At 34.4% G+C, this 144,179-nt stretch overlaps 4 protein-coding genes across 7 annotated transcripts; 1 reads left to right on the top strand and 3 right to left on the bottom strand.

Moving 5' to 3' along the window:
- Nucleotides 1-38,613: 38,613 nt before the first annotated feature.
- On the bottom strand, nucleotides 38,614-42,248 carry LOC18601468 (3-dehydroquinate synthase). 4 transcript variants are annotated; one of them, XM_088805242.1, is made up of 10 exons: nucleotides 42,091-42,248; nucleotides 41,650-41,903; nucleotides 41,089-41,255; nucleotides 40,440-40,538; nucleotides 40,238-40,306; nucleotides 40,030-40,170; nucleotides 39,838-39,927; nucleotides 39,334-39,501; nucleotides 39,002-39,101; nucleotides 38,614-38,927 (listed from the first exon to the last, which is right to left on the bottom strand). In XM_088805242.1, exons 1-10 carry the CDS (start codon nucleotides 42,153-42,155, stop codon nucleotides 38,881-38,883), a joined length of 1,200 nt encoding a protein of 399 aa, XP_088661368.1. In that variant the 5' UTR covers nucleotides 42,156-42,248; the 3' UTR covers nucleotides 38,614-38,880. The 4 variants fall into 4 exon arrangements, with proteins under 4 accessions (XP_088661368.1, XP_017985338.1, XP_088661369.1 ...); XM_018129849.2 differs by having other exon boundaries at nucleotides 38,614-38,913; XM_088805243.1 differs by having other exon boundaries at nucleotides 39,002-39,080.
- Nucleotides 42,249-42,629: 381 nt separating this feature from the next.
- LOC18601467 (uncharacterized) lies at nucleotides 42,630-45,316 on the bottom strand. The gene is made up of 5 exons (XM_007032411.3): nucleotides 44,986-45,316; nucleotides 44,802-44,851; nucleotides 43,704-43,827; nucleotides 43,503-43,610; nucleotides 42,630-43,368 (listed from the first exon to the last, which is right to left on the bottom strand). The coding sequence occupies exons 1-5, from the start codon at nucleotides 45,176-45,178 to the stop codon at nucleotides 42,749-42,751; spliced, it is 1,095 nt and encodes a 364-aa protein (XP_007032473.1). The 5' UTR covers nucleotides 45,179-45,316; the 3' UTR covers nucleotides 42,630-42,748.
- Nucleotides 45,317-46,198: 882 nt separating this feature from the next.
- LOC18601466 (uncharacterized) lies at nucleotides 46,199-116,364 on the top strand. Its single transcript, XM_088805747.1, has 10 exons — nucleotides 46,199-46,219; nucleotides 49,142-49,302; nucleotides 49,541-49,655; nucleotides 49,770-49,895; nucleotides 50,298-50,408; nucleotides 50,487-50,594; nucleotides 50,835-50,927; nucleotides 51,034-51,255; nucleotides 51,355-51,626; nucleotides 115,905-116,364. The coding sequence occupies exons 1-10, from the start codon at nucleotides 46,199-46,201 to the stop codon at nucleotides 116,362-116,364; spliced, it is 1,689 nt and encodes a 562-aa protein (XP_088661873.1).
- A 9,342-nt stretch (nucleotides 116,365-125,706) lies between these two features.
- LOC18507261 (uncharacterized) lies at nucleotides 125,707-128,897 on the bottom strand. Its single transcript, XM_018119248.2, has 5 exons — nucleotides 128,671-128,897; nucleotides 128,296-128,345; nucleotides 126,774-126,897; nucleotides 126,544-126,651; nucleotides 125,707-126,439 (listed from the first exon to the last, which is right to left on the bottom strand). The coding sequence occupies exons 1-5, from the start codon at nucleotides 128,837-128,839 to the stop codon at nucleotides 125,820-125,822; spliced, it is 1,071 nt and encodes a 356-aa protein (XP_017974737.1). The 5' UTR covers nucleotides 128,840-128,897; the 3' UTR covers nucleotides 125,707-125,819.
- Between the last annotated feature and the right edge of the window lie 15,282 nt (nucleotides 128,898-144,179).

Here is a 144,179-nt window from a genome sequence, read left to right as displayed (position 1 = left end):
TTCCAAATAATGAATGCAAAGATGATAGTGACAGTGGTTTTGAGGTTAATTTTGAAAAAGGTATAAGTGTCAGTGAACTTGACGTTACAAAAAACGTGGAGGATTATGATTTAACTCCGAACTTGTTAAGACTAGTTAAACAGGAGGGGAGACAAATTGTCCCACATCAAGAGACACTTGAAACGATTAATTTGGAAAATGAAGAAAATAAGAAAAAAGTTAGAATTGGTACGATGTTGGTGCCGATTGAAAAAGAAAAACTAATAAAGCTACTTCATGAATATGTAGATATGTTTGCATAGTCCTATCAAGATATGCCAAGACTCAATACAGACATTGTAGCCCATAAACTACCTTTGAAACCTGAATGCAAACCAATTAAGCAAAAGTTGATAAGAATGAAACCTGAAATGCTATTGAAAATTAAGGAAGAGGTGAAAAAGCAGTTCGATACAGGATTCTTGGAAGTAGCTAAATACCCTGAATGGGTTGCAAATATTGTCCCAGTGCCTAAGCAAGATTGGAAAGGAAGAATGTGTGTGGACTATCGAGATTTGAATAGAGCAAACCCAAAAGATAATTTTCCTCTGCCCCACATCGACACCTTCGTTGACAATACTGTTTGCCATTCCATGTTTTCCTTTATGGATGGTTTTTCAGGGTATAACCAAATTAAGATGGCACTAGAAGGCAGAGAAAAAACTACCTTCATAACTATGTGGGGGACCTTTTGTTATAAGGTAATGCCATTTGATTTGAAGAATGCTGGGGTAACTTATCAACGAGCCATGATGACTCTTTTCCATGACATGATGCACAGATAGGTTGAGGTGTATGTGAATGATATGATTGTAAAAGCTCGTAAAACAGAGGACCATGCGACCAATCTTGAAAGGTTATTTAAAAGGTTACGAAAGTTTCAGCTCAGATTAAACTCAGCAAAGTGTACTTTTTGAGTCACTTCAGGAAAGTTACTCGATTTCGTCGTCAGTGAAAGAGGAATAGAAGTTGACCCGGATAAGGTTCAAGCAATCCATGATTTGCCTCCTCCCAAAACGCAGAAAGAAGTTAGAGGATTCTTGGGAAAGTTGAATTATATAGCCCGGTTCATATCACAACTCACACTCAAATGTGACCCGATCTTCAAGCTTTTTCATAAACACAATCTTGGGACATGGAACGAGGAGTGCCAAGTTGCTTTTGACAAGTTTAAAGAATATCTGTTGAGTCTGCTAGTGTTGGTACCACCTGTGGCCGAGAGACCCCTTTTTTTATACTTGACAGTAAATGAAGGATCCATGAGATGTGTGTTAGGACAGCGTGATGAAACTGGTAAGAAAGAAAGAGTAGTTTACTACTTGAGTAAAAGTTCACTGAGTAAGAGTCCAAGTATTCCTCATTGGAAAAGATGTGTTGTGCTTTAGCATGGACGGCGCATCGACTCAGGTAGTACATGCTATATCATAACACTTGGCTCATTACGAAGTTGGATCCTATTAAATACATCTTCGAGAAACCATCCTTATCAGGTAGAGTGGCAAGATGGCAAGTGTTGTTGTTTGAATATGATATTGTATATGTGTCCCAAAAAGCTATCAAAGGAAGTGCAATCATAAATTTTCTAGCAGAAAGGGTGGAGGAGGATTATGAACCAATGAAGTTTGAGTTCCCAGATGAGGACCTGATGTCGGTTTGTCAAACAAATGAGGAGGAATCAGGGGAGAAAGAGAATTAAAAGATGTTCTTCGATGGAGCTTCGAACACCTTAGGGCATGGCATAGGAGCCATGTTAGTGTCACCAGAATGAGATCATTATCCCGTCATAGCCAAACCCAACTTCTATTGCACCAATAATGTGGCTGAATATGAAGCTTGTGTCATGGGTCTTTAGGTAGCAATCGAGAGGAAAATTCACGTTTTGGAAGTGTATGGGGATTCTGCTTTGGTCATTTATCAGTTGCAAGGAGAATGGGAGACACGTGACTCGAAGTTAATCCGGTATCATAAGTATGTTTCAAAGCTAATTGAAAATTTTGATAAGATTTGCTTCACCCATTTGCCCCGAGAGGAGAATTAAATGGCTGATTTATTAGCCAAGCTGGCAGCAATGTTCAACGTTGGTACCGATGTCAAGATTCAACCCATCATGATTAATCTTCGAGAGTGCCCCACACACTGCTCCAGTGTAGAGGAAGAAGTAGACGGGAAATCATGGTACCATGATATTGTGCATTATCTCAAGTTTTAGTAGTTTCCAGAACAAAGCTCAAAAAATGATAAGAGAACCATTAAAAGGTTGGCAATGAATTTCTTCTTGGATGGGGACATCTTATTCAAGAGAAATAGGGATCTAGTGCTTTTGAGATGTATGGATTCAGCCGAAGCTTGGAGAATAGTTGAAGAAGTTCACTAGGGAATTTGTGGGGCATATGCGAGTGGGTATATGTTGGCAAGACAGGTCATGAGAGCAGGGTATTATTGGCTCAGGTTGGAAACAGATTGTATAGATTTCACTCAAAAGTGTCACAAGTGTCAGATATACGTAGACAAAATCCACACTCCTGCAAATTCACTAAATGTATTGACATCACCATGGCCATTCTCAATGTGGGGCATGGATATGATTGGGTTAATAACCTCGAAGGCATCAAATGGGCATCAGTTTATTCTGGTGGTGATTGACTACTTCACTAAGTGGGTAGCAGCATCTTATGCCAATGTGACCCAGAAAGTGGTATGTAAGTTCATCCAAAAAGAAATAATATGCCGCTATGGTCTCCCGGAAAGGATCATCACAGATAATACTAGTAACCTCAATGGTTCAATAATGAAAGAGGTTTGTGCCAAGTTTAAGATCAAACATCACAATTCAGCGCCTTATCGCCCAAAGATGAATGGAGCGGTAGAAGCAGCCAACAAGAACATCAAAAGAATAATTGAAAAGATGACAGATGCATACAAAGATTGGCATGAGAAGTTACCATTTGCTTTGCATGCTTATCACACAACAGTCCGAACTTTCACGAGAGCTACGCCATTCTCTTTGGTATACGGGATGGAAGAAATTTTGTCAATTGAAGTAGAAATCCCTTCCCTAAAGGTCCTTAAAGAAGTACAGTTGGAAGAAGTCGAATGGGTTAACACTCGTTATGAGTAATTGAATCTCATAGAAGAAAAAAGGTTGACTGCACTTTGCCATGGGCAATTATATCAAAAGAGAATAATGAGGGCATATGGCAAAAAGGTACATCCTCATCAGTTCTAAAAAAGAGAGAGAGTATTGAAAAGAATTCTTCCGAACCAGTAGGATCCTCGCGGGAAATGGACGCCGAATTGGGAAGGGCCATTTGTGGTGAAGAAAGCTTTTTCAAGAGGAGCACTAATTTTGGCAGAGATGGACGGAAGGGAGTTTTCCAACCCAGTGAATGCCGATGCTGTCAAGAAATATTTTGCGTAAAAAAAAAAGAGAAAAATTTTCAAGTTGAAAACTTGAAAAGGCAACTTGAGTATGGGAGATGTGTTTAGGGTGAAAACCCGAAAAAGCGGTCTAAACACGAAGGAGGTCCAAATACTACAAGGGCTTAACACAGAAAGGGTGAAAAATCATGATCCGAGATGTTCAAACAAAAGACAAGGGAGCTGACGCTTGTGCTTGCTTTGAGATAAAATGTCGAGGCCACTATCAATATCGATCAGAAAAATCATTAAGAAAGAACTGTATCCCTTTTGTATTAATTGGTTTTTCCCTGTTCCTTGTCATTATGCCTGATTGTAGAAACTTCCCTTTTTTTCTAATAAAAAATTGCCTTTCTGCTCCCAACATTGTCATCATTTCCATTATGCCAAGAGAGGAGATATGAGTACATTGCATTGCATTTGTCATAAAATTGGAATGATATTTAATAAAGAGCATGATAAAGTAAAGAAATGTTTGCAGTATTTTGAAAAAGGATCATAATTGACGAGGAATGAAATGGGGTCTGGTAATATAAAAAAGAAAGAGAAAAAACTAAGAAAAGAGAGAAAGAAATGGAAATAGCAACAGAATGGAGAACAGTAAAAATGTGAAGAATGATTGGACCATGCATATGATAGAGAAAGAAAACAGTTGTGAGCAATGAATTGAGGAAGACGAGAGATCGAAAACGTGATCGGTTCATCCCCCATTGATCAAAAAGAAGGCTCTAAAACACCCAAAAAAAAACTGATGAAGATGATTAGGATATTTAAATTGCCATGTTCAAAGTTTTAAAACAACTGAAAAAGAGGGAAATTCATCTTTAAAGTCGTAGAACCTCAGATGAGGAATTGATTTATTTTTCACCATTTCAAAAAAGAAGAAAAGGTTTTGTTACCTCAGTTTTGAGGAGTTCATTTTTAAAAGTTTCGTTGCCTCAACTTTAAGGAGTTAATTTTAAAAGTTTCGTTGCCTCAGCTTTGAGGAGTTCATTTTTAAAAGTTTCGTTGCCTCAGCTTTGAGGAGTTCATTTTTTAAAGTTACGTTGCCTCAATTTTGAGGAGCCATATTTTTAAAGTTTTGTTGCCTCAGTTTTGAGGAGTTTCATTTTTAAAGTTTCGTTGCCTCAGTTTTGATGAGTTCATTTTTAAAAGTTTCGTTGCCTCAACTTTGAGGAGGTCATTTTTACAAGTCCCGTTGCCTCAACTTTTAGGAGTTTATTATTAAAGAAGTTTCGTTGCCTCAGCTTTGAGGAGTTCATATTTTAAAATTTCGTTGCCTCAATTTTGAGGAGTTTACTCTTAAAGTTTCATTGCCTCAATTTTGAGGAGTTTATTCTTAAAGTATCATTACCTCAATCTCGAGAAGTTCATAAAAAAAAAAAAAACCATGGTAAGAGAATTAAAGAATTTAGTCAAATACAGTGTCTACATCTTTACACTATTTCAGATTTTTGAAATGCGCAAAGAGAGGCAGCTGTAGACACTAAAAATTATAATAAAATTTATTAGTAAAAAAATCATAAAAAATTCATAAACAAAAATCACACCAAAAAAATAATAAAAATAAAATAAAATAAAAACATAAAATAAAAAAAAGGGAGAGGGGTACGACTAGCAAGGTGCGGACGCACCCTGCCAGGCACCTCCCTCACCCTGCCAAATGCGAAAAATTTATGCCTGGTAGGATAGTGGAGGCACTACTCTCGGCCAAAAAGTCGAGTGTATAAAGCCCCACTATAGCAAAAGGGATCGAGGGGAGCAAAAAAAATCAAAAAACCAGCATTCAAAAACCCTAGAAAAATCCCTAGGCAGCCAAGAAACCATAATCGGTAGACCAAAAATCCTAAGCTTCCTAACAGCCACAACAATCCACAAAAATCAAAGAAATATACCAAAAAATATATACTAAAAAAATAAAAAATACACACAATGAGAGAAGGAGAATTTTTTGTTTTCTTAGGTGAATTTTTGGTTCATTTTTTAGAGAGGTTTTATAGCTGTCGGGGGAAAGAAGAGAGCTACTAGAGGGGGGAGATGCCAGCGATGTCGAGCGATTGCAGGGAGGATAGAGAATCGACGTGAATAGGTGAAGGGAGGAAGCCCAATCGAAGTCGGTTAGAGGAGAGAGGACGTCAATGAATGAAGAAGCTCGATCGACATCAATTAGAGGAGAGATAGAGGGCCGGTCAAGGTAGTCGGTGGTGCCGTCGATTAAGGAGGTCCGGTTTGGGGTAGCTGTTAGAGGGAGAGGAAGCTAGTGAGATTTTAGAGAGAATGCAAAGAGATTTGTTTCTAGAAAGAGAAAATGGTGAAGGAAATGAATAAGAGATGAGAAAAAGAATGCATTTATACTTAGGGCTTTGTGGCAAAACGGCGTAGTTTTGGGAGAATTAAAAAAAAACCCCTTCCCAAGCGTTTGAAATGACGACGTTTTGATCTTTGAGGGAGACTGCTAAAGTGGGCCGACCCAAACCCAAGAGGAGTCATTGGGTTCCTTGGACGTTGGGCTTCAATAGTCCAAATTTGGTATGGACTCTTTTGGACCTTACTGTTTGGATTGCTATTGTGTTATTGGTTTATTGTTCATTGGGCCATTTAATTTTTATTAATTTAGTTTTGGGTTATTTTCCCATTATATTTATTGGGTCATTTATTTTTAGTATTAATTCTAATTTAGGTCTCTAAATTTTAAAAAAGGCTTGCTTTGAGTTTAATTCAAAGTCACTAATCAAAATAATGACTTATTATTTAGATAATACCAATGATGGGATGGTCGGCCAAGACGCGAGAAGTCGCAATCTTGGGTCGATTTTCCTTAGGTTCGAAATCCGAATTAAGACCCCACCAGTACGATGGGAGGGTCTCGATTTCAAGACCCCGAAATTCTTACAAATAAAAAATTTTGACTACACAAAAATTATTCAAAAAAACAAAAAAAGTAAAAAAATAATGATTGATAAAAATTCAAAAAAATAAAAAAAAATAATAATAATTAAAATATATAATAAATAATTAATTTGTGAAAATGCAATATGCATGACATTAAATAAATAGACAAATAAATAAATAAATAAAAGTCCAGAACAACAACTAATTTAAAATTAAGGATTAAATGTCTCATGGTACAAGATATAGATTAATAAATATTGTGTAAAAGAGATAAGATAAAAAAAATATCAAGAAAAATATAGGAAAAATATAAAATATAAAAAAAATAACAATAATAATACGAAATAAAATAAAAGGTATAATAATAAAAAAATAAAATAATAAAGAATATAAAATAATAATTAGAAAATAATAATGAGAAAAATAGTGAATTGTACAAGCATAGCATACATATATTGCATCATGCATATTATTGCATATAAGTATTTTTTGTTTACGAGTTAAGCTCCGATGATGGGATCTTCCGAGGATCTTGCGAAGGCGGCTATTCCTCGAAAGGTTCTCTAGGTGAAAAGATGTCCTCGGGTCCCACCAGTATGATGGGAAGGCTCGAGAAATATCTTTAATAAAAGTCTTTCGCTCGTATTAGGTTCATATTCATGAAAACATTATTTTAAAAGAAAACGTACGATGACCCCGATGACGGGATTTATTCGTTGAATTTGCGAAGGCGAATTTCTCGAATAATTTTCTAGGTGAGAAAATACCCCAGATCCCACCAGTATGATGGGCGGATCCGGGAGAATATCCTAGATAAAAGGTTATTTGTCCGATATTTTCATCTCACGACATGCATTTCATCTTGCCTCACATTTGCATTCCATTTTAGGTTAAATAAGAGGTAAAATAAGAGAATAATAACTAACAAAATATAGTGAACTTAAAAAATGAAAGCGTAATAAGATAATCTAAAAATGGTACAGTTCATGGAACAAGCATCCCGGGGGTGCTAATCCTTCCCCGAGCGTAACCGTACTCTCGAACTTAGATCTAGAAAAACGTAGACCAGTTTAAGGTTCTTTTCGATGGGCTTAAAATTAATTTAAGGCTTCATCGATTAGAATCGAGTCAATAGGTGGCCAATCGCACCTAGAAAAAAGATTGGTGGTGACTCCTAGTTTTAGAGTTTTCACTCGCGTCTAGTGGTCGTGTTCTCGGACCCGCACGTTACAACATATACCAACTTTGATTCTTATCTTTATTTGTTGGTTGTTATGGGTAGAACAGAATGATGATAAACATAGGCAACTAGGCATGTATCCCAACGTGTCATACAGAGAATTATGAAGCCGTTGACATAACTCCATAAAGGTAAGCAAATGGAGAAATGGTAATGGAAATGTGATTTGCAAATAGTAAAATTATGGAACATAGAATTCCCAACCCATTATTCTAAGCCCCCACAGATTAAATGGATAAAACCACGATTCAATGAAATAAAACTGAATGTGGATTGGAGCTCTAAAAATGGCTAGGATGCCGTAGGTGTTGGAGTAGTATGTGACCACACAGGTAAACTCCTTTTTGGCTTTTTGGAACACTTTGGTCCCCATAACTCTCTTAAAGCTGAATTACTTGCACTTGAAAAAGGACTTAGTTTATGTAGTGCACATAATTTGCTAAATATTTGGATTGAGATGGATGCCAAAGTAATAGTCAATATGATAAAGGACAGTACTACAGGTTCCCATGACATCTACTATGTCTTAGTATCTATCAGCAAATATTTGCATCATGTTTCCTATAAGATTTCTCATATTCATTGTGAAGGTAACCAAGTTGCAAACTTTCTATCGAATAAAGGTTATTTACACAAATGACTTATTGTCATGACCCGGAACTCCCATCGAGCCCGTGACAACCGTCGCGACGTCTCGATTGACATTCATTACCCGGAATGTCAACCGAAACCCCGCAAGGCTTTAATATCAGCTTCTCATTTCCCCTGTGGGTAACTGTTTCCAAATACCACATTTTAAAAGATTTTAAACTGTTTCCAACTTAAACAAATAAAATAATAATTTTCGTCTAACAGTGGTATTTTTGTCATTTATCCCAAAAATCTCAAAATCATCTAAAAATATAGTATGTAAGTGGAAAACACATATTTCTTAATCAAAAATAATTTTGGATGTCTAAAACATTCATTTAAAATGGAATTATGACTGTTATAATAAAATAAAAATATTCAATAAAATATTCAATTTTCACATAAAACGATATTTTAAGAACACTGCATAAATAATTTTTATAGCGTAAAAGCAAAATAAATTCTTACATACCGTAATACAGATAACCAAAGTATAGAATTTAATTTACAGTGACACGTGGGCCCACAAATGACCAAAAGTATCAAAAGAAATGAACCTACAATCTTTGGATGTGGCAAGTTCAACTGTAATCCTCGCTGATATCAGTTATCTACAATCTATTCTGAATCTGAAATGGGTGGAAATTAGGGTGGTGAGATTATAAAATCCCAGTGAGTAAACAAACATCACTCAAAATATCTAAAGTCGAGTAAAAGGAGACTATTAAAACATTTCATCAAACTGTAATTTATCATCTTTCAACTTATTTCAACCAAATGAAATCAATTTATTTAAAGCAAATAATCAGTATGGCTTATGAATTTCTTAAAAAGCTTGGCTCATGCCAAAAATTATTATCATACTCAGTTATCTGGGATACCTTGGTCGAGGGCTATCCCAACTGAGTCCGCCAAGGCTATTAGAAAGTCATGTTTTTATTTTGAAAACATAGCTGTTCCTTGGCGTTGGCCGAGTTCCCCTTCACGTGGTGGTTTGGCGTGAAGTGAACTTTAAAGTTATACCTCGGGAGTTACCCTACTCGCCTCTCCAACCGAGGTAAAAATATAACAGGATTCCATGCCCCTCTGATAGGCTAGTCCACAGAACGCAGCCCACTGCAGCAGGTCAAACCCACCATACAATAAAATTTTAGACAGCATGACAGGGCTAATATATTACTACCCAGCCTGCAAGGGTAAAATAAAGCAATTCATACAATTCATAAAAAACACAGCCCAGCCAGTCATGCCAATATAATAACATAAGCCATTAATTCAATTTTAAATTTACAACATATCAGTGGTCTTCAATTACTCTATTTTCAAAATCGTTATTTCGTTTCAAGACAATTTATAAAATATTTTCATTTAAACTCATTTTGTTTACAAAACATAAAAATTTACCATTTGAACTCATTTTCATAAAATTCACCAAAACCGAATAAAAACATACTTTAGATAATTAAAATGATGGTAAGGTTACTCACCGTGTCTAGAGTGGGGATTTTTGAAATACTCAGACTACTAGTCCTCGGGTGCAATTCCTTTGCCTTTATCGGAGGACTCACCACCTTGACACAGTACAAAATCGAGAAATTCACCACATTGGTACTAAATTGAAATTAAACTAAGTTAGACTACTAATGCTTGATATGGAATGCAAAAATGTCTAAATTTTTGCCTAAATGCGGTGTTAGCCTATTTCGGTCTTTTACCCGATAAATCGATATACGCATCCGTTTAAACTTCAAATTAATTTTTTTCAGTTTCTATACCTCAATTGCACCCAAATTGACTTAATGTCCCTCAGTGTGGTGCAAATTATCAGTTTCGATAGCAAATTACGAAAATACCCCTAGTGGGTAAAAATTTGTATTTTTACTCCGAAAATTCCCATTATTTTTCTAGACTCATAATTCATCATTATTCATCATAATTCCTCAAATAAACATCAAGATCAGCAGCCAATATTCCCCTAGAAAATTTGGCATAATGGGTTTCAATGGGAGAAAATTATATCTTTAGCTTATTTTTTCTATATTTCAATATAACTTAACTAAAATCACTTAATTCAATTATAATCAACCAAAAATCAAGCTCAAAACTCATCCATGGAGGTTTGGCCAACATGGGTGTCCATACCCACTTTCTAATTTTGCATGGAAATGAGAAAAAAATGCATGGGTAGTGAAAATCACAAGGAAAATCAATGAAATTTACCTTTTCAATGCTTGATTTCTTGATTTCTCTTGATTTTTTCCAAATTTTCAGGTAGGGTTCTTATTTGTTTTTTTCCCTCTTCTCTCCCCTGGTTTGGACAGCTGAAGAAAATGAGAATTCTTGAATTTTAACCTTTTTAAAGGCTAAAATAATATAATATTATTTTATTCATTTTTTAATGTTTTATTAATTCCTTAAATTCTAGCCATCCATTTGTTTCCAAATTTTCACCATACACTTGTCCCACATATCCATAGCTTAGATAAAATTCTCAGACTTATCCAAAGTCTTGGTGGAGTAATTTTTTAAATTTACACTTTTACCCCCGAAAAAGTCAAAAATTACATTTTTGCCCCAAAAACTGAAAAATTGCCCATAGACATATTTTTCATCCCTTATACTCATACCATTCTCCAATTTGTCAAATTTGATCTAAATTCTCTCAAAATCTCAAATTTTGTCTGCGAGTGGCAAAATTACGATTTCGCCCCTACACTCTAAAAATCACCGAAATTAAACTCTTTCACTGCCAAACCCTCAAATTATACTCCAATACTCAAATCATACTCCAATAAGTCAAATGGGGCCAAAAAAAATTCTTTTCTAAAAATTCCCATTGTGTCCTTGGGTGGCAAATGACCATTTTGCCCCTGAACAGTAAAAATTCCGGTTTTACTCCAAATTGATCCTCGAACTCCAAATCCTCATATTAAACCATTCTGAGACTTTAATATTCTTAATTTTATTTTAAATTCTCTATTTGATCTAGTTCGAGGCTTAAATTAACTTAATTGTACCATTTGGTACATTGTCGTCTTTTAACGATTTTTCTTCCGGGGCTTTTCAAGTATGCAAGCATATTGTCAATCATATGAATGACATGGAAAGTATTTTATAAGGTCAGGCTTGACACTTATAGTGTTCAACCAAACTGAAGGTGAATTAGAAGGCATGCTTAAGTTACATAGAATTAATCTCCCATATTTTAGAAGCAAATATATGAAAGGAAGTAGTACTCCTTATTTATTTTATTTTTTAACATATTGTAAAAGAGTAGTATTATTTTCCTCATCCTTGAACAAAAAATCTATAACGAAAATAATACCTTTATTAAGATGCTTTATTTTTATTTTACTTTAAAATTAGTTCTTGTAAAAATGGTTGTACTACTTTTCTTATGCATCCATCATTATGCAAGGAAAGTAGTACCTCTTTTAGGAATTCTTTCCCATATTTCACAGGTAATTTTGGACGTAAGGTTTATGTGCTTAATTTTCATTTTAAGCAACAAAACGCTAATAGGGTGACTAGGCTCTGTAAGAATTTCCAACATAAAAAAAATAAATTAGAACAAGAACGGCAAGATTGAACACTTACTCTTTAGTTTAGCCAAATCTCATAAGTCATTATTTTTCTAGTAGCTATTTTCGTGTGGCAATATTTTATAACTCTTTCTGATGTATAACAATTACTTTAAAACTCAAAACACGCAAGAAAATATTCAAATTCTCAACTAAATTCTACAATATCGGTACCAAGTAATCAAACTACCCTAAGACATCATTAATTATAAACTATTTATAATTAAACCCCAAAACCTTAATAAAACATAAAATACCCAATACAATCCTAAAACCCTAATACTTGGAAAAGAATTAAAATACTATTTTACATTATATATAATAGTACGGATATTAGAAATTTTTTGATTGATGAGAACAAATATTTTTAGATTGTCATTTGTCATTTTAAATAATTTTTAATTATTATATAAATGTTATTTGCAATTGTAAGTATTAATATCAAACAAGAATTGAAATTAAAATTAATGGGATAAAGTTCAATTTTCTTAATTACTTCTTTAAATATTTTTATTAATAATACTAATAAAAATTTATCCAATTCATACTAAGAATTCTAATTGTATTGAATTACTTTCTTTAATGTTGATTTTCTTAATTATAATAGTATTGTATAATTATATAGATTTATATTACAAAATTTGAATTATTTGTACTTCAAAGTTTATATTTTAAAATATTTATATTTATATATAATTATTCTTGAAAAAATTTTAAAACAAATATTCATGAACAAAGCATGTGTGTCACGACCCAGAACTCCCCATCGGGCCCGTGACAACCGCCGCGAGGCCTCGACAGACATTCTTCACCTCGAATGCCGATTGAAACCTCGCAAGGCTTAGCATCAACTTCCGCATCTCCCCGGTGAGCAACAGTTATTAAATCTCACATTTCAAAAAAATCATAAGTCATTTTTAAATAAGAACAATAAAATATTATTTTCTGGCTCACAGGGGTATTTTCGTAATTTTTCGTCAAAAATCTCAAAACTTGCTAAAAATGTAGTAGGTAAGTAGAAAATATATATTTAATGATTTAAAAACAATTAAGTATCTAAAACGTTCATTTGAAAGCAAATTGTTGACAACTAGTACTATTCAAAAATAATAAATAAAATATTCTATTTTCTCATAAAATAAATTTTTATAGACATATTCGTAAATAATTTTTTCGCACATGAAAGTAAAGTAAAAATTGTATGAATAGAAATACAGATAACCAAAATATAAGTTTTGATCTGCAATGACACGTGGGCTCCAATTGACCAAGAGGATGTAAGACTGTGAACTCTTACTTTCTATAATGCAGTTCCGAGCTTAGTTCTCGTCTTACTCGACTATCTACAAACTGTCCTGAGCCTAAAAAATATTTAGGAAGAAGGGGTGAGATTTTATAATCCCAGTGAGTAAACAGATACCATCTAAAGTATCTAAAGCCGAGTAAATGGAGACAATTAAAACAAGTCATCATACTGTAATTTGATTACCTTTCAGTTCATTTCAACCAAATAAAATCAATCCATATAAATCGAGTAATCAACTTGGCTTATGAATTTCTTAAAATTTTGGCTCGTGCCAAAACTCATACTCGGTGATACCTTGCGCAGGGCATCCAACCGAGTCCGCCAAGGCTGTTAAAATTTCGTATACACTTAAAATATATTTTTAGTTTGAGAAAATACAGCCGTTCCTTGGCGTTGGCTGAGTTCCCCTTCACGTGGTGGTTTGGCGTGAAGTGAACCCTAAGCTATACCCCAGGAGATACCCTACGCGCCTCTCCGTTCGAGGTAATAATATAATGGAGTTTACCGTGCCCCTCTAATAGGTTGGTCCACGGAACCCCCTCTGCAGTAAATAATTAATATATAATCCACCAATCAATAAAATTCATTCTAGCATGACATGGCAATTTATCGCAACCTAGCCTCTCAAGGCTTAATACACAGTATAAATAATTCTAACACCAAAATCAATTTAGCCATTCATGCTCATTTATTGTCATAAGCTATTCAATTCAAAACCATAAATTTGCAACACAAACTAGCAGTCTCCAATTACTCTATTTTCAAAACCAATATTCGATTTTCTAGAAAATTTATAAAATCATTTTATAAAATTACAATTTCTCTTAAAACATAGCAATTTACCATTTAAACCCATTTTCCATAAAATCACACAGTTGTATAAAACTACTCTAGATAATTAAGACGATAATAAGTTTACTCACAGTATTAGGAGTGGAAATACTCCTATCTTCCGCCTTTGGGTGCAGTCCCTTACCCGAAACAATTGACTCACCACCTATCCATAATCCATGACACAAAATTCAGTAAATTGTGTCAATTTATCATAAATTATTTCAGGCTCTTATCCATGCGTATGCACTAGATAGGATTTGAAATGTCTAGACAATCGCTTAATTGTGGTGTCCGACCTAACTCGCCTACACACGGTGTAAATTCCTAAAATCCCCAATTCGACTCCAATTCCATCCATTTCAATTTGAATTATCCAATTATATCCACAATACCTCAATGACTGTGAATTTGGTCCAATTTATCAGTCCGGACTATAAATTACGCTTTTACCCCTAGTGGGTAAAAATTTCAATTTATTGCACCGAAAATTCCCATTTAATTTCCAACCTCATAATTCATCATTTTTCCACCCAATTCTCTTAAAATAAAGTCAACCTCATCCTCACATACCATTGGCTAGATTCAGCCTAGGGAAATTCATGGAGAAGATAAATATTTTTCTTGTTGTTTTACTCATAAACATGCTAAACTATCACTAAACACTAACATAGCTCAAAATCAAATTTATCTAACAACTTTCTCTCTCTCTAAACCCATATGACCAGAATTCAAATCATCCTCAAATCACATGATTCAACCATGGAAAATGATGGGAAATGCATGGGAAAGGTAAAGCACAAGACAAATTTAAGAAATGTTACCTTTTTTCACTTGATTTTTGAATTTCCACCTATTTTCCCTTTAAATTTCTTGGCTAGGGTTTTATTTTCTCCTTTCTCTCTCTTGTTTCTTTCTTGGCCGAATGTTGAAGAAGAAGAATGGGTTATGGGCTGATTTTTTTTATGCCTTTTTTATTGTTTAATGAAATAATATTATTTTATTCATATTTTAAATATTTTATTAATTCATTTTTTTTTCTAGCCATCCATTTGTCCTACTTTTTCCACCATGCATTCCCTTTGACTTATCCAAGTCTTAAGTGAAATTTTCAGATTTTTCCAAAGTTTTGGTGGAGCAAATTTTTCAAAATTACACTTTTGCCCCTGAACTTTTCAAAAATTACATTTTTACCCCAAAAATTGAAAATTTGCCATAATGCATAATTTGCACTCCTCATACTCATTTCACACTCCAAATAATTAAATTTGATCAAAATCCTTTCAAAAATTAAATTTTCGATTCCATATGGTAAAATTACCATTTTACCTTTTTACTCCAAATTATACTGAAATTAAAATTTTTCACTCCTAAACTTCAAATCTTACTCCAATAAGTCAAATTATACTCCAATAAGTCAAATGGGGCCAAAAAAATCTTTTCTAAAATTCCCATTTTGTCCTCAGGTGGCAAATGATCATTTTGCCCCTGGATAGCGAAAATTCCGGTTTGACTCCAAATTGATCGTCAAACTCCGAATTACCATATTAAACCATTCTGTGAGTTTAAAATTCTTAATTTCATAATAAATTCTCTATTTGATCTAGTTCGAGGTTTAAATCAACTTTGTTGTACCTCTAGGTACAATACCGACTTTTGTAAATTTTTTTCGGGACTCTCCTAGCATGCAAACACGTTATCCATCACGTGTATGTCATGATAAATATTTTTATAGAGTCGGGCTTGTCATCTTCTCCCCCACTTGAATCAACCATATGATATTTCTTCTTGACTGATTTCGACATCCGGCTAAATATTAATATTTTAAAAATTTTATCTTGTCTCATTGGTACCTAAAATACCTTATTATGCCTCACTTGACTTCTGAATCGCCTTTTATCTCACAAATTCTCCTCTGATAAAATTATTATTATTTTATTGTTATTTTCTCACTTATGAAATTTTTTATCCTAAACTACTCCTTTTGTTTTTTATCACTTTTAAACATTTTAATTGACCTCAATTTGCATTCGATCAACTTTATTTATCACTATATCAAAGTATGGGGTATTTCAATCTCCCCCACTTAAATAGAATTCGTCCTCGAATTCCCGTCGATGTTGCGTTATCAATCTCCTTCTATGATCCTACTCCTTGTTCCTTCTATAGGGACATTCAATTTATTCACCTCGTTCACCTTCAATTCAATTAAATACTTTATTTATGGCAATTATCATCCTTTGGAACTGGATCAGTAATACTTTTCATAACCATGATCTCTTATATCGAGACACTAAGCATGCCTTTATCACCATTATTAAATTTGAACCATAACTTCACCTCAATTATACTGATTTCGATCACATATCATACTTACTTATGTATACCTAATCATCATTTTATTAATTCACTCCGTACCAAATTTCTCAACCTTGATTCATCCATCTTATACTGGTCCATACCCTTCCTTTAATAGAGTTCCATTAAGAACTTAAACAATTCAAGGTTTACCTTCAAAGTCACTCATAACTTTAATCGTTCATTACATGTCCGTTAACACTTTAACTCACTGACCTCTCTGGACACTATTTCAAAATCTCCCAATTACTAAGAACCTTTCTTCTCTTTAGTTAGTAAAATTATCAATTTCATATATACATATATACATGCATTTTCAAATGTCAACATCTCTCTTTATATATAGGAATCCATGTGTTCACATGCCTTGGACTACATTCCCCCTTTATTCATCCGTATCCTAATCCTAGTTTCAATATAATAATTCTTATAGTGCATGTCAACCTTCTTGTTATACTTGTGTATAACTTCATATCATTCATATCATTTCCAACCATATGTTTGAGTTTCCTTATACTATATATCATTCATCACAATGTCATCTCCATTGAAATATAATCTATTATGCGTGTATGCTTTATAATCCTATTGATGCCTCAAAGATTTATCTCAACTTGATCATTGCATCTCATGCAATACCATAATTCCTAAGAGTCATCCTTTTGTCCTTAATCATCTTTCATGCCTCTATATTACCTTGTATCTTTCTTGCATTACGATATTGATTTGTCACTTAAGACTCGAACCCATTTGAATCATGTATGCCTTAAGCATTTTCGAATTCCAATTTCCATAATATATTAGGAAAGTTTCATTATCTGACTTCATTTTCAAGGTCAACTTCTATCATCCTTTGTTCCACTCCTTCATATGAACATAACATCATTCTTCCTTAACTAATTTATAAATTGTACTTGAAATTGTAAAACTTAAAACTAGATTCCCCTCAAGTATTTTTCAATACTAATACTAATATCACTCTCAGCTTACAGCTTCCTTTTTATAATCACATAACTTAGTGCTTGCTTTAACGAGATCCAGAGCAAAACTTCTCTTGAGTATTTCCTTGGGAATATCTATCTTAAACTTATGTCTCACAGCATGTGATCCCTTAACTTGTGATTTAGCCATTAGGCTTCTCAGCAAGTTTTAAAAATTTTACGTTTCATACTTGCTGTGTATGATTATAATCTCTTCTCAAAGATGTTTATGTATTCCTAAAACACTTAATCTTAAAGATATATAAATACGTACTCATCCATTCAATCCTTAACTCATCTTCATAGGTTTCTAGGGTGTCACACAATTAGCCTCATGTTGTTCCTAACTCTTGTCATTTTACTGTATCAAAACAGATATTACAAATTCTCGTAATGATATTCTATATAAACTGATTTTCTATACCAGTCTCGTAATTCTTCCTTCACACTTTCATTACTTGGTATCTCATCTTAATATAGTCATCTCAAGAATCTTTCAATTTTTTTTTCTTTTAATTATATGCCTATATACAAGGCAATAAAGAAGTTTTTCAATTCATTTGGGTAAACATTCTCCAGAATATTTAAGACTCCCAGATAACAAAACACAATGACCAACAACCAAAATTCAATTTGTAAGCTCATTATCGTGTCACTCCCATCTTACTCATGCATCATAGGCGTGAGGTATTCGGAGCAGTATAATGTTGAACAGTCAATGCTGAAGTACTGTAGCTATTAGAAATTTTCCCATCAAAGCTATTTGTCTGCATTCAAAGTCACCACATCAATCATTCTCAACCAGTGATTTCCCTTTTAGATATATATCATGAGTTCCATAAGTATAGATACCTTCTATTTTCTTGTCATACACACTAAGCCATATTAATACTTTCATCTCATGTCATCTTTTAACTTTTATCAACATTCATAAAATTTCACCTCAAAACATCCTTTCCATACAGTGTAATAAATTCATGATACATATACCACTCCACACATAAGTTGCTTACTATCTACAACTTTCCTCAAATTTATTGTCATCCCTATCCAATTATCTTCTTTGTCTTATACTCCAATAATCTTATTGACTTTCGGTATAATTAACTACGAAAATAGCCCAGCTTCCTCCTTACTTTATTCTCACAATCCTTACTGAATTAAAATTTTATATTCCTCATATTCCATAATTTAACTTCATTGGGTTATATTTGTGCCCAACTATTACCTCATAATGTCATAACATCACTAAATAATCCCCTTCATGCTTAAATTACAATCATTAACGTAATCACATTATCCATTCTGAATATCATTTATAACCTTATTGCTTCCTTCTATAACCTTCCTTAATAATTATATTACCAATTTATCCCTATCATACTAAAGATTCCCATATACCTTCAGTTACTTAAACAGTCATTTTATAATACATTATAGTCCTATACTTTAAAAGCCAAACTATTTTTACTTCTTTGTACAGATAATTATTATATCTTTTACACAACATCTACTTAGAGTTAAGGTAGTGTAAAATCCTACGAAAATATTACATGTCCTTGGGATCATCATCTTAATCTGATCTTATCGAAAAATTCTACTCCGAGTCCTCCTAAAGATCCTCTTCCGGGTTTTCCTCCTTTGTTCTTCAATCCAAACTTGTTGTATTTTTCTATATTCTTCATCACTCACCGGTGCAGCATTTCTTCCACAACCGGGAGGAAAATGTCGTACACCTGACACTTTTCTAAGGGGTTTACTTGCCACTGTTACTTTCTCATTATCCTTTTCTGGTTGTCCCCTTACATTTCTCCCACAGCCTGGTGGAAAGTGTCGGACTACTGTCACACTCTTCCTAGAATGAATATATCCCCTTGCAATTTCTTCCCTCGTCCATTCTCTAGGGTGCTCTCCAGGTTGTTCCGAAAGGAAATCTTGTTCAATTTTTGATGTATTGGAGCTATTCTCACTTTCAAAATTCTCGCTACTCTCGAAGCTCCCCTTATTATGAACCCATTCTGATAAGTTCTTAAGAATTCTATTATCAAGAATTCGGGATGGACCACCTTCCGAATCACCTGTATCAAGGTGCCATTTGCTTCTAGCTGTAGAATCTAAAGATCTCTCGCTATCACTATGAGAGGTATCGAGACTACCACCACTTCTAGACATGGTGTGTATGTCACCAGTGCACCTCAAAACCTATATGCAATCAAATAATAATTGTTTAATTATTTATGCATCTCAAAAGTAGGTAGATTTCTATATGAAGATGCATACATATTATTCAATCTAACCTAACTTAACTTATCTTAACTTATCTTAACTTAACTGGACTTGGGGCCACGCAGTGTCAGTGTAGATTCCTTAAAACAACTTTAAAACCAAAAACTTTTAAATCCAAAGCTTTAAAATTAAAATATCTGATCTTTAAACCATGCTCTGATACCAATCTAAATTGTCACGACCCAGAACTCCCCATCGGGCCCGTGACAACCGTCGCGAGGCCTCGACAGACATTCTTCACCTCGAATGCCGATTGAAACCTCGCAAGGCTTAGCATCAACTTCTGCATCTCCCCGGTGAGCAACAGTTATTAAATCTCACATTTCAAAAAAATCATAAGTCATTTTTAAATAAGAACAATAAAATATTATTTTCTGGCTCACAGGGGTATTTTCGTAATTTTTCGTCAAAAATCTCAAAACTTGCTAAAAATGTAGTAGGTAAGTAGAAAATATATATTTAATGATTTAAAAACAATTAAGTATCTAAAACGTTCATTTGAAAGCAAATTGTTGACAACTAGTACTATTCAAAAATAATAAATAAAATATTCTATTTTCTCATAAAATAAATTTTTATAGAAATATTCGTAAATAATTTTTTCGCACATGAAAGTAAACTAAAAATTGTATGAATAGAAATACAGATAACCAAAATATAAGTTTTGATCTGCAATGACACGTGGGCTCCAATTGACCAAGAGGATGTAAGACTGTGAACTCTTACTTTCTATAATGAAGTTCCGAGCTTAGTTCTCGTCTTACTCGACTATCTACAAACTGTCCTGAGCCTAAAAAATATTTAGGAAGAAGGGGTGAGATTTTATAATCCCAGTGAGTAAACAGATACCATCTAAAGTATCTAAAGCCGAGTAAATGGAGACAATTAAAACAAGTCATCATACTGTAATTTGATTACCTTTCAGTTCATTTCAACCAAATAAAATCAATCCATATAAATCGAGTAATCAACTTGGCTTATGAATTTCTTAAAATTTTGGCTCGTGCCAAAACTCATACTCGGTGATACCTTGCGCAGGGCATCCAACCGAGTCCGCCAAGGCTGTTAAAATTTCGTATACACTTAAAATATATTTTTAGTTTGAGAAAATACAGCCGTTCCTTGGCGTTGGCTGAGTTCCCCTTCACGTGGTGGTTTGGCGTGAAGTGAACCCTAAGCTATACCCCAGGAGATACCCTACGCGCCTCTCCGTTCGAGGTAATAATATAATGGAGTTTACCGTGCCCCTCTAATAGGTTGGTCCACGGAACCCCCTCTGCAGTAAATAATTAATATATAATCCACCAATCAATAAAATTCATTCTAGCATGACATGACAATTTATCGCAACCTAGCCTCTCAAGGCTTAATACACAGTATAAATAATTCTAACACCAAAATCAATTTAGCCATTCATGCTCATTTATTGTCATAAGCTATTCAATTCAAAACCATAAATTTGCAACACAAACTAGCAGTCTCCAATTACTCTATTTTCAAAACCAATATTCGATTTTCTAGAAAATTTATAAAATCATTTTATAAAATTACAATTTCTCTTAAAACATAGCAATTTACCATTTAAACCCATTTTCCATAAAATCACACAGTTGTATAAAACTACTCTAGATAATTAAGACGATAATAAGTTTACTCACAGTATTAGGAGTGGAAATACTCCTATCTTCCGCCTTTGGGTGCAGTCCCTTACCCGAAACAATTGACTCACCACCTATCCATAATCCATGACACAAAATTCAGTAAATTGTGTCAATTTATCATAAATTATTTCAGGCTCTTATCCATGCGTATGCACTAGATAGGATTTGAAATGTCTAGACAATCGCTTAATTGTGGTGTCCGACCTAACTCGCCTACACACGGTGTAAATTCCTAAAATCCCCAATTCGACTCCAATTCCATCCATTTCAATTTGAATTATCCAATTATATCCACAATACCTCAATGACTGTGAATTTGGTCCAATTTATCAGTCCGGACTATAAATTACGCTTTTACCCCTAGTGGGTAAAAATTTCAATTTATTGCACCGAAAATTCCCATTTAATTTCCAACCTCATAATTCATCATTTTTCCACCCAATTCTCTTAAAATAAAGTCAACCTCATCCTCACATACCATTGGCTAGATTCAGCCTAGGGAAATTCATGGAGAAGATAAATATTTTTCTTGTTGTTTTACTCATAAACATGCTAAACTATCACTAAACACTAACATAGCTCAAAATCAAATTTATCTAACAACTTTCTCTCTCTCTAAACCCATATGACCAGAATTCAAATCATCCTCAAATCACATGATTCAACCATGGAAAATTATGGGAAATGCATGGGAAAGGTAAAGCACAAGACAAATTTAAGAAATGTTACCTTTTTTCACTTGATTTTTGAATTTCCACCTATTTTCCCTTTAAATTTCTTGGCTAGGGTTTTATTTTCTCCTTTCTCTCTCTTGTTTCTTTCTTGGCCGAATGTTGAAGAAGAAGAATGGGTTATGGGCTGATTTTTTTTATGCCTTTTTTATTGTTTAATGAAATAATATTATTTTATTCATATTTTAAATATTTTATTAATTCATTTTTTTTTTCTAGCCATCCATTTGTCCTACTTTTTCCACCATGCATTCCCTTTGACTTATCCAAGTCTTAAGTGAAATTTTCAGATTTTTCCAAAGTTTTGGTGGAGCAAATTTTTCAAAATTACACTTTTGCCCCTGAACTTTTCAAAAATTACATTTTTACCCCAAAAATTGAAAATTTGCCATAATGCATAATTTGCACTCCTCATACTCATTTCACACTCCAAATAATTAAATTTGATCAAAATCCTTTCAAAAATTAAATTTTCGATTCCATATGGTAAAATTACCATTTTACCTTTTTACTCCAAATTATACTGAAATTAAAATTTTTCACTCCTAAACTTCAAATCTTACTCCAATAAGTCAAATTATACTCCAATAAGTCAAATGGGGCCAAAAAAATCTTTTCTAAAATTCCCATTTTGTCCTCAGGTGGCAAATGATCATTTTGCCCCTGGATAGCGAAAATTCCGGTTTGACTCCAAATTGATCGTCAAACTCCGAATTACCATATTAAACCATTCTGTGAGTTTAAAATTCTTAATTTCATCATAAATTCTCTATTTGATCTAGTTCGAGGTTTAAATCAACTTTGTTGTACCTCTAGGTACAATACCGACTTTTGTAAATTTTTTTCGGGACTCTCCTAGCATGCAAACATGTTATCCATCACGTGTATGTCATGATAAATATTTTTATAGAGTCGAGCTTGTCATCTTCTCCCCCACTTGAATCAACCATATGATATTTCTTCTTGACTGATTTCGACATCCGGCTAAATATTAATATTTTAAAAATTTTATCTTGTCTCATTGGTACCTAAAATACCTTATTATGCCTCACTTGACTTCTGAATCGCCTTTTATCTCACAAATTCTCCTCTGATAAAATTATTATTATTTTATTGTTATTTTCTCACTTATGAAATTTTTTATCCTAAACTACTCCTTTTGTTTTTTATCACTTTTAAACATTTTAATTGACCTCAATTTGCATTCGATCAACTTTATTTATCACTATATCAAAGTATGGGGTATTTCAATGTGACAACAAATACTATTACTAAAAAATAATTTATATAATCTAAAATAGCTTAAATATATTTAAATATTACAACCAAACCTATAAAATATAAAAATGTAGTCTTAAATAACTTATATTCCCGTCATCCATCAGTTTCCTTCGCTCATTTCAAGGAATGCATCATGCTAAGCTGTTATTTGGGCATTAAATATGTCAAAAAAAGAAAAAAAATCCTTTTCAAACATAGCACACACATATATAAGGTAAAATTCAAAAATCTCCTCAAAACACTTTAAAATGACACTTTGGTTTTTAAAATGATGTTTTTTGTAAAACCCAACCCTATAAATACATGTCATGACATACATGCACTGAGTAGCATATTATTATGCTAGGAAAGCACATAAGAAAAGACGAAACCCGATATCGTACCTAACGGTACACTTGAGTTGATTTAACCTCGAACTAGTTCAAATAGGAATTGTAGGATGAAATTTAATATTTTATAGTCCAGGAATGAAAAAAATGATTGTTCGGAGTTCGAGGGTTCATTTGGGGTAAAATTGGAAATTTTAATGTTCAAGGGTAAAATCGTCATTTTGCCACCTAAGATAATAATTTGATCATGGAGTGAAATTTTTGACCAAGATTAACTATTTGGAGTATAATTTAATGATAGGAAGTGAAAAAGTTTAATTCTGGTGATTTTTGGAGTGTAGGGGCAAAATCGTAATTTTGCCACCCACGGACAAAATTTGAGATTTTGAGAGAATTTAGATCAAATTTGACAAATTGGAGAATGGTATGAGTATAAGGGATGAAAAATATGTCTATGGGCAATTTTTCAATTTTTGGGGCAAAAATGTAATTTTTGACTTTTACGGGGGCAAAAGTGTAAATTTCAAAAAATTACTCCACCGAGACTTTGGATAAGTCTGAGAACTTTATCTAAGCTATGGATATGTGGGACAAGTGTATGGTGAAAATTTGAAAACAAATGGATGAAATTTTAAAAATGGGCCAATGGGAAAGTGACACATGGCATTTTTAATGAAATAATATTATTTTAATGAAAAGTCAGCCATTTAAACCCAAATTTTGAGTGCTGGCCGGCCATAAGGAAGAAAAGGAGAGGAAATAGAGAGGAAAGGAAGAAAAAAAGAAAAACCAAAGAGAAACAAGAAAATTCAAAGAGAAATTCGCGGTTTTCGACCGTTTACGCGTCTAACGGTAAGATTTTTCGATTTTGGCTTGATTTCTACCTTTCCTATGCCTTTATTTCCATTTAGCATGCTTGAGGAGAGAGATCAAAAAGTGATATCAAGGGCTGGACGAAATTCTAGGGGAGAGAAATTGAAATTTTTAGGTTTTGATTTTTAGTTAAATTGATAGTTTTAGTTAGTTAAATGTGTTTAGAAATTAAATTGGGCAAGAAATCATTAAATTTTCACGATACCCACTCTTGGCTGGATGCTCAATGCTGTACAATGATGATGAATTGATTTTATTCTAAGGAAAATGAAGAGAAATGATGAAAAACGATTAAACGTGATAGAAAAACAAAGTAGAAAATTTACCGAGTTAATGTCCCATTTTTGGCCGAATTTTCCAAGGAAGGGAGTGAGCTGATTTTGTTGTTTTTAGAAGGTTATTGGCTGATATTTAATGGTTAGAAATGTTGGAGAGAGAATGGGATGATTTAGAGCTAAAATGGAGCGCGTTAGCAATTTATCGGGCAAAGTGCCAAAAATAGGTTAATACCGCGTTTAAGCCGTTTTAGGCTATTGCATTTCATACCATGCATTAGTATATGATTTAAGTTAATTATATAGTGATTTAGCATCAATGTGATGAATTGTGTAAATTTTTGTAATGTGTCTAGGAGGAGAGCCTTCCAGAAAAGGCAAAGAAGTCATACCCGACGAGTAGTGATCGGGGCGCTTAGAAAGCTTTTAGTTTGTACAAACTGTGAGTAAACTTATTATTATTGTAAATTATCTAGAGTTTATTTTTAAATGCCCTTTATGTATTTTATGAAATGAAAATGAGATTAAAACGGGATTTTTGATGTTTTAGGAATAAATGTGATAAATAAAAATATATTGTATTGATTATGAAATTGAGTAATTGGAGGCTGCAAATTGACTTGAAAAATATATATTTTCCTAGGAATGGCTTATGAGAAATGAGTATATGTGGCTATATTTTGTGAGTGCATTTGAGAAATTTATGTAAGTTGATTTTACTATGCAGGCTGGACAAATAAATAAAAGTCACGTTATACTGTCGAAATTTTATTAAAATTGGTGGGTTAGTCACTGCAGTGACGGGTTTTCGTGGGCTGCCTATTAGAGGGGCACGGTAAACCCAGTTATATAGTTACTCCGGTTGTAGAGGCGAGGAGGGTAACTCTCGGGGTAGTATTAGAGCTCACTTCATGTCGAACCCCCACGTGAATGTGTAACTCGGCCAACGCCAAGGGACGGCTTGTTTTAAAAATAAAAATGTGTTTCACGTGTGAATATTTTAACACCCTTGACGGACTCGGTTAGATGCCTCGGCCAAGGTATCCCCGGTGATTAGTTTTGGCTTGAGCCTTGTTTTAATAAAAGACATAAGCCTTAACAACTGTTTTGGTAAATTACAAATATTTTATGGTTTAAGAAACAAATTGAAAACATTATGAAATGGGTTGAAATTTGTTGTTTAAACTTGCCTCCATTTTACTCGCCTTTAGATATTTATGATAATGTCTGTTTACTCATTGGGATTGCAAAATCTCACTCAACTCCTTTCCACCCATTTCAGGTTCAGTATAGACTGTAGATAGCTGATCTCATCGAGGACTACCATTGGATCTGCATTTTTCAAACCGTAGGTTCACAGTCCTCTTTACTTTTGTTTATTCGGGGGCCCTCTTGTTATTGTAAATTAAATTAAATATTTTGGCTTACTGTATTTCAGTATGTATAAATTTATTTAGCTTTTACGCTATAAAAAATTATTCACGTATAACTCTATAAATATTGTTTTATAAGAAAATAGAATATTTCCCTTAATATTTCTTTTATTTTCTTATTATATTCAAATAACCGTAATTTCGTTTTAAATGAAGATTTTTTACTTTTAAACTCATTTTGAATATGAATTATGTATTTTGTACTTGTATATTACGTTTTAGCCAGTTTTGAAATTTTTGAGAAAAAAATGACCAAAATACCCCTGTGTGGCGAAAATTTTATTTTGATTGTTTTTGATCTAAAATAGTAAATATTCTCTAAAAACTTGATATTTAACAATGATTGCTCACAGGAAAGGAAAGAAACTGATATGTAAGCCTTGCGGGGTTTCGGTTGGCATTCCGGATAATGAGTGTCAATCGGGACATCGCGGCGATTGTCATGGGTCTGAGGGAGGTTCCGGGTCGTGACATTTTTAGTTCCTTGATGGTTAACACGTTAGTTGACAATTAAAAAAATTTGTACTTAATACTAAACAAATATTTTGTGACACAAAGGCCCTTTTAAAAAATCTATTCATATTCTCTTCTAAAACTTAATAAAATTCACTTTGATATTTAATAAAATCCTATATTTGAAAAAAACTTAAAACTTAATAAAATTTTAAAACAAGATTTGTGAATGTGGTAGTTTGTATTACTTTGATACTTAATAAAATTTAATATTTGACAAAAAAGAAAAAAACTTAAAACATTTTATATATAGTAATCAAGTTAAAATCTTTTTATGTTAATCTAAAACCTAATCTCAAAGAACAAATTTCGGATAAAAATTTTTCAACAAAATTAGTAATCACGAGAAAGAAATTAATCTCATAACCCAACACAATCGAACTTGAAATATCCATCATTAAAGAAAAGATTTTTCTTTTTAATACATTATTTTCAATGAAAAAAAATTCTCAAATTGTTGAGAAATAAAGAATTTGATGAAAATAAATCTTACTTCAACAAAGAAGTTTATGGTTTTCAAGGCAGATACAACTTTAAATTTTCAAACCTTCAAATCAAAATGTTTTAGATTTTTTTTATTAAAGTTTTGAAAGGAACCATGGATAGCTTTTTTTAAAAAAAAAGAATATATTTAAATTAAAAAAATATAAAGGGTATTTATATCTTAACATATTTAGGTAGTATATTATGTTTAATTTTTTTTTTAACTATTGACTAAGGATGTTAATAGTCAAGGAATCAAAAACATTATTTTGAAATAAAAGGGACCAAAGTGTCCTTTTTGAAGTGTTTTGAAAGGGCTTTTTAAATTTTACATGTGTGTGTGTGTGTGTATATCTTATATCAAATCCCTCACTAATCTATAATTTATAACATAGATTTTGTTTTCCATGTTCTAGTTTTAATGGCATTATCAATACTTTATCATTTTCTATAGAGTTTTGAAGATGATAGTTTGGTAAGCCATGGGTTAGGCATGATAAAACAATTCTCCTTCCTATAGCTACGAAAGATATTGTTAGGTAGTCCAATAGAAACCCCTTTTGTAGAAAAATTAAGTTTATAACTATAAGATGCTTCCTTTTCTAAGGACCACCTCCTCTTCTAGCTCAATATCCAACCAAACCCAATCAATCAATGAAGAAAATATTCAATATGAAAATATTATTAAAGAAATAGATAATTGAGAAATTCCAAGAGTTCCCCAAAATCAAATCTATAAGTCATCAACATTCCATAATTTACATCTAGATTCCTTCTGTGGATATTTGATCAAAACCAAGGAAAAAGGAGTACCCATCCAAAATCAATATGAAAATATCCAACTATTGGATCTAGAGACAACAGAAAAACTCAAACACCAAAAATAAAATTATTTTCATTTTGGATTAGTACAAGTAGGAGCTAAACCGCTCACAAAAGAAGGATTGGATACTTCCATCCTTATAGTCCTCAAAGACATAAGGCATCTCCATTTCAATGACTCCTTGTTAGGAACAGTATAAACAAGTTTATGTAGAGGACCAATACACTTTAACTGTTTCCCCAATTTCATGGTGTTATTAAAAGATAGGAATATCTTAAACTCTTTGACACTCCATATCCAAACACATAATTACAAAATGATGCCAGGGTTTGAACCATTGACCTTAGTTTACAAATTATATTATAAGGCCATGTACTCATAAATCAATACAAAGGCTTGAATCCACAGCCCAATAGGAGAAACTCTCCTAATCCAGACAAAAATGTCTAAGTCTCATACTACCATACCTAAGACCATTCACTGGCATGAAGTCCAACTTCCCAACAGATGGAGACTTGAAGGAGTTACAACTCATATTCCCATCCAAAATACAAAAATAAACCATGTAGCTTAATATAGAGATGGGTCTGTGGAGCTAGTGTTTAATAGACCACCAAGAATGCCTCCAAGACAATCTTTTGATTTAAGACAGACCATTCTTCTATTAGAAGTCTAAATAGCCTCGAAGACAATTCATCCACAACAACCCATAGAATGAACTTTAGGACAACTAAAGCCTTCGTTTCTTCATTACCATCTACCATTAGGACAAATTTACAAGGGATAGACAATTCCTCAAATATACCCCAACCAACATATAACAGGTAAGAACTTAGCCCAGCTAACTCACTTAACATGTCTCCAACATATTCGTCTAGGACCAATAATCCAAACATAACCATAGTTGGTGAAGAAAATTCTAAAATTTTAGTATTAGAAAAAGAGTTTAAAATCAATAAAGAATGGTGTAGAAAGCATTTCCACTCTAAGAAATATAAGCAAAAAGGAAAAAATTATTTAGAAACCTATAAAAAGGAAAAGGATCAAATTCTACAAGAATATTACATTTTCATGGAGAACCATAAGATTCTAATAAAATTCTTTACATGGTTTGAAGAATTTTACTTAGGATTGCGAAAAGTACAGTCAAATGGCAAACAACTAAAGGAGAAATTGAATCTCAACATCCTCCTTTGACAGAAGTTCAATATTCTCACAAAAAATAGCAATTTCTTTAAGGATGAGGTCTTTATACTTAGGATAACAAGTTACCTCAAAAGACATAAAAATGATAGTTAAACAAAACAACTATACCACTCAAAATCTTTATACCATCACAAAACAACTATAAAATATAGAAACACTAATTGAAAACCAACCGAAATTCACTCAAACACAGACAATAAATACAAAAGTGATTAAGGCCAGAGAACCAATTTTCAAATCTTTTGAAATTCCAAAAAAAATTCACCAATCGCATCAAAATAAATTTTTGAGAGAAATTCAAAATAAAATTGGTGCCCTAGAAAGCCAAACTTCAAGAATAATAGCCCCTAATACTCCTTTACAACAAAGCCATTCAATAAACATAATAAACCAACAAATAGATTCAAAAGACACTAGTGACCAACAAATTAACAAAATGGTTTGGAAAGAACCAAAAAAGCTTTACTATCCTAAAATTACAACACCTAATTTGAACATAGAAGAAAAACCCACTTTCTAAAATAAGAATAATGCCAACACAATTTATGAATGGAATATTGATGGAATGTCTAAATACAATATCCTCAATACCCTTTAACAAATGACAATGGCATCAAATGTATACAAATGCGAAAATCAAGTGGGCCAAATTATGGATCATTCAATAGCAAACCTTTTAGTTGTCGTTTCACTGGACAACTTAAAGGATGGTGGGACAATTATCTTACCACAAAACAGCAAGAAGAAATATTAAAAGTTATAAAAAAAATGATGAAGGAAATAACATCCTAGATGAACAAGGAAGAGAAATCCAAAATGCTATTGCAACCCTCATCTTCTTAATCTCAAAACACTTTTTAGGTGACCCCCTTCACACCTTAAAGATAGAAATTCAGAATTATAGTCAAATTTAAAATGCAAAAAATTAATGGATTTTAAATGGTACAAAGACATATTTATGACCAGAGTAATGCAAAGAACTGATAATCAACAACCTCTCTAGAAAGAAAAATTTCTAGTTGGACTTCCTACATTATTAAGAGAAAAAGTTAGAAACCAAATAAGAGACACTTATAAAGAAATAATTCCTTATGAAAATCTTACATATGGCGAACTCATAAGCTTCAACCAAAAAGAGGGATTAAAAATTTACCAAGATTTAAAACTTCAAAAACAATTAAAAAAAAGAAAGATATCTCTGTAGAAAAGAATTAAGATCATTCTTGTTAACAATTTGACATCAAACATGAACGTTCTACTTCAAAAACTTGTTATCCTGCAAAACCAAAACAAAAGAAACAGAAGAAAAGTACCCCAAATTACTACAACAAACCAAAATACGGGAGGTATATAAAGAGAAACAAAAACGAAAAGAAAAAAGTAAAATAGACAAAACAATAAAATGTTTCAAATACGGAAACACTAGTCACATTTCAAAATTCTACAAAATCAGAAAAAAAAATTATTGAACTTCACCTAGATCAAGAAATTGAACAAAAAATTAATGCAATTCTACTAGAATCAATAACATTAACCTATGTGATGTTTGAAAACATATAATCTTCAAGTGAGTTCCAAATGAAATACAAATTACATCTCAATCTTCAATAGATAATGAAAAACAAGTTAATGTCCTACCAAAGACCAAGAACTTATGATTGAAATCATTGATAAAATTCAAGACTTGACACTAAAAAGAGAATATCTTGAGAAATAAAAAACTCCAATGAAAGAAAAAACAAAAAAAACCCACAATTACAAGTCAAGAACACATGTATAATGTAAAAGATATTATATTTGATAGATATAAATCCTCTAAACCTAGACAGATAACAAATGTAGAATTACAATCAGAATTAATGAAATAAAAATGGAAATTTTCAAACTCAAGAGTGAACAAAGAGAAATAAAAAACCAAATCAAATTCTTACAAAATTCAAGAGTTCCAATAGGAAATTCTTCTTCAAATTCAAAGGCAAAACCAGAAAAATCACAACAATATATGATTATTCTTACAAAAGTATCAATACAAAGACACTTAATTAAATTACATCTTTTAATCAATGAAGAATTTCAACTAGAGACAATAGCACTTTTTGATACTTGTGCAAATCAAAATTGCATCAAAGACGGAATAATTTAAACAAAATATTATGACAAAACATCAGAAGGCCTTAAAACTACCAATGGTGGTAAACTTAAGATTACGTATAAAATTCCTAATGCAGAAATTTGCAACAATGGAATCAAATTTGAAACTCTTTTTCTAATGGTAAAAAATAAAACACAAGATGTCATATTAGGCGCACCATTCATATCCTTGCTTAAACGATATAAGGTTACAAATCAAGCAATTACCACTAAAATATTAAAAACCAAAATAATTCTCCCCTTCATAGAAAAACCAAAAATAAGAAATCTCAATTTACTAAAATCTTTATCAATTCATACTGGTCAACTCAATTTTCTAATAAATTACAAACAGAAATAAATTACTTACTTAAAAAAGGAAATCTCTTTTAAAAGGATAAATGAACAATTAGGTGAAAAATCTGTTCAACAAAAAATCGAACAAATCAAAAAAGAAATATAAAAAATAATTTGTTCTGATATTCTCAATGCCTTTTAGGATAGGAAAAAACATGAAGTAGACTTGCCTTATGAAAAGGATTTTGATGAAAAACAAATTCCTACCAAAGCAAGACCAATCCAAATGAACAAAGAAATGGAAGAGTTCTATAGAAAAGAAATACAAGATTTTCTAGAAAAACTAATAAGGAAAAACAGATCACCCTGGAGTTGTTCTGCTTTCTATGTTATAAAAAATGCAAAACTAGAAAGAAGAACACCCAAATTAGTAATAAAATACAAATCATTAAATAAATCATTAAAATGGATTAGATATCCAATCCCAAACAAAAAAGACTTGTTACAGAAATTATGCAGTGCAAATATTTTCTCAAAGTTTGATATGAAAACAAGGTTTTGGCAAATCCAAATTAAGGAAAATGAAAGGTATAAAATGGCATTTACTGTCCCTTTTGGCTAATATGAATGGAATGTCATGCCTTTCGGTCTAAAAAATGCACCATCGAAATTATAAAGGACAATGAATAAAATATTTAGTCTGTACTCTCAATTTACTATTGTTTACATAGATGATGTCCTAGTGTTTTCAAAAAATTTAGAAAAACACTTTAAACATCTCAAAACTTTTATCAGCATAATTAAGAAAAATGGATTAATAGTCTTCAAATCCAAAATTTGTTTGTCCCAAACCAAAGCAAGATTTTTAGGTCATTATGTAACCCAAGGAACCATTACACCGATAGAAAGATCCATAAACTTTGCAAAAAACTTTCCTAATCAAGTTTTAGATAAAACCCAACTCCAAAGATTCTTAAGAAGTCTCAATTATGTTATTGATTTTTATTTTGGCCTTAGCAAAATCTATAAACCCTTGCATGATGTAACACCCTGTAAACCAGTATAATAGTTAACATAATAGTCCCGGTAAGACAAAGGAATAATTGGTGATAGTTTATGGGCTAAAGAGTGATAAAGGAGTAAAGGAATGCTCCAAAGTAAAATATTTCGCACACGTGAAAATAATAATATCTTCGTCGAGGATGAATTAACACGTTAAAAGGTGATTTGGCAGTGAAGTGGGATATAATAATACGTTTCGAGACCAAATAAGACAAGTAGAAAAATTTTGAAATAAAATAATATTTTATTTAATAAAATAATATATTAAAATATTACTAATAATAATAACAATAAATGAATAAATAAATAAAATGAAATGAATAAAGAAAAGATGAATAATGAAAGGGTAGGACAGGTGGAAAATTAAGCATGGCTTTTTTGACTTTACTTTGACCACATAGGAGAGAAAGAAAGGAAAAAAAATAAAATAAATGGAACGAAGGTGGAGTGGGCAGCTGCCCATGTGGCAAATAAATAAGTTAAGAAAATATATTTTTTTAAGTGATGAATTGAGTTAGTAGGGGCCAACCACATGGAGTGAAGGAAAAAAAAAAGAGAAGAAATGATGATGATGATGGGGTCGGCAAAGGATGAGCAAAAGAAGGAAAGGAAAGAGAAATAAAAGAGATGAAAATGAGAGAGATAAAGGAAGGAAAAATCTGGAGAGTGGCCAGCCAAAGAAGAAGAAGAAAAGGAAGAAGAAGAAAAGAAAAAAGAAGAAGGAAAGAAAGGTGACCGATGGTGAAAGAGGGAAAGGAGGAAGCCATTTATGGAGCAAAAATAAAAGGGAGGAAGAAGCTGATTTTGAAAAGGGAAAACAAGGGTGTTGATTGCTGGAATTTGGAGGAAGGAAAAGAGACAGAGCTGGGTTGTGATGGCTGGCGAAAAAAGAGAGAGCTTAGTTTTGGTGACAAAATGGCTGAATAAAAAGAGTGAAAAATTGGAGTTCTTTGAGCTGATTTAGAGCTAACCAACGGTGGAAGTAGAGAGGGGACTTTAAGTCGTCGATGATGTGAGGGAGAGAGAGAGCTTGTGCTATCCATGGGTGCTGGTTCATGAAAAGGCCGGCTTGAACGAGGTGGAAGAGAAAGGGAAAGAGAAGAAAGGTGGAGACTTGGGCCACCCATCCCACATTGGTAAAAAGTGCCTTTCTCTTTTTTTTTTTTTTTTGGGCTCGTCATGAAATTGGATTAATTGGGGGGCTAGCCCATCTTGTTTAGTTAAATTTAGATTATGGGTGATATGAATTAAATTAAGTTGCTTTAATACAATATTTAAAAATTCTTTTATGATATCTCATAGGATTAAAGCAAAGAAGAAAATATGAGATGAATGAATAGTATTTTAAATATAGTTAAGAAATTTTGAAATGGTTCATTGTGAGGAATTATTGTTTTTTGAGGAATTTATTTACATAAATTAGTTGGAAGTGTTAAGTTGCATGTTATATTAATTGAAAGAAATAAGGGGGAATAATGTGGATGAAAATTGGAAAATGATTGAGTAGATTTGAAATGATTGTGGTTGCCGTAAATATGGTTAATATTATAAAAATATTAAGATGGTTTTGGGCGGAAGTTACTTCGAAAGGTTAAAGTGGGCACTAAATATATTGAGTTTGAATTGTTGCTAGGAAAGCTTGTCTTGATGGACTGCCGAACAAAGTGAGATGTGACCGGTAAGTAGGAATAATTATAGACACGTAAGAATCAATAGCGATGTAATATCTCGCTATTGTGAGGTGAGTAAGGGGTGTCAATTTTAAAAATTTTCGTAAATATATACCTATACGTATGATTTATTTTAAACACGAAAATTGTGGATAGCATGTGCTGGTAGCAATCTTAGGAAATTGTGGTTGTAAATTATGTTTAAAAATCGTTTTGAATATATATATGTATAAATTATATGTAAAGAGTTTTAAAAATCGAGAAACAAGCCCTTCGCATCGTTTTGCCTTAAAATCTATGCCTTATATTTGTGCAGTGTGCATTCATAGTTATATTCCTTATCCACCATGCAAATTATTGTTTTGAAATTCATGCATAAATTCATTTTGAGAAAATGATAGATTTTATCATACCTTATGTTGAATGCTTTGGAAATAATTTTGAAACGAGATTTCAAGGACATAAAGTGATTTCTAAAATGGTTTTATAAATCGAGAGATTCGAGAGTAGGCCAACTGTCACTTCGGTTAAGTGTGACCCTCGTGCACGAGTGTGCTCTAGCTAAAGAACTTTTAGGTATCCAACGGGCGGTTAGTCATGGTGGAGACCACGGCCTGTGATATACGTATGCGTGGCTAGGCCACTAGATGATTACGTGGTTGCAATCGTTTGATTCTCCGATGTCGGTCAACATCGTTGAGACTGCCATGACATGTGGGATCCGGTGGAGCGAGACTCCCAAAGGTTATTACATGGTAGTGGGACCATGGATTTTATTTGATTTCCTACTCGACAAGAAAAAAATCTCTTTTGGTTTTCAGACTCTTATTTCTTGCATGGTGAAAACAAATTTATACAGTTTCCTACAGCTCTCCCCTAGATTTATTGTTATATGAATTTTACCCTCGCATGCAAGGTGATTTACGAACTGTGTATAACCCTAGTTACTATTTGGTTTCGTGGGAGCTTGCCCAACTTTATTGATTTGATTTGAGTATTACATGAGATAATTTCGACTGCAAAGATCTTGTATGAACGTGAGGTTTAAAACGATATTGTACTGATTTAATTTGAAAATGGTTATTAACCTTCTCGTTGCATAAAAGTTTACTTACTTGATTTGATATACATTATGGTTGATTATGACTTATAAGAGATTCTCAATATTTTCTTTTTTATATATAAGGCACAAATCTCTGTTTGAATTAAATATTTTTATCTACTCTTGCAATTTTTATTATTCAAAATGTCTACCTTATTGCTTGTTTCCCATCTACGTCTTACTCACGGAGCCGATGATCATTGAGTGTGTGAGACTCACACCCCTCTTATTTCCCCTTTTTGCAGACAAGGATCAGCCTAGCGTGTAATTATCGGTGTGTACGATCCATCGTAGATAGGTAAAGGCATCTCTTAGCCTTCCATTCCGAGTCGTTTCGCTATTAGAGGTCGAGTTTTAGCAATTTGGCATCACTATGTAAACAGATTTTAGTTTTGATATAAATGAAAATTTTGGGGTATTAAACTCGATGTATTTAATCATGATTTTATGACTTAAAGATCCAAATCGAATTACTATGCTTATTGTTAAATTCATAAAATAAATATATATGTTTTGAGCATTAATATTGTTTAGTAAATGTGTATAAAAGATATCAAGAAATTTCATGAAGGCTTGTTCGAGACTTGACGGGATCTCCCGAAGGTCTCGGATGCTAGTAGCGATCGGGAAGAGGTCGTTACACATGATAGGCTCAAAAAGAATCCTACTCCTTAGACTCCTGTACATACTGATCTTGTCAAAAAAATTAAATTGCATATTAAAGAACTCCCTTGTTTACATCTAGCAGACCCAAGTACCCTAAAAATAGTAGAAACAGATGCCTCACATATAGGATATGAGGGAATTCTTAAACAAGTCAAAAATCAGAAGGAACAAGCAGTTCAATTCACCTAGAAACATTAGACGCCTACTTAGCAAAGTCACAGTACTATCAGAAAGGAAATTTCATCAATTGTTTTATGTATTTCAAAATTTCAAAGTGATTTACTCAATAAAAATTTCCTTCTATGAATTGATTGCAAATCTATAAAAAAGGTTTTACAAAAAGATGTCCATAATATTGCTTCAAACAAATTTTTGACAGATGGCAAGTAATTTTAAGTATATTTGACTTTAACATTGAATATATTAAAGGAGAATCAAATTCCTTGTCCAATTTTCTTACTAGAGAATTTTTACAGGGAAAACCATGCTACCTAAGTTGAGAGATCAGAAGAAAAAAAAAGAAAGATAAAGGAGAGTTCTCTTCTCAAAATTTTTCCTAAAGACCAATCAAATCATGGTATGAAATTTGTACTAAAGAAAATGAACAAAAGGGAGAAAGCTCCTCAAAAATACCCAAAATTTACCAAGATGCCCAAGATCCAAATGAACTTGACTCACAAATCAGAAAATAGATTGAGTCTCTTTCTCAATCCTCAGAAGTAGCTTTGGCACTAGCTTCCCAAATCAAAGAAGACACTCCTCTTAAACAAATTGCTATTGCTGCAACAGAATCTTCAAAAAGCAAGGAGGTTGTTTTGCACAAACTCAAACCTCTCCAAACTATTTTCCCAACATCACAAACAGTGTCCTCTTCTTATAAGAGTTTTACTCAGTACTTTTGCAAAAAGTCCTTCTAAAAAGTTTTACTAATTGAAGAAGGATTTGATAAAAAATCCCTTAATGTTGCAATTCAAAAAACTTTTCAAGGATGGCATTACAAATCGTGAGATCTACAAAAACCCCAACAGTATTATGAAAATACTTTGATCAAACATGGTCTGTATTATTTAAACACTAATGTGGAAAAAGATGATCTCGAATTCATTACTCACTCAACAGCCCAAATTTTGAAAGTACTAAGATCCATGGACTGGGAAGAAAACCCAAACTTACTCCAAAAATTTCCTACCAAATTTACAATAAGAACAGACCACCATATGTTCTTCAATTATTGGGACTACCAACAAGCTTGGTTCAATACTTTCCTTTTCAATAATAAACATACCAGACACTCTTGGCTAGTATTCTTTAAATATAGAAACTAATATAAATTCCCATTATGGTTTACCCACTGATGGAATTGGTTTGGGCCATTTGGAGAGATGTTTTCCTCCAAAATTAATGAATAATACCAAAAATTTTAGCTTGAATCAGATCAGGACAAATTACATATCTCTATTCATTTCTTCTCAAAATTAACCATTTCTTGGATAACCTCATGGGACAATACATATGATGTTGATCCCTAAAATGGTGCCCCCACAGTAATCTGAACCTTCAAGACTAAGTGGTGGGACAAGTTTAATGATAAAAAAGATGATGCACAATATCTTGAAAACTGGTTCTACAAGAACCCAACATTATGCAAAACAGTTGCGTCAGATCAAGAAGTTGCAAGGTTTTTACATACAAAATCAAATGCAAGTGCACTATTTACCTAGGCAAAGAATAAACAAAAATACAAGAAAATCATGACAGAAATGCTTCAATTCATCAACTCTGATGAAGAAGATAAACAAGAGCATGAGACTTCTGAGCCATCCAACAAAATTGTTGACTTAGACCAAGACGAAGACTACATGCCACCAAGAAGGAGCAAAAAGTAAAAAAAAAAAAATATCTGAAAAAGAGAAGACAAAAGAATTTTTCAAGACATCTCTACAAAGCAAAAGCATCTCTGAAAAGCAAAAGTATCCCTGAGATTTGCAAGGCATCTCTGCAAAGCAAAAGCATCTTTTAAAGCAAAGAAGACAAAAGCATCCCTAGATCTTGCAAGGCATCTTCAAAATTTTCAAAAGCACTCCTGAAGTTGCGAGGCATCCTCAACAAAAGAAAAAAAAAAGAAAATTTCAACATTTCAATCAATTCCTGTAAAATTTTTGAAAGAGTAATTATTAGCAAAAAAGAAGACCTATCTATAAAAGGCTCCCATTGTAATCAAAAGGCAGAAAGCTAGAATCACATTTAGAAAAACTTCTCTTTGTAAAAGCTTTTCTGAAATAAAAATTCTAAACTCTTTTCTTTAAGTTTTCTTTAAATTCTCTTCTCATTGAATTTTATTTTTAAAATTGGTATCAATATTCCTATTGCACTTTGCAATCAAAATTTATTAAATCCGGAGATCTTGCGGGCGATATGGTATCAAGGCCAACCGAAATTCACTAATAAATTGGTCTTTGGCATGAAGAAATATTGCTTCAAAACAAATATATATATATATATATATAACACAAAGAGCTTGTAAAAATTTATAATAAATTGGTTAGTTATTCCTGAGTTATACAGATACAAGCATTTGCCCTGCAGTCAAATGCCAAAACAGTGTTGTCCACTGCAAGCACATGAAAGGCCTTCAAATGGATGGAAACAATCCTGGAAATGAACAAGTTTCAATACACATTGTTGGTCGTTCAATTTTCAAGAATGAATTCTTGGATCTCTATTCCAGTATGTCGGGCCGCACCTTGTAGTCTTAGCAAAACTTCATCCCCCACTTTTAGCGAGGTTACAGGAATCGCAGTCTTCTGCATTGTGTTACCTGTGAATGATAGGCTGGCAAAGTTTAAATTGATAAAGAAAAGTACTACCAAAACTTCCTACAAAAACTAAATGACTACCAAACATACCTTTGTGTGTACAAACCAAAGCAACTGTTTCTGCATTCTGCAGAAGGATGCTGTATACAGTTTGATCATTTGCATCTCTCTGCGGCAAAAGCGTCCAGTACTATTTAGAACAATGAATACGGAGTTCAACATAAACATTCTAACCTTAAAGAACCTGAGAGTATAAAAGAGTTCAGCATTATGTAACATACATTTAACCAAGTGAGAAGTTTGGATTTTATCTAAATGGAAGTGTGTATCTATTTGTGCTCAATATTAAATGACATATGAATTTTGAAACAAGTTTAGTAGAGCGCAGGATTGTGTTTGACATTGGTAAGCAGTATACAAACCTTTGCTTCCACAAGGATAAGTGGTCTGGTCTCAATCTTAACACGACCAACAATTGCTGTCTTCAGTTTTCCCTTTTGGTCAACCACAATCACTTCTTTGCCTGCTTTTAACTCAGAAAGGTAGCTAGTTTTACCTCCAGGGACAGCAACATAGGTATGGACAGGGCCCTGCATATTCCATGTGATCTTTGTTAAAAGAATTTGCATTACAGAAGGAACACTTTACAATAATTAAGGCACAAAAAGACCTCTGTATATGTCGGAAGACAATGAAGACAAATATTGCATTAGACAGAAAGTACATAACATATCCAAGAATACTGCTAAGTAGGAAATGGAGCAGTAAGCATAAGAAAAGACTGTAGTACACTGCTCTCAATAATCAATTGATCCCTTTCTGCTGTGTCATTTTCAGAATTTCTAGTTTAAGCTAAAATAATATCTTTCACAGTTATACTCAAGTGTGAAGGTAAAAAGTGTGAAGGCACAAAAGCCAAAACTTACTGCATTGACACGGAAAGGTCTACTGGCAATGTAATTTGACTCCAAACATTCTGAGTGAACAAGAAAAAGTCCCCTAGCAAATGATCCAACCTGTTGAATGGTACTTGCACTTATAAGAGCGGCAACATCATGTATCATCTCAGCAACTAAACCCAAGTGATAGTTTAGTATAAAGAGAGACTACTAGCATACCAGGAGTCCCTCACCAGGTCTCATTAGGCTACAAAGATCCACACAAACTCGATCACCCATTCCAACTGCATGAACTTGAGTTACAGTGGCTTTAGACAAGCTCAGTCTGTTGTGCACTTCATTCCTTCTGTCAAAATACTCCTGATAATTTAAAGCATGTTAAGGAACAACTTTGATCATTCAAGAATACTGACCTAACACAGATTACCTTCAAGTCAAGAACAGCTTTGACATCCTCAGCTTTTAAAACAACCCCACCCAGCCCATGCTCCAAGGCCTACAAAATAAAGATGGTTACAGGATGGAAAATGCAATTGAAAAGCCAAATTGACTACATATGAGAAAATCAAATGTATGACAAAGACATGCTTGCATTTTCTGTGCTTGATTAAAGATAACTTGTGAGTTACCTCAAGAAATAGTTGCGCTTCAGCAGGTGATTTTGAGACAGCAAAAGCAGTTGTTTGACTGCCTTGTAACTCTGCCACAATATTTTCTGCAGGTATCACCTAGAAAGATGAACAAGATTATGGCTAAAAAGTAATGCAATATATTTAACGAGATAATTTGGTTATATCTTCAGAGTTCTCAATCTGACAAAAGAAATATAACAAAATTTTAGCTAAACACAGGGAGCAAGAAATATCCTAATCGATTCAAACGGGAAGATTTTCGTGGGGTTCAAACAAATTATTTTAACAAAAGCTTAGACAGTGAAAAACTACATTCCTAACTACTTATTTTAGCACTCAATCACATTCATCTTAAGTATAACTTAGCCATCACAACTGTATCAGAAAAATCTTAGGTGAGGAGCAACGAATTTTTTGCAACTTTTTATTCACTTGGTGCTTGTATGGTTTGGTAAGCCATTGCAAGTCCGTTGAGAACTTTTCCTATGATAGCTCCATTCTATAGATGCTATGGTCAAGTTATTCTATCAAGCATGATACAAACAACTCTGTCAGAATTATATCTATAACTTATGGACTAGTTCAATGTAATGCTCTGAACTAAATCTGTAAGACATGAATCTACAAAACGTTCACAACCTCATACCTGCCAGTCCAGTAAATCAATAACAACATTTCCTGTATGCTCATCCTCTGACTGGACCTTCTTTAAATCTGCTGGAGTTGAAACCTCAAAAATTGTAGCAACTCTTTTGCCCGCACTATCAAAAATCCCTCCCTCTTTAATGATAAGAGGATCAATGAATGCAATTGCTGTAAATTTCAACAACCAACCCCCCAAAATTAGATACAAGCATACAAGCATCTATGAAACAAAGCATTTTCTCTTCAGCAAAAGCCCACACAAGTTATTTCATTGTTTGCATGGTAAGCATAGACACAAAATAAATCATCCTCTTGTTTAAACTAACACTATTAAAAACCCATTTACCAAAAAAACAAAAGGCGTTACCAAGATACATAGATGGATTATGATTATAATAGTATGTTTTGAATTTTGCACATAATATAAAGAAAGTTTTTTGAAGTCACAATTGCTCTGACTGAGAATAAATTAATATAAGTAACAACAATGAACATTAATCAATTTCAATTTTTAATGCAAAAATTCAGAAGGGAGAAGGATGAAGACTTTGAATCGCATTACATGACCATTCATTGACAAGTCCTTGATTCTGTGAAGAGAAAATGAAAGTATTCCATCCTCTTTCCACAGCAGCAGTCATGACTTGACTGTTTTCAGTCCATATCCAGACCCTCTTTGATTGCTCATACAATGCGGTGGATACTGGTGAATCAGAAGCAGCAACAGAACACATTCTAACACTTGAATTAATACTCAAATGGGTTGTCTTAGTTTTGCTATATCTGCTCAAAAAGTGCACCTTTCCATGATTTAATCTGCAAAAATTGCCAACTTTATCTGCATTATTAATCAGTTCAAAGATGGAGAATCAATTGAGTAAATCACAGAATTAGCGTAAAATGATTTGGACAAAGCTCAATGAAGCTAAAGAAATGATATTTGGAAGACTTCTATGAAAGAGCATAACTGCTTTTGAAAATATAATCAACGAAATGAAAGAACCTGAAGCAGGGGAGCTGACTTGGGATTCTGACAAGAGGGACAGAAGCAGAGGACACTGAAGCCATGGCCTTTTAACCCTTGTTCGGTTTGAGGTGATTAACTGACTTTTGATTTGGGGTTGAACTTGGACCTGTTTATTGGGAACGAGTCCAGACTGAATCTAAATGTAGACGGGTTGGCTTTCATCAGCAAGATTTTGGGTTGGGTAACTTGGAGTGGGGTTTTTATGTTTTCGACTCTCTGGCTGAAGGTCAAGTGGGCTTCTTAATTTGATGGTAACTAAGAATTTATTGGAAGTAATCTCCCAGCCCATCATTCTCTAGTTTAAACAGATAAGTCTAGTCTCTGAATTATATGTTACTTACTAGACACATTGCCCGTTGGATTTTCAAAAATTAATCCACTTCTTTCACATATAGTTTATTTTCATCAGTTATTTTAATAGCTATGGAGGTTTTGCTATTTGTAATTTGAAGTTACATCATCATTCTTTTGATGAATATTACTATTATTTGTTTTCCCCGATCAAAGCCAGAACGTCACTGTTAATAAACAAACTCTGAATTACGCTATTGTTCAAGTTTCATTAGGCCACAACAATAACATTAGGAATGTTAGTAACAGAAAAATATCAGTTTCCTTGGGAAATAGTTTATGTCTACGATGCAATTGAAAACTTGAAAAGCATGTTATGCTCGTAAAGCTTTTTCGGAGTAACAATTTGTGAAGGGAAGTTGGGGTGATTAACAGAGTCAGGGAACCCTTGAGTCTCCAAACATAGTGCTGCATGAGCTTTATAGACGAATCCTCCTTTTCCCTTCACATTCCTTATCATGTTTCCTGTATAGAACTGCACACCAGGTTGATTAGCAAACAGCTTCATTACTCTTCCGGACTTCTTATCCTTCACCACAGCTACTTTCTTCATCTTTCCTGGAGTACCATCAAGGGCATAGTTAATGTCATAACCCTTAGGGAGTTCCTTGATTCTGCTTCCAATGGTTTGAAGTTTGAGGAAATCGTACGGAGTTCCTTTTACAGGCTCAAGTTTGCCTGTGGGAATAAGCTGGCTATCAACAGGTGTGTAGAGGGAGGCGAAAATCTGGATTTCTTCAGACAGGATATCACCACTGTCATGGTTGCCAAGGTTCCAATATGTATGCTGGGCTAGATTCACAGGAGTATACTTTTTTACAACTTTGGCTTTCATTGTCACACTCAACTTGTTCTTAGCAAGAAGGGTGTAGGCCACAGTGACTTTAAGTGCACCAGGAAATCCTGTGAAAGATGCAAGAAATCTAATATTAGGCCCATCAATCCTCTGCAAGAAAGTTATCACTTTCTTACTTTCATAAATGAATTTCAAAGTGCGAGGTTAAGGAACATATGAATTGGAAAAGTCATACACTAACCTTCTTCACCATCATAGCTGTCATAGGCAAAGAGAATGTAAGGAGCTGGACCATCTTTCTTATATTTCTTCACTTTCCAGACAACATCACCAAATCCTTTGGGGCCACCTAATTTTCATTGAATTGCAAAGCACACAACAAATAAGACCAGAAAGTAAGGAATTCAGGAACTCTTAAGGTAACAATGAAGAATTACTTTACCATGAAGCATGTTTTTTCCTTCATTAGCCACCAGTTTATATTGGGTTCCATTCAAAGAAAATTTTGCACCTCCGATACGATTAGCAACCCGTCCAACAAGGGCACCAAAGTATGTGGTATCATTCTGCAAAGGTTTTTATTAAGTTTGAGTAAATAGAGAGGAGGTAAATTAATGGAAACAATAGCTGAAACAACTCAGTATAAAACTACATAATCACGTATTGATCGAATGAAGTAGTTTTAATGAGTGTCGAATGAAAACTCAAGATAGTAAACAAAATTTGTTAACAAATCAACCACCACCAGGAAAAAGGAAAGAGTGAAAGAAAGAAATCTATTTTTTCTCATCTTCAAGACTATCATTGTGCTATAGGGTACTAAACAATTGTTTTATGATCATCCTTATCAATTGATTTTTAATGTTAGAGCAGGTGAGCCCCTTTCTTGATTTATAAAAGAAACTGTTGATAATTTTAACTTTCTGAATATGTTAGTCTTACAACAAGCTTTACGAAGACAGCAGAGAAAGGCCAGTAGGCTACAATGTAAAACATGAATAAGAAACGCTGAATAACAAGAATAACATGGGATGTAGCATTTTGCAGATTTTTCTCCCTGCAGAATTTGTATAAGATGGATGTTTGAAATGGAATCAAGTTATGCAGATAGAATGGATAGAAAAAGTGACAGAATGTTATTATCAATTGCATAATTAAGCCAATGGATTAAGAAATTGTATTAGTATGAAAGATAAAAAACTGGCCCAATGTCACTGTCATTGATATTATTTTACGAATCAAAACTGATAAATCCAATACTCAGGCCTTAATTTGGTCAGATTCTTTCGAAATATATAAAGAAGTTGCATATTTTACAGCAAATCCAGCAGTAACATTTTGTCTATTATTACTGTTAGCGGTTGAAGCCAGGACCATTGGGCTCTAGTGTGTTGGAGACAGAAAGAGACAACAACATAAATCTCTTCAAGAAAGAAAAAGGAAGAGATAAAAGGGAAAACACTGCTGTTTTCTATTCAGCAAACAAAAAGCTAAACGAAGATGCCAAAAAAGCCTGCAAGGAAGAAATTGAAAGACTTACCATATACTCTTTGACTGATTCATATCCGAGAGCAATATCACCCAGTTTCCCTTAAAATTAGCAGGAAAAATACAAAAAAAAAATGCATAACATGAGAAGAGTATCTTCCATTGGGAAAAGTGAATAGAAGAGAAAAATCCACCCAGATAAGAAAATGGAATCCCAAAGAGACCAAGAAACTAACCATTTTTGTCAGGGAGAACAACTGAGATAATAGTAGCACCCCAGTTGGTGAATTTAACAGACATATCTCCATTCTTCAGCTCATATACTCCTACTGCCTCCTTTGGTGGAGAGCCATTGACAAAACCAAAAACAAGTAGAAGCAGCAAAGAAAACAAGAAAGAAATCTTTTCCATGTTTTGGATCAGGACCATGGAGAGGACGGTCGAGTTCCTAAGGAGTTTATAGAAATAAGAAGAGAGTAATAGATGTGAATTAACACAAAAATAGATGTCATTTACCTAAATGAAGCCAAGTCTAGTCTAGGCTGTTTTAAGTGGTGCCTTGGTCGTTTCTGGCTGAACTGCTTTGCCTTCCTTCACATGGTAATCTTTATCTCCAAATTTGGGGTCCCCACTTGGACTATATTCCACACGAAAGCTAAATTACGCTTTCTTTTTCTGATTGCGTGAGTGTGGACTTCCCCCTCTCATGTCAAAAAGTCAGTGAAGTTAGACACTAGGAGACGAAAAATGGTAATCGAAGACTAATACCCTTCACAAATCAATTAGCCAAAAGCGGTTGGCTTATTGGCTCTCCATGGTTTTAGGTTTTTTTTTTTTTTTTTTTTGAAAAATATGGTTTTAGGTTCTTAATTGTGATTTATATATGAAGTAAACATCAGATGGTGAGTTCCCTACCAACGAATGCATAGCTTTGATTTAGTTCTCAATATTTGATTAAGATGTCTTGACTACAACTCCACAAGTTCAAACCTTGATGGTTATTATGTGTCCTCTTTACGCTTAGGAATTAAATTTTAATTATTATCAAATTCCCACAAAAAAAAAAACACACAAAATACTTTAGTGTGAATGGATTAAATATTTAAAAAATAGTATCATTTTTATTCGAATTTTGACATATAAGTATGTATTATAACAAGTCAAGTAGTAGATTTTTAACATCATTGATGGCATAAATAGGTAAATAAACTTGTTTTAGATTTCTTTTCTCGGTTTCGGATAGGTTAACTAAAGTGAGTATTTACTATTATTTATCATTCCAGTTCCAATGTGTGTCCAAAATAAGCATAAATCGTTTCTCATCTTTTATTTAAAAGTATTAGTATGTCAGATTCCACTTATCTGCATTATGAAATAGTTCAATCAAAACCCAATTAATAACAAGAAAAAGAATCTGGTAAATTGAGCAAGTCATAGAATTGCGATAGGATGACTTGGACTAAGCTCAATGTAAACGATATGATATCACCCTTGGCTTCTACTAGTTCAAATTTTAACGAGATTTGAGGTTATATCATATAATGTAGGATTGGAGTCATCAATCGGTTTTTATGTTAGAATCGAGAACCAGTTAAAGAGGCTTCAGAACTACAAGTCTTGTTATTACCAAAAAAATTGATTTGGAGATTTGAGATTGGACTAAAGAAGGAATCAAAGCTTCCAATCTTGTTTGGGACATTACAAGAAAACAGTTTTTTTTCGACGAAAAAAATTTCGTTAGAAATTTCCAACGGATTTCCAACAGAATTTTAACAAAAATTCTAACTAATTTTTTTGACGGATTTTCGACAGATTTTCAATGAAAAAATTCTGTTGAAAATTCGTTGAAAAATTTTTTTGCGACCAAAAAAATTGTAGCCACCACCTTTTTCAACGAAATTTCCAACGGATTTTCGTTGGAAATCCGTTCGAAAGTTTAAAGACTGAAAAAATTTTGAAGCCCGATAAAGTTTTCAACGGAATTTTTCGTTGGTAATAGTATTATTTTAATTATTTTCTTAAAAAATTGTATACTTTTAATAATTTTATATCTTTTATAAAAATAGATATTAATAAAAGAAAAAATATACATATTGAAGTTTATAATATTTAAAAGTTTAAGTATGTTTTCCTGCGATTAATTTTTTGTATTTTTTAAAACTTTATTGAATCATACATTATAAATTAATAATTCCAAATTCATTAATTTTACAACATTAAAAAATTTATAAAAGAACAAAATAAATTTGTTAATTTTATAAAAATACATGATAAGATATAATAATCAATTAAACAAAAAATAATAATACTTTATGTACGTTTTAGTTGTAGTTAGTTAATATATATAAATTAAGAAAATAGATTTATAATAAACTTATTAATATAATATATTTAAAATATATTAATTTATTATATCTATATATACAAATTAGAATCATAACTATAGAATATATATATATATATATATATATATATATATATAAACCTGCATTATTCAAAAAATATATATAACCTATTGTATTAATATGAAACTATAAGTTATATTCTTTAATTGATGTAACTTTATAAGTTAATATATATATATGTATGTATATGAGATATTAAAATATCCTACATATATATATTAATATGTTTTATATTTAAGCTTATAGTAAATTTTATTTATATGATTATGGTTATTAATTTTATTAGTTATAATCATACTTTTTATAAAATTATATTGATAAGTAATTATACAAATTTTGTAATATATATAAAATTATAACAAATAATTTGTGTCATTAATATATACAATAAATTTAGTATATAACATTATGTTTTATATTGGGTAAAATAAAAAAAATTAATTTATTAATAAAATTTAAAATATTTAAATTTGTGTTACCACCAAGACTTGAACCTATGTCCAAATGAAGAATGAGTATTATAATATTAAAATTTTAAATATCTTTTCCTTTGCTTATTATTTTTTTAAATATTTTGAAAACTTTACTGAATCATAAATTATAAATTAATTGCTCCAAATTCATTAATGCTATAAAATTAAAATGTTTATAAAAATAACATAATAAAATTTTAATTTTATAAAAATAGATGATAAAATCCAAAAATATATTAAACAAAAACTAATAATAGTTTAGAAACATACTAATATTAGTTAATATAAATTATAAAAGACTGATATATCGGAAACTTATAATTAGTATAATATATTTAAAATATATTAGTTTATTATACGTATACAAATTATATATATATATATATATATCTAACTACATATAAACCTGTGTTAGTATGAAATTAACTGCTATTTATTTTAAATTATATAACTTTATAAGTTTATATATATATATATATATATGAGATATTAAATATCCTACACATATATTAATATGTTATAATTATTACACCTATAGTTTATATGTTAGCTTATAATAAATTTTATTTATATGATTACATTTAATAACTTTATTAGTAATTATTACTTTAATTTTTATAACATATTATTTGCAATTACTTATTAATTATACAAACTTTGTAATATATATAATATTATAACATATAATTTGTGTTATTAATATGTATACAATAAAGTAATATAACATTATGCTTTACATTGATTATATTCATGTAAAATAATTCTAAATTGAAGTAAGTGCGTCATTCTTTACGATTAGTTTCATATTATAATTTTAATAATTGAATTGATGAGTACTATATAATATATAACCATATAAGGTATACAAAAATAATAATACTTGATGTATACTAATATTAGTTAATATAAATTAAGAAGAATTGATAGTAAATTTAAATTAAATAATATGCTATGTAATGTAAATATATAACTTATATATATTGATATTGAAGTAATTTACATTTAACAAATAATATACTTATTTAATAACTAATAAACAATATATATTATATAAATAACAAAATAGTATTATATATTTGATAATATTAATTAATATATAATAAGTATATTAATACTAATAGTTCATTAAATAATATATATATATATATATCAACTGATTGTGATAAGACTCCAACTCAAACATTGAAAATGAAAATTCAAAAAATCTACCAACTTTACCAATAATTCTTATAAATAATTAACTATCTAATAAAAAATTCATGTCAAATACTATATAACTAGGCCTACATGCCCAACTTTTTTTCCAAATCTTTTCCCAAATTTTCAATCTTTCCCGCCCTAGTCTCATCCCCTGTCCCTTGCCGCCCTTTGCCCTGCCTTGCCTTTACTTCCTCCCTCTTCCTGGCCCCTCTCTGCTTATCTTTCCCTCCCTTACATCTGCTCTCAATCAAATCAAAAGAAATCTAATTTTATGGTTTAAGGAAAAAAGACTTCTATTTAGGTCGTTGTAAAAGGCAGGAGGTGAGGGAGGACACGAGGAAGAAGGGTCGGATGGCAGCACTGGAAACAGCATCAACGACAACAATAACAGCAACAATAGCGGCAGTCATAAACATGGGCATAGCCGAAGCATCAGCTATGGTGGGGACGAGAAGGGGAATTTTGAATATTTAAGGTGGGTGTATCATATAGGAGTCAACCAGCGTATTGCAGGGCAATAGTGAGGGGTGTCCTTTTGCAGGATAGTGAGGGGTGTCATTTTGCAGCAGGAGGTTGAGATGGAAGACGTGGATGAAGAGCCTTTTTTGGACATTGATATTTGTTTGATGATCTCCTCAGCGGAGGGCATTCGATTTTGTTTTATTTTCTTTGGTCTCATTTGTTTTATTTTGTTGTTGTTATTGATTTTGCAGTGACTGGAATGGAAGCAAGCGTGGGCATGTTTACAAATTCCTTAGGTCCCAGGGATTTGTATCATCTTATGATATTGCTCATGAATATACAGACAGCAATACAGATGCTCACAAGGTTAGTATGTATAATTTCATATTTTAACATTGTTGTATCATATACCACCATATTGTTGGAGTCTGCAATGCTTACTGATTAAATACGGTGACTCTACACTCTTCTATCCTACAGTGGGTTAGCCATCGAAATCATAGGGGAAACATCTGTGGTGTCGATTTCATATGGCTTCATAATCCTAATAAGTCACGAAAACCATTGAAGATAAGTTGGGCTGAAGCAGCTTTTGGCATAATAAAGGTTAGTTAAGCATTATTCATACTAAGCTGTTAATTTATTGTTCCAAATTTTCCATCATTCTAGCTCATATTGTAGCTTCTTTTGGTTTTAGAAAGTTAGTATCCAAATTTATACTTTCCCTCTCTACAGAACGTGCAATTAGACATTTACATATGCTTGTCTCAATCTGATAAACTCTTGTCAAATTTGTGATCAATGCTTCACTTGTTAATGGACTTGTCAAGTGACTGGTTCTGGAATCTCAATTCAGTACTCATCTCTCTGATTCTTATCTCACGCTTGTGTATCTTATGATTAGGTGCATGATGAGGAACATGTGGTTTACCTTTTCTTTTGCAAATGCTGATAACCACCTATCATAATTACACATCTAAAATTTACTTTCCTTTTTCTTGGTTTCAGTATCAATTTCAAAAGGCTTCATTGGCTGAAAATGATGCCTTTTCCTTTTTGAGCGCTGACAACAATGGCAACTATATAACTTATTCAGCTTTTTGTAAAGCACTTAGACAGGTACATCTCATTTGCTTCTTTGATATCGTTATATAATGAAAGTGGTTAAATTCTCACCATTATTTGAACCTTAAACAGGTAAATTTAACTGGTTTTTCTCACAGACTAAGTTTCCAGGAAACAAAAGATCTCTGGGTCCAAGCAGACATTGATGGAAATGGCGTTCTAGACTATGAAGAATTTAAGGTGTGTTACATTCCTAATTTATGCCTTTTTTTGATGATTTATACAAATTCTACAGGAAAGCAGAGGTGACTAGCTTTCTATTTTCATTGTTTTATTCGAACAAAAAGAGGGAGAGATGAAGCCTTCTTTTTGCTAGTCAATATTTTTAGTTCTAGTTAATTTGATGCTCAATTGCAAAGATTTATTCATCAATTTTTTTGGAGGGTTGATTTTCTGAACCTGCTTGTGTAATTTTTGCAGTGTACTGGTTGTGTTCCTCCAAATTATATGGCACTGCAATGGGACATTAACGAGAGGATGATGAGAGGTATCCTTATTGACTGGCTGATAGAGGTATGCAAACTGTTGCATTAATTGACTTGCATCTTGGTTAGGAAGTGAATTAGGTAGAATCTTGGGAATTGAAAATCCATCGTTAATGAGCATTATGGATTGATAGGTTCACTACAAGTTTGAACTGATGGAGGAGACCTTATATCTGACAGTAAATCTAATCGATAGATTTTTAGCAGTTCAACAAGTAGTGAGAAAGGAACTTCAGCTGGTTGGAGTAACAGCCATGCTTCTTGCTTGCAAATATGAAGAAGTTTCTGTTCCTGTTGTAGAGGATCTGATTCTGATTTCTGACAAGGCCTACAGCAGGAAAGAAGTACTTGATATGGTTTGTAATTCAACATTTAGTTTTCATGATTTCACCCCTATTTTTTTAATATTACTCAATCAGAAATAGGAATGACATGTATTGCCTTTTGATTTGCAGGAAAAATTGATGATCAATACCTTACAATTCAATCTATCTTTTCCTACACCGTATGTGTTTATGAGGAGAATTCTCAAAGCCGCTCAATCTAACAAGAAGCTTTTTGACAACAAAACATTGCCATCTTGTATTTATTATCCAGCAATATTGTTAAATGAATATGAGATGATGTTAATTGTGATCTTGAACCAGCTTGAGCTTCTGTCATTTTTCATGATCGAGCTTTGCCTAGTTGAATATGAAATTCATTTTCTACGAAATTATTTCCAATGGCAATTTCCGTTAGGAAAAAAATTCCAACGGAAAATTATTTTCAACGGAAATCTAATGACAACTTACAAAAATCAGATTTTTTCCAACGGAATTTTTCATTGGAAATTTTCAATGGATTTCCAACGAAAAGTATTACTGATAAAGTTTTTATTGATGAAATTTTCAATGGATTTTTTCATTGAAAATTTGTTGGAAAAGGCTTTTCCAATAGAATTCAAGCTTTTTCCAACGAAAATTTTTGTTGGAAAAAGGTTGTTTTTTGGTAGTGGGATAATCCAACATCTAATTCCACTATTGATCAACTCGATTAGGGTTTCAAAATCAAAGAGCACACCTCACCTTTACTTAATATCTCATGCAATTATTAATAGAATATAATATCCTATGTTGTCATGCATTTATATAAGAAGATACAAGTGGGCTAGTAACCTTGGGTTGTGTATCAATTATTAACAAGATGCTGTAAACGACACAATTTTACCCTTAACTTTTATGAGTCCAAACATCAACTAGGCTCGACATTAAGTCACTTGAGGGAAAGTTTGGAAGTCAGTACTCGATTTTTATGTTGGAACCAAGAATAGTTATAGAAGCATCAAGGCCACAAGTTTTGTTATTATCAAAGAACTTTGTTCGGAGATTTAAGTACAACATTAAGAAACAATCAAAACTTCCAACCTCATTTATGATGAACCTAGCCTTAACTATTTCACTTTGGAACAACTTAATTAGGGATCAAAATCAGAGCTCATCTTTCCTTTGCTTATTGTCTCATACAATCATGAATAGATAATGTCTCATACAACGTGGTTTTTGTAGGATTAGGCGTAACTTCTACCAAGATAGTTCCTTTTTTAGGTTAAAGCACAACTTTTACACAAGATGAAGCCTTTTAAAGGATCAGGCAAAACCCTTTTACCTTTTGCTTGGAGGTATAACTAATACAACGGTGGATTTTAGTGAATCACAAACTCAAAATCTTTTAAAAGGTTAATAAAGAACTTTAGGATAAAAACGATGAAAGCTTTCACAAGGATATGGATGATCAAAGAAGGGTTAAGCTCAAGATGGATCAACTGAAGAATAAAGATGTGATCTTTTGGCTTTTTGCTTGCTCCAAGGTGGTAACTTTTTGCTCGCTCCAAGGTGGTAACTTTTTGCTCACAGCTATTTCTCTTATTGTTCCACTTTTTTCTTCTTCAAAGATGATTCAAACTGTTTCAAATTCCTCCTCTCTTCTTGCTTTAACCTCCTCAGGATGGATATTTATAGCCTCTGTAATTTTCTACCCGTTGGAATGAAATAATAATTTCTTGTACATTCCAACTAGCTTACAGAATTCTATCACATTTGTAGAATCGATTCTTTGCTGTTGAGTTGTCAGTTCTTTGCAAAGTTTGTAGCTTTTTGTCTCTGGAGAATCCATTCTTCTATTTTGAGGTGTCAGTTCTTCTACAACTAAGTTCAAAGCTAACACTTTTGCAATATTAAAGAATCGATTTATGAGACCTTGATCTTTATAGACTCGTAGCTAGAAGTAGACGTGATATCATGGAGTAAGGGTAATTTCGTCATTTCCTTAGTGAGCCCCTAGAAGTATGCTTTCAAACAATATTAAGGCCTAAGTAGGCCTAAGGCATAAATGAATGATGAAAATAAGGATAAAATGACCAAGAAAATAGAAATAATGATGATTTCCAAGGTAAGGGCAAAATGGTCATTTTTTTCATCTCAAGTAAAAATTTTAAGTTTTCGTGAATCCGAGTATTTCTAGACTATTATGGACTTTGTTCTAGTGTCAAAAGAATAAAAATTTTGCACAAAGGATTGGAGGAGAACAAGCCAACTTGTTAAAGGCATTTTCGTAATTTAAGTAGAGTTTGGATAAGTTTTAGCTAGAAATATAATTCTTCCAGCAGTTTCTTCATTTCTCTAGCAGCTTCTTCTTCTTCTCATCCCAACTCACGTTTCTTTCATCCTCCATGAAAGCTTCTCTCAAAGCTTCCATCACCCTCTCAATTTAACCTCAAATTTCATGCTTTTACATACCTTGTTATAGGGTTTTTCATACTCTTTTACTCTTTCACAAAAAAAAAAATCCTCAAAAGTCTTACTCCTATACTTTCTCTCACTAGCTACGTGTTTAGAGAGAGAAAGAGAGAGCTTCTACAATAACTTGAAAACTCTTAGAAAGGGATTCAATTATAAAGCTACCAAGGTGAGTAGTAGAGTAGAGTTGATTCTTAAGTGTTGAGAATGGCTAGTGATTAGACTTGTGAGTGTTTTGTAGTTGAGGTTGTTTATTCATTTTAAAGTTATTTGGATAGAGAAAATAGATAGCCACTTAATGGTAATTGGAAGCTAGTTAGGAGATAGCTTTTAGAATTTATAGTTATGTGAATTGAGTTAATTGTGATGCTAATGTGATGATAGGTTCCAATGAAGCCCCACCGGCCCATTTGGACCATTAGAGGAAGTTGGAGTTGGGTAAAGCTTTAACAAATACTAGTGAGTGAACTTGCATTTCAAAATGTTTTGGGAAGTGCCTACAAGTTTAAATAAATCATTTGAAAGTTTCATTTGTTTTTGCTTTAAAAATATACTTGGGGAACAAGCCTTTGATGAAATGTTTCTATCTTGTGAAATGTGCAATATGAATAATTCATGCGTTCTCACATTATATTGATATGTATATTATGCTTTGGATGCTCCTTTTGTGTGATAATGAGGACCTAGCTATGTGCGGTGTAGTAGTGCACATGACCTGATGATGACCCAGCTATGTGAAGTGTGAGAGTGCATATGAGCCGATGATGATGATATTGCATTGTGCGTGTAGGGAGTGCACATGAGTTGAGTGTGGCGAGATGGTATGCATGATGATGTATGTATATATATATGTTATAGAAAGTTTATGAAAATAATTGTGATTGTGTTGTATGTTGGCATTGTTAATTGCTTCCAAATTGCTTTTCATTTCAGCAAGAAAATGGCTTTTTGATATAACAATACCCCTTTTAACGAAATTGCTCTATTTCTCACTGCAGCGAGAAACCCTGGGGTTGGGTAGGGGTTACACTGGCCTGGTTCTTGCTGCAGTGAGAAATTTCCTGAAGCTACTCTCTGCAGCGAGAAACTTTCGAGTGGTTCCAAAATTCTGGTGCAATACTTTTACTTTGACAAAGATTTTGACCACCTTCCGATTAGAAATGGGCAAAGTAATAAACATCAAAGTTGTAGCCCAGCCTCTCAGCTTTCTAATGACTAAAAAATAATGTCAATTGGACTTCTGTAATGAGAGATATGCTTGAAAAATCGAAGCCTATGCAAACTAAGAATGCCTTTTCGCTGCAGCGAGAAAACCTTCTGTTTGTTTGTCTTACTTGGTTATTGCTGAAATTTTCATTCTATTCAACTTTATGGTTCATCATGGGTTTTGTAACATTAAGAGATTAAACATTCAAAGTTTGAAATGAGGGGTTTTAACCAAAAATTTAGACTAAATTGCATGGTTTATCGTAAGTGCATCATGTTTTCTAAAACATTCCTTGTCATTGCTTGTGCCCTTCTTATGTTCATGCACTGAGTTTATACTCACTCTTTTAAATTGCATGTTTTCAGATTCGTAGATAGTTGGGATCGAGACTAAGGCGTCCTCTTTCATTCACTCTTGGTAGGTATCATGGCATTCGATTGCCGTACCCTCACCAAAGTCACTCCGTTGGTCGTCAGAAGTATTTTATATGAGTACATGTACATTAAATGTAAATGGTTAGGAATCAGTTTGCTAACGATGCATATATAGTTTGGAATGCTGGTGCCATTATGAGATGGCTATGAATAACCTTATTTTGAGATCATAAAAAATGTATATTTTTTGTATCTATGTTGTATTATGAAAATACGTCTAGTTACAAATTACAAATGGTGGTCTAGTAATGGTGATGAAAAATTGATGGGATAGTGACCATGATTATGTAAAGAGGCTTACTTGGGCTTAGTGGGCGACGTTGTCAAAACCTATTCTATAAAATAATTACCACGTCATTTACATGCTCAATATAATGTTTGCATATTTAGGAAGTTCGAGGAATCGTTAAAAGACGATATTGCCCATAATGGTACCATTAAGTCGATTAAGCCTCGAATTAGTTCAAATAGAAATTTTAAGGTGAAATTAAGAGTTTCACAGTCCATAAATGATTTAAAATGGTGATTTGGGGTTCGAGGATCAATTTGAAGTCAAACCGAAATTTTCACTATCTAATGGCAAAATGATCATTTGCCACTTGGGGATAAAATGAGAATTTTAAAAAAAGATTTTTTGGCCCCATTTAACTTATTGGAGTATGATTTGAGTACTGGAGTATGATTTGAGGTTTAGAAGTGAAAAATTTTAATTTCGGTATAATTTGGAGTAAAGGGGTAAAATAGTAATTTTACTATATCGGGGGCAAAATGGTAATTTTGCACCACCAACACTTGTCAAATTTGTGGAATTTAATTATGGTGGGAATGGATAAAGATGGAATAAAGGTGTAGTGGAAAATTAAAATGAAAAGTCAAAATTTTAAAAAAAAATGAGCTAATGACATGATGCCACGTGTCATGCCTTTATTAATTTATTATTTTTCCTTTTTAAAAGGCACAAAAAACCAGCCCATCTTCCACCCCATGGTCGGCCAAACCAGCAAGAAGAGAGAGAAAACAAAAACCAAACCCTAGAGAGAGAAAATCAAAGAAAAAGTGTGAATTTTCAAGGAAATTAAGTGAAAAAGGTAAGATTTTTTCTATTAAGCTTGAGTTTTCTTATTCCCAAGCATTTTTCCTTATTTTTCATGATTAAATTGCATGTTTTCATGGTGATTTCATGGCTGGTCATATGGGTCTAGAGAGAGAAAATTGTTGGATTGATTTGATTTTGATATATGTTAGTGTTTAGTGTTAGTTTAGCATGTTAGTAAACAAAATATGTAGAAAAACATTCATTTTTCCCATTACCTAGCCTTAGCCGAATTCTCTAAGTGAATAATGAGGAAGAATGGGATGTTATTCTAGGTGATTTGATTAAGAAATAATAGTTTTTGGTGTAGGAATTAATGAATTATGGAGAGAAAATTAAGTAGGAAAAATCACGATGTTAGTGCACTATAATGGCCGAATTTTTCCATGAAGAAATGGGAAGGTTTTGATGCCGAAATTGGTGTTATTTGAATAATGTTTGGTGAATTGAGGTATTAGAAAAGAAATGGAGTAATTTGGGATTAAATTAGACGTGTTAGTAATTTAATTGGGTAATAGGTTGAATTAGGTCAGCACCGCATTTAAGCGGTAGTCGGATAAGTTGCATGTCATATTATGCATATACACCGAGCCTGAATTGATTTATAATGGTCAAGCATTAATGTGGTGAATTATGTATTGTACATTGTGGATAGGTGGTGAGCAAATTACACTGGTAAAAGTACAGAGATTGTGCTTGAAGACTGGGATTAGGAGTACATCGACTCCTAGAACTATGAGTGAACTTATTATCGTCTTAATTATCTAGAGTAGTTTTATACAATTGTATGATTTTATGAAAAATGGGTTTAAATGGTAAATTGCTATGTTTTAGGAGAAATTGTGATTTTATAAAATGATTTTATAGATTTTCTGGAAAATTGAATACTAGTTTTGAAAATAGAGTGATTGGAGACTGCCTGCTTGTGTTATAAATTGTGTTTTAAATTATATGGCTTATAGCAATATGTGAGCATGAATGGCAAAGTCTGTGTTTGTATCAAAATTATATATACTATGTATTCAGCCTTGAGAGGCTAGATTGCGATAAATTACCATGTCATGCAGAAAAGGATTTTATAAATCAGGTGGTAGATAAAATAATTTTTAATCCTTGTAGTGGAGGTTCTGTGGACTAGCCTAAGAGAGGGGGCACAGAATCAGATATACCTTACCTTGATCGGAGAGCCGTGTGGAGGGTATCTTTGGAGGTAAATGTAAAACCCGACCCTATAAATACATGTCATGATATACATGCATTGAGTAGCATGTTATTACGCTAGAAAAGCACCTAAGAATAGACGAAACCTGATATTGTACCTAACGGTACACTTAAATTGATTTAACCTCGAACTAGTTCAAATAGGAATTGTAGGATGAAATTTAATATTTTATAGTCCAAGAATGACTAAAAAATGATTGTTCGGAGTTCGAGGGTTCATTTGGGGTAAAATTAGAAATTTTGATATTCAAGGGTAAAATCGTCATTTTACCACCTAAGATAATAATTTGATCATGGAGTGAAATTTTTGACCAAGATTAACTATTTGGAGTATAATTTAACGATAGGAAGTGAAAAAGTTTAATTCTGGTGATTTTTGGAGTGTAGGGGCAAAATCGTAATTTTACCACCCACGGACAAAATTTGAGATTTTGAGAGAATTTAGATCAAATTTGACAAATTGGAGAATGGTATGAGTATAAGGGATGAAAAATATGCCTATGGGCAATTTTTCAATTTTTGGGGCAAAAATGTAATTTTTGACTTTTACGGGGGCAAAAGTGTAAATTTCAAAAATTACTCCACCGAGACTTTGGATGAGTCTGAGAATTTTATCTAAGCTATGAATATATGAGACAAGTGTATGGTGAAAATTTGGAAACAAATGGATGAAATTTTAAAAATGGGCCAATGGGAAAGTGACATGTGGCATTTTTTAATGAAATAATATTATTTTAATGAAAAGTCAGCCCATTTAAACCCAAATTTTGAGTGCTGGCCGGCCATAAGGAAGAACAAGAGAGGAAATAGAGAGGAAAGGAAGAAAAAAAGAAAAACCAAAGAGAAACAAGAAAATTCAAAGGGAAATTCGCGGTTTTCGACCGTTTACGCGTCTAACGGTAAGATTTTTCGATTTTAGCTTGATTTCTACCTTTCCTATGCCTTTATTTCCATTTAGCATGCTTGAGGAGAGAGATCAAAAAGTGATATCAAGGGCTGGACGAAATTCTAGGAGAGAGAAATTGAAATTTTTAGGTTTTGATTTTTAGTTAAATTGATAGTTTTAGTTAGTTAAATGTGTTTAGAAATTAAATTGGGCAAGAAATCAGTAAATTTTCACAATACCCACTCTTGGCTGGATGCTCAATGCTGTACAATGATGATGAATTGATTTTATTCTAAGAAAAATGAAGAGAAAATGATGAAAAACGATTAAACGTGATAGAAAAACAAAGTAGAAAATTAACCGACTTAATGTCCCATTTTTGGCCGAATTTTCCAAGGAAGGGAGTGAGCTGATTTTGTTGTTTTTAGAAGGTTATTGGCTGATATTTAATGGTTAGAAATGTTGGAGAGAGAATGGGATGATTTAGAGCTAAAATGGAGCGCGTTAGCAATTTATCAGGCAAAGTGCCAAAAATAGGTTAATACCGCGTTTAAGCCGTTTTAGGCTATTGCATTTCATACCATGCATTAGTATAGGATTTAAGTTAATTATATAGTGATTTAGCATCAATGTGATGAATTGTGTAAATTTTTGTAATGTGTCTAGGAGGAGAGCCTTCCGGAAAAGGCAAAGAAGTCGTACCCGACAAGTAGTGATCGGGGCGCTTAGAAAGCTTTTAGTTTGTACAAACGGTGAGTAAACTTATTATTATTGTAAATTATCTAGAGTTTATTTTAAATGCCCTTTATGTATTTTATGAAATGAGAACGAGATTAAAACGGGATTTTTGATGTTTTAGGAATAAATGTGACAAATAAAAATATATTGTATTGATTATGAAATTGAGTAATTGGAGGCTACAAATTGACTTGAAAAATATATATTTTCCTAGGAATGGCTTATGAGAAATGAGTATATGTGGCTATATTTTGTGAATGCATTGGGAAATTTATGTAAGTTGTTTTACTATGCAGGCTGGATAAATAAATAAAAGCCACGTTATACTGTCGAAATTTTATTAAAATTGGTGGGTTAGTCACTGCAGTGACGGGTTTCCGTGGACTGCCTATTAGAGGGGCACGGTAAACCCAGTTATATAGTTACTCCGGTTGTAGAGGCGAGGAGGGTAACTCCTGGGGTAGTATTAGAGCTCACTTCACGTCGAACCCCCACGTGAATGTGTAACTCGGCCAACGCCAAGGAACGGCTGGTTTTTAAAAATAAAAATGTGTTTCACGTGTGAATATTTTAACACCCTTGACGGACTCGGTTAGATGCCTCGGCCAAGGTATCCCCGAGGATTAGTTTTGGCTTGAGCCTTATTTTAATAAAAGACATAAGCCTTAACAATTGTTTTGGTAAATTACAAATATTTTATGGTTTAAGAAATAAATTGAAAACATTATGAAATGGGTTGAAATTTATTGTTTAAACTTGCCTCCATTTTACTCGCCTTTAGATATTTATGATAATGTCTGTTTACTCATTGGGATTGCAAAATCTCACCCAACTCCTTTCCACCCATTTCAGGTTCAGTATAGACTGTAGATAGCTGATCTCATCGAGGACTACCATTGGATCTGCATTTTTCAAACCGTAGGTTCACAGTCCTCTTTACTTTTGTTTATTCGGGGGCCTTCTGGTTATTGTAAATTAAATTAAATATTTTGGCTTACTGTATTTCAATATGTATAAATTTATTTAGCTTTTACGCTATAAAAATTATTCACGTATAACTCTATAAATATTGTTTTATAAGAAAATAGAATATTTCCCTTAATATTTCTTTTATTTTCTTATTATATTCAAATAACCGTAATTTTGTTTTAAATGAAGATTTTTGACTTTTAAACTCATTTTGAATATGAATTATGTATTTTGTACTTGTATATTACGTTTTAGCCAGTTTTGAAATTTTTGAGAAAAAAATGACCAAAATACCCTTGTGTGGTAAAAATTTTATTTTGATTGTTTTTGATCTAAAATAGTAAATATTATCTAAAAACTCGATATTTAACAATGATTGCTCACAGGAAAGGAAAGAAACTGATATGTAAGCCTTGCGGGGTTCCGGTTGGCATTCCGGATAATGAGTGTCAATCGGGACGTCGCGGCGATTGTCATGGGCTTGAGGGAGGTTCCGGGTCGTGACAATTCTATTGGTATCAGAGCTTTTGGTTTTAAAGATAAGAGTTTTTTGTTTTAAAGTGGTTTTAAAAAATTACAATATCAGTGTGGCCCCGGATTAAGTTAGATTAGGTTGAATAGAATGCATGCATTTTCATATAAAGCTTAAGGTTCACTAAGCTTACTCGTTTTCTCTTATAGATTATTATGCCGCCTCGACGCGGACGCCCACCTCTCACTAGATCGGTTGGGAGGGGAAAAGGTCGTTCCCAACGTCGTCAGCTAGATGCAGTAGCGGAAGAATCGGCTGCGTCTACCATTCGGGTAGCACCTACTGTTGAGCAGGCCGATAGTCCTTCACATTCTCCACCTCCTCCGCCACCTACGGGTATTCCCACCATGCCTACTGAGGCAGCACAGGCATTGGCAGCTTTTTTTACCGCAATGGCTGGTGGAGCTCCGACTGGTCAAGTTCCACCTATAGTACCACCAGTTACTCCTTTAGTTCCACCACCGGTACAAGATGTATCCATTTCCAAGAAGCTAAAGGAGGCTAGACAGCTCGGTTGTGTGTCTTTCACGGGTGAGTTGGATGCCACTGTGGCAAAGGACAGGATTAATCAGGTTTCAGAGACTCTCTCTGATATGAGATTAGACGACGACATGAAGCTGATGGTGGCTACGAGATTATTAGAGAAGAGGGCTCGTACTTGGTGGAATTCGGTGAAGTCCCGTTCCGCTACTCCTCAGACATGGTCTGATTTTCTCAAGGAATTCGATGGTCAGTATTTCACTTATTTCCATCAGAAAGAAAAGAAGAGAGAATTTCTGAGTTTGAAACAGGAAAATCTAACTGTAGAGGAGTACGAGACTCGTTTTAACGAGTTGATGTTATATGTGCCGGATCTGGTGAAATCTGAGCAGGATCAGGCCAGCTATTTCGAGGAAGGGCTCCGTAATGAGATTAGAGAACGAATGACAGTGACTGGTAGGGAGCCACATAAGGAGGTGGTACAGATGGCTTTACGGGCTGAGAAGCTCGCGATTGAGAATAGGAGGATTCGGACTGAGTTTGCAAAAAGGAGGAATCTTGGTATGTCTTCTAGTCAGCCAGTAAAAAGAGGCAAGGACTCAGCGATTTCAGGGAGTACTACTTCTGTTTTCGTGACATTTCCTTGACCTCCATTTCCACCATCACAACAGAGACCTTCGAGGTTTAGCAGATCTGCTATGACTGGTTCTGGGAAGAGTTTCGGAGGTTCTGACAGATGCAGAAATTGTGGGAATTATCATAGTGGGCTATGTAGAGAGCCAACAAGATGTTTCCAATGTGGACAGACGGGTCATATTAGGAGTAATTGCCCACGGTTAGGACGAGCCACGGTAGTTGCATCATCTTCACCAGCTCGCACTGATATACAGAGGATAGATTCTTCTGGGTTGCCACCGAGACAAGGAGTGGCCATACGGTCCGGTGTGGAGAGTAATACCCCAGCACATCCACCTTCGAGACCACAGACTCGTACCTCGACAAGAGTTTTCGCTGTGACGGAAGATGAGGCACAGGTCCGACCTGAAGCAGTGACAGGTACTATGTCTTTATTTGATAAATATGCTTATGTTTTGATAGATTCTGGCTCAGATAGGTCTTATGTGAGCACCACATTTGCATCAATTATTGATAGAAACTTGTCACCATTAGAGGAAGAAATTGTAATTCACACCCCTTTAGGAGAAAAGCTAGTTAGAAACAGTTGTTATAGAGACTGTGGGGTAAGGGTAGGCGAGGAAGAATTTCGGGGTGACTTAATTCCTCTAGAGATCCTAGATTTTGATCTAATATTGGGTATGGACTGGTTAACTGCACATCGAGCGAACGTGGATTGTTTCCGAAAGGAAGTTGTTCTTCGAAATTCGGAAGGAGCAGAGATTGTGTTTGTAGGGAAACGCTGAGTATTACCGTCCTGTGTAATCTCGACCATCAAAGCTTCGAAATTAGTGCAGAAAGGGTATTCGACTTATTTGGCATACGTGATTGATACTTCAAAGGGGGAACCTAAGTTAGAGGATGTCCCGATAGTAAGTGAGTTTCCTGATGTATTTCCTGATGATTTACCGGGACTGCCTCCTGATCGAGAGCTTGAGTTCCCTATTGATTTACTTCCGGGTACCGCACCTCTTTCTATCCCTCCATATAGAATGGCTCCGGCAGAGTTGAAGGAACTGAAAGTCCAGTTGCAAGATTTAGTGGATAAAGGTTTCATTCGCCCTAGCATTTCTCCTTGGAGAGCACCAGTTCTATTTGTCAAGAAGAATGATGGCACTCTTCGATTGTGTATTGATTACCGTCAGCTGAACCGAGTGACCATCAAGAATAAATATCCTTTACCCCAGATAGATGATCTGTTTGATCAATTACGAGGTGCTATGGTATTCTCTAAGATTGATTTGAGATCTGGGTACTATCAGTTGAGGATTAAGGAGCAGGATGTACCCAAGACTGCTTTCAGGACGCGTTATGGGCATTATGAGTTTCTGGTGATGCCGTTTGGTTTGACTAATGCCCCGGCAGTTTTTATGGATCTTATGAACAGGGTGTTCCATCCACACTTGGATAAGTTTGTGATAGTATTCATAGATGACATCCTGGTTTATTCGAAGAATGATGATGAACATGCGGTCCATTTGCGCATTGTGTTGCAAACTTTACGCGAGAGACAACTCTATGCCAAGTTCTCTAAATGTGAATTCTGGTTGAAGGAAGTGGTTTTCTTGGGACATGTGGTGTCTGGAGCTGGAATTTATGTCGATCCCAAGAAGATTGAGGCAATCTTACAATGGGAGCAACCTAAGACAGTGACGGAGATTCGTAGTTTCCTTGGCTTAGCTGGTTATTACCGGAGATTTGTTCAGGGATTTTCTTTGATAGCCGCTCTTCTGACTCGTCTAACTCGTAAGGGAGTTAAGTTTGTGTGGGATGATGTTTGTGAGAATCGATTTCAGGAGCTAAAAAAACCGGTTAACCTCCGCTCCCGTTTTAACACTTCCTGTTAATGGTAAGGGATTTGTAGTATATAGTGATGCCTCAAAGTTGGGGTTAGGGTGCGTATTGATGCAGGATGAAAAAGTTGTGGCTTATGCTTCTAGACAGCTAAAGAGGCATGAAGCAAATTACCCTACCCATGATTTAGAGTTAGCAGCAGTGGTGTTTGCTTTAAAAATCTGGAGGCATTACTTGTATGGTGAGCATTGTCGGATATTTACGGATCATAAAAGTTTAAAATATTTGCTCACCCAAAAGGAGCTTAATTTGAGGCAAAGGCGATGGTTGGAGTTGATAAAAGATTATGACTTGGTGATAGACTATCATCCGGGAAAGGCGAACGTTGTAGCTGATGCCTTAAGTCGTAAGTCTTCATCGTCTTTAGCAGCACTTCAGAGTTGTTATTTTCCAGCATTAATAGAGATGAAATCTCTTGGGGTCCAGTTGAGAAATGGTGAGGATGGATCCTTATTGGCAAACTTCATTGTGCGACCTTCGTTACTTAATCAGATCAAGGACATTCAGAGGTCTGATGATGAGTTAAGAAAAGAAATTCAAAAACTGACCGATGGGGGAGTCAATGAGTTCAGATTTGGAGAGGATAACGTCTTCATGTTTAGAGATCGAGTTTGTGTTCCTGAGGGAAACCAGTTGAGACAAGCGATCATGGAAGAAGCCCATTCATCTGCCTATGCATTACATCCCGGAAGCACCAAGATGTATAGAACTATCAGCGAGAATTATTGGTGGCCGGGTATGAAGCGAGACGTAGCAGAATTCGTAGCAAAGTGTCTCGTATGTCAGCAAGTTAAGGCGGAGCATCAAAGGCCAGCAGGTACACTTCAGTCTTTACTTGTTCCCGAGTGGAAATGGGAGCATGTAACTATGGATTTTGTTTTGGGATTGCCGCGGACACAGAGGGGAAAGGATGCGATCTGGGTGATTATAGATCGGTTGACTAAGTCCGCTCACTTTTTAGCTGTCCATAGTACATACTCTATTGAGAAGCTGGCTCAGCTCTATATAAATGAGATTGTGAGGCTACATGGAGTTCCCGTTTCTATAGTGTCAGACCGAGATCCTCGATTCACTTCTCGATTCTGGCCAAAATTTCAAGAAGCTCTCGGAACCAAATTGAAATTTAGCACTGCTTTTCACCCACAGACGGATGGTCAGTCAGAGAGGACTATCCAGACCTTAGAGGATATGTTACGGGCTTGTGTCATTGACTTTATTGGGAGTTGGGACAAACATTTGCCATTGGTGGAATTTGCTTACAACAATAGCTTTCAGTCTAGCATTGGTATGGCACCATACGAAGCTTTATATGGAAGGAAATGTCGTACTCCACTTTGTTGGGATGAAGTAGGTGAAAGGAAGTTAGTGAGTGTGGAATTGATCGAGCTAACTAATGACAAGATCAAGGTTATACGAGAGAGGCTAAAGGTAGCCCAGGATAGGCAGAAGAGCTATGCAGATAAACGGAGAAAAGACTTGGAGTTTGAGATCGATGATAAAGTTTTTCTTAAGGTTTCTCCTTGGAAAGGTAATAATTTGAATACTTTGAAGTATTAAATCTTATTGATTATACTATCATGATAAATTATGGTGTTTTATTGGATAATGAAAGGTGTGATTCGATTTGCGAAGAGGGGAAAGCTCAACCCGAGATATATTGGACCATTCCGAATCATTAAAAGGATTGGACCAGTGGTTTATCGGTTAGAATTACCTCCGGAGTTAGATCGGATCCACAACGTTTTTCATGTCTCCATGCTTAAGAAATATGTACCAGATCCCTCTCACGTCCTCGAAGCACCTCCGATCGAGTTGCATGACGATTTGAAGTTCGAGGTACAACCTGTGAGTATCTTGGATCGAAAGGATCGAGTACTGAGAAACAAGAGTATTTCAATGGTCAAAGTGTTGTGGAAAAGTGCTCGAATGGAGGAAATGACATGGGAAGTAGAGCATCAGATGAGGAACCAATACCCGCATCTATTTGTAGAATCTGGTAAGTGAAATTTTGAGGTCAAAATTTTATTTTAAGGGGGGTAGAATTGTAAAACCCGACCCTATAAATACATGTCATGACATACATGCATTGAGTAACATGTTATTACGCTAGAAAAACACATAAGAATAGACGAAACCTGATATTGTACTTAACGGTACACTTAAATTGATTTAACCTCAAACTGGTTCAAATAGGAATTGTAGGATGAAATTTAATATTTTATAGTCCAGGAATGACTAAAAAATGATTGTTCGGAGTTCGAGGGTTCATTTGGGGTAAAATTAGAAATTTTGATATTCAAGGGCAAAATCGTCATTTTGCCACCTAAGATAATAATTTGATCATGGAGTGAAATTTTTGACCAAGATTAACTATTTGGAGTATAATTTAATGATAAGAAGTGAAAAAGTTTAATTCTGGTGATTTTTGGAGTGTAGGGGCAAAATCGTAATTTTGCCACCCACGGACAAAATTTGAGATTTTGAGAGAATTTAGATCAAATTTGACAAATTGGAGAATGGTATGAGTATAAGGGATGAAAAATATGTCTATGGGCAATTTTTCAATTTTTGGGGCAAAAATGTAATTTTTGACTTTTACGGGGGCAAAAGTGTAAATTTCAAAAATTACTCCACCGAGACTTTGGATGAGTCTGAGAATTTTATCTAAGCTATGAATATATGAGACAAGTGTATGGTGAAAATTTGGAAACAAATGGATGAAATTTTAAAAATGGGCCAATGGGAAAGTGACATGTGGCATTTTTTAATGAAATAATATTATTTTAATGAAAAGTCAGCCCATTTAAACCCAAATTTTGAGTGCTGGCCGGCCATAAGGAAGAACAAGAGAGGAAATAGAGAGGAAAGGAAGAAAAAAAGAAAAACCAAAGAGAAACAAGAAAATTCAAAGGGAAATTCGCGGTTTTCGACCGTTTACGCGTCTAACGGTAAGATTTTTCGATTTTAGCTTGATTTCTACCTTTCCTATGCCTTTATTTCCATTTAGCATGCTTGAGGAGAGAGATCAAAAAGTGATATCAAGGGCTGGACGAAATTCTAGGAGAGAGAAATTGAAATTTTTAGGTTTTGATTTTTAGTTAAATTGATAGTTTTAGTTAGTTAAATGTGTTTAGAAATTAAATTGGGCAAGAAATCAGTAAATTTTCACAATACCCACTCTTGGCTGGATGCTCAATGCTGTACAATGATGATGAATTGATTTTATTCTAAGAAAAATGAAGAGAAAATGATGAAAAACGATTAAACGTGATAGAAAAACAAAGTAGAAAATTAACCGACTTAATGTCCCATTTTTGGCCGAATTTTCCAAGGAAGGGAGTGAGCTGATTTTGTTGTTTTTAGAAGGTTATTGGCTGATATTTAATGGTTAGAAATGTTGGAGAGAGAATGGGATGATTTAGAGCTAAAATGGAGCGCGTTAGCAATTTATCAGGCAAAGTGCCAAAAATAGGTTAATACCGCGTTTAAGCCGTTTTAGGCTATTGCATTTCATACCATGCATTAGTATAGGATTTAAGTTAATTATATAGTGATTTAGCATCAATGTGATGAATTGTGTAAATTTTTGTAATGTGTCTAGGAGGAGAGCCTTCCGGAAAAGGCAAAGAAGTCGTACCCGACAAGTAGTGATCGGGGCGCTTAGAAAGCTTTTAGTTTGTACAAACGGTGAGTAAACTTATTATTATTGTAAATTATCTAGAGTTTATTTTAAATGCCCTTTATGTATTTTATGAAATGAGAACGAGATTAAAACGGGATTTTTGATGTTTTAGGAATAAATGTGACAAATAAAAATATATTGTATTGATTATGAAATTGAGTAATTGGAGGCTACAAATTGACTTGAAAAATATATATTTTCCTAGGAATGGCTTATGAGAAATGAGTATATGTGGCTATATTTTGTGAATGCATTGGGAAATTTATGTAAGTTGTTTTACTATGCAGGCTGGATAAATAAATAAAAGCCACGTTATACTGTCGAAATTTTATTAAAATTGGTGGGTTAGTCACTGCAGTGACGGGTTTCCGTGGACTGCCTATTAGAGGGGCACGGTAAACCCAGTTATATAGTTACTCCGGTTGTAGAGGCGAGGAGGGTAACTCCTGGGGTAGTATTAGAGCTCACTTCACGTCGAACCCCCACGTGAATGTGTAACTCGGCCAACGCCAAGGAACGGCTGGTTTTTAAAAATAAAAATGTGTTTCACGTGTGAATATTTTAACACCCTTGACGGACTCGGTTAGATGCCTCGGCCAAGGTATCCCCGAGGATTAGTTTTGGCTTGAGCCTTATTTTAATAAAAGACATAAGCCTTAACAATTGTTTTGGTAAATTACAAATATTTTATGGTTTAAGAAATAAATTGAAAACATTATGAAATGGGTTGAAATTTATTGTTTAAACTTGCCTCCATTTTACTCGCCTTTAGATATTTATGATAATGTCTGTTTACTCATTGGGATTGCAAAATCTCACCCAACTCCTTTCCACCCATTTCAGGTTCAGTATAGACTGTAGATAGCTGATCTCATCGAGGACTACCATTGGATCTGTATTTTTCAAACCGTAGGTTCACAGTCCTCTTTACTTTTGTTTATTCGGGGGCCTTCTGGTTATTGTAAATTAAATTAAATATTTTGGCTTACTGTATTTCAATATGTATAAATTTATTTAGCTTTTACGCTATAAAAATTATTCACGTATAACTCTATAAATATTGTTTTATAAGAAAATAGAATATTTCCCTTAATATTTCTTTTATTTTCTTATTATATTCAAATAACCGTAATTTTGTTTTAAATGAAGATTTTTGACTTTTAAACTCATTTTGAATATGAATTATGTATTTTGTACTTGTATATTACGTTTTAGCCAGTTTTGAAATTTTTGAGAAAAAAATGACCAAAATACCCTTGTGTGGCAAAAATTTTATTTTGATTGTTTTTGATCTAAAATAGTAAATATTCTCTAAAAACTCGATATTTAACAATGATTGCTCACAGGAAAGGAAAGAAACTGATATGTAAGCCTTGCGGGGTTCCGGTTGGCATTCCGGATAATGAGTGTCAATCGGGACGTCGCGGCGATTGTCATGGGCTTGAGGGAGGTTCCGGGTCGTGACAATTCTATTGGTATCAGAGCTTTTGGTTTTAAAGATAAGAGTTTTTTGTTTTAAAGTGGTTTTAAAAAATTACAATATCAGTGTGGCCCCGGATTAAGTTAGATTAGGTTGAATAGAATGCATGCATTTTCATATAAAGCTTAAGGTTCACTAAGCTTACTCGTTTTCTCTTATAGATTATTATGCCGCCTCGACGCGGACGCCCACCTCTCACTAGATCGGTTGGGAGGGGAAAAGGTCGTTCCCAACGTCGTCAGCTAGATGCAGTAGCGGAAGAATCGGCTGCGTCTACCATTCGGGTAGCACCTACTGTTGAGCAGGCCGATAGTCCTTCACATTCTCCACCTCCTCCGCCACCTACGGGTATTCCCACCATGCCTACTGAGGCAGCACAGGCATTGGCAGCTTTTTTTACCGCAATGGCTGGTGGAGCTCCGACTGGTCAAGTTCCACCTATAGTACCACCAGTTACTCCTTTAGTTCCACCACCGGTACAAGATGTATCCATTTCCAAGAAGCTAAAGGAGGCTAGACAGCTCGGTTGTGTGTCTTTCACGGGTGAGTTGGATGCCACTGTGGCAAAGGACAGGATTAATCAGGTTTCAGAGACTCTCTCTGATATGAGATTAGACGACGACATGAAGCTGATGGTGGCTACGAGATTATTAGAGAAGAGGGCTCGTACTTGGTGGAATTCGGTGAAGTCCCGTTCCGCTACTCCTCAGACATGGTCTGATTTTCTCAGGGAATTCGATGGTCAGTATTTCACTTATTTCCATCAGAAAGAAAAGAAGAGAGAATTTCTGAGTTTGAAACAGGAAAATCTAACTGTAGAGGAGTACGAGACTCGTTTTAACGAGTTGATGTTATATGTGCCGGATCTGGTGAAATCTGAGCAGGATCAGGCCAGCTATTTCGAGGAAGGGCTCCGTAATGAGATTAGAGAACGAATGACAGTGACTAGTAGGGAGCCACATAAGGAGGTGGTACAGATCGCTTTACGGGCTGAGAAGCTCGCGATTGAGAATAGGAGGATTCGGACTGAGTTTGCAAAAAGGAGGAATCTTGGTATGTCTTCTAGTCAGCCAGTAAAAAGAGGCAAGGACTCAGCGATTTCAGGGAGTACTACTTCTGTTTTCGTGACATTTCCTTGACCTCCATTTCCACCATCACAACAGAGACCTTCGAGGTTTAGCAGATCTGCTATGACTGGTTCTGGGAAGAGTTTCGGAGGTTCTGACAGATGCAGAAATTGTGGGAATTATCATAGTGGGCTATGTAGAGAGCCAACAAGATGTTTCCAATGTGGACAGACGGGTCATATTAGGAGTAATTGCCCACGGTTAGGACGAGCCACGGTAGTTGCATCATCTTCACCAGCTCGCACTGATATACAGAGGATAGATTCTTCTGGGTTGCCACCGAGACAAGGAGTGGCCATACGGTCCGGTGTGGAGAGTAATACCCCAGCACATCCACCTTCGAGACCACAGACTCGTACCTCGACAAGAGTTTTCGCTGTGACGGAAGATGAGGCACAGGTCCGACCTGAAGCAGTGACAGGTACTATGTCTTTATTTGATAAATATGCTTATGTTTTGATAGATTCTGGCTCAGATAGGTCTTATGTGAGCACCACATTTGCATCAATTATTGATAGAAACTTGTCACCATTAGAGGAAGAAATTGTAATTCACACCCCTTTAGGAGAAAAGCTAGTTAGAAACAGTTGTTATAGAGACTGTGGGGTAAGGGTAGGCGAGGAAGAATTTCGGGGTGACTTAATTCCTCTAGAGATCCTAGATTTTGATCTAATATTGGGTATGGACTGGTTAACTGCACATCGAGCGAACGTGGATTGTTTCCGAAAGGAAGTTGTTCTTCGAAATTCGGAAGGAGCAGAGATTGTGTTTGTAGGGAAACGCTGAGTATTACCGTCCTGTGTAATCTCGACCATCAAAGCTTCGAAATTAGTGCAGAAAGGGTATTCGACTTATTTGGCATACGTGATTGATACTTCAAAGGGGGAACCTAAGTTAGAGGATGTCCCGATAGTAAGTGAGTTTCCTGATGTATTTCCTGATGATTTACCGGGACTGCCTCCTGATCGAGAGCTTGAGTTCCCTATTGATTTACTTCCGGGTACCGCACCTCTTTCTATCCCTCCATATAGAATGGCTCCGGCAGAGTTGAAGGAACTGAAAGTCCAGTTGCAAGATTTAGTGGATAAAGGTTTCATTCGCCCTAGCATTTCTCCTTGGAGAGCACCAGTTCTATTTGTCAAGAAGAATGATGGCACTCTTCGATTGTGTATTGATTACCGTCAGCTGAACCGAGTGACCATCAAGAATAAATATCCTTTACCCCAGATAGATGATCTGTTTGATCAATTACGAGGTGCTATGGTATTCTCTAAGATTGATTTGAGATCTGGGTACTATCAGTTGAGGATTAAGGAGCAGGATGTACCCAAGACTGCTTTCAGGACGCGTTATGGGCATTATGAGTTTCTGGTGATGCCGTTTGGTTTGACTAATGCCCCGGCAGTTTTTATGGATCTTATGAACAGGGTGTTCCATCCACACTTGGATAAGTTTGTGATAGTATTCATAGATGACATCCTGGTTTATTCGAAGAATGATGATGAACATGCGGTCCATTTGCGCATTGTGTTGCAAACTTTACGCGAGAGACAACTCTATGCCAAGTTCTCTAAATGTGAATTCTGGTTGAAGGAAGTGGTTTTCTTGGGACATGTGGTGTCTGGAGCTGGAATTTATGTCGATCCCAAGAAGATTGAGGCAATCTTACAATGGGAGCAACCTAAGACAGTGACGGAGATTCGTAGTTTCCTTGGCTTAGCTGGTTATTACCGGAGATTTGTTCAGGGATTTTCTTTGATAGCCGCTCTTCTGACTCGTCTAACTCGTAAGGGAGTTAAGTTTGTGTGGGATGATGTTTGTGAGAATCGATTTCAGGAGCTAAAAAAACCGGTTAACCTCCGCTCCCGTTTTAACACTTCCTGTTAATGGTAAGGGATTTGTAGTATATAGTGATGCCTCAAAGTTGGGGTTAGGGTGCGTATTGATGCAGGATGAAAAAGTTGTGGCTTATGCTTCTAGACAGCTAAAGAGGCATGAAGCAAATTACCCTACCCATGATTTAGAGTTAGCAGCAGTGGTGTTTGCTTTAAAAATCTGGAGGCATTACTTGTATGGTGAGCATTGTCGGATATTTACGGATCATAAAAGTTTAAAATATTTGCTCACCCAAAAGGAGCTTAATTTGAGGCAAAGGCGATGGTTGGAGTTGATAAAAGATTATGACTTGGTGATAGACTATCATCCGGGAAAGGCGAACGTTGTAGCTGATGCCTTAAGTCGTAAGTCTTCATCGTCTTTAGCAGCACTTCAGAGTTGTTATTTTCCAGCATTAATAGAGATGAAATCTCTTGGGGTCCAGTTGAGAAATGGTGAGGATGGATCCTTATTGGCAAACTTCATTGTGCGACCTTCGTTACTTAATCAGATCAAGGACATTCAGAGGTCTGATGATGAGTTAAGAAAAGAAATTCAAAAACTGACCGATGGGGGAGTCAATGAGTTCAGATTTGGAGAGGATAACGTCTTCATGTTTAGAGATCGAGTTTGTGTTCCTGAGGGAAACCAGTTGAGACAAGCGATCATGGAAGAAGCCCATTCATCTGCCTATGCATTACATCCCGGAAGCACCAAGATGTATAGAACTATCAGCGAGAATTATTGGTGGCCGGGTATGAAGCGAGACGTAGCAGAATTCGTAGCAAAGTGTCTCGTATGTCAGCAAGTTAAGGCGGAGCATCAAAGGCCAGCAGGTACACTTCAGTCTTTACTTGTTCCCGAGTGGAAATGGGAGCATGTAACTATGGATTTTGTTTTGGGATTGCCGCGGACACAGAGGGGAAAGGATGCGATCTGGGTGATTATAGATCGGTTGACTAAGTCCGCTCACTTTTTAGCTGTCCATAGTACATACTCTATTGAGAAGCTGGCTCAGCTCTATATAAATGAGATTGTGAGGCTACATGGAGTTCCCGTTTCTATAGTGTCAGACCGAGATCCTCGATTCACTTCTCGATTCTGGCCAAAATTTCAAGAAGCTCTCGGAACCAAATTGAAATTTAGCACTGCTTTTCACCCACAGACGGATGGTCAGTCAGAGAGGACTATCCAGACCTTAGAGGATATGTTACGGGCTTGTGTCATTGACTTTATTGGGAGTTGGGACAAACATTTGCCATTGGTGGAATTTGCTTACAACAATAGCTTTCAGTCGAGCATTGGTATGGCACCATACGAAGCTTTATATGGAAGGAAATGTCGTACTCCACTTTGTTGGGATGAAGTAGGTGAAAGGAAGTTAGTGAGTGTGGAATTGATCGAGCTAACTAATGACAAGATCAAGGTTATACGAGAGAGGCTAAAGGTAGCCCAGGATAGGCAGAAGAGCTATGCAGATAAACGGAGAAAAGACTTGGAGTTTGAGATCGATGATAAAGTTTTTCTTAAGGTTTCTCCTTGGAAAGGTAATAATTTGAATACTTTGAAGTATTAAATCTTATTGATTATACTATCATGATAAATTATGGTGTTTTATTGGATAATGAAAGGTGTGATTCGATTTGCGAAGAGGGGAAAGCTCAACCCGAGATATATTGGACCATTCCGAATCATTAAAAGGATTGGACCAGTGGTTTATCGGTTAGAATTACCTCCGGAGTTAGATCGGATCCACAACGTTTTTCATGTCTCCATGCTTAAGAAATATGTACCAGATCCCTCTCACGTCCTCGAAGCACCTCCGATCGAGTTGCATGACGATTTGAAGTTCGAGGTACAACCTGTGAGTATCTTGGATCGAAAGGATCGAGTACTGAGAAACAAGAGTATTTCAATGGTCAAAGTGTTGTGGAAAAGTGCTCGAATGGAGGAAATGACATGGGAAGTAGAGCATCAGATGAGGAACCAATACCCGCATCTATTTGTAGAATCTGGTAAGTGAAATTTTGAGGTCAAAATTTTATTTTAAGGGGGGTAGAATTGTAAAACCCGACCCTATAAATACATGTCATGACATACATGCATTGAGTAGCATGTTATTACGCTAGAAAAACACATAAGAATAGACGAAACCTGATATTGTACTTAACGGTACACTTAAATTGATTTAACCTCAAACTGGTTCAAATAGGAATTGTAGGATGAAATTTAATATTTTATAGTCCAGGAATGACTAAAAAATGATTGTTCGGAGTTCGAGGGTTCATTTGGGGTAAAATTAGAAATTTTGATATTCAAGGGCAAAATCGTCATTTTGCCACCTAAGATAATAATTTGATCATGGAGTGAAATTTTTGACCAAGATTAACTATTTGGAGTATAATTTAATGATAAGAAGTGAAAAAGTTTAATTCTGGTGATTTTTGGAGTGTAGGGGCAAAATCGTAATTTTGCCACCCACGGACAAAATTTGAGATTTTGAGAGAATTTAGATCAAATTTGACAAATTGGAGAATGGTATGAGTATAAGGGATGAAAAATATGTCTATGGGCAATTTTTCAATTTTTGGGGCAAAAATGTAATTTTTGACTTTTACGGGGGCAAAAGTGTAAATTTCAAAAATTACTCCACCGAGACTTTGGATGAGTCTGAGAATTTTATCTAAGCTATGAATATATGAGACAAGTGTATGGTGAAAATTTGGAAACAAATGGATGAAATTTTAAAAATGGGCCAATGGGAAAGTGACATGTGGCATTTTTTAATGAAATAATATTATTTTAATGAAAAGTCAGCCCATTTAAACCCAAATTTTGAGTGCTGGCCGGCCATAAGGAAGAACAAGAGAGGAAATAGAGAGGAAAGGAAGAAAAAAAGAAAAACCAAAGAGAAACAAGAAAATTCAAAGGGAAATTCGCGGTTTTCGACCGTTTACGCGTCTAACGGTAAGATTTTTCGATTTTAGCTTGATTTCTACCTTTCCTATGCCTTTATTTCCATTTAGCATGCTTGAGGAGAGAGATCAAAAAGTGATATCAAGGGCTGGACGAAATTCTAGGAGAGAGAAATTGAAATTTTTAGGTTTTGATTTTTAGTTAAATTGATAGTTTTAGTTAGTTAAATGTGTTTAGAAATTAAATTGGGCAAGAAATCAGTAAATTTTCACAATACCCACTCTTGGCTGGATGCTCAATGCTGTACAATGATGATGAATTGATTTTATTCTAAGAAAAATGAAGAGAAAATGATGAAAAACGATTAAACGTGATAGAAAAACAAAGTAGAAAATTAACCGACTTAATGTCCCATTTTTGGCCGAATTTTCCAAGGAAGGGAGTGAGCTGATTTTGTTGTTTTTAGAAGGTTATTGGCTGATATTTAATGGTTAGAAATGTTGGAGAGAGAATGGGATGATTTAGAGCTAAAATGGAGCGCGTTAGCAATTTATCAGGCAAAGTGCCAAAAATAGGTTAATACCGCGTTTAAGCCGTTTTAGGCTATTGCATTTCATACCATGCATTAGTATAGGATTTAAGTTAATTATATAGTGATTTAGCATCAATGTGATGAATTGTGTAAATTTTTGTAATGTGTCTAGGAGGAGAGCCTTCCGGAAAAGGCAAAGAAGTCGTACCCGACAAGTAGTGATCGGGGCGCTTAGAAAGCTTTTAGTTTGTACAAACGGTGAGTAAACTTATTATTATTGTAAATTATCTAGAGTTTATTTTAAATGCCCTTTATGTATTTTATGAAATGAGAACGAGATTAAAACGGGATTTTTGATGTTTTAGGAATAAATGTGACAAATAAAAATATATTGTATTGATTATGAAATTGAGTAATTGGAGGCTACAAATTGACTTGAAAAATATATATTTTCCTAGGAATGGCTTATGAGAAATGAGTATATGTGGCTATATTTTGTGAATGCATTGGGAAATTTATGTAAGTTGTTTTACTATGCAGGCTGGATAAATAAATAAAAGCCACGTTATACTGTCGAAATTTTATTAAAATTGGTGGGTTAGTCACTGCAGTGACGGGTTTCCGTGGACTGCCTATTAGAGGGGCACGGTAAACCCAGTTATATAGTTACTCCGGTTGTAGAGGCGAGGAGGGTAACTCCTGGGGTAGTATTAGAGCTCACTTCACGTCGAACCCCCACGTGAATGTGTAACTCGGCCAACGCCAAGGAACGGCTGGTTTTTAAAAATAAAAATGTGTTTCACGTGTGAATATTTTAACACCCTTGACGGACTCGGTTAGATGCCTCGGCCAAGGTATCCCCGAGGATTAGTTTTGGCTTGAGCCTTATTTTAATAAAAGACATAAGCCTTAACAATTGTTTTGGTAAATTACAAATATTTTATGGTTTAAGAAATAAATTGAAAACATTATGAAATGGGTTGAAATTTATTGTTTAAACTTGCCTCCATTTTACTCGCCTTTAGATATTTATGATAATGTCTGTTTACTCATTGGGATTGCAAAATCTCACCCAACTCCTTTCCACCCATTTCAGGTTCAGTATAGACTGTAGATAGCTGATCTCATCGAGGACTACCATTGGATCTGTATTTTTCAAACCGTAGGTTCACAGTCCTCTTTACTTTTGTTTATTCGGGGGCCTTCTGGTTATTGTAAATTAAATTAAATATTTTGGCTTACTGTATTTCAATATGTATAAATTTATTTAGCTTTTACGCTATAAAAATTATTCACGTATAACTCTATAAATATTGTTTTATAAGAAAATAGAATATTTCCCTTAATATTTCTTTTATTTTCTTATTATATTCAAATAACCGTAATTTTGTTTTAAATGAAGATTTTTGACTTTTAAACTCATTTTGAATATGAATTATGTATTTTGTACTTGTATATTACGTTTTAGCCAGTTTTGAAATTTTTGAGAAAAAAATGACCAAAATACCCTTGTGTGGCAAAAATTTTATTTTGATTGTTTTTGATCTAAAATAGTAAATATTCTCTAAAAACTCGATATTTAACAATGATTGCTCACAGGAAAGGAAAGAAACTGATATGTAAGCCTTGCGGGGTTCCGGTTGGCATTCCGGATAATGAGTGTCAATCGGGACGTCGCGGCGATTGTCATGGGCTTGAGGGAGGTTCCGGGTCGTGACAATTCTATTGGTATCAGAGCTTTTGGTTTTAAAGATAAGAGTTTTTTGTTTTAAAGTGGTTTTAAAAAATTACAATATCAGTGTGGCCCCGGATTAAGTTAGATTAGGTTGAATAGAATGCATGCATTTTCATATAAAGCTTAAGGTTCACTAAGCTTACTCGTTTTCTCTTATAGATTATTATGCCGCCTCGACGCGGACGCCCACCTCTCACTAGATCGGTTGGGAGGGGAAAAGGTCGTTCCCAACGTCGTCAGCTAGATGCAGTAGCGGAAGAATCGGCTGCGTCTACCATTCGGGTAGCACCTACTGTTGAGCAGGCCGATAGTCCTTCACATTCTCCACCTCCTCCGCCACCTACGGGTATTCCCACCATGCCTACTGAGGCAGCACAGGCATTGGCAGCTTTTTTTACCGCAATGGCTGGTGGAGCTCCGACTGGTCAAGTTCCACCTATAGTACCACCAGTTACTCCTTTAGTTCCACCACCGGTACAAGATGTATCCATTTCCAAGAAGCTAAAGGAGGCTAGACAGCTCGGTTGTGTGTCTTTCACGGGTGAGTTGGATGCCACTGTGGCAAAGGACAGGATTAATCAGGTTTCAGAGACTCTCTCTGATATGAGATTAGACGACGACATGAAGCTGATGGTGGCTACGAGATTATTAGAGAAGAGGGCTCGTACTTGGTGGAATTCGGTGAAGTCCCGTTCCGCTACTCCTCAGACATGGTCTGATTTTCTCAGGGAATTCGATGGTCAGTATTTCACTTATTTCCATCAGAAAGAAAAGAAGAGAGAATTTCTGAGTTTGAAACAGGAAAATCTAACTGTAGAGGAGTACGAGACTCGTTTTAACGAGTTGATGTTATATGTGCCGGATCTGGTGAAATCTGAGCAGGATCAGGCCAGCTATTTCGAGGAAGGGCTCCGTAATGAGATTAGAGAACGAATGACAGTGACTGGTAGGGAGCCACATAAGGAGGTGGTACAGATGGCTTTACGGGCTGAGAAGCTCGCGATTGAGAATAGGAGGATTCGGACTGAGTTTGCAAAAAGGAGGAATCTTGGTATGTCTTCTAGTCAGCCAGTAAAAAGAGGCAAGGACTCAGCGATTTCAGGGAGTACTACTTCTGTTTTCGTGACATTTCCTTGACCTCCATTTCCACCATCACAACAGAGACCTTCGAGGTTTAGCAGATCTGCTATGACTGGTTCTGGGAAGAGTTTCGGAGGTTCTGACAGATGCAGAAATTGTGGGAATTATCATAGTGGGCTATGTAGAGAGCCAACAAGATGTTTCCAATGTGGACAGACGGGTCATATTAGGAGTAATTGCCCACGGTTAGGACGAGCCACGGTAGTTGCATCATCTTCACCAGCTCGCACTGATATACAGAGGATAGATTCTTCTGGGTTGCCACCGAGACAAGGAGTGGCCATACGGTCCGGTGTGGAGAGTAATACCCCAGCACATCCACCTTCGAGACCACAGACTCGTACCTCGACAAGAGTTTTCGCTGTGACGGAAGATGAGGCACAGGTCCGACCTGAAGCAGTGACAGGTACTATGTCTTTATTTGATAAATATGCTTATGTTTTGATAGATTCTGGCTCAGATAGGTCTTATGTGAGCACCACATTTGCATCAATTATTGATAGAAACTTGTCACCATTAGAGGAAGAAATTGTAATTCACACCCCTTTAGGAGAAAAGCTAGTTAGAAACAGTTGTTATAGAGACTGTGGGGTAAGGGTAGGCGAGGAAGAATTTCGGGGTGACTTAATTCCTCTAGAGATCCTAGATTTTGATCTAATATTGGGTATGGACTGGTTAACTGCACATCGAGCGAACGTGGATTGTTTCCGAAAGGAAGTTGTTCTTCGAAATTCGGAAGGAGCAGAGATTGTGTTTGTAGGGAAACGCTGAGTATTACCGTCCTGTGTAATCTCGACCATCAAAGCTTCGAAATTAGTGCAGAAAGGGTATTCGACTTATTTGGCATACGTGATTGATACTTCAAAGGGGGAACCTAAGTTAGAGGATGTCCCGATAGTAAGTGAGTTTCCTGATGTATTTCCTGATGATTTACCGGGACTGCCTCCTGATCGAGAGCTTGAGTTCCCTATTGATTTACTTCCGGGTACCGCACCTCTTTCTATCCCTCCATATAGAATGGCTCCGGCAGAGTTGAAGGAACTGAAAGTCCAGTTGCAAGATTTAGTGGATAAAGGTTTCATTCGCCCTAGCATTTCTCCTTGGAGAGCACCAGTTCTATTTGTCAAGAAGAATGATGGCACTCTTCGATTGTGTATTGATTACCGTCAGCTGAACCGAGTGACCATCAAGAATAAATATCCTTTACCCCAGATAGATGATCTGTTTGATCAATTACGAGGTGCTATGGTATTCTCTAAGATTGATTTGAGATCTGGGTACTATCAGTTGAGGATTAAGGAGCAGGATGTACCCAAGACTGCTTTCAGGACGCGTTATGGGCATTATGAGTTTCTGGTGATGCCGTTTGGTTTGACTAATGCCCCGGCAGTTTTTATGGATCTTATGAACAGGGTGTTCCATCCACACTTGGATAAGTTTGTGATAGTATTCATAGATGACATCCTGGTTTATTCGAAGAATGATGATGAACATGCGGTCCATTTGCGCATTGTGTTGCAAACTTTACGCGAGAGACAACTCTATGCCAAGTTCTCTAAATGTGAATTCTGGTTGAAGGAAGTGGTTTTCTTGGGACATGTGGTGTCTGGAGCTGGAATTTATGTCGATCCCAAGAAGATTGAGGCAATCTTACAATGGGAGCAACCTAAGACAGTGACGGAGATTCGTAGTTTCCTTGGCTTAGCTGGTTATTACCGGAGATTTGTTCAGGGATTTTCTTTGATAGCCGCTCTTCTGACTCGTCTAACTCGTAAGGGAGTTAAGTTTGTGTGGGATGATGTTTGTGAGAATCGATTTCAGGAGCTAAAAAAACCGGTTAACCTCCGCTCCCGTTTTAACACTTCCTGTTAATGGTAAGGGATTTGTAGTATATAGTGATGCCTCAAAGTTGGGGTTAGGGTGCGTATTGATGCAGGATGAAAAAGTTGTGGCTTATGCTTCTAGACAGCTAAAGAGGCATGAAGCAAATTACCCTACCCATGATTTAGAGTTAGCAGCAGTGGTGTTTGCTTTAAAAATCTGGAGGCATTACTTGTATGGTGAGCATTGTCGGATATTTACGGATCATAAAAGTTTAAAATATTTGCTCACCCAAAAGGAGCTTAATTTGAGGCAAAGGCGATGGTTGGAGTTGATAAAAGATTATGACTTGGTGATAGACTATCATCCGGGAAAGGCGAACGTTGTAGCTGATGCCTTAAGTCGTAAGTCTTCATCGTCTTTAGCAGCACTTCAGAGTTGTTATTTTCCAGCATTAATAGAGATGAAATCTCTTGGGGTCCAGTTGAGAAATGGTGAGGATGGATCCTTATTGGCAAACTTCATTGTGCGACCTTCGTTACTTAATCAGATCAAGGACATTCAGAGGTCTGATGATGAGTTAAGAAAAGAAATTCAAAAACTGACCGATGGGGGAGTCAATGAGTTCAGATTTGGAGAGGATAACGTCTTCATGTTTAGAGATCGAGTTTGTGTTCCTGAGGGAAACCAGTTGAGACAAGCGATCATGGAAGAAGCCCATTCATCTGCCTATGCATTACATCCCGGAAGCACCAAGATGTATAGAACTATCAGCGAGAATTATTGGTGGCCGGGTATGAAGCGAGACGTAGCAGAATTCGTAGCAAAGTGTCTCGTATGTCAGCAAGTTAAGGCGGAGCATCAAAGGCCAGCAGGTACACTTCAGTCTTTACTTGTTCCCGAGTGGAAATGGGAGCATGTAACTATGGATTTTGTTTTGGGATTGCCGCGGACACAGAGGGGAAAGGATGCGATCTGGGTGATTATAGATCGGTTGACTAAGTCCGCTCACTTTTTAGCTGTCCATAGTACATACTCTATTGAGAAGCTGGCTCAGCTCTATATAAATGAGATTGTGAGGCTACATGGAGTTCCCGTTTCTATAGTGTCAGACCGAGATCCTCGATTCACTTCTCGATTCTGGCCAAAATTTCAAGAAGCTCTCGGAACCAAATTGAAATTTAGCACTGCTTTTCACCCACAGACGGATGGTCAGTCAGAGAGGACTATCCAGACCTTAGAGGATATGTTACGGGCTTGTGTCATTGACTTTATTGGGAGTTGGGACAAACATTTGCCATTGGTGGAATTTGCTTACAACAATAGCTTTCAGTCGAGCATTGGTATGGCACCATACGAAGCTTTATATGGAAGGAAATGTCGTACTCCACTTTGTTGGGATGAAGTAGGTGAAAGGAAGTTAGTGAGTGTGGAATTGATCGAGCTAACTAATGACAAGATCAAGGTTATACGAGAGAGGCTAAAGGTAGCCCAGGATAGGCAGAAGAGCTATGCAGATAAACGGAGAAAAGACTTGGAGTTTGAGATCGATGATAAAGTTTTTCTTAAGGTTTCTCCTTGGAAAGGTAATAATTTGAATACTTTGAAGTATTAAATCTTATTGATTATACTATCATGATAAATTATGGTGTTTTATTGGATAATGAAAGGTGTGATTCGATTTGCGAAGAGGGGAAAGCTCAACCCGAGATATATTGGACCATTCCGAATCATTAAAAGGATTGGACCAGTGGTTTATCGGTTAGAATTACCTCCGGAGTTAGATCGGATCCACAACGTTTTTCATGTCTCCATGCTTAAGAAATATGTACCAGATCCCTCTCACGTCCTCGAAGCACCTCCGATCGAGTTGCATGACGATTTGAAGTTCGAGGTACAACCTGTGAGTATCTTGGATCGAAAGGATCGAGTACTGAGAAACAAGAGTATTTCAATGGTCAAAGTGTTGTGGAAAAGTGCTCGAATGGAGGAAATGACATGGGAAGTAGAGCATCAGATGAGGAACCAATACCCGCATCTATTTGTAGAATCTGGTAAGTGAAATTTTGAGGTCAAAATTTTATTTTAAGGGGGGTAGAATTGTAAAACCCGACCCTATAAATACATGTCATGACATACATGCATTGAGTAGCATGTTATTACGCTAGAAAAACACATAAGAATAGACGAAACCTGATATTGTACTTAACGGTACACTTAAATTGATTTAACCTCAAACTGGTTCAAATAGGAATTGTAGGATGAAATTTAATATTTTATAGTCCAGGAATGACTAAAAAATGATTGTTCGGAGTTCGAGGGTTCATTTGGGGTAAAATTAGAAATTTTGATATTCAAGGGCAAAATCGTCATTTTGCCACCTAAGATAATAATTTGATCATGGAGTGAAATTTTTGACCAAGATTAACTATTTGGAGTATAATTTAATGATAAGAAGTGAAAAAGTTTAATTCTGGTGATTTTTGGAGTGTAGGGGCAAAATCGTAATTTTGCCACCCACGGACAAAATTTGAGATTTTGAGAGAATTTAGATCAAATTTGACAAATTGGAGAATGGTATGAGTATAAGGGATGAAAAATATGTCTATGGGCAATTTTTCAATTTTTGGGGCAAAAATGTAATTTTTGACTTTTACGGGGGCAAAAGTGTAAATTTCAAAAATTACTCCACCGAGACTTTGGATGAGTCTGAGAATTTTATCTAAGCTATGAATATATGAGACAAGTGTATGGTGAAAATTTGGAAACAAATGGATGAAATTTTAAAAATGGGCCAATGGGAAAGTGACATGTGGCATTTTTTAATGAAATAATATTATTTTAATGAAAAGTCAGCCCATTTAAACCCAAATTTTGAGTGCTGGCCGGCCATAAGGAAGAACAAGAGAGGAAATAGAGAGGAAAGGAAGAAAAAAAGAAAAACCAAAGAGAAACAAGAAAATTCAAAGGGAAATTCGCGGTTTTCGACCGTTTACGCGTCTAACGGTAAGATTTTTCGATTTTAGCTTGATTTCTACCTTTCCTATGCCTTTATTTCCATTTAGCATGCTTGAGGAGAGAGATCAAAAAGTGATATCAAGGGCTGGACGAAATTCTAGGAGAGAGAAATTGAAATTTTTAGGTTTTGATTTTTAGTTAAATTGATAGTTTTAGTTAGTTAAATGTGTTTAGAAATTAAATTGGGCAAGAAATCAGTAAATTTTCACAATACCCACTCTTGGCTGGATGCTCAATGCTGTACAATGATGATGAATTGATTTTATTCTAAGAAAAATGAAGAGAAAATGATGAAAAACGATTAAACGTGATAGAAAAACAAAGTAGAAAATTAACCGACTTAATGTCCCATTTTTGGCCGAATTTTCCAAGGAAGGGAGTGAGCTGATTTTGTTGTTTTTAGAAGGTTATTGGCTGATATTTAATGGTTAGAAATGTTGGAGAGAGAATGGGATGATTTAGAGCTAAAATGGAGCGCGTTAGCAATTTATCAGGCAAAGTGCCAAAAATAGGTTAATACCGCGTTTAAGCCGTTTTAGGCTATTGCATTTCATACCATGCATTAGTATAGGATTTAAGTTAATTATATAGTGATTTAGCATCAATGTGATGAATTGTGTAAATTTTTGTAATGTGTCTAGGAGGAGAGCCTTCCGGAAAAGGCAAAGAAGTCGTACCCGACAAGTAGTGATCGGGGCGCTTAGAAAGCTTTTAGTTTGTACAAACGGTGAGTAAACTTATTATTATTGTAAATTATCTAGAGTTTATTTTAAATGCCCTTTATGTATTTTATGAAATGAGAACGAGATTAAAACGGGATTTTTGATGTTTTAGGAATAAATGTGACAAATAAAAATATATTGTATTGATTATGAAATTGAGTAATTGGAGGCTACAAATTGACTTGAAAAATATATATTTTCCTAGGAATGGCTTATGAGAAATGAGTATATGTGGCTATATTTTGTGAATGCATTGGAAAATTTATGTAAGTTGTTTTACTATGCAGGCTGGATAAATAAATAAAAGCCACGTTATACTGTCGAAATTTTATTTGAATTGGTGGGTTAGTCACTGCAGTGACGGGTTTTCGTGGACTGCCTATTAGAGGGGCACGGTAAACCCAGTTATATAGTTACTCCGGTTGTAGAGGCGAGGAGGGTAACTCCTGGGGTAGTATTAGAGCTCACTTCACGTCGAACCCCCACGTGAATGTGTAAATCGGCCAACGCCAAGGAACGGCTGATTTTTAAAAATAAAAATGTGTTTCACGTGTGAATATTTTAACACCCTTGGCGGACTCGGTTAGATGCCTCGGCCAAGGTATCCCTGAGGATTAGTTTTGGCTTGAGCCTTGTTTTAATAAAAGACATAAGCCTTAACAATTGTTTTGGTAAATTACAAATATTTTATAGTTTAAGAAATAAATTGAAAACATTATGAAATGGGTTGAAATTTATTATTTAAACTTGCCTCCATTTTACTCGCCTTTAGATATTTATGATAATGTCTGTTTACTCATTGGGATTGTAAAATCTCACCCAACTCCTTTCCACCCATTTCAGGTTCAGTATAGACTGTAGATAGCTGATCTCATCGAGGACTACCATTGGATCTGCATTTTCCAAACCGTAGGTTCACAATCCTCTTTACTTTTGTTTATTCGGGGGCCTTCTTGTTATTGTAAATTAAATTAAATATTTTGGCTTACTGTATTTCAATATGTATAAATTTATTTAGCTTTTACGCTATAAAAATTATTCACGTATAACTCTATAAATATTGTTTTATAAGAAAATAGAATATTTCCCTTAATATTTCTTTTATTTTCTTATTATATTCAAATAACCGTAATTTTGTTTTAAATGAAGATTTTTGACTTTTAAACTCATTTTGAATATGAGTTATGTATTTTGTACTTGTATATTACGTTTTAGCCAGTTTTGAAATTTTTAAGAAAAAAATGACCAAAATACCCCTGTGTGGCGAAAATTTTATTTTGATTGTTTTTGATCTAAAATAGTAAATATTCTCTAAAAACTCGATATTTAACAATGATTGCTCACAGGAAAGGAAAGAAACTAATATGTAAGCCTTGCGGGGTTCCGGTTGGCATTCCGGATAATGAGTGTCAATCGGGACGTCGCGACGATTGTCATGGGCCTGAGGGAGGTTCCGGGTCGTGACAGTAAAGATTTGAGTGCACTTCATGTGGACCACCGCGTGAGAGTGAGACTTAGCCAACGCCAAGGCATGGCTAGAATTTCGGATATAAAGACATTTAACCACCTTGGTGGTCTCGATCAGATGCCTAGGCCAAGGCATCCTCGGGAATGATTTTGGCAAGAGCCAAGTTTTGTGAAATACATGAGCCAAGTTTTCTGAAATACATAAGCCAAGTTGATTATTTGAGTAAATTGATTATTGATGTTATGAGAAACATACTGGAATGAAATATCTTACTTGTCTCCATTTACTCGATTTTAGATGGTTTAAATGGTATCTGTTTACTCACTAGGATTTTATAATCTCACCACCCTCAATTCCCCACATTTCAGGCTCGGGATAGTAGGTAGATAGCCGATTGCATCAAGGACTTCAGTTAGCCTTGCATTGACAAAATTGTAGGTTCACAAACTTGCACCTTATTAATTAGTTGGGGGCCCACGTGTCACTGTAAAAGTAATTTTATACTTCAGTTATTTGCTTTAAAGTACGTATGAATATATTTAGCTTTTACACTACAGAAATAAATTACGAATTTCTCTATAAATATTATTTTTTTATTTAGAAAATAGAATATTTTATTGAATATTATTATTTTATTCAAACAATTATAACTTCATTTCAAATAATTATTTTAGACATCTAAATTTACTTTTAATTATGAAACATGTGTTTTTCACCCACACACCATGTTTTTGGCGAGTTTCGGTATTTTTGAAGAAAAATGATCAAAATACCCCTGTGAACCAGAAAATAATATTATATTTGGAAACAACTTATGATTTTCTTGAAATGCGAGATTTAATAACTGTCGCTCATCGGGGAGATACGGAAGCGGATACGAGAGCCTTGCAAGGTTTCGATTGGCATTCGGGGTGAAAAATGTCTATCGAGGCTTTGCGACGGTTGTCACGGGCTCGAGGGGAGTACCGGGTCGTGACAGACGTCCATTGGGCCCATGCACCGGTCATGGTTCGAAATTTGGGTCGTGACACGATTCTTTTGTCTCAAGGTGTTGGTTCTTCACTGTGGTATGGCTTTAAAATTTGAATTTAAGCTTGATTTTTGTCACTCAACTTTTGTCCAGTTGTGCCATCTCTTTCTTGGTCACTAAGTTTTTGAGTTGTACTTTTGGTGCTTTAAGGACCGACATTTTCTCCACATTGAATAGATTCTTTCTTCTATGCTTTTCTCCTTTTGCATTCTGTCTCTCAAGAATCAATTCTTTGCCTTTAAGGTGTTGGTTCTTCACAAATCCTGTAGCTTCTATCTTTCAAGAGCCGACTTCTTTTTTTTTTCAGAATCAATTCTTCACTATTGATCTTTGTTTGAGAATTGACTTCTACTCTAGAATTGATTTGTCTTGTAATCAAATAAATAAATTTTGCCTTCTTTTCATTTAAGAATAAAATCATTTCTTTTGGCACTTTGAATTTTGAAAACAAGAGATCTTTGAGCAAATTAAGAGTTATTTCTTTAAGTTCAAGGGCATGATCATTCCTATTTAAAACATGTTCAAACAACCAAAGCATTTCGATATATTTTTCTTTTGCATTTAGCTTTAATACTTCTTTGAGGATTTTCTTCGTATTTAAAAATATCTTTCATTCATTTTCAAAGCTCATCGAGTTAAATCAATTTTGTCATGTCAAAACAAGAATAAAGTTAATAATCTCTTCCTTTTTGATATGACAAAATTAAGAATTAAATTTGCTCATTGAAAAAAACTCCCTCTGAAAATATGATCAAAATTTCAATATATTTTTCTCAAGTAAAACTCCCTTGATTTTGTGCTTTTTCAAAAAGATTTACATTTAAGTTTGAAAACACTTTTGAAATCAATTTTTAAAAATCCAGTCATCATTAATGAAATGTTAAGCGCAAATTTACTCGTAATATTTCTCCTTTTTTTGTTATATAAAAAAAGAATAGAATATAGAATATAGGAACAAGGGAAGAAAAACTCATAGAAAAATAAAGCATTAATAGCACCAGTTAAATATAATTATCAATCAACATTTAAGGATAAAGACAATCACACACTACAAAAAAAAAATAATTTTTTCTGACAGATAAAATTGATTTTTTTCGATGAAAAAAATTGTGTTAGAAATTTCCAACGAAATTCTGATGGAATTTTCTTTTGACTTTTTTCGACGGATTTTCAATGGAAAAATTCTATTGAAAATCCGTCGAAAATTTTTTTGACGCAAAAAAAATTTATTCTCGTCAAACTTTTTGACGGATTTTCATTGGAAATTTCCAACGAAAAATAATCCGTTGGAAATTTATTGGAAAGTTAAAGGCACTAAAAAATTTAAAACCCGCTAAATTTTCCAATGAAATTTTCCATTGGAAAAAGACATTACCAACGGATATTTTCCAACAAAATATTCAGTTGGAGAAGTCCGTCAGTATTACTATTTTTAAAATTTTTTATTTAAAATATATTAAGAATTTTCTAAAATTTAATTAATCCTTTATAGGAAATATATTAATAAAATTAAATATATACATACTAAGTTTTATAATATTAAAAATTTAAATATATTTTCCTTTGCTTATTATTTTTTAAATATTTTGAACACTTTATTGGATCATAAATTATAAATTAATTGTTCCAAATTCATTAATGTTATAAAATTAAAAAGTTTATAAAAACAACATAATAAATTTTTTAATTTTATAAAAATAGATGAAAAAATCTAATAATATATTAAACAAAAACTAATAATACCGTAGGTACATACTAATATTAGTAAATGTAAATTATAAGAAGACTAATATATATATGTATATATATAGTTAACTTATAATTAGTATAATATATTTAAAATATATTAGTTTATTATATGTATGCAATATATATATATATATATATATATATATATATATACATGTATTAATATGAAATTTACTGTTATTCATTTTAAATGATATAACTTTCCAAGTTAATATATATATGAGATATTAAATATTCTACACATATATATTTATATGTTATAATTGTTACACTTATGTTTCATATGTTAGCTTATAGTAAATTTTATTTATCTGATTATATTTAATAACTTTATTAGTTATTACCTTAGTTTTTATAACATATTAATTATTTACAATTAGTTATTAGTTATACAAACTTTGTAATATATATAACAGTATAATATATAATTTTTGTCATTAATATATATACAATAAAATAATATAACATTATGTTTTACATTGATTATATTCATATAAGGTAATTCTAATATTTCTTTGAATATGTCATCTTTTACGATTAGTTTCATATTATAATTTTAATAATTAAAATCATGAGTATTATTTATAAATATATAACCATATAAGATATAAAAAAATATTAATACTTGATGCGTATACTAAGATTAGTTAATATAAATTAAAAAGAATCGATAGTAAACTTAATTAAATAATATGTTGGCTTCATAAGTTTTTGATAATAACAAAACATTCCCATTCATTAGCATCTAACTATACTTCTTGAACATGCAAGATGAAAATGTATGTTAATAATAAATTAATAACTGGAAAGCAAACATTAAAACTCATCAAAATAAGGAGTTACAAATGAGTTACAAACAAAAGTCTCTTAGTTAGATAACTAAAGGAGTTAGTAAGCTAAAGTCCAAAAGTGAAATTGGATGCTTTAAAGACAGTAAGCTCTTAATCAGTTAAAATCTTACTTAATCGATTAACGAAGTAAAGCAGATTACGAGACAGAGAAGACTTAATCGACTAAGAAGTATGGTTAGCCAGCTAAAAGCTCACTATCAAAAATTTGATTGCGAGATAGAGAAGACTTAATCAACTAAAAAGAATGGTTAGCCAGCTAAAAGCTCACTGTTTGAGAATTTGAATTTGAATGTTTGAAGACAAACTAATGACTAAAATAGACTCTAAACTGTTTTCAATGGTCTGAAGCTGTCAACATCCATCGGAGTTGATTTTTCAAATATAAAAGACATCTCCAATGGCTAAGAAGAGTAAGACATGTTTTCAAGAAAAAAAATAGCCCAAAAATAGCAAAAATTCTCTCAATCCTTCTTGCATTTCACTCAAATATTTGTAATAGAGTTTATCACTTCATCTTATACCATTCAGATCAGGTTAGTGATCATAGGAACTTCTTCATATCTGTACTCCTTGATTACTTAAAGTTGACGAGGCACTCTATCAAGCCCTACTCTATTATATACTTGTCATGTCATTCATGTGCTTGATAGAATGTTTGCATAAGTGAATGTATCAGAAAATCATTAAAAGTCGGTATTGTACCTAGTGGTACAATTAAGTTGATTAAAGCCTCGAACTAGGCCAAATAATGATTTTACGATGTATTTGAGAGTTATTGAATCTTAGAATGTCTTAATATGATAATTCGAAATTCGAGGATTGATTTGGAGTTAATTCGAGAATTTTCATAAAGTAGGGGCAAAATGGTCATTTTGCCACATAGGGGAAAAAATTGGAATATTGAAAGATATTTTGACTAAATTTGATTAATTAGAGCATTTTTTGAATTTGAGAAGTGAAAAATTTCAATTTCGACATTTTTTTGAACATTGGGGCAAAATGGTCATTTTAAGTGTCCATGAGGACGAAATTGAAAATTTTTGAATTTTACACCACCATGACACTTGTCAAACCCATGAATTTCACCCATTATTTTTTAAGTGAGAGATTATATGTGGTGGGAATGAAATGCTTAATTATTAAGTTTTTAAACATGGATCAATTAAAAGGTAACAAGTGTCAAGCTTTAATATTATTTTAATTGCCTATATAAACTCACTTAAAACCCTCACATTCACACTCTTATGGCTGGCCAAGCAAGGGAACAAAGAGAAAATGATAAGAACAAACCCTAGGAAGGAAAAATCCAAGAGAAATTATTGGATTTCAAGGAATCAAGCAAGTAAAGGTAAGATTTTTTTTATTTTAGCTTGTGATCTACCTTTCCCATGCATTCTTTTTCATTCTCCATGGCTAAAATTCAAGTTTTCAAGAGGGAACCTTTGCTGCCCAAACCTAGAGAGAGAAGAGTTTTGGTGATGAATTTTGCTAGATTTCATAATATCCTAGTGTTTTTAGTCATTTTGTGATGTTTGGAAAGAAAAACAAGCAAGAAAATCACATGTTCTTCAACCACCCTCATTTGGCCGAATTTTCTATAGGGCATGTTGATGATGGATTTGGTTGTAATTCATGTTATTTAGCTAGGAATTGATGAACTATGATGTTGGATATCAAAACCGGTTATTAAAAAATATAGTTCCTTTAGAAAATGGCTTGATAGAAACTGAGAAAATCATAGTAAATGGACTTGGATTTGATTCCTAATGATATATATGGATTTATAAGACAGTGTAGACATTGATTAGTATGTTAGTTCGGAATCGGAATGAATTTCGAAAAATGGTGAAGTTAGTCAAAAATCAAAGTTCATTGTAATGCTTTGGTGTATTATATTATTGGAAGTGCAATGAATATATTTGGTTGAATCGGATGTTTTGGTTAAATCAATGGTGTATAGTTCGAATTAGGTCGAATACAAATTCCTTCCGATCACAATTGAACCTACGTAGAACATCATCTTTAAGTGACTATCCGAACATTTCTCATTCAACTTCATGCATTCATATAGAGTCTGAAATAGTTTTGTAACAATTTGACACCAATGTATTGAATTACGTATCGTGCATTATGGATATGTCATGACCCGGTACTCCTTTCGAGCCCGTGATATCCACCGCGATGTCTCGATAGACATTCATTACCTAAAATGCCAACCGAAACCTCGCAAGGCTCTTGCATCAGTTTTACATCTCCCATGTGAGTAATAGTTACTAAATATCATGTTTTAAGGGAATATAAACTATTTTTAAGTCAAAACAAACAAACAAATAATTTTTGCCACATAGGGGTATTTTGGTCATTTTTACCTAAAAATTTTCAAACCTGGTGAAAATACAACATACGATCGAAAAATATACATTTCTTATCTAAAAATAACTTTAATAATCTAAATCATCCACTTAAAATAAAATTTTTGGCTAATCAAACTAAATAAAAATATTAAATAAAATATTTCATTTTCTTATAAAACAATATTTATATAATTCTGCGTAAATAATTTTTGTAGCGTAAAAGCAAAATAAATTCATACATACAGTGGCACATGCAGCCAGGTATACAAAATATTCTACAATGACATGTGGACCCTGATATAATTGAAAATATGCAAGACTGTAGACCTTCGATTTCTAAGGATGCAGATCCAAAAGCAATCCTCGACAAAATTGACTGTTTACATACTGTCCTGAGCTTGAAATGGGTGAAAAGAAGGAGTGAGTTTTTATAAACCCAGTGAGTAAGCAAAATTCATCTTTAACATCTAAAGCCGAGTAAATGGAGATAGTTAAATCATCCCATCATAATATAATTCATAACATTCAAAACTTATTTCAATTCATATAAAACAATTACATTTCATCAAAAATAATCAGTAAGGCTTATGACTCTCTTAAAACTTGGCTTTTGTCAAAACTCGTACTCGGTGACACCTTCGTCCGGGCATCCAACCGAGTCTGCCAAGGCTGTTAAAATAATATATACACATAAAACATGTTTTTACATTTAAAAACATAGCCGTTCTTTGATGTTGGCTAAGTTTCACCCTCACGTGGTGGTTCGGTATGAAGTGAACTCTAAATATACCCTAGGAGATACTCGCCGTGCCTCTCATACTAAGGTAAAATATAACGAGGTTTACCGTGCCCTTCTAATAGGCTGGTCCATAGAAACCTGCCCACTGCAGTAAGTTAATCAATTATCCCACCAAATCAATAAAAATTTCAGCAATATGACATGGCTAATATGATATTACCCAGCCTGTGTCACGGCAAAACAAAACAGTTTATATATTCCACACAAAACACAAATCTAGCCATTCATGCCATCACATTGTCATAAGCCACCAATTCAAACCATATATCAAAACACGAGTATATAGTCTCCACTTACTCAATTTCCAAAACCAGTATTCAATTTGAAAACATGTTATAAAACTCATTTCATTTAACCAACACTTCAATTTTAAAACATAATAATTTACCATTTAAACTCATTATTCTTTAAAACATAAAAACGAGTAGAAACAACTTTAGATAGTTAAGATGAAAGTATGTTACTCACAATAGCGGGAGTTTGAAGTACTCCTATTCTTGATCCTCGAGTACGATATCTTTACCCTTATCAGAGGGCTCACCACCTATACATAATACACGACATGTAATTCAATATATATGTGCCAAACTGTTATAAAACTATTTCAGGCTCTATATGAATGCATGAAATTGAATGAGAATTGTCCGAATAATCACTTAAAGACGATGTTCTACATGGGTTCAATTATGATTGGACTGAATTTGTATTCGACCTAACTCGAACTATACACTGTTGAATTAATCAAAACATTCGATTCAACTTCAAATATATTCATTTCACTTCCAAAATTCCAAACACACCCAAGTACCTCAATGAGCTTAATTGTGACTTAATTCACCGTAACCGAAATTCATTCCGATTTTGATATTCGATACCATAAATCATCAATTACGAGCTAAATAACATGAAATATAACAAAATCCATCATAAACATGTCACCTATAAAATTCGACCAAAGAGGGTTGTTGAAGGGCATGTGATTTTTTGCTTGTTTTTCATTCCAAACATCATCAAACAACTAAAAACAGTAAGATATCATGAAATATAGCAAAATCCATCACCAAAACCTCTCTCCCTAAGTTCGGCCAGCATGTATGCCCTCATCGAAACTTGTGTTTCATCCATAGAAAATGAAAAAGAAAGCATAGGCAAGGTAAATCTTAAACTAAAATTGAAAAATCTTACTTTTGATTGTTTTGTTCCTTGAAATTCAATAAATTTCTCTTGGATTTTCTTCTCTAGGGTTTGTTCTTATTCTTTTCTCTTTGTTCTTTGCTTTGGCCGGCCATGAAGAATGAAATGGGAGAGTTTAAGCTGAACTTATAAAGGCAATTATAAAAATATTAAAACTTGACATGTGTCACCATGTGATTGGTCCATGGTTAATAACTTAACAATTAAGCATTTGCTCACCACCACATGTAATTTCTTAATTATCCAAAGTATAAAATGATAATAGGTGAAATCCATGGGCTTGACAAGTGTTATGGTGGTGTAAAATTTCAAAAATTCTAATTACGTCCTCATGGGCACGTAAAATGACTGTTTTGCCCTTATGCTCGAAATTGAAAATTTTCACTTTTAAAATTCAAATCATGCTCCAATTAGTCAAACTTGTTCAAAAATTTCGTCCATCATTCCAATTTTGCCCTTAGGTGGCAAAATGGCCATTTTGCCCCTACATTATGAAAATTCCTAATTTGACTCCAAGTTAATCATCGAACTCTGAATCATTATACTAAAACATTCTAAGGTTTAATAACTCTCAAATACATTCTAAAATCTCTATTCAAACTAGTTCGAGGTTTTAATTGACTTAATTGTACCACTTGGTACGATACCGACTTTTAACGATTCTTCGAGGCATCCAAGTATGCAGACATGCTATCAAATACATGAATGACATGGAAAGTATATTATAGAGCTGGGCTTGACAGAATAGGTGTTGAACCCCCCGATAAGGGCAAAGATATCGTGTCAGAGGATCGAGAATAAGAGTACTCCTACCACTCCAAATTCCCATTATAGTGAGTAATCAGATGTTCATCTTAATTATCTAAAGTGGTTTATACTTGTTTTAAGATTTTAAAGAATAAGGCACTTAATTTGAAAATTATTATGTTTTACATTTTAAATGTTGGTTAAATGAATGAGATTTATAAATTATTCTAAAAATAAATGTTGATTTTCGAAATAGATATACATTCATATTATATATATATATACATGATTTGAATTGATGGCTTATAAAATTGTGGTAGCATGAATGGCTGAAATTGTGGTTTTGTGAATTATATAAATTGTTTTGTCTTACATTGACAGGTTGGATAGTACTATATTAGCCATGTTATGCTATCAAAATTTTATTGATTTGGTGGGTTATGTATTTAGCTTACTGCAGTGGGTGGGTTTTCGTGGATCAGCCTATTAGAGGGGCATGGTAAACCCCGTTATATTTACCTTAGTACGAGAGGCGTGGAGGGTATCTCCTAAGGTAAAGTTTAGCGTTCACTTCATGTCGAACCACCACGTGAAAGTGAAACTCAGCCAACGCCAAGGAACGACTATGTTTTTAAACGTGAAAACATGTTTTATGTGTAATTGGTTCGATGAAATGTAATTGTTTTATATGAATTGAAATGAGTTTTAAATGTTATGAATCATATTATGATGGGATGATTTAATTGTCTCTATTTACTCGGTTTTAGATGTTGTAGATGAACTTTGCTTACTCACTAGGTTTATAAAAACTCACCCCTTCTTTTTACCCATTTCAGGCTCAAGACAGTCTGTAGACAGCTGATTTTGTCGAGGGTTGCTTTTGAATTTGTATCCTTAGAAATCGAAAGTCTACAGTCTTGTATATTTTCGTTTATTTTGGGGTCCTACATGTCATTGTAGAATATTTTGTATACCTGGCTGTGTGTGCCACCGTATGTATGAATTTATTTTGATTTTACGCTACAAAAATTATTTACACAAAGTTCTATAAATATTATTTTATAAAAAAATGAAATATTTTATTTAATATTTTTATTTAATTTGAATAGCTATAATTTCACTTTAAATTGATGAATTAGACAACGAAACTTATTTTTAGACATGAAATGGATGCTTATTACTCGTATATCATATTTTTACCAGGGTTCAAAAATTTTAGGTAAAATGACCAAAATACCCTGTGTAGTAGAAATTACTCTTTGATTGTTTTTGATTTGAAATTAGTTTATATTTCTTTAAAACATGGTATTTAATAACTGTTGCTCACAGAGGAGAAGTAAAACTGATGCGAAAGCCTTGCGAGGTTTTGATTGGCATTTCAGGTAATGAATGTCAATCGAGACATCGCAGCTGTTGTCACGGCCTCGATGGGAATTCTGGGTCGTGACACACTCTAAGGGGATTAATCAAGCTTGGTTTAGCTTGATTGTTATTGTATGTTCTAACTTAGCCTTAGAAAAGTTAGTTTTGGGTTTTGGTTGATCCAAGAAAAAATCGTTGTTAAAGGTTGTGGTTGAGTGATAACTCTACGATATAAAGTTATTTGGGCTTCATTTTAATAGTAATTTAGCTTAGTTCTTGTAGAAATACATAAAAATTAGTATATTTTATTTAATTATTTTAATTTAGTTATTTTAGATGAGTCAATCTAATCATGGTTAATTTTATGCTTAATTTGGTGTTAATGTGGATAAGATAGGTTATTAGTGATTTATTTGTGCTTTTGTAGATATTTGATGAGAGAAGAATCTTTATGGAAGAAGGAGAACAATTTCAAGGTGCAGACTTCATCTGCATATGTTTTGGTATTTCAGCCATAAAATTCTCTACAGAGCTCCAAATGAAGTGATTCGTGACCATTGGAAAGATAAGAGAAAAAGCTACAACTTTCATGTTTAACATTTCACCTAGTTTGGTCTAGAAGATGGTAAAAAATCTTGTCGATTTTGACGCAATGCAGTAGTCCTAAAGCAAGTACGATTTCTATTAATTAATTGGGCAAAGTTGTAACTCACATAGTCTGATGAGGAAATCTCAGCTGAAATTGACTTCTTTCTTCATCTAACTTGGTCTAACTTCAAAGCCTATAAAAATAACCTTTTAGAGGACTTAAAAAGGAAGAACGGAGAAAACACCAGATTGACATATGAGAGTCAAGCCACAGAGTCATTGAAGGAATTTGAAGGATTCAAGGAGATTTGGAGATCAAGAATACAATCTTTGGTTTTTTCTATCTTTTTGTTATTCTTTTATTCTCTTGGTTTTAATGTTTAAATTTTATTCAATGATAATGTATGACTTGATGGGGAACTAAGTTTTTAATCTAAGATAAAGATTGAACTCAAAATGTAGTCTGAATTATTTATCTCTCTTTTACTTATGTTTGATGGATTTAAGTTGTTTATTTTATTATATTCTTAATGCTTATAGTTGACTGGCTACCAATTAGATTAAATTGGAAACCTAGGTTAAACCTTGACGAAGGAGATTTATATAGACCTTGAATAAAATAGTGTATGATCGAATACACTTAATTGATTAGGTGGTTTGATTTGCATATAGGATAGACATACATCTATAAGCCATACGTAGCCAAAATTAGAGCACAAACTTAATGAATCTTTCTTCAATATAATTTGCATAGACATATAGTAAATTAATTGGGAGAGGTATTTTTATAAGAAACTCGACAGAAGCTTGTAGATAATTTTGCACTCTAGGTTAGCAACTTAATCCATTAAACTGAGTTAAAAGAGAGAGACAATATTCAAATGAAATATTGAGGGATATCATAATCTTAAGTCTGGTAGTCATTCACATTTAATAAAGTAAATTTGCATAGATTAGTTTTACTTTTCGTTAATAGTTTATTAATTTAAATTTTTCTTTTTAATTTTAATTGTTTAGATAAAATTAAGGTGTGTTAATGTCACGACTCGGAACCTCCCTCGGGCCCATGACAACCGCTGCGATGTCCCGATTGTCACTCATTACCCGAAACGTCAATCGGAACCTGTAAGGCTTATGTATCAGTTTCATGCCTTTGTTGTGAGCAATCGTTGTTAAACATTCCGTTTTAAACATTTACTATTCAAAATATTGATTAAAATATAGTATTTTTATATAAAACAATATTTATAAAAACACGTGTAAGTAATCTTTTGTAACGTGGAAGTAAAATAAATTCATACATACAATAATTTACAAAGTTATAATGTACAATAATAATTACAATGACAAGTGGCCCATAAATACATCAAGTATTGGTGATAGTAACCTACTGTCTGTGAGATAAAGGGGTCAATTGGAATCCTTGACAAAATCGGGTATTTACAAGCTACCACAGGCCTGAAATATTTGGAAAGGAGGTGGGTGAGATTTTGCAATTCCAATGAGTAAACAGACATTATTATAAATATCTAAAGGCGAGTAAAATGGAGGCAAGTTTAAACAACAAATCACAAACCATTTCATAAGGTTTTCAATTTATTTCTTAAACCATAAAATATTTGTAATTTACCAAAACAGTTGTTAAGGCTTATGACTTTTATTAGAAACAAGACTCAAGCCAAAAACTAGTCCTCGGGGATACCTTGGCCGAGGCATCTAACCGAGTCCGCCAAGGTTGTTAAGATATTTACATGTTAAACACATGTTAGTTTTGAAAACAAGCCGTTCCTTGGCGTTGGTCGAGTTACACATTCACGTGGGGGTTCGACGTGAAGTGAGCTCTAACACTACCCCGGGAGTTACCCTCCTCACCTCTACAATCGGCGTAACTATGCAACCGGGTTTACCGTACCCTTCTAATAGACAGTCCATGAAAACCCGTCACTGCAGTGACTAAACCCACCAATTTTAATAAAATTTTGACAGTATAACATGGTTTTTATTTATTTACTCAGCCTGCATAGTAAAAGATAGCTTACATAAATTCTCAATGCAATTATAAAATATGGCCACATATACTCATATATCATAAGCCATTCATAGGAAACTATATTTTTGAAGACAATTGGTAGCCTTCAATTACTCAATTTCATGATCAAAAGTTTCTTATTTCAGATAATCAACACAATATATTTATTTGTCACATTTATTTCTAAAACATCAAAAGTCTCATTTTAATCTCATTTTCGTTTCATAAAATACATAAAGAGCATTTAAAAATAAACTTTAGATAATTTATAATAATAATAGGTTTACTCACAGTTTGTACAAATTAAATGCTTTCTAGGTGCCCCAATCACTGTTCGTCAAGTACGACTTCCTTGCCTTTACCGGAAGGCTCTCCTCCTAGACACATTGCAAAAATTACACAATTCACCACATTGATGCTAAATCACTATATAATTGACTTAAATCCTATACTAATGCATGGTATGAAATGCAATAGCCTAAAACGGCTTAAACGCGGTATTAACCTATTTTTGGCATTTTACCCGATAAATTGCTAACGCGCTCCATTTTAGCTCTAAATTGTCCCATTTTCTCTCCAACATTTCTAACCATTAAATATCAGCCAATAACCTTTTAAAATAACTAAAATCAGCTCACTTTCCTCCTTGGAAAATTTGGTCAAAAATGGGACATTAACTCGGTTAATTTTCCACTTTGTTTTTCTATCACATTTAACCATTTTTCATCATTTTCTCTTCATTTCTCTTAGGATAAAAATCAGTTCATCATCATTGTACATCATTGAATATTTGGCCAAGGGTGGGTATTGTGAGAATCTCATGCTTTCTTGCCCTATTTGATTTCTATACACATTTAACTAACTAAAACTACCAATTTAACTAAGAATCAAAACATAAAAATTTCAAAATCCTTCCCCTTGAAATTCGGCCAGCCCTTGGTATCACTTTTTGATCTCTCTCCTCAAGCATGCTAAATGGAAACAAAGGCATAGGAAAGGTAGAAATCAAGCTAAAGTCGAAAAATCTTACCGTTAGACTCATAAACGGACGAAAAACGCGAATTCTCCTTTGAATTTTCTAGTTTTCCTTTGGTTTTTCTCTTTTCTTCCTTTCCTCTCTATTTTCTCTCTTATTTTCTCCTTATGGCTGACCGTCACCTGATGTGGGGTTTAAATGAGCTGATTTTCCTTTAAAATAATATTAAATTATTAAAAAGTGCCATGTGTCACTTTTCCATTGGCCCGTTTTTAAAATTTCATCCTTTATACTTCAATTTTTTTCACCACTTAAAATAGCATAGTTATTCATACCAAAAATAAATAAATTCTATGATTTTGAAATGTTTTGGGTGGTGAAAATTACGGTTTTATCCCGAGGCGACAAAATTATCGTTTTGCCCTTATGTTTTGAAAATTGTCGGAATTGAAATTTTCACTTCCTATCATTAAATTATACTCCAAATAGTTAATCTTAATCAAAAATTTCACTCCATGATCAAATTATTATCTTAGGTGGCAAAATGACGATTTTACCCCTGAACATCAAAATTTTCAATTTTTTCCCAAATGAACCTTCTAACTCCGAACAATCATTTTTAGTCATTCCTGGACTGTAAAATATTAAATTTCATCCTACAATTCCTATTTGAACTAGTTTAAGGTTAAATCAACTGAAGTGTACCGTTAGGTATAATACCGGATTTCGTCTATTCTTAGAAACTTTCCTAGCGTAATAACATGCTACTCAGTGCATGTATGTCATGACATGTGTTTATAGGGTTGAGTTTTACAGTTAATTTTAGTAGTTAACAATAAGGATTAATTCAATTCTCTATGGGATCGACACTTTACTCATATTTATATTATCTTTGCAATAAGTACACTTGCGTGAGTCAGAAAATTGAGCAACATTGAGCTTGTGAAAAGTCATTATAAAAGCTTGGTGGAAAGTTGAGAATTTCACTGATTTTAGTGAATTGGTTTGAAAATCCTTGATTGGGAGATCAAGGTAGTGGATGTAGGTCAAGGGGACTGAACCACTATAAATCATTGTGTTTTGCCTACTTTCTTTTATTTTCTTCTTACTCTTAGCACGCAAATCATTCCTCTAGCAAGCTTTAAACTTCCGTTTTCAAATTCTTTTAATAAGCTCTTTACTTGGAAAGAATTTTAGTGTCATTCCAAAAGTGCTATTCACCCCCCTTTAGCACACTATTTGGGACCAACAAGTGGTATCAGAGTTTTACCCTTATTCTTAAGGCTTAACATCCTTAGAGAAGATCCAAATGGCTCTCAAAAAATTTGTTGTTGCTAAGGGACAGTCCATAAACATACCACCTCTATTTAATTGATCAAATTACGCCTATTGGAGCACTAGAATGTCTATTTATATAAGAGCAATAGATTATGAAATGTGGAATGTCATCACTGGTAGACCTTACATCCTTTCGACCATAAATGTTGTGACCAATGAAAATATTCCTAAGCGAAAGGCTGAATGAACTAAAGCTGAAACCAAAGGTTTAAACAAACTTTAAGGCAATTAATACTCTACACTGTGCCTTGACTCCCATAGAATTCAACCAAGTGTCAAGCTGTACCATTGCCAAACAAGTTCGGGACAAACTTAGAATCATTCATGAAGGGACTTCACAAGTCAAAGAGTCCAAAATTGCTCTCCTAACCCATAACTATGAAATGTTCAAGATAAAACCTGGTGAAGATATCGCCAACATGCTTGATAGGTTTACTAACATCACCAATAAACTTAGTCAATTAAGTAAGTCAATCCCTGAACATGAACTTATCAAAAGACTTCTAAAAAGCCTCCCTAAAAATTGTAAGCCAAAAGTGACTCCTATTCGAGAGGCTAATGACTTAAATGTCATCACTTTTGATGAAATCTGTGGCTCTTTTCTCACTTATGAGCTGGAGCTTAAAGAAAAAGAAGAAGAAGAAGGAGAAGAAGAAGACAAGAGAGAAGTCAAAGAAAGGAAGAAAACCATTGCTTTAAAAGCAAGCGCTCTTGAAGAAGAATTAGATAATTTATCATGTTATGATGATGAAGGGTTGGTCATGGTAGATAAAAGATTTAGAAAACTTATGGGACAAAAAGATAGAAGACTAAAACAAAAAAGCTACAGAAGAGATCAAAGTTCTTTATGTAAGACCAGAAATAAAAATAAATATAAGTAGAAGGAAGATATTATATGTTTTGAGTGCAAGAAACTTGGACACTTTAGATCGGAATGCCTATTGCTGAAGGAAGAAACTCCCAAGAAAAATAGAAAATCAAAGAAAGCTATGGTGGCTGCAACCTGGTCTAATAGTGATGCATCAAGTTCAGAAGTTGATGAAGAGAAAGTGAAAGAAAGAGCAAACCTATGTTTGATGGCCAAAGATGATGAAGTTTAGGTATCTTCTATCCTTTGTGATATCTTAATTGATGAATTTCAAGAAGAATATGAATGCCTTTATGATGAGTTTGAAGAAAAACTTGCATCAAAATATAAGGCTTTAAAAAGAAAGACTACATTTCTTGAAAATGCTTTCGAAAAGATAAAATACGATTTCAACTCTGTTTTTGAACAAAGAAATTTCCTGCAAATTGAACTAGAACATTCTAGAACAGACTTTGAACTTTTGAAATTGAAACTTGAAAACAGAAATGAAGCGTTGCAAAAGGCAATTAATGAAAATATTGCTTTTAAGGGCTTGACAGAAGAAACATCTAGAAGAAATACAACCTTTAAGAGAAATCCTCATGGTTTTTCATCTAGGTGTTATGTATGTGGCAAAATAGGTTATCTTTTTTATGGATGTCATAGAAGAACAAGCACTCAAAGAATAAAAATGATTTGGGTACCAAAGGGCTCTCATGTATTAACTAACTTTCGAGGACCCATCAAGGTATGGGTACCTATTAGGAAAAACTAAAAATTTGTTTTGCAAGTTGAGCTAAACCAAGAGGGCACATGTTCAAAAGCTCAATTGCAGCAGAAGCAACCATGGTGCATGGATAATGGCTACTCAAGGTGTCAAGCTCGACTTTATAAAATATTAGCCATGTCATTCATGTGATTGACAGAATGCTTGCATACTTGGAAAACCCCGAAAAATCATCAAAAGTCGGTAGTGTACCTAGTGGTGCAACTAAGTTGAATTAAGCCTCGAACTAGACCAAATAGAAATTTTAAGATGAAATTGAGAATTTTAAAACCCTAGAATGACTTAGAATGGCGATTTGGAATTCGAGGACCGATTTGGAGTCAAATTGAAATTTTCATGACCTAGGGGCAAAATGGTCATTTAACTACCCGAGGTTAAGATGTGAGTGTTGGATGAAATATTTGACTAAGATTGATCATTTGGAGTATAATTTGAGTTTGAGAAGTGAAGAATTTTAATTTCGACATTTTTTCGAGGATAAAGGCAACATAGTCATTTTGCCACCTTAAGGGCAAAATTGTAATTTTACACCATCCAACACTTGTCCAGCACATGAATTTCACCCATTATTATTATGGATAATTGAAGGATTTTATGTGGTGGAGAAAGAAAGCTTAATAGTTAAGAATTTAAAAATGGACCAATAGTAAGGTGACAAGTGTCAAGCTTTTATTTTTTTATTATTTTCCTTATAAATTAGCACAAAACCAGCCCATTTCTCTTCATTATGGTCGGCCTCACCAAGGAGAAGCAAGAAAAAGGAAGAACAAAACCCTAGGTGGAAAAATTCAGGGGAAAAGTGTGAAAATTCAAGAAAACAAGTGAAACAAAGTAAGATTTTTCAATTTAAGCTTGAGATCTCTCTTTCTTAAGCATTTTTTCTTATTTTCCATGGTTGAATTATATGAAATCATGATGAATCCCTTACTGGCCGAACACTTAGGGAGGTTTTGATGCTTGATTTGGTTAGATTTCAATGTATTTTAGTGTTTTTAGTTAGTTAGTGATGTGTAGCATGAAAAGCCAACAAGAAAAATTCACTTCCTCCCATCACCCATCATTGGCCGAATCTTCCATGTAGAGTGTGGATGGTGGATTTGATTTTATTTCAAGTGAATTGGTTAGGAAATGATGAATTACGGTGAGAAAATCAAGTAGGAAAAATCATAGTGTTGATGCACCCACCATGGCCGAAATTCCCAAGAGAAAATGTGAAGATAATTGTGCTAAATTTTATGATATTTGACTTGTGTTTGATAATTTGGAAAATTGGAAGAAAAAAATGGAATCATTTGGAGTTGAATTGGACATATTGGCCAATTAATCGAGTGATAGATCGAATTAGGCCAATACTGTTTTAGTTAGGTACACAATTGAATTTGTGTATAACACTGTGTTTAGACGATAATCCGAACAATTTGCATTCCATTTCATGCATCCATATAGTTTTATAACGATTTAGCACCAATGTGGTAAATTGCTTGATTGTGCATTATGTCTAGGTGGTGAATCCTCCGATAAAGGCAAAAAAATTCTACCCGAGGATCGATAATCGGAGTACTCTAAAAATTTGACTCCTGAAATAGTGAGTAACCTTATCATCATTTTAATTATCTAAAGTGATCTTTTTATTCGATTTTGTGAATTTTATGGAAAATGAGTTCAAATGGTTAATTTTTAGGTTTTATAAACAAAATGTGTTTAAATGAAATGATTTTATAAATTGTCTTGAAATTGAATGATGGCTTTGAAAATAGAGTAATTGGAGACCACTTGATGTGTTATAAATTTATGGTTCTAATTGATTGGCTTATGACAATATTGGCATGAATGGCTGAATTGGTAAATGTGCTAAAAATGTATGAACTGTTGATTTGCCTTGAGAGGCTGTAAAATAAAATAATTGCCATGTCATGCTATCGTAAATTTAATTATATGGTGGGTTTAGCTTGCTGCAGTGAGCGGGTTCTATGGACCAGCCTATTAGAGGGGCATGAAATTCGGTTATATATGTACCTCGGTCAAAAAGGCGCGTAGGGTATCTCCTGAGGTATGGTTAGAGTTCACGTCACGCCGAACCACCTCGTGATGATGAACTCCACTAACACTAAGGAACGATTGTGTTTTTCAAACTAAAAAAATATGTTTACGTGTATACGAAATTTTTAACAGCCTTGGCAGACTCGGTTGATGCCTCGGCCAAGGTATTCCCGAGAATGATTTTGGCAGGAGCCAAGCTTTTAAGATACTCATAAGCCATGTTGGTTATTTAAATGAAATGAATATTTATGTTATGAAATACATATTGAGATGGAATATTTTAATCGTCTCTATTTACTCGACTTTAGATATTTTGGATGATGTTTGTTTACTTATTGGGATTATATAATCTCACCACCCTCCTTTCCACCCATTTCAGGCTCAAAATAGGCTGTAGATAGCTGATTTCATCGAGGCTACCATTGGATTTACATCCTCCAAACTGTAGGTTCACAATCTTCCTTCCTTTTGGTTATTCGGGAGCTCACTAGTTATTGTAAATTAAATTAAATACTCTGGCTTACTGTATTATAGTATGTATGAATTTATTTTGCTTTTATGCTGCAAAAATTATTTATGTATAACTCTAAAAATATTGTTTTATAAAAAAATAGAATATTTTATTGAATATTTCTTTTATTTTTTTTATTATATCTAAATAATCATAATTTCATTTTAAATGAAGGTTTTAGACGTTTAAACTTATATTTGATTATGAATTATGTGTTTTGTACTCGCATACTATATTTTTAGCTGGTTTCGAAATTTTCAAGGAAAGATGACCAAAATGCCCCTATGAGACAGAAATCATTTTTTTTATTGTTTTAAGCTGAAAATAGCTTAAAATCTTTTAAAACATGATATTTGGCAATGGTTACTCATAAGGGAAATGAGAAACTGATATTAAAGCCTTGCAGAGTTTCGGTTGGCATTCCGGGTAATGAGTGTCTATCAGGACACCGCGGTCGTTTTCACGGACTCGAGGGGAGTACCGGGTCGTGACACAAGGCATATGACAGGAAATGAAATGTTGTTTACTCAACTGGATAAGAAAAAGGGTGGTACAATATCATTTGGAGATGATTCAAAAGGCAGAATTCATGGTATAGGAACCATTGGTAAAAATTCTTATGCTTAAATCAATCATGTTTTGTTTGTTAAAGGCTTAAAGCATAATCTATTAAGTATCAATCAACTGTATGACAAAGAATTTAAAGTATGTTTTGATTCACATAAATGTGAAGTTATAGATATTAGTACCAACAAAATTGCATCCATAGGAAAAAGAATAAAAAACATGTATGTTATATTTCTTGAAGATCTTGAGCTAGATTGTGAGTCATGTCTTATGGTAAATGATGAAAATGATAACTGGTTATGACATCAAAGACTTGAACATGCAAGTATGCATACCATTTCAAAACTAATGAGAAGAAATTTGGTTATTGGATTGCTTGAAATTAAATTTGAGAATGATAAGATTTGTGATGCTTGTCAATTAGGGAAACAAGTTAGAACATATTTTAAAGCCAAAAATATTATTTCAACCTTTAGACCTCTTGAAGTGTTGCATATAAATCTATTTGGTCTAATCAACATAACTAGCTAAGGAGGTAAATCATATGGTTTTGTGATAGTTGATGACTATTCAAGATATACTTGGGTCTAGTTCCTTGCTTACAAAAATGATGCATTACCTACATTTTGCAAATCACTGTAAGAGAGTTCAAAATGAAAAAGGACTTCTCATTGTCAGCATTAAAAGTGATCATGGAGGTGAGTTTGAAGGAGATGAATTTGAAAATTTTTGCAATGAAAAAGGGTTAGATCACAACTTTTTTGCACCTAGAACACCTCAACAAAATGAGATTGTTGAAAGAAAAAATTGAACTTCAAAAGAAAGGCTTGAACCATGCTTTGTGAAAACAAACTACCAAAGTATTTTTGGGCAGAAGCTATCAATACAGTAGCCTATATTCTAAACAGAGTTTCAATAATGGCCATGATATCTAAAAGTCCCTATGAATTGCACAAAGGCAAAAAACCAAACATTTCCCATTTTAGAAGTTTCGGCTGTAAATGTTTTGTTTTGAACAATGGAAAACATTTTCTTGGAAAATTTAATGCTTAGAGTGATGAGGCAATATTTCTAAGATATGCATTAAACTTAAAAACATATAGAATTTTCAACAAAAGAACTTTAATAATTAAAGAGTCCATTCATGTAGTTTTTGATGAAACTAATGTTGTACAAAAGAAAGATTTTGTTGATGATAATGATGCAGAGGACCTTGAGAGACAAATGGAAGAAATGAGCCTAGTGAAGAAGTAAAACAAAGAAAACTCTCATGAAAGAGAAGTAGAAGTTTCATCTTTAGAAGATCTGCAAAGAGTTAAAAATCAACACAATGATCTTCTAAAAAGTTGAAAATATGTCAAAGACCACCCACAAGAGCAGATAATTGGTGATCTTTCAAAAGGAGTTAGAAACAAAATAGGAGTTAAAGAAACATGCAAATACTTAGCTTTCATTTCACAAATTGAGCCTAAAAACTTCGAAAAAGCTAAAAAGGAAGAAAGTTGAATGATGGCCATACAAGAAAAACTTGAACAATTTGAAAGAAATAGAGTATGGACATTAGTTTCAAGGCCATTCAATCACCCAATTGTTGGTACAAAGTGGGTGTTTAGAAACAAGGTAGATGAACAAGGTAATGTAATAAGAAACAAAGCTAGGCTAGTTGTTCAAGGATATAATCAGGAAGAAGGTATTGACTATGATGAAACCTTTGCTCTTGTTGCCAGGTTAGAAGCCATAAGGTTATTACTTACATTTGCATGTTTCATGAATTTCAAACTATTTCAAATGGATGTGAAAAGTGCATTTTTAAATGGCCTTATTCAAGAAGAAGTTTATGTCAAACAACCCCCTGGTTTTGAAGACTTTGAAAAACTTGACTATGTTATTAAATTGCATAAGGCCTTATATGGATTAAAACAAGCTCCAAGAGCTTGGTATTAAGCTCCAAGAGCTTAATTTCATCCTTGAGAATTCAAAACTAAAAGCTTATGGAGGTTGTGGAAGGGATTTAGAATGGGATTAGGCCTTAAAAGGGAAAATTTGCCCAAATTTGGACCTAAGAAGTCGATCCCAATGCAGAGAGGGTCGACCTTGTGAAGTAAAAACAGAGAAAGTCTATGCATTCTAGTCCAAGATTAACTATATACCCTTTATAGTCGATCCTATGAAGGAAAAATGAATGAAACATGAACCTTCTGATCAAAGATTGGCCCTCAACCCTTTATAGTCGATCCTACATTGCCTAGACACTTTAGGCAGGCTTAAAAGCCCTACAACTCGAGACTCACTCATTTTTCTCCTATTTCCTTATTCTTCAACCCATTTTTCTCAAATTTCATACCTTTCATGACCTTCAAAATGCATCATCAAATCTTGGATTCTAAGTGCTAAAGATAAGGATTTTCACTCTCAAAACTTGGTTTTGATGATTTTTGTTTTCTCTTTCTAAAAGCTATAAATTTTTCTAGGTTTTTAAGATTTGGCTAGACCTCTCCACTAGAAGCTCACCAAGGTGGAAAAATAGGTAAAATAAGCTGTTTAATTGTTGGGTATAAGGTTTGGATGAAAGATTTATGGAAATTATTGGGAATAATTGAAGATTAAATAGAGTTAGAAATGGGTATTCAAGGTGTTTCGAAAATTTGAGAATATTGATGATTAAACCTCATTTTTAGGTGCTATTTGAGTAATTTGAGTTTGTTGAAAAAGCCAAGCTTTCAACAAAAGGTGCCAAGAGGAAAAGGCACGCTTCAAGAGGTGGGTTTGTCTACGATTAGTTGAATGATTTCCAATTTGGAAATTTGAAATGAAAAATGATAGTTTTGCATAGACCCTAACATTTTGTCAATTTGACTTTGAGATTCATGACTTTGATTTAGTCTTGGCTTTTAAACTTCGATCGTGTTCGCAATTGAATTCATCCTTTGTTTGGAAATGGACTTTGAACCTTTTGATTTTGGATGGTGAATGGATACACCTTTTCATATGGAAACAAACATTTGAATATTAGAATATAAAACAAAATGTTCTAATGATGTGTACTTGAGTTATGGACCTGTAGTTAGTGGCAGTAGCCACTAGCCATTGTACACAATATTGAGCTTTGGTTGATAGTCAATGGAGTTCTACCTTTTGATTTGGTTTCCTTGGTAGTTGATACGATCCTACCTCCTTGATATACGATCGATGACTATCATGTATTCGACCACTTTGGTGCTACGGCATACTTTGATTTGGTTATCCATGCTATCTACGCTCCACGATATCTTTGAAATGATATTCAACTCTATGGAATTGGGTTCAATATTTGTTTCGATTTTGGACTTGCATTTTATATTATTTTGAATTGGACTTTGGATTTGGTATTTGTTTAGACTTCAGTCTTTGGATTTGGCATTTGTTTTGACCTTGGTGTTTCAATTTTGGCATTTGGATTTGGTGTTCATCTCAAACTTGATCTTTGGATTAGGTATTTGCCCTGACATTGGTTTTTAAACTTGATTTATTCAATTTAGTATGTATTATAAAATTCAATAATTTTCTTTAAGGGTTTTCTAAAAGTGTTGATATTATTTTATTTTTAACACTAAACCTTTGTTTTCCTCAACATCTCGCACAAAAGCTTTTAAACTCGATATTTATTAATTATTTTCTTAGAAATATTTGAACGTTTTACAAACTATTATTCTCATTTCAAGAGCTTACGAATGGGTTTTCAACTAAACCTAATAAAATCCTTTTAAATGAGTTTTTATTCGTCGAGATGATGGTTTGAGATTTCTTGCACCTTAGGATGATTAATTTGGCTTGGCAATTAAATTCTCAAACTATTTGAGTATGTGATATGTTTGAAAGGAAAACTTTGATATTGTTTGAAATGGATCACTTGCATTATTTTAAAAAGTGTCTTGATAAACACTTTCCTTTTAGCTTGTCCCCCCATCATATCTACTTAGGGAATTATTTATAACTCACATATGTAAGATGCATTTGTTTTGCAGGTCAGTAGTGGCTTGGCTCACTGTCCTTGGGAAAAGCCAATACTTCTGTCAGTCTTGGTAGCTGAACATATGGCATCCACTAAGCGTTAGCCCTTTTGTTTTAAGTTGTACTCCATTGGTCCTATTTGGTTTGGTCATTTATGTTTGACTATCATGGATAATATCTTGCTATGTCTTGTATTAACGGACATATATTTCGAAAAAATTACCATGGGATGGCTACACTTTGTATTTGCCATAGGATGACCTATGTATGTTACTTGATATGTGCTGCTTTCGCATTTTGAGCATGTTATCATGCAAACTAATATAACACATTCTTGTGAGATATAATATGTTCATGCTTGTTTGATATATGGTTCCATGATGAGTCCCATGAGAAAATTTCAAGCATTTGATTTATTTGTTCATATTAGGCTTGCATAGGTTAAAAAGGTCACTCCCATCAATACCCTTGCGCCGGTCATGACCTTGGATTTGGGTCGTTACAAAATTCCAAAATGTCTTTGATTACTATTGTCACTTAATTGAAAGCTATAAGCAACAGTAAGCAGCATGGAAAAAGAAATGAAGTAACTAGTGCAAAATCAATGTGATTTGGCCCACAACCAAGAGAGACTCCATGATAGGATGAACAAAACAAAACCAACCATAGTTCTCAATCTTGATAGTTAAGAATTTGATACTGATTTTGACTAGTAGGCATATGCATCAACATTTGCATACATTTTGTTCATACTGATATGATTGTATTGCAAATGATCTTTTGTATATGAATTGACCTAATGAAAAATCTTCTTTCCTTATATCTTTTTTGACATTGCTTTCCATGCTTACTGATGATTGATTGAACTTTCTTGCTATGAATGCCTCTATGATCTTATTCTCAAATGATGACTGATAATTATTTATAACCAGTGCTACTAACGATTTATCTTTCTATGAGTTTTTCTTCCTTTATTTCTGTACTCCATTTTCTTTTCCTTTTTGATATAACAAAAAAAGGGAGAAATATAGTGAGTAAATTTGCATTTAAATTTTCATTCATGTTGGTTGGATTTTTCAAAATGGTTTTTCAAGGGTACTTTCAAACTTAAATGCAAATCTTTTGAGAAAAGCATAAATTCAAGGGTATGTAACACCCCTCAATTTTCGATGTAAATTAAGTTAGTTTATGATATGTTATGTATGCCAAGTGTTTGAGAATATATATGTACATAAATGGGCACTTAGGAAAATTTTGAGGAAACATGTGATAAATCCCATAGTTTGAGGTTTTGATCTAAGTTTGATGTTATGTTTATGAATTTGTGTGTATGGGATTAAGTTAAATGAATGATTTGAGGTGTGATATTAACACAGAATGATTTTGGGGTGATAAACTTGGATTTTTGGAAGCTTAAAAATGCCTATAGGGGAAGATGTATCGATACATCTCCTCATGTATCGATACATTTAAAGATGTATCGATAGATTTGGAAATTGGATGAACATTTATCGATACATTGCCTAAATGTATAGATACATCTAAAGTAAAGAGCACTCAAGACCATTCAACTTGAAATGTATCGATACATTGCCCCAATGAAACATTGCCAAATGTATCGATGCATCACTGAGAAAAGGTAAAAATAAAAAGGGGTTCACTAGCATTTCACCCATTTAACAAAAACCCCCAAAGTCTCTTTCTCTACCATCTTAAAACCCTAAGGCCCCAAATAGATTTTTGGAGCTATTTGGAGCTAATTTGAACTTAGGAAACACCTCTAGAGGTAAGATTAAACATTTTTACTAATTATTTCTCAATTTAATCGATTAAATTCTAAGAAATCTAGGTTTTCTAACTTTAGTGAATCTTTCTCTATTTAACTAGAATTTGGAGCCAAGATTCATGCAATCTAGCTTCTAAGGTATGGGTTTAGTTCGTTAATGAAGGATTTGAGCTGAAATAGTTAGATTTCTAAGATTTGGTTAATTGTAAAAAAGCTAGCATTTTTCGAAAGCTAGGATTTAATTAACAATTGGATGTTTTGATGTGATCTTAAGAGGAAACAAAGTAATTGGACGTGCTAATGAGCTAGAGGATGATTGGAGGCTAAAGTTGAGCTCGACGGTGGGATTACTTCCAATTTGTCACTGTGAGTAGGTTTGAATTAAAAATGCATGTGATGCATCATGCCTTGATGAAGGCACTGCCATGGTATTAGAATGTGTGTATGTATATATATATGTATATATATGATTGCCTAGATGTAAGTGCCCAAGTTTAAAAACCAAACTGTGGAATGGGTGTTTGTGTGTTGTGATGTGAGCCACATGGGTGGCTTATGCTGTGCGTACCTAGACTAGGATGTCTAGAGGCTATAATGAACCCTAAGAGTAGATTTTCCTAGGTGGAGGATATGTTAAGAGAATTTGATCCAATGATGCCATGGAGATTTAAAGGCACTTAGAACCTAACCGAGCTTAAAGATGATTAAAGCTCGATAAATGTGAATGATAAAGGCATGATGGCCTTATTTGTAGATTTGTGTTTCCGTTCGAGGGATAAATTCTGAACATTGATCTAATTTGTGGATGAGTGAAGTTTTAATCCCTTGTGACTATGTGTGTGCTTGCTGGGATGGTGGTAAGCATGGACGGTGGTTTTAGTCTGGCTTATGTTCCCGCTTGTAGTGCTTTGATGCCACATGTTTAAGAATACTCTAGGTGATGCTGGCAGTCAGAAGATTACTCTAGTCAATGATTTGATTCTCCGCCAGCTACTTTGATGCTGTGCATGATTTGTTTTCCGCTCATTGCTTCAGCATGCACATGATCTATTCTTTGCCAACAGCTTTACCTTGAGCGTGATTTGATTCTCCGTAGGTTGGCCACTGAGCGTGATTTGACTATATCCAAGGGAGGCTCACTCATTGACTTGATTCGTATATAATGTTAGATAGCCATGAGAGGCTTAGATAAATATGATATGATTTTGATGTGATACTTCGGCAACTAGAGTGTGCCGTGGAGAATGATTCGCTTAAATTTGATCGGTTTTAAAGGTAAGCCTAAGGATATGTGTGATGACCTTTGAAGACATTGAGGATTATGAGATGCCCTCTTATTGGAGACTTAGGGATAATGATATGCCCTATGTTTAGAAATGTTTGTCAGATTTTATGGTTGCACCGAGTTTATTATGTGTTTATATATATATATATATATATAATTTTGTTTACTTGCACCACTCACTGAGTATTATAGTACTCACCCATTTGTGTATCATGTGTAGGTAAATAGACCACAACGGTGTGTGGTAAGGGTTGTTTATAGACAGACTAGTTTTGGCATCCGATAGGTTTCAATTACGTGTCAGTCACTCCACTGAGTCAGTTTAAAGTCTTTCGCTATGGTTATGCATGTAGGCATGATGTGCCATATAAAATTATGTAAGGGTTGTTATGTACAAACTCGTCTTGTATGGCCAACATATGGCTCTATAAACATTTATGTGAATTATGTGCTAGGGATAATGTATTATATTTAGTTTTATTGTGAATATTTGATTATTGAATCCCTTGGCTTTGTGTTATATGATTTTGGATTCTGAGGCTTGCTCAAGTCTAATGGTATTGCCTACTAGGCTCGTGCATTAGTCACAGACCCTTGAGTTGGGTTGTAATAGGGGAGCTTTACTTGAGAAAAGTTTTTTGAAATATTGAGCATATTTTCAAAGGGAGTTTTTCTTTAATGAGCAAATTTAACTCTTAATTTTGTCATATCTAAAACGGAGAAATTGTTAACTTTATTCTTGTTTTTACATAACAAAATTGATTAAAATTAATGAGCTTTGAAAGTGAAAGAAATTTTTGAGTATGAATAAAAATCTCAAAGGATTGTTCGAGCTGAACTTAATAGAAAAACACATTGAAATGCTTTAATTGTTTTGTAAAGCCCGACCTTATAAAATACTTGTCATGACATACATGTGATGGATAGCATGTTTGCATGCTAGGAGAGTCTCAAAAAATTTACCTAGAGGTACAATAAATTTGATTTAAGCCTTGAACTAGATCGAATAGAGATTTTAGGGTGAAATTGAAAATTTTACAGTCCAAGAATAACTTAAAATATTGATTCGGAGTTCGAGGACCGATATGGAAACAAATTAGAATTTTCATGATTCGGGGGTAAAATGGTCATTTTGTCACCCGAGGTTAAGATGTGAGAGTTAGATGAAATTTTTGACTAAGATTGACTATTTAGAACATAATTTGAGTTTAAGAAGTGAAAAATTTTAATTCCGATATTTTTCTGAGCATAAGGGTAAAATAGTCATTTTGCCACCCCAAGGGCAAAATTGTAATTTTACACCACCTAACACTTGTCCAGCACATGGATTTTACCCAATATTATCATGGATAAGTGAGAAAATATATGTGATGGAGATAAAATGTTTAAAATTTTTAAAGTTTTAGTAATGGACCAATGGAAACATGCCATGTGTCAAGCTTAGAATATTTTATTATTTCCCCTAAAAATCAGCCTATAAACCTCTCATTTCTCTCCAAATATTTGGCCAAGTAAGGAAAAGAGGGAAACAAAGAAAGAACAAACCCTAGGTGGAGAATTTCAAGAGAAAAAGTATGGAAAATCAAGGAAAACAAGTGAAAAAGGTAGGATTTCTCAAGTTAAACTTGAAATCTATTTTCCTTAAGCATTTCTCCTTATTTTTAATGGTTAAATTTCATGTTTTCATGGTGAATTCATGGCTAGCCGAATGGGTATGGAGAGAGAATGATGTTGGATTGATTTGATTTCAAGTTATGTTAGTGTTTTTAGTTAGTTTATCATGTCTAGAAGCAAAACAACAAAAAAAGAATTCCATTTCCCCATCACCCATCAATGGCCGAACCTACCTTGTATTGAGTGAGGATGAATTTGATTTTTATTTTAAGAGAATTGGTTAGAAAATGATGAATTATGGTGTGGAAAAGTAGTAGGAAAAATCATGGTGTTAATGCACCATTATTGGCCGAAAATTCTAAGAAGAAAAGTGAAGACGGTTTTGTCAAATTTTAGGTTATTTGACTTATGTTTGGTGAATTAAGGTATTGGAAAAGAAATGGAGCAATTTGGAGCTAAATTGGACGCGTTGGCCAATTAATCGGGTGATAAGATGAATTAGGCTAATATTGGGTTTAGATGGTTACCCGTGCATTTTGCATTCCATATCATGCATTAGTAGTCTAAATTAGTTTAATTTCGATTTAGTACCAATGTAGTAAGTTTCTTGATTTTGTACTATGTCAAGGTGGTGAGTCCTCTAATAAAGGCAAGGAAATTGCATCCGAGGACCAATAGTTAGAGTACTTTGAAAATCTGCACTCTAGACATTGTGAGTAAACCTACTGTCATTTTAATTATCTAGGGTTACTTTTAGATGATTTCATGAATTCTATGGGAAAACGGATTTAAAAAGGTAAATTTTTATGTTTTATGAATAAATGTATTTCAATGAAATTAATTTATAAATTGTTTTCAAATTAATAATCTCTTTGAAAAATAAAGTACACGGAGACTACTATTTGTTGCAATTTGATTGTTTAAATTGATTGGCTTATGATAAATCGGGCATGATTGGCTGGTTGGCAATTGTATTGAAATACGGATTGTTTGTTTTCCTTGAAATGCTGTGAATTACAATAATTGCCATATCATGTTATTAAATTTTATTGATTGGTGGGATAATTATTAGCTTACTGCAGTAGGCGGGTTTCGTGGACCAACCTATGAGAGGGGCATGGTAACCTCGTTTATATGTGCTCACCTCGGTTGTAGCGGTGCGTAGGGTAGCTCTTGAGGTGATATTTGAGTTCACTTCACGCTGAACCACCACGTGATGGTGAACTCAGCCAACGCCAAGGAACGGTTGTGATGTCCAACGAAAAATGTGTTTTATGCGAAATGTAAATTTTTAACAGCCTTGGCGGTCTTGGTAGGATGCCTAGGCCAAGGTGTCCCTGAGGATGGATTTATGGCACAAGGTTAGTTTTTATGAGATTCATAAGCCTCGTTACGTATTTTGAAAGAAATGTGTTCTAATGCTATGACCTAGTTTACGATGATTTATTTTATCGTCTCCATGTACTCAACTCTAGATGTTTATGATGATGTTTGTTTACTCATTGGGATTTTATAATCTCACCACCTTCCTTTCCACCCATTTCAGGCTCAATATAGACTGTAGATAGCTAATATCGTCAAAGGCTGCAGTTGGCTTTACTTCCTAAAAAACTGTAGGTTTACAACCTTCGTTCATTTTTTTCATTTGGGGGTCCGCATGTCACTGTAAATTAAATTTCATACTCTAGTTATCTGTACTACTGTATGTAGGAATTTATTTTGCTTTTACGCTGTAAAAATTATTTACGCAGTGTTCTAAAAAAATATTGTTTTAAGTTAGAAATAGTTTAAAATCTTTTAGAACATGATATTTTACAATTATTACTCCCAAGGGAAAATGAGAAACTGATATTAAAGCCTTGCGGGGTTTCGGTTGGCATTTCGTGTAATGAGTGTCTATCGGGATACCGCGGTGGTTGTCACGGGCTCGAGAGGAGTACCGAGTCGTGACAATTCGATTGGTATAAGAGCTTTTGGTTTTAAAGATCAAAGTTTTTAGTTTTAAAGTTGTTTTAAAATTTATAGTGTCAGTGTGGCACCAGGTTAAGTTAGGTTAGGTTGAATAGAATGCATGCATCTGCATATAGAGCCTGATGTTGCCTAAACTTGCTTGTTTCTCCTTATAGATTATCATGCCTCCTTGACGTGAACACCCACCTCTCACTAGATCGACTGGGAGGGGAAGAGGTCGTTCCCAACATCGTCAGTTAGATGCAGTAGAAGAGGAATTGGTTGCATCTGCCATTCGGGCAGCACCTGCTGCTAAGCAGGCTGAGACTCCTCGACATCCTCCACATCCTCTGCCACCTACGGGCATTCCTGCCATGCCTCCTGAGGCAGCACAGACGTTGGCAGCTTTCTTTATTGCAATGGCTGGTCAAGCTCAAACTGGTCAGGCTCCATCTATAGTGCCTCCAGCTACTCTTTCAGTTTCGTCAGTACAAGATGTATCTATTTCTAAGAAGCTGAAAGAGGCTAGACAACTGGGTTGCGTTTCTTTTACGGGTGAGTTAGACGCGATCGTAGCCAAAGATTGGATTAATCAGGTTTCGGAGACACTCTCAGATATGAGGTTGGATGATGACATGAAGTTGATGGTGGCCACGAGATTATTGGATAAGAGGGCTCGTACATGGTGAAATTCAATAAAATCCCGTTCCACTACTCCTCCACCTAGTCAGACTTTCTAAGAGAATTTGATGGTCAGTATTTCACTTATTTCCATCAGAAAGAAAAGAAGAGAGAATTTTTGAGTTTGAGACAAGGGAATTTAACTGTAGAAGAGTACGAAACTCGTTTTAACGAGCTGATGTTATATGTGTCGGATCTGGTGAAATTTGAGCAGGATCAGGCCAGTTATTTCGAGGAAAGGCTCCGTAATGAGATTAAAGAGCGAATGATAGTGACTAGTAAGGAGCCATATAAGGAGGTGGTACAAATGGCTTTAAGGGCCAAGAAGCTTGCAAATGAGAATAAGAGAATACGAGCTGAGTTTGCAAATAGGAGATATCTGAATGTATCTTCTAGTCAACAACCAAAGAGAGTCAAGGACTCAACGGCTTCAGGGAGCACTACTTCTGTTTCAATGACATCTCCTCGACCTCTATTTCCACAATCACAACAGAGACCTTCGAGGTTTAACAGATCTGCTATGACTGGTTTTGGGAAGAGTTCCGGAGGTCTGATAGATGCAAAAATTATGAAAAAAGTCATTTTGGGCTGTGTAGAGGGCCAACAAGATGTTTTCAATGTGGATAGATAGGTCACATTAGGAGTGACTGTCCACAGTTGGGACGAGGTATAGTAGCTGCTCCATCTCCACTAGCTCATAGGGATATGCAGATGAGAGATCCTTCTAGGTTACCATCGAGGCAGGGCGTAGCTATACAGTCTGGTGTAGGGAGTAACACCCTGGCATATCCACCTTCTAGACCACATACTCATACTTCGACAAGAGTGTTCGCTGTGATGGAAGATGAGGCATGGGTCCAACCTGGAGTAGTGACAAGTACTATGTCTTTATTTGATAAAGATACTTATGTTTTAATAGATTCTGGCTCAGATAGGTCATATGTGAGTATGGCATTTGCATCAATTGCTAATAGAAACTTGTCACCATTAAAGGAAGAAATTGTAGTTCACACCCCTTTAGGAGAGAAGCTAGTTAGAAACAGTTGTTATAGAGATTGTGGAGTAATGGTTGGTGACGAAGAATTTAGGAGTGACTTGATTACTCTAGCAATCCAAGATTTCGATTTGATATTGGGTATGGACTGGTTAATTGCACATCGGGCAAATGTGGATTGTTTCAAGAAAGAAGTTGTTCTTCGAAATTCGGAGGGAGCAGAGATTGTTTTTGTCGGGAACGTCGAGTATTACCGTATTGTGTAATCTCGGCCATTAAGGCTTTGAAACTAGTACAGAAAGGGTATCCGGCATATTTAGCACATGTGATCGATACTTCAAAGGGGGAACCTAAGTTAGAGGATGTCCCAATACTTAGTGAGTTTCCTGATGTATTTCCTGACGAATTATCGGGACTACCTCCTGAGCGAGAGCTTGAGTTCCCTATTGATTTACTTCCGGGTACCGCACCTATTTCTATCCCTCTATATCGAATGGCTCCGGCGGAGTTGAAGGAACTAAAAGTCCAGCTGCAAGATTTGGTGGATAAGGATTTTATTCGCCTGAGCACTTCTCCTTAGGGAGCACCAGTCTTATTTGTAAAGAAGAAGGATGGCACTCTTTGATTGTGTATCGATTATCGTCAGCTGAACCGAGTGACCATCAAGAATAAATATCCTCTACTACAGATCAATGATCTTTTTGATCAATTAAGAGATGCTATGATGTTTTCTAAGATTGATTTGAGGTTTGGGTATTATCAGTTGAAGATTAAGGAACAAGATGTACCCAAGACTACTTTTAGGATGCGTTAAAGGCATTATGAGTTTCTGGTGATGTTGTTTGGTTTGACTAATGCCCCGACAGCTTTTATGGATCTTATGAACAGGGTGTTCCATCCATACTTGGATAAGTTCATAATAGTATTCATAAATGACATCCTGGTTTATTCGAAGAATGATGATGAACATGCTGCCCATTTGCGCATTGTGTTGCAAACTTTGTGTGAGAGACAACTCTATGCCAAGTTCTCTAAATGTGAGTTCTAGTTAAAGGAAGTGGTTTTCTTGGGACATTTGGTGTCCGAAGCTGGAATTTATGTCGATCCCAAGAAGATTGAGGCAATCTTACAATGGGAGCAACCGAGAACGGTAATTGAGATTCGCAGTTTTCTTGGCTTAACCGGTTATTATCGGAGATTTGTTTAGAGATTTTCATTGATAGCGACTCCTTTGACTCGTTTGAGTTGTAAAGGAGTTAAGCTTGAGTGGGATGATGTTTGTGAGAGTCGATTTTAGGAGCTAAAGAATCGGTTAACCTTCGCTCCCGTTCTGACACTTTTAGTTGGTGAGAAAGAATTTGTGGTATACAGTGATGCCTCTAAGTTGGGATTAGGGTGCGTATTGATGTAGGATGAAAAAGTAATAGCTTATGCTTTCCAACAATTGAAGAAGCATGAGACGAATTACCCTACCCATGATTTGGAGTTAGCAGCAGTAATCTTCGCATTGAAGATTTGGAGGCATTATTTATATGGTGTGCGTTGTCAGATTTTTACTGATCATAAAAGTTTGAAATATTTGCTCACCCAAAAAGAACTTAATTTGAGACAAAGACGGTGGCTACATTGATTAAGGATTATAACTTAGTGATTGATTATCATCTAGGAAAGGCAAATGTTGTAGCGGATGCCTTAAGTCGTAAATCCTCATCGTCGTTAGCAACGCTTTGGAGTTCTTATTTTTCGATGTTACTTGAGATGAAGTCTCTAGGGATTCAGTTGAAAAATGGTGAGGATGGAACCCTACTTGCTAGTTTCGTTGTGAGACCTTCATTGTTGAATCAGATCAAAGAATTGCAGAAATTCGATGATTAGTTGAAGCGAAAAGTTCAAAAGCTACAAGAAGGAGAAACTAGTGAGTTTAGACTCAATGATGATGGTAATTTGATGTTTAGAGGCCGAGTTTGTATCCCTAAGGATAACCAGTTGAGACAAACAATTTTAGAAGAAGCTCATTCTTCTGCCTATACTTTACATCCCAGAAGCACCAAAATGTATCAGACTATTAAGGAAAGTTATTGGTGGCCGGGTATGAAACGAGACATAGCAGAGTTTGTAGCGAAATGTCTCACATGCCAACAGATCAAGGCGGAACATCAGAAACCATCAGGTACTCTTCAGCCTTTACCTATTCCAGAATGAAAGTGGGAACACGTGACTATGGACTTTGTATTGGGTTTGTTGCGGACACAAAGTGGGAAGGATGCTATTTGGGTAATTGTGGATAGATTGACTAAGTCCGCCCATTTCTTGGCTATCCATAGCACGTATTCTATTGAGAGACTGGCTAGACTTTATATTGATGAGGTTGTGATATTACATGGAGTTCCAATTTCTATTGTATCGGATTGAGATCCTCGATTCACTTCTAGATTTTGGCCAAAATTTCAAGAAGCTCTCGGAACTAAATTGAGATTTAGCACTGCCTTTCATCCGTAGATTGATGGTCAATCTGAAAGGACTATTCAGACTCTAAAAGATATGCTACGAGCTTGTGTCATTGACTTTATTGGGAGTTAGGACAGACACTTGTCGTTGGTGTTTGTGTATAATAACAATTTTCAGTCTAGTATTGGGATGGCACCATACGAGGCTCTGTATGGAAGGAAGTGCCGAACTCCGCTCTGTTGGGATGAAATGGGTGAGAGGAAATTGGTTAATGTGGAATTGATTGATCTGAGAAATGACAAGATCAAGGTTATCCGAGAGCGATTAAAGATGACTCAAGATAGGCAGAAGAGTTATTCTGATAAACGAAGGAAAGATTTGGAATTTGAAGTTGACGATAAAGTTTTTCTTAAAGTTTCTCCTTGGAAAGGTGTGATTCGATTCGCGAAGCGAGGAAAGCTCAATCCGAGATATATTGGACCCTTTCATATCATTGAAAGGATTGGGCCAGTGGCTTACAGACTTGAATTACCCTCGAAGTTAGATCGGATTCATAATGTCTTCCAAGTCTCGATGTTGAAAAAGTATGTTCCCGATCCCTCTTATATTCTAGAGACACATCCCATTGAGTTGCATGAGGATTTGAAGTTCGAAGTGTAACCTGTGCGCATTCTAGATCAAAAGGATCGAGTGCTGAGGAACAAGAGCATTCCAATGGTTAAAGTGCTGTGGAAGAATGCTCAAATGGAGGAGATGACGTGGGAAGTCGAGGGCCAGGTGAGAAACCAATATCCACATCTTTTCTTGGAATCTAGTAAGTGAAATTTTGAAGTCAAAATTTTATTTTAAGGGGGGTAGTGCTATAAAGCCCAACCTTATAAAATACTTGTCATGACATACATGTGATGGATAGCATGTTTGCATGTTAGGAAAGTCTCAAAAAATTTACAAAAATCGGTATTGTACTTAGATGTACAACAAATTTGATTTAAGCCTCGAACTAGATCAAATAGAGATTTTAGGGTGAAATTGAAAATTTTACAGTCTAAGAATAACTTAAAATGGTGATTCGGAGTTCAAGGACCGATATGGAATCAAATTGGAATTTTCATGATCCGGGGGTAAAATGGTCATTTCACCACCTGAGGTTAAGATGTGAGAGTTAGATGAAATTTTTGACTAAAATTGACTATTTAGAACATAATTTGAGTTTGAGAAGTGAAAATTTTTAATTTTGACATTTTTTCGAGCATAGGGGTAAAATAGTCATTTTGCCACCCTAGGGGCAAAATTGTAATTTTACACCACCTAACACTTGTCCAGCACCTGATTTTACCTAATATTATCATGGATAAGTGAGAAAATATACGTGATGGAGATAAAAAGTTTAAAATTTTTAAAGTTTTAATAATGGACCAATGAAAACATGCTATGTGTCAAGCTTAGAATATTTTATTATTTTCTTTAAAAATTAGCCTATAAACCTCTCATTTCTCTCCAAATATTCGGCCAAGCAAGGAAAAGAGGGAAACAAAGAAAGAACAAACCCTAGGTGGAGAATTTCAAGAGAAAAAGTGTGGAAAATCAAGGAAAACAAGTGAAAAAGGTAGGATTTCTCGATTTAAACTTGAAATCTATTTTCCTTAAGCATTTCTCCTTATTTTCCATGGTTAAATTTCATGTTTTCATGGTGAATTCATGGCTAGCTGAATGGGTATGGAGAGAGAATGATCTTGGATTGATTTGATTTCAAGTTATGTTAGTGTTTTTAGTTTTTAGTTAATTTACCATGTCTAGAAGTAAAACAACAAGAAAAGAATTCATTTCCCCATCACCCATCAATGGCCGAACCTACCTTGTATTGAGTGAGGATTAATTTGATTTTTATTTTAAAAGAATTGGTTAGAAAATGATGAATTATGGTGTGGAAAAGTAGTAGGAAAAATCACGGTGTTAATGCACCATTATTGACCGAAACTTCTAAGAAGAAAAGTGAAGATGGTTTTGTCAAATTTTAGGTTATTTGACTTATGTTTGGTGAATTAAGGTATTGGAAAAGAAATGGAGCAATTTGGAGCTAAATTGGATGTGTTGGCCAATTAATCGGGTGATAAGACGAATTAGGCCAATATCGGGTTTAGATGGTTACCCATGCATTTTGCATTCCATATCATGCATTAGTAATCTAAATTAGTTTAATTTCGATTTAGTATCAATGTAGTAAGTTTCTTGATTTTGTACTATGTCAAGGTGGTGAGTCCTCCGATAAAGGCAAGGAAATTGCATTCGAGGACCAGTAGTCAGAGTACTTCGAAAATCTGCACTCTAGACATTGTGAGTAAACTTACTGTCTTTTTAATTATCTAGGGTGAATTTTAGATGATTTCATGAATTTTATGGGAAAACGGATTTAAAAAGGTAAATTTTCATGTTTTATGAATAAATGTGCTTCAATGAAATTAATTTATAAATTTTTTTGAAATTAATAATGATTTTGAAAAATAGAGTACACGAAGACTGCTATTTATTGTAATTTGATTGTTTAAATTGATTGGCTTATGATAAATTGAGCATGATTGGCTGGTTGGCAATTGTATTGAAATACGGATTGTTTGTTTGCCTTGAAAGGCTGTGAATTACAATAATTGCCATATCATGTTATTGAATTTTATTGATTGGTGGGATAATTATTAGCTTACTGCAGTAGGCGGGTTCCGTGGACCAGCCTATGAGAGGGGCACGGTAACCCCATTTATATGTGCTCACCTCGGTTGTAGAGGCGTGTAGGGTAGCTCTTGAGGTGATATTTGAGTTCACTTCATGCCGAACCACCACGTGATGGTGAACTCAGCCAACGCTAAGGAACGACTATGATGTCCAACGAAAAATGTGTTTTATGCGAAATATGAATTTTGAACAGACTTGGCGGTCTCGGTAGGATTCCTCTGCCAAGGTGTCCCCGAGGATGGATTTATGGAACAAGCCTAGTTTTTATGAGATTCATAAGCCTCGTTACGTATTTTGAAAGAAATGTGTTCTAATGCTATGACCCAGTTTACGATGATTTATTTTATCGTCTCCATGTACTTAACTCTAGATGTTTATGATGATGTCTATTTACTCATTGGGATTTTATAATCTCACCACCCTTTTTTCCACCCATTCAGGCTCAGTATAAACTGTAGATAGCTGATATCGTCGAAGGCTATAGTTGGCTTTACTTCCTTAAAAACTGTAGGTTTACAACCTTCGTTCATTTTTGTCATTTGGGGATCCACATGTCACTGTAAATTAAATTTCATACTCTAGTTATTTGTACTACTGTATGTAGGAATTTATTTTGCTTTTACGCTGTAAAAATTATTTACGCAGTGTTCTAAAAAAATATTGTTTTAAGTTGGAAATAGTTTAAAATCTTTTAGAACGTGATATTTGGCAACGATTACTCATAGGGGAAAATGAGAAACTGATATTAAAGCCTTGCGGGGTTTCAGTTGGCATTCCGGGTAATGAGTGTCTATCGGGATATTGCGGCGGTTGTCACGAGCTCGAGGGGAGTACCGGGCCATGACATGTTTTTACATATTTTTAATATGGATGATCATGCTCTGAATCTTCTCAAAGTCTCTTGTTTTCAAAATTACATGTGCCAACCTAAGGATCAAGTTTCGAAAGAAATGACTTGATTTTTAAATGATAAGGAAGCAAAGTATATTTGTTTAATTACAAGAAGAATTGATTCTGGAGAATAAGTTAGTTCTCGAGCAAAGATCAATAGTGAAAAATCAATTTTGAGACAAGGAGAAGTTGGTTCTTGGAAGACAGAAGCTACAAACTTTGTGAAGAGCCAACACCTCAGAGACAAAGAATCGATTCTGGAGAGACATAAGGCAAAAAGAGAAACACAAGGAAAAAAGAATCTATTTTACAAGGAGAAGAAGTTAGTTCTTGAAGCACCCAAAATACAACATAGAAACTTGGTGACCAAGAAAGGCATGACACAACTGGACAAAAGTGAAGCAGCAAAATTCACGCTTGAATTCAATTTTTGGCGCTAGTTCACAAAGAAGAACCGACACCTTGAGGCAAAAGAATCGATTCTCTAAGATTCAAAAGTGTCACCTTTACACTTAGTTGTAGAAGAATCAACACCTCAAAATAGAAAACTTGATTCTCTAGAGTCAAAAAGCTACAAACTTTGCGAAGAATCGACAATTCAACTACAAAGAATCGATTCTACTAAAGCAACAAAATTGTGCAAGCAAGCTTGAATGTACAAGAAATCATTCAAAAGTTAGTCTAACAAGCAGAAAATCTCAGAGGCTATAAATATATATCTTGAAGACGTTAAAGGAAGAAAATAAGGGGATTATGAAAGATTTTGAATCATCTTTGAAAAGGAAAATAGCGGAAAAACAAAAGCAACAACTATGAGAAGAAAAGTTCCTAACTCTGAGCAAGCAAAGAGCCTAAGGTTCATATCTTTACCCTTTAGTTGATCTTTCTTGAGCTTAGACCTTGTTTGATCATTCTTATTTTTGTGAAAGCTCACACCTTTCTAAACCAAAACTTCATTATCCACCTTTTATAGAGGTTTCTAGTTTGTGTTTCACTTGAATATACTGTTGTATTGGTTATACCTCCAAGAAAAAGGTAAAAGGGTTTTATTTGATTCTTTAAAAGGCTTATTCTTGTGTAAAACTTGTGCTTTAACTTGAAAAGGTAGTGTATTGGTAGAGGTTATGCTTGATCCTACAAAAGGCAAGTTGTACAAGTTACATTTGATCCTACAAAAGGCATGTTATAGAGGTTACGCCTGACCTGTTGAAAAGGCAAACTAATAGTGGATTCAAACTCCTTGTACTATCAAGGGAGAGGACGTAGGCATTAGAAGGCTAAACCTCTATAAAAATCCTACTAAGTCCCTTTTTACTTATTCAATTCATGCTCTAGTTTATTGTTCTATTCTTTCACAATTGAATTTATTTTTTATAAAAGGGAAGAATTTTTACTTAACAACCAATTCACCCCCCGCTTGGTAGTTTTACTTTAAGCTTATCTTTTCTAACAGTTTCTAAGAAGGAATTATATTGCTCTTCTTCCCACTCTAAGACTTGTCTTCTAAGGAGTATAATTCAAACTAAAGGAGTATAATGGGTAAATTTTGCTTAGTATACCCAATTGGTCAAATTTCACTTTTTACAGAAGAGAAAAATGTAAAAGGAGTAAGCTTAGTCTCTTTAACAGGTTACTAATTATTCATGATAGGCAATTTCCTTATGATAGAGAAACTAAGAGGTAGGAAGTTAAGATTAGTCTTGTGAAAATTATATGTTTATCATGTCTTATTTATTACACAGATTGACACACATTGAGATTTTAAACTTCTATCATTGTCGGTATTTATTAACTTTGGAGCCCGGAGTTATGTATTGCCATTTGCACTTTAAAGTTACGATATGATTATCTTATAAATACTAGCCATAGCGTTTACTAAATTCCATTGATCAAAGCATATCAAGTTTTATTTTGTTAAGTAAATCACAAAATTGTTGAAGTTAATGCTTGCATGTATCAAGTGACAAGTGACAATCCACTTGGATATCATGTATGTTTGTATGTGTTTTACTTAGTGTTGAAGACTACTACGTGGAGCTGTGCATGTTTCAATGATAATCATGTTTTACACTTGTTTCTCATGTATTAACAAGTGTTATAACTATTGAAGCTGTGTATATATATGTCGAATATGAATGCAACTAGTGTGACCTTCTCTCTTTGTTCATCTCTGTTTAAGAGATATAAAACAGAAGCTGTGTTATAGCAGCCATTTACTCTCTTTCTCCCAAAACACAACAAAAATTACTTGCTCTAAACAAGTTTATTTCCCATTTCTGAGCCGAAACAATTAAAATCAGGAATACTTTATTGTTCCAAGTTTTATGAGGTTACAACAAGATCATTAAAGGACTAAAACAAACATTTTAGTTGTCGTGGAAATGTTTCAACCCCTAGGTTTCTCTACGATGAAATCGAAAACTTGAACAGCATAATATGCTTGTATTCCTTTCCAGGATAAATAATAGTTGAAGGGAAGTTAGGATGATTCACAGAGTCAGGGAAGCCTTGAGTCTCTAAACATAAAGCTCCGTGAGGTTGATAGACGTATCCACCTTTTCCCTTCACATCTTTCAGGAAATTTGCAGTATAGAATTGCACACCAGGTTGATTTGTCAACAGCTCCATAACTCTTCCAGACTTCTTATCCTTCACGACAGCTACTTTCTTAATCTTTCCAGGAGCACCATCAAGCACGTAGTTGATATCATAACCACTAGGAAGTTTATTGATTCTGCTTCCAACAGTGTGGGACTTTAGGAAATCATATGGAGTTCCCTTTACAGAAGCAAATTCGCCAGTGGGAATAAGCTGGCTATCAACAGGCGTGTACTGGGAAGCAAAAATCTGGACTTCTTCAGATAGAATATCACCACTATTGTGATTACCAAGGTTCCAGTATGTATGTTGGGCGAGATTCACTGGAGTAGCCTTGTTTAGAGCTTTGGCTTTCATTGTCACAGTCAGCTTGTTACCAGGGAGAAGGGTATAGGCCACCGTGACTTTGAGTGCACCGGGAAATCCTGTGAAATATATAAGAAATTAAATATCAGGAGAAAATTTCACCCTCTTATATATTTTCATTGACGAATTTCGAGGCCTGGATTGGCAAAAATAGTGCACTAACCTTGTTCACCATCATAGCTGTCATAGGCAAAGACAATGGAAGGAGCATGACCATCTTTCTTATACTTTTCCACTTTCCAGACAACATCACTAAATCCAATGGGGCCACCTAATGTTCATTTCATTACAACATAAATATCATAAACGAAGGATAAATAACATTAGGATTATTTAATTTAAGATGAGTAGTGAATTAGGAAAAATCATGATGAAAATGAAGAATTAACTTACCATGAAGCATGTTTTTGCCTTCATTAGGAATCAGTTTGTAATGGACTCCTTTCAAAGTAAATTGAGCGCCTGCAATTCGGTTAGCAACCCGTCCGACAATGGAACCAACGTAGGAAGTATCGTTCTGCAGAAATTACCAATTTTGTATGAAAAGAGAGCAGAATTAATGGAAATATAACGACAGAATAATGCGTAAAAGTAAAAAGAGAAGCAAAATAAATTTGTTTGATAAATTATTTTGATACTAAAGTGTAAACTGGAGATGATAAGGGAAAGAATTTTAATTTGTTCAAAGGAAAAAACGAAAAACAAGTAAAAGAAAAGGAAATTCAAATTATTCCTTCTTCAAGATAATTAATATTAATAAATAATTTCCGCTTGGAATTATCCATACCGTAAGAGATTCATGAAAAAAATATGAAAACTACTAGTCAAATTAGTATATTTTAGGGAAGCAGAAAAAGAAGATTTTCAGATTGACTGGTCAAAGTTTTATCCTATTTCAACCCATGCAAGCCATGTATCGTTAACAATTTAATTCTCAGTGGAGAAGGTTGACCTTTCAAGTCTACTATAACAATGACAATAATTAATATCTCATCAAAAATGAAAAAAAAAGGAAAAATGAGAATTATTAAAAGAATATTCTATGATTGTCACATAAATATAGGCCTCTAGCTATATAGTTTTCCACTATTTTTTGAGCTTTATAAATTCACACCAATCTTGTTTAGAATTATATAGAATACGAAATGAAACTATCTATAAAGCACAATTTAATTTATTAGATTTCCTAAACTTAAACCATAACCTGAACTTAGTAGTTATGTATAGAATCTATCAATGATTACCAAGTTTTCATGGGATAAATGCCAGCATAGAATCATCAAATCTGCCCACCATCAAAGTGTGTTACTATGGCATTGAATTTAGAGCAATCAGTGTTACCGTAAGCTTCTTAAAGACAATGACTGCAATCCAAAAACATAAATTACAAAGTTGAATTCACAATAACAAATTGAATCAGATGTGGCTTTTTGGAGATTTTCTACGAGATGGAGGTTCATGTTGGAATCTCTAGTGGAATAGGTACAAATTAGATGAGAAAAGGTTAACAAACCAAACAAATGATATAAATTGTAGTATAATAGATCAAAGGCCTGCCTTTGTCACTCATTGCCAGTAGATCAGTCTTTTCGTTTAATAAAAAAAGTCAAATATGAACAAACAAAATGGAAATGTAGGAATATTTACACCAAAATAAAGGTCTTACTCCGCCAGATTCTTCAAAAGGAAAAATATGTTTAATGAACAGGTTTTAGGGCAATCCAGCTGTAAACTCTTATCAAATTATTAATAATATTAGGAGCAATCAGGACCCACTTTAGCATGTGCGTTTAAAATATAGGAGCAGACAGGAATGCGGATCTCTCCCAGAAAAACAATGTGATTTGGCATACAAAAAGCAAAAATATCAAGAAACCAGAAAAAAGGCTGCAAATAAAGAGACGGAAATACTTACCATATACTCCTGGACAGAATCATATCCCAGAGCAATATCACCCAGTTTACCTGAATATTAGCAGAAACACGAAGACCAATGGATAGCATAAGGAGAACATCCTCCATTATATAATATCAAAGAGAAATATTTACCTAGATATAAGAAAATGGAAACTGATCGATATTGAACTTGAAATAAGCCATCAACAAAAGGATGAAAGTTGAAAGAGATCAAGACACTGTTCAATGGTTATAACGTCTAAAACTTCCAACATGGGAGTTTGCTATTGGAATTTTGGAGATGAGACATAATTAATTCTCCTTGTGTAACTCAAGGCTAATCCTTTATCACATGTGCAGAAAAGAAAGAGAGAACAAAGACCAAGAAACTAACCATATTTGTCAGGGAGGACAACTTGGACAATAGTTGCACCCCAGTTGGTGAACTTAACAGACAAATCCCCTTTCTTGAGCTCATATATCCCCACCTCCTCCTTTGTTGCAGAGCCATTGGCAATAGCAAAAGCAGCTATCAATGCAAATAAGAAAGATATCTTGGCCATGTTGTGGATTGCAACGAGGCAAAGCAGATGAGTCCAAAGGTATTTATAGGAATAGTACGAGAGAGTCGATGTGTTTACTAACACCAAAATAAAACATAAGAAAGGTTATTAAATATTTATCCAAATTAAGATACAGAACAGTCTAATTGTTTTTAATTGGTTCTACACCTTTGGTTTCTGGATTAACTCTTTTGACTTGGTGAAGGGTGCAGTTTTCAATGATACTTCATTGTCCAAATTCAGGGTCCCCCCACTTTAAATATATATGCAAACAAAAATGACTAGTATATTATGCAGTTGAATGGCTAAATGAAGCTTCCCAATCGTGGACTTTCCAGCGCTAATTTCATATAGTCAGATACTGACAGCGTGGATGCGGTAGTTTTTGCTAATTGTTTATTATGATCCTTCTTCGGGAATCAATTAGCCAAAAGGTTTTGCTCTCATGGTTTTAGGTTCTTAGTTATGAAGTAAACATTAGATGGTGAGTTGGTGAGTTACCAACCAATGAATTGATTAGATTGAAATAGTAGTAGTTTTCAACATTTCCTCAGATTCTTTCCTCAAATTAGAGTTTGATGGTTATGTATTCCTTGAAGGATAATTTGCAAACTTGAAATGAAATGTACTGTTGTTATCATTCGAAAAAGATCACATGTTTTACATAATACTGATACTAAAGTTAGTGTTTATGATTAATTAATCAATCCAGACCAAATTTTGTTGTTTCAGACACAATTGGAAGAAATTTTTAACATGGTTCATATAAGCTTACTGTTTCGAGAGTAATCCTACTAATTTTACGTTAGTAGATGTTTATGTTGAGCAATTGAATTGATACTCCAGAGCTCAAAGTTTCCTATCTAAATCGAGTCATTTACAGAGGAGAAAAAAAAAAACAAAATTATGTTTGTTTTTGGGTTAAGAGCTATCTGATCAATTGTTAAAAGTTTCAAGAGTCTAAATGATATTGTATAAATTGAACTTGCATGTGATACGAAGAGAGAAAAATTTTAAGAAACTGGGATACCAACATTATTAGCCAAATTGGATCAAGATTAATTCGACTATGGGTTTTTTTTTTTTAAGTAATTGAAGTTTCAGCTAAAGTACTAGGTGAGATGACAGCCATGAAATAAGTGGCAGAGATAGACGATTCTCAGATGTCTAGCTAAGGATGATGATGGTGGTCGAAGGCATTGATTACAAGTCATGTTCAATTATTTACGCATGCCGGCCACTTGCCTTATTCATTCATTTAACACATGGACATTTGCATTTTTTAAATCATATTATTCAATCTTCAAGAAACAAATTTGAGGGGAACAAAAAGAGAGGGGAAATTTGAGAAATCAGAGGAGTATAAATTATAATTTTTTTAAAGATTTGTAAAGGGGGTTTTTGTGATAGGGAGAGGAAGCGTTGCAAATAAGTAAAAGGATGTGCCGAAGGCGGCAGAGAGGAAGATTGGAATAGTTCCTAAAGTATTGAGTGTTGTGGCAGGTGGAAGACAATAAAAAGAGAATTGAGAGTAGAAGATAATTAGAAAGAGAAGCTCTCAAGCTGAGAATGTGTTAGCTCGGAAGGGGAGAGAAAAGTCCCTCTAAATGAATTGTGGGGCTCTATATATAGTACTAAAAGTGGCGGTTACTCAAGAATAAGCTTTAATATGCCTAATGAATGACATTATTATGAAGAACATTAATGTGAGTAACCGTTACTGTAATTAGATATAATAAGACTTGTTATCAAGTAAAAGGTATTAGAAAAGAGATGTACGTGAAAAGGTACAAAAGAATAAGCTGTACGAGAACAGGTACAAGAGAAGAAGCTGTACATGAATAGGTATACAAGAATAAGGTAGGGGGTGAAATATTTGTACTTCAGGAAAAGGTTAAGAGGAAGACCTCTTAACTACCTCCATATTTGAGCCACCAAGCCAAACTCTCCGAAACATCCCAAGATGAAAGTAACTCATGAACCCTACCACTTATTCCGAGTTGCTTTTACTGTCATCCAAGTGAAGTGGTTATTCTATTCAAAGTACCTGTTCTATTTGTATTAGTTGTTTCATATGGAGTAGTGCTTTACTTATTCTACTTGTTCTGCTTTAAGTAGTACTTCACTTGTTCTAGTTGTTTTGTGTGAAGTAGCGCTTTACTTATTCTAGTTATTCTGCGTGAAGTAGCATTTCACTTGTTCAGGTTGTTCTCTGTACAATATCATGTTGTAACATAATTCTTTAGAGTAGAAGTATTAACCAAAATCAAGTATTTACAAGATTCAAAATTAAAATTTTTAATTTGAAAATGTTTAATTTTAACAATTCAAATATCTCATTTATCAATAATAAAATCTTAACCCTAATTATATATGCTAAAATATCTAATTTAAAATTAAATCAATTTTATTGAGAAATTACCTGTCAATGTCAATAAATTGCTACCTTTCTCAAATAGTAAATAGGAATTTGGTGTTTGTCTTGGTGATAAATTTCTAATTAATGATATAGCTTGGTACCAATGAATTTGCACGTACAACTAATGTCAACAAAGCCATTGACCCATACTTCGTTGGTAATACTCATTAAAGAAAGTTGAATATTACAGTCTAACTCTAATATCATGATTGAGAATCTAGTGTTACAAAAGATATATAAATGTCAAATAATCTTATCAAGATAATAATCAAGGCTCCACCATTTTTATGCATTCAAAAACTCTGGCTACTTTCCTTTTTGTATACAAAGTAAAACTAATTGACAAGCTTAACTCCTTTAGAGGATCAAAGTGCAAAATCATGTGATCACTTTGCTTTAAATAATGTAAGTTAACATACTGATTAATCATTGTTATATATCCAACTGGTGGCCTAAGTTTTGATTTAGACAAATTGGTGGCCTAAATCATTGTTATCCACCAGAGAGTCTAATAAATAAATGAATATTTGGATTATATAGTATCAAATAAAACTTTATAATTATAAAATAAGTAATTGATCAAAATGCATTAATTTGAAGACAATATATAAATTTTACCAATTTCTTAATTTGCTTTCTTTTCTTAATTGAAAGACAAACTACACGGATGACATCTGCAAGATGAAGTAACATGATTATTAAAATAATTTATTTTAAGATAATAAATACGAATGAATGAAGAGAGATATTACCAAAAAGAGGAAAACTTTAAAATATTAAATCAAAATCACATAGATGTTAGAAATAGATTAAGTACCTTGATGTACATTTCCTCTAACATTTGATAATGTGACAATTGGTTTTAATTCTTCCATATCTTCAAGCAATTGACTTTCGATTTTTACTAGACTTCCCCATAATAATACTATCATGGATTTCATCTTACAATGATGTGTAGAAATTAACTTGTGGAAGTTAACATTATCTTCCTTCCTTAGAGACAAAGAATGTGGAGAACTAAGAAAATTAAGGTATGGTTTCCAACTCAGAGGAGGAAGAAAATTGAAGGCAAAAACGATTATAGACCTCTACAAGCTAGGTATGACTTCCAACTTAAAGGAGGAAGAAAACAGAAGGTAAAGAGGATTTGAAGTCCAAATTATATATAGTGTTTGTAGACAATTTAAGCTTTAGGATGTCCTAAAAGGTGTTTCAAGATGTATTTTATCTCTATGGCAGAGTTATGGATGTCTACATCCAAAACTAGATGGGATGAAAAAGAGAAAGGAATTCAACCTTTACATTCATAAGGTTCAAAGAAAAGAGTGAAATGAATCACATAATAATTCAAAAGACAATAGAATCATCGATGGAAGCCACACTATGGTAAAAAAGGCTAGCTTTGCATGGGCTAATAGATTCCTTAAGCAAAAGTATGAGGTAGCTAAACAATAATCTAGGCATTTACAAGCCAAGCAATTAATGTAGGGATGCAATAGTGAATACAAATCATACAACGAGGCTTTGATTAAGAGTCAATATCATCAATCAAGTGTAAGGATGGAGGTGGGAGAGGCATTTCAGCCTAAGGTTGGAAATAAGGACTCTAAACGATAGTTAACATAGAGATTAAACAAGGAAGTGATGGTGGTTTATGGGCTGTGAAACAAAATAGTGAAGAAAACATAAAACTATTAGCTTTCACATCCCTCTACCACATGAAGAGATAGAATGGCTACTAAAAAACAGTGTTGGTAAGTTACAATCTTGCATATACTTTAAACAAGTTTAAAGTTTTCTTTTGAAAGAGGGAATTTATGCATATATTAGGTTAGCTGAAAGTTTGCATGTAGTTTTAGTTATTTGTGACAAAGGAGAAATGGAGGATCTGCTTAAGAATCACAAAGAAATATTTGAGTGCTTGTTTGAAGAACTGTATCCTTGTTTCAAAATTTTTGAAAGATGAACTAAGAGGTTGTGGATGATGATTGAAAATGTGCCATTAAACCTATGGCATGAGTTTTTTTTTTTTCAAATTTTTGGGCAATAGTTAGGGCATATTTGTAAGAATAGATAAGTAAACGAAGGAGATGTTGTGTTTTGACCATGTAATAATTCTGATTGAGGTGGAAAACAAAATGCAGATTCATTTGGCTGTAAAGGTATTAGTGAATGGCATCTCCTTCAAGCTAGGAGTTTCCATTTTTAATTTGGATGATGAAGAGAAAATTATCTTATCCCAAGGTAAGGCAGTGAAGAAAATTAGATGAGTTTGCTTAACCCATGGTGGTGGAGAATGGTGGTACAATGAGCAATACCAAGGACATGGAAGGTGGCGTTCCAAAGGTAAAGTTATTTCAAACTTCTAATGGCAAGTCAATGGAAAATAGGTTGTGTCAGAGAAGTCACATGATAAAGCTAGACAATGATGCCTAATTTTTGCTAGGAGAAGAGTCTTTTTCAACCAGTGTAGCAATTGGCTCTATGTTGTAAGAAGAAATACAAAAAAGTGGAAAGGTGGAAAGGTGTAGGGATAAAGCAGTCTAGTTAGCATATGTCATCCAAGGATATGCCTACTACTTTTCCCTCAATTGTTTCAAAATGTGGGTTCGGCTTAGGTGTAGAGGTTAACCCTAGTTCCAACCATAATGGAGATTTTGTGGTTGTGGATCAAGCTTTTTGTTAAGTGAAGTAGAAATGTACCATGGGCAGAATATTGAGGACATCGTCAATGGGTTGAAACTTCATAGGATTATGGACAAATGTCAACTTGAGGTTGATGGAATAAGGGCTTATATGAGTAAGCATGATATGACTAAAATGCATAAAAGGGAGGAGGAAAATAGTAATAGAAAGGAAAAAATGGGAGACTGAGGAAGAAAATAAGTAGCAAATTGAGAAACAAGAAGATTTCTTTCACACTTGGAAAAAAGAATCTTATGAATGAAATAATTGAGGTTATTTATGGAAAGACTAACAACCATAATAACTCGTGGATGAAGTTAGAATTTGATGATGAAATTAAGATGAACTTTGCAATATTATGGGAGGCTAAAGTTACTTGAGAATTAAAATAGCATTTGGTCTTGCTGTTCAAGAATAACAAGATGATGATGGTGGAGACATTCTAGGAAACTAGAGGGAGAGGGAAAAAGTAGAATTACAAGATTCAAATTTGTTGTCGGTTGCCATAAGGGTAAATTTCTTGACTCAATGAAACTTTTAACTTTGAATGTGTGAGCAATAGAGTGAAAGGAGAAAAATAGGGTGGTTAAAAAAATTAATCAGTAAAGTAAAACCAAATTGTGTTTTAGTACAATAAACTATATTTCAAAAAGTTGAGGAAAAATTTTATAAGGGTTATGGTGGAATGCGAAAGTGCTTGGTAGTCATATAAGATACGATAGGGCATCGAGGGGTTGATCATTATAAGGAATAAGTATTTTTTTTAAAAAAAGTAGAATTATGCATTCAATCATAGTGTTACATTTTGCTTAATAGTTTTCTTGAAAAGTGAAAAATGAAATGTGTATGCTCTTAATGTGGATGTTGATAGCTAGACTCTTTGAGAGGAATTAAATAGAATTATTAATGATAACTCATTTCCTTGGATTCTCGAAGGGGATTCTAATGTTGTAAGGTGTCTTGATGAAAAGATTGGAAGCTATAACAACCATAGAGTAATGTATTGGTTTAATAATTTTATTAACATTGTAGAATTAATGGATTTACTTGTGATAAGAAGAAAATTTCATGGTGTAGCAATAGAAGTGAACCATCTTTTAGCAAATTGGATATATTTTTTAGTGGTAGTGGAATTATTAGAAATCCAAATGCAGTCCAAAGATGCTTACCTTCTTCATTATCGAATCAGAATCCTATTATGTTGGAAGATGAAGACATCAATTAGGCCCAAGACCATTCAAGTTTTTCAAGTTGGCTTAAGGAAAAGAGTTTTCAGGTCATGTTCACAAGGGCATGGAAGGTGACAAAGGTTTCCAACTACAAGGGACTATGGTATAGATTAAAGAAAGTGAAACCATTGTTTAAGAGTTGGCAAAAAAGGACTTTTGACAAAGATCAAAGACACATACAACTATTGGAAAAGGAAATCTACTACATGACAGAAGAGCTGAAAGTGAATAGATTTGATGACGATAAAAGGAAGTTGATGTTAAGTAAGAAAACAGAGCTTTGGGATTTATACAAAGTTGAAAAAGAGCTTGACATCATAAATGAAGAATGAAACGGTTCTTTGAAGGCAATAAGAATACGAAATTTTTTCATATGATAAAATAATAAATAGAAGCAAAACATTTTGTAAATGCCTTAGCTTGACATACAACTATGCCCATACAAGCTTATAAATCTCCACTTTGTATCATCTTCAAAATTTCAACAAAACAGTCTAATAGAGAAAAAGATGCAAATGATAACACATTTATACTTGGACACATAAAATCCTATAAGCTTCAACTCTAAGGGCATTCAAAGAGAACATGTAGCAATGTTACCTCCTTGTCAAAATAGACACAACAACTAGTTTCCACATGTAGTCCTCTCATATACAAAAACATCCTTATGGTGATAATTGTAAATTTATTGGTGTAATTTATCCTTTACCATAGTTAGTGTAGTGTATAGTTAAACATTGATTATAATTGGTTAGTTTAGCTATATTACATTTTTACCCTTTGCTTGTTATATTACAAACTAACCAGCATATGAATATGGTTAGCTTTCTATGTACACCTCAGATATTGCAATACATATATTTTTCTCCCAAATAATTCTCTTATTTTTGTGAAGCATTTCAACATTTCTTGATATTTCACATGGTATCAAAGCTTTATCAAAAGCTTTTGTGTTGAATTGTGGCTTGATTTTCTTGATTTTTCAGTGTCATTTCTTATCTTTTTTTTGTATTTGATTTTCTAGGCTTGATTTGTTCATTTTTTCACAGACTTCTCAATTTCTTGGTGAAACACTGAGTTAGGGTTTTATCGTTTCTTATTATTTCTTGTAATTCTTGGTTATAAATCTTTGATTTGCTCTTGATTCTTGAAGTTTTTTCTTGTTTTTCATCTTGATTTGTTCTTTATTTGATGGCTGATTCAATTACTCCAAAACCTATGACCTCACCACTTAAAGATCCCTAATCTTCAAATTTTCTTCATCACTCAGACCACCATGGTTTTGTCTCAATAATGTCGAAGCTCACTTCTTCAAATTACTCAACATGTAGTCAGTCTTTCACCCTTGCATTATTGATTTGTAGCAAGTTAAGGTTTATTGATGGTTCTATTCCTTAACCTAATGTAGTAAATAAGTTGCATATTGCATGGTTATGATGCAATAACCACATAATGGCGTGGCCCTTTACGTCATTGACACCTTTAATTGCCTTAATAGTATTTTAAACAGGTGTTGCGGCTCAATTTTGGGAGAATTTATGTAAAACCCGACCCTATAAATGCATCTCATGACATACATGCACTGAGTAGCATGTTATTACGCTAGGAAAGTCTCTAACAATAGACAAAACCCGGTATTGTACCTAACAGTACACTTGACTGGATTTAACCTCGAACTAGTTTAAATAGGAATCGTAGAATGAAATTTAATATTTTACAGTCGAAGAATGACTAAAAATGATTGTTTGGAGTTCGAGGGTTCATTTGGGGTAAAATTGAAAATTTTGATGTTTAGGGGCAAAATCGTTATTTTGCCACCTAAGATAATAATTTGATCATGAAGTGAAATTTTTGACCAAGATTAACTATTTGGAGTATAATTTAATGATAGGAAGTGAAAAATTTCAATTTCGGCAATTTTCAGAACATAAGGGCAAAACGGTAATTTTATCGTTCTGGGGTAAAAACCATAATTTTCACCACCCAAAACTTGTCAAAATCATAGGATTTATTTATTTTTGGTATGAATAACTATGGTATGTTAAGTGGTGAAAATTTGAAGTTTAAAGGATGAAATTTTAAAAACGGACTAATGGGAAAGTGACACATGGCATTTTTTTATGGTTTAATATTATTTTAATGAAAAGTCAGACCGTTTAAACCCCATATTAAGTGCTGGCCAGCCATAAGGAAAGAACAAGAGAGAAAATAGAGAGGAAAGGAAGAAAAGAGAAAAACAAAGGAAAACTAGAAAATTCAAAGGGGAAATCGCGTTTTTTGCCTGTTTACGCGTCTAACGGTAAGATTTTTTGACTTTAGCTTGATGTTTACCTTTCCTATGCCTTTGTTTCCATTTAGCATGCTTGAGGAGAGAGATCAAAAAGTAAAACCAAGGGCTGGCCGAAATTCTAGGGGAGAGATTTTGGAATTTTTAGATTTTGATTTTTAGTTAAATTGGTAGTTTTAGTTAGCTAAATGTGTATAGAAATTAAATTGGGCAAGAAAGCACGAAATTTTCACAATACCCACCCTTGGCTGAATATGCATTGATGTACAATGAAGATGAACTGATTTTTATTCTAAGAGAAATGAAGAGTAAATGATGAAAAATGGTTAAATGTGATAGAAAAACAAAGTGAAAAATTTACCGAGTTAATGTCCCATTTTTGACCGAATTTTTCAAGAAGGAAAGTGAGCTGATTTTGGTGATTTTAGAAGGTTATTGGCTGTTATTTAATGGTTAGAAATGTTGGAGAGAAAATGGGACAATTTAGAGCTAAAATGGAACGCGTTAGCAATTTAATCGGTAAAGTGCCAAAAATAGGTTAATACCGCGTTTAAGCCGTTTTAGGCTATTGCATTTCATACCATGCATTAGTATAGGATTTAAGTCAATTATATAGTGATTTAGAATCAATGTGGTGAATTGTGTAAATTTTGTAATGTATTTAGGAGGAGAGCCTTCCAGTAAAGGCAAGGAAGTAATACCCGACGAACAGTGATCGGGGCACCTAAAAATCAGTTAATTTGTACAAATGGTGAGTAAACCTATTATTATTGTAAATTATCTAGAGTTTATTTTTAAATGCTCTTCATGGATTTTATGAAATGAAAATGAGATTAAAATGGGATTTTTGATGTTTTAGAAATAAATGTGACAAATAAAAATATATTGTGTTGATTATGAAATTGAGTAATTGGAGGCTGCCAACTATTTTGAAATATATATTTTCCTATGAATGGCTTATGATATATGAGTATATGTGGCTATATGTTATAATTGCCTTGGGAATAAATGTAAGTTGTTTTTACTATGCAGGCTGGGTAAATAAATAAAAGCCACGTTATACTGTGAAAATTTTATTAAAATTGGTGGGTTAGTCGCTGTAGTGACGGGTTTCCGTGGACTGCCTATTAGAGGGGCACGATAAACCCGGTTATATAATTACTTCGGTTGTAGAGGCGATGAGGGTAACTCTCGGGGTAGTATTATAGCTCACTTCACGTCGAACCCCCACGTGAATGTGTAACTCGGCCAACGCCAAGGAACGACTTGTTTTAAAAATAAAAATGTGTTTCACATGTAAATATCTTAACAACCTTGGCAGACTCGGTTAGATGCCTCGGCCAAGGTATCCCCCAGGATTAGTTTTGGCTTGAGCCCTATTTTTAATAAAAGTCAGAAGCCTTAACAATTGTTTTGGTAAATTACAAATATTTTATGGTTTAAGAAATAAATTAAAAACCTTATGAAATGGTTTGTAATTTGTTGTTTAAACTTGCCTCCATTTTACTCGCCTTTAGATATTTATGATAATGTCTGTTTACTCATCGGGATTGCAAAATCTCACCCACCTCCTTTCTAAACATTTCAGGTCTGTGGTAGCTTGTAGATACCTTATTTTGTCGAGGATTCCAGTTGACATCTCTATCTCACAGACAGTAGGTTACTATCACCAACACTTGGTGTATTTATGGGCCACTTGTCATTGTAATTATTATTATACATTATAACTTTGTAAATTATTGTATGTATGAATTTATTTTACTTACACCTGTTTCTATAAATATTGTTTTACATAAAAATCCTATATTTAATCAAGATTTTGAATAGTAATATTTGTCTATAAATCTTTTAAAAATATTTTTGTCTTTTGATTTACTTGAGCCAAAAACTACTGGAAATTGTTTAAAATGGACTGTTTAAAAATCGATTGCTCACAGAAAAGGAAAGAAACTAATATGTAAGCCTTGCGGGGTTCTGATTGGCATTCCGGGTAATGAGTGTCAATCAGGACGTCGCGACGGTTGTCATGGGCCCGAGGGAAGTTTCGGGTCGTGACAATTCGGTTGGTATCAGAGCTTTTGGTTTAAAAGTTTATGATTTTGAAAGAAGTTTTTGATTTTAAAGTTATTGGATTTAAAGTTATTTTAAAATAATTTACAATGTCAGTGTGGCCCAGTTAAGATTAGTTAGTTACATGAAGATGCATATAGAGTCTTAAGTCGTCTAAACCAATTCCGTTCTTTTTGTAGATCATTATGCCTTCTCAACGTGAGCTACCACCTATCACTAGATCTACCGGTAGGGGAAGGGGTCGCCCTAGACAGAGTCGGTCGGGTTCCATAGAAGAGGAGTCCGCTGCTCTTCTTTTAGAGCAGTTCCTACTGCTGAGTCTACGGACATTCCTGTACCTCCTCCACCACCTGTTGCTACTCCTGGCGTACCTGCCATGACACCGGAGGCAGGTCAGGCATTAGCGACTTTTCTCGCTACTCTTACGGGTCAGGCTAAGGCTGGTCCAGTTCCACCCGCTGTTTCCCCTATAACAGCCCCAGTACCACCACCTCCTATTCCACCCCAGACACTGGACGTCTCCATTTCTAAGAAATTGAAGGAAGCTAGACAGTTAGGTTGCGTCTCGTTTACTGGTGAGTTGGACGCGATCGCAGCTAGGAATTGGGTTATTTAGGTATCGGAGACACTGGCAGATATAGGATTAGATGATGAGATGAAATTGAAGGTGGCTACACGGTTACTTGATAAGAGATCCCGTACCTGGTGGAATTCAGTAAAGTCTCGCTCTCCTATATCGCTGACTTGGACGGATTTTCTCTGATAGTTCGATGGTTAATACTACACCTATTTCCATTAGAAAGAGAAAAAGAGAGAATTTCTGAGTTTGAAACAAAGGAACATGACCATTGAGGAGTATGAAACTCGTTTTAAAGAGCTGATACTTTATGTACCTGAGTTGGTGAGATTGGAACAAGACCAGGTAAACTACTTTGAGGAGGGACTCTGTAATGAGATACGGGAGCGTATGATAGTGACTGGCAAGGAGTCATATAAGAAAGTTGTGCAGATGGCCTTACGGGCTGAGAAGCTCGCCATTGAGAATAGACGGATCCGAGCTGAGTTCGCAAACATAAGGAATCCGCCTACATTCCTGAGTCAGTCTTCAAAGAAAGGCAGAGATTTGACATCTACTGCAGGAAGTACTACCTCTGCATCTGTGGCATCCACTAGACTTTCATCTCAGCAGTCATAGCCGAGATCTTCTAGATTTGATCGGCCAGTGATGAGTAGTCAGGGGAGAACTTCAGGAGGATTGGACAGATGCCGTAATTGCGGAGGATTTCATGTTGGGTCATGTAGACAAGCTGTAAAGTGTTTTCAATGTGGCCAACAAGGGCATGTCAAGAGAGATTATCCTCAATTGAGACGGGGCACAATAGCTACTTCTACTCCTTCGACTCATCCTAGTATGCCACAGAGAGACACTTCAGGATCACAGTCTAGACAGGGCCTAGTGAAACGGTCAGGCATGGGGAGTAATACCCCAGAGCAACCATCTTCCAGACCGTAGCCCTAGATTTCGATCAGGATTTTTGCAGTGACTAAGGATAAAGCTCGAGTTTGACCTAGCATAATGACAAGTACTATGATTGTGTTTGATAGAGATGCACATGTTTTGATAGATTCAGGCTCCGATAGATCATACGTGAGCATATCATTTGCATCATTCTCAAATAGGAACCTGTCACCATTAGAGGAAGAGATTGTAGTGCATACTCCTCTAGGGGAGCGGTTAGTAAGAAATACGTATTATATAGACTGTGGTATTAAAGTTGGGGAAAAAGAATTTATGGGTGATTTAATCCCTTTGGAGATTCGGGACTTTGATTTGATCTTGGGTATGGATTGGTTGTCCACTCATCGAGTAAAGGTGGATTGTTTTAAGAAAGAAGTGATTCTCTAGAGCTTAGAGGGAGCAAAAGTTGTATTTACAGGGGAACGTCGAGTATTACCGTTTTGTGTAATCTTGACCCTCAAAGCTTTGAAATTGGTATGAAAAGAATATCCGACATACTTGGCTCACGTGATTGATGTATCGAGGGAGGAACCTAAGTTAGAGAATGTCCCCGTAGTAAGTGAGTTCCTTGATGTATTTCTGATGAATTATCAGGACTTCCTTCAGATCGTGAGTTAGAATTGACCACTAACTTACTTTCGGGTACTTCCCCTATCTCTATTCCTCCATATAGAATGGCTCCAGCAGAGTTAAAGGAGTTGAAAGTACAATTGCAAAAGTTAGTGGACAAGGGTTTTATATGCCCTAGTACATCTCTGTGGGGAGCACCGATTTTATTTGTGAAAAAAAAAGACAGTACACTTCGGTTATGTATAGATTACCGACAGCTTAACAGAATGACCATTAAGAACAAGTATCCGTTGCCGAGGATTGATGATCTTTTCGATCAATTATAGGGAGCTACAGTGTTTTCTAAGGTTGATATGAGGTCTGGGTATCATCAATTGAGGATTAAAGAACAGGATGTACCCAAGACAGCATTCAGGACTCGGTACGGTCATTATGAGTTCTTGGTCATGCCTTTCGGGTTAACTAACGCACCAGCAGCTTTTATGGATCTCATGAACAGGGTGTTCCACCCTTACTTGGACAAGTTTGTTATTGTGTTCATTGATGACATCCTGGTTTACTCGAAAGATAATGATGAGCACGCTACCCACTTGCGTATAGTATTACAGACTTTACGGGAAAGGCAGTTGTATGCAAAGTTTTTGAACTGTGAGTTTTGGTTACAGGAAGTGGTATTCTTGGGACACGTAGTATCGAGAGCTGGAATATATGTTGATCCTAAGAAGATAGAGGCAATTTTACAATGGGAGCAACCTAAGACAGTCACGGAGATTCGTAGTTTTCTCGGATTAGTCGGTTATTATCGGAGGTTTGTTTAGGGGTTTTCCTTAATAGTAGCTCCTTTGACCCGTCTAACTCGTAAAGAAGTTAAGTTTGTGTGGGATGATGTTTGCAAGAATCGATTTCAAGAGCTAAAGAACCGGTTAACCTCCGCTCCCGTTTTAACACTTCCTGTGAGTGGTAAGGGATTTGTGGTGTACAGTGATGCATCTAAGTTGGGGTTAGGGTGTGTGTTGATGCAGGATGAGAAAGTAATAGCTTATGCTTCTCGACAGTTGAAGAAGCATGAAGCAAATTACCCTACCCATGATTTAGAGTTAGCAGCAGTGGTATTTGCTTTAAAAATCTAGAGGCATTACTTGTATGGTGAGCATTGTCGGATATTTATGGATCACAAGAGTTTAAAATATTTGCTCACTCAGAAGGAGCTTAATTTGAGGCAAAGGCGATGGTTGGAGTTGATAAAAGATTATGACTTGGTGATAGACTATCATCCGGGAAAGACGAACGTTGTAGCTGATGCCTTAAGTCATAAGTCTTCATTGTCTTTAGCAGCATTTCAGAGTTGTTATTTTTCAACATTATTAGAGATGAAATCTCTTGAGGTCCAGTTGAGAAATGGTGAGGATGGATCCTTATTGGCAAGCTTCATTGTGCGACCTTGTTACTTAATCAGATTAAGGACATTCAGAGGTCTGATGATGAGTTAAGAAAAGAAATTTAAAAACTGACCGATGGGGGAGTCAGTGAGTTTAGATTCGGAGAGGATAACGTTTTAATGTTTAGAGATCGAGTTTGCGTTCTTGAGGGAAACCAGTTGAGACAGGCGATCATGGAAGAAGCCCATTCTTCTGCCTATGCATTACATCCCGAAAGCACCAAGATGTATAGGACTATCAGGGAGAATTATTGGTGGCTAGGTATGAAGCGAGACGTAGCAGAATTCGTAGCAAAGTGTATCGCATGTCAGCAAGTTAAGGTGAAACATCAGAAGCCAACAGGTACACTTCAGTCTTTACCTATTCCCGAGTGGAAATGGGAGCATGTAACTATGGATTTTGTTTTGGGACTGCCGCGGACATAGAGGGGAAAGGATGCGATCTGGGTGATCGTAGATTGGTTGACTAAGTCCGCTCACTTTTTAGTTGTCTATAGTATATACTCTATTGAGAAGCTGGTTCAGCTCTATATAGATGAGACTGTGAGGCTACATGGAGTTCCCGTTTCTATAGTGTCAGACAGAGATCCTCGATTCACTTCTCGATTTTGGCCAAAATTTCAAGCTCTCAAAACTAAATTAAAATTTAGCATTGCTTTTCACCCATAGACGGATGGTCAATCAGAGAGGACTATCCAGACTATGGAAGATATGTTGAGGGCTTGTGTCATGGATTTTCTTGGGAGTTGGGATAGACACTTACCATTAGTGGAATTTGCTTACAACAACAGCTTCCAATCTAGCATCGGTATGGCACCGTACGAAGCTTTATATGGAAGGAAATGTCGTACTCCACTTTGTTGGGATGAAGTGGGTGAAAGAAAGTTAGCTAGTGTGGAATTGATTGAGCTAACTAATGACAAGATCAAGGTTATACGAGAGAGGCTAAAGGTAGCATAGGATAGGCAGAAGAGCTATGCAAATAAATGGAGAAAAGACTTGGAGTTTGAGATCGATGATAGAGTTTTTCTTAAGGTTTCTCTGTGGAAAGGTGTGATTCGATTTGCGAAGCGGGGAAAGCTTAACCCGAGGTACATTGGACCATTCCGAATCATTGAGAGAA

This window comes from Theobroma cacao, chromosome 4, assembly GCF_053813885.1.
Source record: "Theobroma cacao isolate CCN51 chromosome 4, ASM5381388v1, whole genome shotgun sequence".
NCBI classification, from domain to species: Eukaryota; Viridiplantae; Streptophyta; class Magnoliopsida; order Malvales; family Malvaceae; genus Theobroma; species Theobroma cacao.
The sequence above is the reverse complement of the archived record's forward strand: the minus strand, read 5'-3'. Positions and strand labels throughout refer to the sequence as shown.

Coding starts and splice junctions, on each gene's coding strand:
- LOC18601466 (XM_088805747.1), top strand. CDS start 46,199: ATGACTTGGACTAAGCTCAAT. Junction 49,303..49,540: donor GGGAATTTTGAATATTTAAG/GTGGGTGTATCA, acceptor TTGATTTTGCAG/TGACTGGAATGGAAGCAAGC. Junction 50,409..50,486: donor TTTGTAAAGCACTTAGACAG/GTACATCTCATT, acceptor AACCTTAAACAG/GTAAATTTAACTGGTTTTTC.
- LOC18507261 (XM_018119248.2), bottom strand. CDS start 128,839: ATGGCCAAGATATCTTTCTTATTTGCATTGATAGCTGCTTTTGCTATT. Junction 128,346..128,670: donor TGTCCTCCCTGACAAATATG/GTTAGTTTCTTG, acceptor GCTAATATTCAG/GTAAACTGGGTGATATTGCT. Junction 126,440..126,543: donor CAGCTATGATGGTGAACAAG/GTTAGTGCACTA, acceptor TATATTTCACAG/GATTTCCCGGTGCACTCAAA.
- LOC18601467 (XM_007032411.3), bottom strand. CDS start 45,178: ATGGTCCTGATCCAAAACATGGAAAAGATTTCTTTCTTGTTTTCTTTG. Junction 43,828..44,801: donor AATCAGTCAAAGAGTATATG/GTAAGTCTTTCA, acceptor AAACCTTTGCAG/AATGATACCACATACTTTGG. Junction 43,611..43,703: donor AGGAAAAAACATGCTTCATG/GTAAAGTAATTC, acceptor AATGAAAATTAG/GTGGCCCCAAAGGATTTGGT.
- LOC18601468 (XM_018129849.2), bottom strand. CDS start 42,155: ATGGCTTCAGTGTCCTCTGCTTCTGTCCCTCTTGTCAGAATCCCAAGT. Junction 40,307..40,439: donor AAGCGCAACTATTTCTTGAG/GTAACTCACAAG, acceptor TTTATTTTGTAG/GCCTTGGAGCATGGGCTGGG. Junction 39,502..39,837: donor GACCTTTCCGTGTCAATGCA/GTAAGTTTTGGC, acceptor TGGAATATGCAG/GGCCCTGTCCATACCTATGT.